Source organism: Diceros bicornis, chromosome 34 (assembly GCF_020826845.1).
Source record: "Diceros bicornis minor isolate mBicDic1 chromosome 34, mDicBic1.mat.cur, whole genome shotgun sequence".
NCBI classification, from domain to species: domain Eukaryota; kingdom Metazoa; phylum Chordata; class Mammalia; order Perissodactyla; family Rhinocerotidae; genus Diceros; species Diceros bicornis.
In genome coordinates, this window is record NC_080773.1 from 18797568 (window position 1) to 18920075 (window position 122508).

Sequence of the window (122508 nt, forward strand, 5' to 3'; positions counted from 1 at the left end):
AGTATTCAAAGTACGTATCTGAGTGGTAAGTTTTAATTTTCAAAGATTTTCACTTACAGGTTGAGTTTTTCTGTACAATTTTATTCACAACGTTCAGGCATTAATTTCAAGTCAGTTTACTGAGGTGTAATTTACCTATGATAATATCTACTCTTTTTAGTGTACAGTTCTATTAATTTTGACTAACATATACATCACCGAAATCAAGATATGGAACACTTCCATCACTCCAGAAAGTTCCCTCATGCCCTTTGTAATCACCCCCTCTCCTATCCCCAGGCAAACACTGATCTGTTACTTGTCCCTGTAATGTTGCTTTTTCCAGACTGTCTTATAAATGGAATCACACAGTATGTAGCCTTTTGAGTCTGGCTTCTCTCCCTTAACATAATGCATTTGAGATTCATCCATGTCATTGTATCAATAGTTTGTTCTTTTCACTGCCGTGTAGTATTTCATTGTATGGATATAACATGGTTTGGTTTTCCATTCTCTAGTTAAAGGACATTTGGGTTGTTTTGAGGTTTTGCAATTATAACAATGCTGCTATAAACTTTTGCACACAGGTCTTTGCATAAACCTGTTTTCATGGGATTGCTGTGATGTATGCTATGTGTCTGTTCTATATAAGAAACTGCTACACCGTGTTTCCAAGTGGCTGTCGTATTTTGCATTTCTACAGCAACGTCTGAGAACTCCGTTTGTTCTGCATCCTTTTCTACACTTGGTATTATCCAGCTTTTTCACTTGAGTCATTCCGATAGGCGTGTAGTTCTATCTCATTGTGGTTTTAATTTGAATTTCCATAATGACTAGTGATGTTGATCATAATACTGTGTGCTTATTTCACATTCAAATGTGTTCTTTGGTGAAGTGCCTGTTCAAAACTTTTGCCTATTTTTTAAAAAAATGGGTTGTTTTCTTAGTATTGAGTTTTGAGAGTTCTTTATATATTCTGAATACAAGTCCTTTTTAACATATGTTTTGCAAATATTTTCTCCAAGTGTGTAGCTTCTCTTTCTATTTTCCTAACTGTCTTTTGAAAAGCAGAGGTTTTAAATTTTGGTGAAGTCCAATTTATCAAATTTTCTTATATGGATCATACTAAGAACTCCTTGCCTAACTCAAGGTGACAAAGAAAACCGTCTCAAGTTTTCTTCTAGAACTTTTATTATTTAGCATTTACATTTAGGTCTAAGACCCATTATGAGTTAATTTTTTATATAGGTTGAGATTCATTCTTGTGCACATGGACATTTAATTATTCCTGCACACTTTGGTGAAACATTATTTCTCCCATTGAATTGCTTTGGCACCGTTGTCAAAAATCAATTGACCACATATATGTGGGTCTATTTCTGGACCCTATTATGTTCTACTGTTCTATGTGTCTATCCTTTCACCAATACCACACTGTCTTGATTACAGTAGCTTTATAGTACGTTTTGAGATCAGAGTGTGAGTCTTCCAACATTGTTCTTCATTTTTGATATTTTTTATGCCATTCTTGTTTCTTTGCTTTTTGCATAGATTTTAGAAATAGCTTGTCAAGTTCTGCAAAAATTTCTGCTGGCCTATTGAGTGGGAGTATGTTGCATTTATAGATCAATTTAGAATAAATGGCTTAAAAATATTGAGTCTTCCATTCCATGAACAGGTCATATCTCCATTTTTGTTTGAGTGGTCTTCTAAGTCTTTCATCAGTATTTTGTAGTATGCAGCATAGAGATCACACTCACTCACCTACCCCCACACACATTTTATATTTGGTGCTATTGTAAATGGTACCCGCTTTTTTCTTTCTTAATTTCAATTTCCAATAGTTCAGGACTACTATAGTGATTTTTATTTATTGAATTTGTATCCTGTGACATCGCTAAACTTATTAGTTCTACTAGAATTGTTGATTCTTTGCGTTTTTCTACACAATCTTGTCTTCTGCAATTAGAGGTTTACTTCTTGCTTTCCTATCTGTATATCTTTTCTTTTTTTCACCTTAGTGCACTGGTTAGTACTTCTCATATGATGTTGACATGGGGTGATGAGAGTAGAAGTCCTTGCCTTGGGTGAAAACACTCAATCTTTCACCATTGAAAATGATGTTATCAGTATTTTGCCAGTGTCCTTTATCAGTCTGAGAAAGTTTCCCTTTAAACCCTAGGTTGTTATTATTTTTTTAAGTGATGAATTGATGTACAATTTTGTCAAATGTTTTTTCTGGGTCTATTTCTTCTTTTTTCTGTTGGCATAGTGAATTAGACACTTTGATTTTTGTATACTGAAACTATCCGCATTTCCAGAATCTATACCACACTGTCATGATGCATTATCCTTTTCATAAATTGCTGATATAATATTTTATTGAGGATTTTTGTGTCTATGTTCATGAAGGGTATTAGTCAATAGTTTTCTATTATAATGTCACTGTTGGATTTTGTTATGAAGATAATGTGAGCTTCATGAAATGACCTAGAAAGGTTTCACTTCTATATTTTGAAAACTTTGTGTAGAATGAAAATTATTTTCTCCTTTAATGTTTGGCTAGAATTTTCCAGTAAAGCCATCTGCCCCTAGATTTTCTTTCTTAGGTTTTTATCTATAAATTCAACTTCTTTGGAAGATATAGGACTATTTGGGTTGTCTACTTCTTGTGTATGCTTTGATAATTTGTGTTTTTCAAGAAATTTGTATATTTTGTTTAAATTGTCAGATGTATAGGCATAGAGGTGTTCCTAATATTTATGGGGACCTCAACACCTGCAAACCATGCAGTGGGTCCACATTCTGGGACTGCTGCTCCTGGTGGTAGGCAACAGGTATCACTTCCTTGACATAGTGATTAATTATATCAATTACTTAATTCCATTTGGGTCAGAGAACATAGTTTGCATGACTTTACTTCTTTTAAACTTAGTATGGCTTGTTTTATGGCTCAGAATATGATTTATCTTGGTGAATGTTCCAAATGCACTTGAAAAGAATGTGTATTCAACCACTGCTGGATGAAATGTTCTCTAGGTGGCAAAAAGGTCAAGTTGGGTGATGGTGTTGTTCAAGTCTTCTATTTCCTTATTGATTTTATGTCACTTTGTTTTATCAATTACTAAGAGAACTGTTGAGTTCTCTAACTATACTTGTGGTTTTCTATCAGTTTTTGCTTTATGAATCTTGAAGCTCTGTGTTAAGTGAGTATACATTTAGGATTGCATGTCTTCCTGCTGTATCCCTGCTAATACTCCTTGTGTGAACACTTTGTTGATGTTAATGTAGCTAGTCAAGCTTTCTTTTCCCTAGTTTTAGCATAGCATACCTTTTTCCATCCTTAATCTTTTAACCTACTTATTTCTTTATATTTAAAAACGGTTTCTTGTAGAAAACATAGCATATACAGTCATGTGCTGCATAATGATGTTTTGGTCAACAACGAACCACATATATGACAGCGGTTCCATAAGATTAGTATCATATAGCCTAGGTGCATAGTAGGCTATACCATCTAGATTTGTGTAGGTACACTCTGTGGTGTTTGCGTAACGACGAAACCGCCTAATGACATATTTCTCGGAATGTATCCCCGTTGTTAAGCAATGACTGTAGTTGGGTCTTGATTTTTTATCCAATCTGACAATCTCTGTTTTAAGTGGTGTGTTTAGAACATTTACATTTAATGTAATTATTGATATCACTGCATTTGAACCTACCATCATGCTAATTGTCTCCTATTTGTACCACGTGTTATTTATTCAATTGTCCTGTCTGCTTCTGAATATTTTTTATGACTCCATTTTATCTCCACTACTGGCTTGTTAGTTATATCCCACTTAAAATTTTTTTTTAATGGTTGCTCTAGGGCTTACATGTCTATAATTTTTCAGTCTACCTTCTAATAATATCATGCCAATTCATGCAGTGTATGACAGCATACTTCCAATTTCTCTCTGCTCATTAGTGGTATTGTTACATTTTACTTTTATATATGTTATAAACTCACAAAACTTTGCTCCTATTTTTGCTTTAGTGAATTATATTTTCAAGTGATTAAGAAAAATTATATTTACCTCCATTTTAACCATTTTCAAAGTTCCTTATTTCTTTTGGTAGATCCAAGTCTATTTCTGGTATGATATTCTTCCTGCCTGTAGAAATTCCTTTAATATTCCTTGTAGTGCAGATCTGCTGGTAGTGAACTCTATTGGCTTTTGTTCATCTGAGAATGCCTTTATTTTGCATACTTTTTTGAAAGATTTTTTTTCTTTGGGTTTGAAATTTTTTAACAGTATTTTGTTTCAGAATGTTAAAGATATCACTCCATTGTCTTCTGGTTTGCATGGTTTTTGATCAGAAGTCTGCTCTTTTTCTCATCTGTTCCTTGTATGTAATGTCTTTTTTCTCTGTTTTCCATTAATATTTCCTCTGCATTGTTCATTTTCAGCTGTCTGGCAATAATGTGTCTAGTTTTGTTTTTTATTGCTGCTTAGGTTCTTGGATCTGGGTGAAGTCTTTTTTATTTTTGGAAAATCTCAGCCAATATCTCTTCAAATATTTTTCTTCTCATTCTCTCTCTCCTCTCCCCCTAGATTTCCAATTATACATCTATTAGACCATAAAAAGTTTCCCCACAGTTCTTGGATACTCTATTTTGTTTTCTTCACACTTTCCGTGTTTTAGTTTGGATGATTTCGATTGACCTATATCCAAGTTCTCTGACACTTTTCTCAGCTGTGTTGAGCCTACTTATGAGTCCTTGAAAAGCATCTTTTGTGATACATTTTAATTTTTAGCATTTCCCATTTGATTCTTTATTAATTTCCACTGAAATTCCCCCATCTGTTCATGTATATTGTCTGCCCTTTTCACGAGAGCATTTAACACATCAGTTGGTTATACAAAATTCTGTTTGACATTTCCAAAATATGGTAATTTCTAAGTGTGGTTTTATTGATTAGTCTGCTCTCTCTTGGCATCAGTCTGCTGTTTCTAAACAGACTTTTTTTTATCTTGTGATTTTTTATTAAATGTCATGTAACATGTCAAACAGTAGGGATTAAATAGTATTTTTGCCTGAAACTGGGCACACCTGTTCTACTAGGATGTTAGGGTGGGGTGTTGAATCCATCTGCTCAGGAATTGGATTCTGGTGTTGCCATAGTTATCTTTGGTATGCCACTTCAAATTTTTCTAACGTTACCTTGTGCTTAGTGTGGGAGCTGAAGAGCTGGAGGATTTTTCTCAACGTTCCTGCTCCACCTTCAGCTTTTGGCATCCCCACACACTTGTGCCACAGGACTCTCTGTCCACGTTCTTGCTATTTTCCCAATGCAGCCTGCCATTGCTTGTCACTAGAAGCAAGCTATCCTATTTATGGGACCAGCAATGTTCTTTATTGCCTTGGTTTAGTCACAGTCTTGGGTGGGGACTGGAGAGGTCAGAGATGTTATACATTTTGGGGATCCAGGATGACATAACATTAAAATGAGACAGAAGCTCTCTTCCATTGGCTGTGAACAAAATAGCAGGTGATACTGCCATCTGGTGAGCAATCTGAAGACAAGAGTTCACACAAAAGGACAGAGGTGAGAGCATTAAACCAAAGCAAATATAAACCTCCTTGACTGACCCAGACCCAAGTCTTACACTACCTATAACTTTTCATTTATATGAACTGAGAAATACTTTTGGTTTAAGCAACTCTGAGTTACATTTTCTGTCACTTACAACTTAGAGCATCCTAACTGATAAAACCACCATGAGCCTCATGATCTTCCCTTGGGAAGTGATGATAGTAAAGAAATGCATTTGAGGGGCCAGCCCTGTGGCTTAGCGGTTAAGTGCACGCGCTCCGCTACTGGCGGCCCGGGTTCAGATCCCGGACGCCCACCGACGCACGGCCTCTCCGGCCATGCTAAGGCCGCGTCCCACATACAGCAACTAGAAGGATGTGCAACTATGACACACAACTATCTACTGGGGCTTTGGGGGAAAAAAAAGGAGGAGGAGGATTGGCAATAGATGTTAGCTCAGAGCCAGTCTTCCTCGGCAAAGAGAGGAGGATTAGCATGGATGTTAGCTCAGGGCTGATCTTCCTCACCAAAAAAAAAAAAGAAAGAAAGAAATGCATTTGAAGCCCTGGATTTCTGATAATACTGTGCAACTTGAACTAACACCTTGGAAGCCAGGTTAAGCCAGTGCCTTAGTCACCCCATCCAGCCAACAGGGGCAAGTCGGACAGAAAAACTGTGATGCATCAATTTATAATAATACTAAATTGCACTAGGACATTCTAGGCTGTATGGGCAGCGAGACCTAAAGAAATTTCACAGAAAGATAAAGTAGCTGATCTGTATCCTTAAAAATCTAGAGAATTTTGAAAATTAACTTCAGGGGTTTTATTCTTTAATTTTGGCTATAATTCCATCTAATGAAATGGAGCAATCATATTATGAGTTTTTAACTCTAAAAGATAATATCTCAGTAGTTTATTACTTTGGTAAAATTGATAAATGTTAATTGTACATTTTTAAAATTAAGTACAAAAAAGAAAAAAGACTAAGCCAAAATTTTGCTTGCCAGAGAAAACCACTGTGTACATGATAGTGAGTAATCTTTCACACATTATCTATTAAGTTATGTATTTGAACATATATGTATACAGACAGATTAACTGGATACTATGAAGGTACAGTCCACATTTTTGCTAAGCAATATGCATAATCCTTTCCCACCATTTTAGATCAATTCCATACTTTCTGTAGCTCCATATTATGGAAACACAGAGAAATTTATGCAAACTCCTATTTATTTCCAGTTTACAGATACTGGAATACCTCATCGTACACATCATTTCTCACTGTTAAAACTGCTTTATTATAAATCACTATTCTATGATTTCTGGAGGGGTATGCACATTTTGCATTTTGATATATATCATATGATTCTTCTCTAACAAGCTTGTATTTTTCACTCCCATCAACAAAATGCATTGTTCTTGAAGACAGAGACTACCAAGTAAAAGGAAATCCTATCCTAATAACCAATACATTTGATACAATGCTTAGAAAAATTCAAGATTTTTCCTTTCTTTGTGTGAATGGAATAAGTATGGGGGTGGAGAAGTTGACAAAATTAAAGTCCTCTAAACTCGTCACAGATCCTGCCTAAGGAGGTCTGAATTGGACAGAGGCTATAACTCTTAGAAATCAGTCAGATCAAAAGGACTTTGATGGAAATATGGAGACTAAAAAACCAAGCATTGTAATTTTAACATTTATTTAGAAAGTATTTTTCATTAGTAACCACTTCTGACACTTTCTAAATATTACAGTAAAACTCCGCATTAACACACAGGGCAGGAGTAACAATTCAATTATGTAAAATGCAGTGTTCCATTTTTGTAGAGTTAACCAGAAACATTGTTTATCAGTTTGTACCGTCATGTAAAGTGCACATACATGTACACACACACACACACAGCTAAACTTAAACTGATGATGTACTGTATAGAAAGAGACCAAATGGCAATAAATTCAGCTCATCCCTGCTTAAGGGACGAAGGATGGGAACCAATCCCAACAGGGTTACAACCAAATTCATGTAATTTCTGATTGCAATATTGCTTGATGCTCTACATTTTAAATATTTATCTACTTGAAGTGTTTACATTAAGGCTACTTGCAGGATTCCTCCTCCAAACACATTTTTAAATGAATTTTTTTTGGGGGGGAAATGAGCTGCTTAAAATTTTCAAGCATGATACCTGGACATGCTTTTAGTCATTTAGCAAAAGTACTGAGCACCTATACTGAGTTATGCAATGCCATGGTTTTGTAGACTTAGCAGTGAATGAAGCCCCTTCTCTCATTCAGCTTACATTCTAGTGGACGTGGATTTAGACATGCTCATCACTGTACTTTAGTTAAGTTCCTGACCATACTCTTATCTTTTATAAGCCCTAGTGCAACGACTAGCTAAAGTCATGTGCAATGAATGAGGTTAAAGTTCTGACAAAATCCCTTATGGAAGCCCTCTCATTAGATGTCTTCAGTGTGTGGTCTCCTGGCTATTGTGAATGCTGAGGTTGGGCAGAAACATTCCATTTTCATTAAAGAAATTTTTTTTCTACTATAAGAACTCTAGTGAATGGAAAATTTTAGCTCCCATTTGAGGACTTCAAAACAAAATAGAACACCATTTTACAGAACTTCATTTCTGTACGGATTCTCTGCTGAAGGATAATCCTTACCATACTCTTCACTTTTATAGAATTTATCATCACTATGGACTCTTTGATGAATTAAAAGACCTGAGCTCCAACGGAAACCCTTACCACATGCATCACATTTGTATGGTTTCTCTCCCGTGTGGACTCGCTGATGAGCCTGAAGGTTTGATCTCTGACTGAAGCCCTTTCCACACACCTCACATTTGTATGGTTTTTCTCCAGTGTGGACTCTGTGATGGGCTTGAAGACTTGAAAACCCACTGAAACCCTTACCACACTGTTCACATTTATAAGGCCTCCCTTCTGTGTGGACCCTCTGGTGTGCTTGAAGGCGTGAACTCTCACTGAAGCCCTTTGTGCACACCTCACATTTGTATGGCTTCCCTCCCGTGTGGACCCTCCGATGTGCTTCAAGGCGTGAACTCTGGCTAAAGCCCTTCCCACACATCTCACATTTATATGGCTTCACTCTAGTGTGGACTCTCTGATGACCTTGAAGATATGCTCTCTGACTGAAGCCCTTCCCACATACCTCACATATATATGGTCTCTCTCCAGTGTGGACACTCTGATGGCTTTGAAGGTATGATCTCTGACTGAAGCTCTTACCACACTCATCACATTGGTAAGGCTTCTCACCCGTGTGGACTCTCTGATGGGCCAGAAGAGTTGAGGCCTTGCTGAAGCCCTTACCACATTCTCCACATTTATAGGGTTTCTCTCCTGTGTGAACCCTCTGGTGAATTTGAAGATTAAAGCTCCAACTGAATCCCTTCCCACACTCCTCACATTTGAATGGTTTTTCTCCAGTGTGGACTCTCTGATGGCCTTGGAGGTGTGAATTTCGACTGAAGCCCCTCCCACATTCCTCACACTTGTATGGTTTCTCTCCAGTGTGAACTCTCTGATGGCCTTGAAGGTATGAATTGCGACTGAATCCCTTCCCACACTCCTCACATTTGTATGGTTTTTCTCCCGTGTGGACCCTCTGATGGGCGTGAAGGTATGAACTCCGACTGAATCCTTTATCACACTCTTCACATTTATAAGGTTTCTCTCCTGTGTGGACTCTCTGATGAACATTAAGAACTGATCTGTGACTGAAGCCTTTACCACATGCATTGCATTTGTATGGCTTCTCTCCAGTGTGGACTCTCTGATGATCTTTAAGTTTTGAACTCCAATTGAAGCCGTTCCTACACTCCTTATAAGGTTTCTCTCCAATGCGAATTTTCTGATGGCCTTGAAGATATGAATGTTGGCTGAATTTGTTAACACATGAATAATGTTTATATGGTTGTTCCCTAGTGTGGACTACCTGAAGGTCCTGAAAATGTGAGGCCAGACTGAAGCCATTACCACACTCCTCAGAATTATAGGGAATCTCTTCCATTTGAACTCTATGCTGAATGTTAAGATTTGAGCTACAAATGAAACCTTTCTCACACTCCATATCTGTGTACAGTTTCTCTTCAGTGTGCATTTTCTGCTGGACTTGAAGACAAGAACTCTGATTAAAGACATTCCCATTCTCCTCATATTCATGGGGTTCCCCCCCAGTATGGACCCTAAAAATACCATTAATGTCTAAGCTACGACTGAAAGATTTCTCATAAATGTTGCATCTATAGGATGTCTCTCCTATGTGAAGAAGTTCATAAGTGTTGAGAGAAGAGCACTGATTGAAGTTCTCACCATATTCACATTTACATGGCTTCTCCTCTGCATGAACTCTCTGATGGGATTGGAGAGGTGAACTCTCAGAAACACAATCATTTCCTCGATGAACACTTTGATGAATATGGAGAACTGAATCATAACTACAGCCCTTTCCACATGGACTGTATATATGGGGCTTCCCTCCCAACTGTAACTGCTGATGAACTTCAGAGCTGGAGTCATCACTGAAGGCTTTTCTGTACTCAATACAGGGATAGGGCTTTTGCCCTGTTTGAATTAAGTCTTGACTAAGCAATGAAACCTTCATGATGTCTTCTCCACAGTCATGGCAGCTGGAGTTTTTCTCTGTTCTGTGTGCTCCCAGACTATCATTGTGATGTGAGATCCAACTGACACTGTCACACTTACAGAAATCATTTTTCATGGAAACTTGCCGACATCCACACTGATAATTACATGACTCTGTCAGATACATCTTCCTCCAAGAATGCTGGGCTCTCCAAGATGGAAATTCTTGATTTTTTATGTAATTGGAACTATCCTCTATATGACTCAATATATAGTTCTCATCTTCAGAAATCTGAATTGGTATTCCCGCCCAAACCTGGCAGGGGGAATCACCTCGTGTTGGCAACTGAGAAATATTCCCTTGCCAATTTTTCACGCAATCTCGACATCTGGTTAACGTGCCTGCATCTTGTTGCTGGGTCTGCCAGGAGGAAAGCTCTCTGGGGGAAAGGCAGCTTAACCCCACTTCTTGAACACTCTCCATATTATGTTGATTCTTGGTTCCTATAAGGATAAAGAGAATTTAGACATGTGCAAAAGTGAATGCTTTTATTCAGAGATTTCAAGACTTTGCACTTAGGTCATGACAGGAAACTTCAAGGAACTAGAGGAAAATTCATGTTACTCCCTCTAAGAATACTTAGAAATGGCTCTTCTTTGGCTACACCAGGAATATTAGTAGGGGCCACATAATTCAGGCTATCTGCATGCCTCTAAATCAGGGCTTTGTAACACAATCTGGACATCGAATATGGTGGCCCTGTTCAAAAGGCCTAGTCAAACCATACACATGTTATCAGGGATTGCCTGGAGATCCCAAGAAGAAAACAGAAGAGGATAATTTCAAATTGGAAAGAACATAGTTTCAAGTGGACAAATGTTTCATGTCCTAATAATAACTTTTTCTTTTTTCTCTGGCACATGGGCATGGTAATGTTTTTGTTTGTTTCTTTATAAGGAGATTGTGTGTTAAACGCTATGCAGTCAGATGTAAACAAAGACCTTTACTCTATGCTTGAGCCATCATACAGCCTATCTCGAATGAACTATTTATCTTCATGAGAATAATAAACTCTTCTAAGTCACTGTAAGCCATTATCAGTTTTAACTCATTGTGAAAAGATATTTCACAATGACAAAGGGCCATGGTGCAGGTCACAATGTGAAATAGTGACAGAATTCAACCCCAAAGACATTAGAAAAACATGGAGACTGAGGGAGGTAAGCACAGCCAAGGTTCATGGCACCTACAGGTCTCCTGAGGCAACTCAGCAAACAAACAGAACTCAATGAACACTGAATTTGGCTTGCATCATTTTACTGGAAAGTTATTTTCATGTTAGGGAATTTGAGGCACCAAAAGAGTTGAAGACGGACATGTTTGGGTGGAAATAGCTTGTTACTCAGTTATTAAGGCTCAGATTGTAACCAGACAGCAGATCTTCATATCCTGGTGAGCAGTATCCTCCCTGAGGACAAGTGGTTCAAGAGGGTTGAAGTAATGACATGCACTCTTCTGCCACTTGGCAGTACACTAATTCTCTGCGGCATCCAGAAAAGAAAGCAGTAAAGGAGGACTTTTTTTTCATACTATGAATATTATTCTCAACATGACAATTCTTCCTTACCTAATTGTGTTTGTCGGTCTTTCCACACTGGAATGTCTTAGTCACGTGGACAAGCAATCTGTTTCATGCACTGCATCACCCTTACTGCCCACACCACTCCTAGTGACGAGGAGCTGCTCAGTCAGCATATAACGAATAGATTACAGTATGAGTCTCTCTCACTCACAGAACTAAGAGGGCACGTACACGCCAGTTACTTTTCGTGAGAAAGGAACTGGTGACGGCAATTCTGCTGCAAAGTTGGAAGGCTGTGTGAGAGGCATGGCTACACTCAGGGTATCACCTGCTGATGAGAAAGGCAAAGTCCACAAGAATCTCTTGTGGACTATGTCTTTTTAATTTTTAAAATAACCTTTAAAATCATGCATTTTTCTTGTACAAAATCTTACCTGTAGCCCCACCCTATCCCCAACGTGAAAAAAGAAAAAAAAAAGGGAAAAATAAAAGGCACACTGATGATCGCGTGGCAACAGGCTCTAGGGCAGCGCATTGACTGCAGGAAACGCTTTATGGCACATCAGTAAGTACTCATCTCGGTGCTGTAAAAAATGATTAGTAATGACTCTGGTTTCTCAAAAGCAAAGCTTTCAGTTATATTAATATTTTATCATCTAAAGATGAAATGAAGGGACATACTATAGGAGGCATGTCAGATAAAGTAAATAGCTTATACATAAGAAAGTTTGGGCTTCCAGCTAGAGTTAATCATGCTTATAGTTTTGTCTAGGTATCATCAAAAACACTCAATATACATCCATAAAGACACAATTTAATATGTTATGTCTTTTGGGACTGACATAGTGGCTTAAGAACATGAAAACAGCTTGCTAGTCAAAGCCCAATTTCTTACAAAGCAACTGTTTCAATACAAATTTGTAGATAATTTATGATATAAGAATCTCTCCAATATATAAAAGAGATTAAAATTTCTTTCTGACCACTGGCTTAATGTTAAAGGGACAGAGGAAGAAAAAAAGGTCATTTCACTTATTTTCAGCCTCTTATGGAAAAGATTACACATTTAACAACATTAACTTTAATTTCCTTTAGTCAGCAGTGTATACCAAAAACACCTTACTTGTCATTTCCTTTCCATATCTCAACATTTAAGTTCTATTTTAATATCAATGGTAGAGTGCTGATGAGAAATTGTGTTGAGTGGGATTTATAAATGAACATGATTTGATGGAGAAAATATGTACTGCATAAGAGCGAGCTCTGGAAGACCTCATTTGAAGTCACAAGGCTGAGAATTTATTTCATCTTCTTAGTAATCCTGATTTAGAGTTTGAGAAAGTCAGTCACTCCAGCATCCTACGTCAATTAATTCAGTAAAAAAGATGTTATATTTATCATAAATACCGAATAATAATTTAAATTCAACAGTTGGCCATAATGAATGAAGGCAAAAAAAATCTCCATTTATATTTTCTTTTTCTCTTTTTTAATAATAGCTACTCAAGAATGTCAACTCAGGCAACCCAGGCTGATATTACCCTGTGTTCTTACTGTGCTTTTAGATAGTAAGAGAAACTAAGGCATCTTCTGGACAGTAGAAGATACAGTAAGAATAACATTTTGATTACAGACTAATACTTCAGGTGCTCTGCTGGCTACTCTCTTAACCACACCTCTGGCTTACCTCTCTTGAACAGAGTATATTTAACCTTTAGAGGACTACCTGTCTGTCTCTACTTTTCCTCACAACTGAATGAGTTCTATCTTTCTGTTTTGAAAGCTTATTAGTTATTGATTCAATTTCTTTAACAGATATAGGCCTATTCAGATTGTCTATTTCTCCTTGTATGAGTTTTGGCAAATTGTGTCTTTCAAGGAATTGGTCCATTTCATCCAGGTATCAAATTTGTGGGCATAGAGTTTGTTCATAGTCTTCCTTTATTATCCTTTTAACGTCCACAGGTCCTGTAGTCATGTCCCCTCTTTCATTTCTGATATTAGTAGTTTGTATCCTCTCTCTTTTGTTCTTAGTTAGCCTGGCTAGAAGCTTATCAATTTTATTTATCTTTTCAAAGAACCAGCTTTTCGGTTTTGTTGATTTTCTCTATTGATTTCCTATTTTCAATTTCATTGATTTCTGTTCCAATTCTTATTCTTTTCTTCTGCTTACTTTGGATTTAATTTGCTCTTCTTTTTCTAGTTTCCTAAGGTGGAAACTTACATGACTGATTTCAGATCTTTCTTCTTTTCTAACATATGCATTCAAAGCTACAACTTTTCCTCTAAGCACTGCTTTTGCTGTATCCCACAAATTTTGATAAGTTGTGTTTTCATTTTCTTCAAAATGTTTTTAAATTTCTCTTGGTATTTCTTTTCTGACCCATGTGTTATTTAGAAGTCTGTTTTTAAAACTTCTATGTACTATGGCATTTTTCAGTTCCCTTTATAAAACTGGCCAGCCTATCACAGCCCAAGATCAGATGTCAGAACCATAATAATGATCAAAAAAGTCATCTAAAAATGGTAAGAAAACAGTGATTAAACATGTGTGATTTAAAAAACAGATTTGTCATATTTTATTAGCAACATGTCATTTTACCCATGTATCTACAGTTAGCTAAAGCAAATGTAGCAAGTTTTCTATTAAAAAGGGAATTTGGGCAAGGAATTGTAATGCTAGATCAATTTCTGCTTGGCACATGTAAGACATCACAAAATATGAAAGGCTGTGTTAAAACTTAAGGTTTAGTTAAGGTTAACATATAAAACTAGGTTACAATTGCAGCAACTCTCAACCCAGTGATGTTTGATATTCTAATTAAGCCATAAAGGAATTAAAATTATCATAGGAAACAGCTGAGAACAGCTATCTGTGCCCCTAGTAATAGGAATGGCAAGTTTCTTTGTTCAGGGCCAGATAATTATACTTTAAAAGGAAATGGAATTAAAGACGAGGAATTCTTAGGGATTGTCTCTTAGAAAAACACCTACTTCTCAGCTGTTCTCTTCTTCACTGTGGGGAATGACATTCCACTTGGGACAGAGAAGGAGATTAGAGTAGAAGAAACAATATCTGTGAGAGATTGTTTAAAGATAACGCTGGAAAAATCTGGCCCACCACTAGAGTCATAGCATTAAAGAAAAAATGGATTAGTACCATAAAGCTAGGGAAGCTTCAATACTTAAAGAGCTAACATTTGTCTGGAAATACTTTGGTCTTAAACGAATGGAAAGCTCCTCTTCTGAGTTTCCTAAAGGTGCCCAAATGGTGGTAGCAGCCACAAGGTCATCAGAATCAGATGAACTGTGCCACTTCTGGGTGTGTGTGTGTGTATGTGTGTGTATGTGTGCACATGTCCAAGTTGCTCTTGGTAATGAGTGTGTGGAAGTTTCTCTCTAGTAGCCGAGAGACGTAAAATTCTCACAATACACCTCCTGGTGGATTTGAAGTCTTGCCATCTGCTCTGGAGTTTGTCATTCTGTCTCCAGACTTTCTAAGAGCCTGGACAGTACAGAGAAATATAAACTGGGAAGGACTGAGATATGTTTAGTGCCTCTTCAGAAAGAAGAAATCGTGGGCAACAGGATTTGCTAACAAAAACATGCAAGTGCCTCCCTGGTGCGAGCGTTCCCTCTCTGTGGATTTGGTGCGGCACTTTGCCAAAGCCTGCTCTGCACGCTCACTGAGGCAAAGAGTGGCTGTTTTCCAGTCTCTCCCTGTGGAGAAAATCAAAATGGCCAAATACTTTCCTGAAGAGTTTAGTGGATTCAGATCTAGCTGGAACCAGCAAACGACCAAAAGGAAATAGAAGAAAGAGCAAGATAATTTGAAAGAAATAGGAAAAAAAAAGAGCAAGTAATAAGGAGTGCCTTATTGCTTGATAGATGGAGACTACTAAAAGAAAGGATCTCCTGGTTACTGAAGTGGATGGTTTTATATAATTAGAGATGACACTGGAAAAGAAAAACAGAAACCATTTTCTATGGGGAAAAAAGAAAAGTCCAGAAGCCCTTGGTTCGTAGAGCAACGATGTTTCCGCCAGTGCACAGATGCCGGCCTGGCCCCGTGGACCAGAAACTTCTCTTTCCACCCCTGCTGGGAGTTTCAGATTACATCAACAGCAACCAGCAGTGTTAAGGGCTACATAGTGCTGGTAAAGGATCATCCTTCAGAGCCCCTGGGGACCACGATGCCTCATGTCAGCAACAGCTGCAGGTCGCCCTAACAGACTCTGCACTTCTGATAGAATTAACCAGGCAACTCCATGAAAACAGATTTTGTTGGCTTGTGTGGGTTAACAAGCTGACTTTATGTAGACATGGACTACAAATCGTCTGTTTTACTATAAGTAAAATTACTTTTCTTATCACTTTCCAAATAGAAGACAAAAATTTAATGGCTGGTGGGGAAGGCTGCACTTTTGAAAACAGATTATGGAGTATCGTTGCATGTAGAAATGTGGAACGTATGGCCTATGACAGCATGAGAACGCTAATGATGGGGAACCATTAGTGAGGCTTGACATCAACTTAGCAGACTGTGACACGCAATTAAAAAAAAAGGACAGAAAATATCAGTGGTGCAGTGCACGCCAGGTATCACTGCATGAAACGCTTGTTTCAGATGTGCAGAGAGGTAAACATACATAGGTCTGTACAGGCTACATTACATACTGAGGGTCATGGTCAAAAAAATATGAAAACCACTGGTCTAAACAGTTGACGAAGGCATAAAGTTCGTAATCAAACAATTACAAGGCTCAAATGCAAAATTCAAATGTGGAAACTTGGAAAAATATCAATTAGTAGGTGTGTATTTTGGTTTCACGCCTACATGGACTGAAGTTCAAAACATAAGGAAGAAACTACCACTTGAAATATATTCTTTCTCTCCCTCAGGATGTATGAACCCTGAGAGTGCAACTTCCTCATTTTTTAGGTTATAGTGTTCACCAGTTGAAAATTCTACACCAAATCTTAATGAGAATGAAGGTTTGAAAACTGTCTAAAATCTACATCAAGTTATTTATTTCATGGCTAACCTGCAAGGGATAAAGATGGAGAAGTACAGGCCCATGTTTGAAGAGGGGATGAAAAGAAAGAAGGTACTACACTTCATAACTCTCGTTTCTCTGACCTTGAATCATACTTGCCCCGCATGGAAAAAGGGAATCTATGTGGATGCTGACTTTGGAAGAGATGGATAGGCTGCAAGTTGAGAAATCTGGCAAGGAAATGGATAGTTGAGAAGATATTATTTGTTGACAACTTTCTCTTTCCTAGTGTAAATGGAAATGGAGCTGTTTCTTCTAGAGGGGACCTGCCAAGAGAGTGGTTCCAAGAATCCTCATTTTAAAAATGTTTCTTTGCCCAAGTCAATTAATGGCTACTCCCATAGAGTGCAGGAAAGCCAATCAGGGATAATTATGTTTCCTCTGGTCACAACTCCAAAGTTAAAGCTCAGCAAGATTTCCTCTTTGAATCTCTGAGTCAATAGGTAATTTATTTCATAGAAATAAAACCACTAGTACCCAAGGACATTTGGATTGGGGTTTCTATTGTACCTTCTGTATTATGATAAAAAAAAAAAAAAGGAAAAGAAATAAGCTAACGCCCATCAATTGGAGAAGAGCTAAATGATCCATGTTGGAATATTATACAGCCATGATAAAAAGATATAAAAGAGTTGTAATCTTGAACTGGGAGGGACCTCCCCAAACTATCATGAAGAAGAAAAATTGGTATATTAAAAATAAGAATGTACATTATCAAATTTTTCCATTAATGTAAGGTATATAAGCATGTTAGTGTATGTAACAAAAGAAGATATTTAAAAATGTGACACTATGCTCCTACTGATGCTATACAGCAGGGCGACTGGCACGCTACGGCCCTAGGCCTGTTTTTGTACAGCCCCAGAGCTAAGAAGAGTTTTTATTATTTTTTTATTTTTTTAAACAATTTTATTTATTTATTTTCCCCCAAAGCCCCAGTAGATAGCTGTATGTCACAGTTGCACATCCTTCTAGTTGCTGCATGTGGGACGCGGCCTCAGCATGGCCAGAGAAGCGGTGCATCTGTGCGCGCCCGGGACCCAAACCCCTGCTGCCAGCAGCGGAGCGCGCGCACTTAACCGCTAAGCCACGGGGCCGGCCCCTAAGAAGAGTTTTTACACTTCCTTAAACGGTGTAAGAAAAAACAAAGAAGAATGTGTGACAGAGACCACACGTGGCCGGCAAAGCCTACAATATTTACTATTACTTTAGAGAAAAAGTTTGCTGACCCCTGCTCTACGCACTGTATTGTGTCATGTACGACCCTGAATCTTAACTGAGATGGCAACAAAAAATTATACAAGTGAAGTAATTTGTCTTCAAACTTTCTATTGACTCTTTTCCCTACCCAGGAGCATCCTTAGCTACACACATGTGACGGTGGCTTTGGAAGTCAGAGTCTTGAGCACTCAAGAAACATTACCAAAGTGTTTAGAATCACATAAATGTCCAACTTGAAAATTCTACTTCAAAACTGTAGCTGGATCAAGGTTTAGGTGTTAGAGGATGGGAGGGGAAAGGAGAGGATAGGATGGGAAGACAAAGAGCTGGGCACATGAATAAAGAAGTTAACGCAAGAGTGTCTCACTTGACATTGCTGCATAGGAAGGGTCAGTTATACTGTTGGCATTGATCAATTTTCATACTTACTTTAATTGATTGTCTATTCTTAATCTTTTAGGAATAATGGCTACCTGTCTATGAATACTCAAGGACATCTAAACAGTTAAAAATTAGGACAGGCATTCATCAGATGACAAACATTGTGGAGTATCCTTTGATTACACTGATTTATTCTACACCTATTAGCTGTCTCAAGGAGGACCGAAACAGTAAAGACCAAGCATCTATTAGCCAATTCATTCATTCAAGACAAAGAGAAAAGCACACAGGTCTGAAGCAGAATCATAAATGACAGGTCTGATGGGGAGCAACGGGGCAGGGCAGCTGGAACAGAATAAATGAGCAAAACAAACAACAGAGGTGAACATGGAAAGCTAGAGGGGGTTGCGGGAACAGACCCATTAGGGCTAATAGGCCACTCTAAGTACTTTAGATATTACTGAGTGTGAAATGGGAAGCCATCGGAGAGTTTAAACAGAGAAGTGATGGGCTCTGACCCATGTTTCAGGAGGGGCTCTTGGCTGCTGGGTTACTGTTGGACGGTTCTCACCTGAACACCCATCTCTCTGGGTTTCCATCTCCATCATCAAAAGCTTCTCCTCTCTCTCCAACTGGAATATGAGCTCTGGCTTCGAGAGCTGATTCCCTGTAAAAACGCAGGGAGAGCAAAGGTTGTAAATTTTGACAAAGTCCAACTTATTCTTTTTCCTTTTATGAATCACGCTTTTGGTGTCACATCTAAGAACTCTTTGCGTAACCCAAGGTCATGAAGATTTTCTCTTATGTTTCCTTCTAGAAGTTTCATGCTTTTACATTTTACATTAGATCTCTTAACCATTTTGAGTTCATTATTCGTGAGGTGTGAGGCATGCGTACTGAAGACCAAATGTCTCAGCACCATCTGCTGAAAAGACTCTTCCCTCTCCATTGAATTGCCCGGGCACCTGTAATACACCTAAAATAGTTTCAGAATTGCTTCTTCCGTGTCACTACAATGAACACACCCACTAAAAAGCGTGCAGGATTGTAATTCATTCTCCCACCCCCTCCGACGGTGCCCAAAACTAAGGGTATAGAGTTATACACTGTGTTCCTTAGATCCTTCCATGAGTTCGTTCTTTTTTGTCCTCAATGTGGTTATGGTATTCATTTCAAATACAACTCAGTTCACTTGTTTCATTTTTCTTTTAGCTTTAGATTATCATCCTTTTGCATTCATATTTGATTTAATTTTTATAATGTGTTGAACTGACGTATTTTCAAAAGTCCAAACCAGACAAAAACATATACTCAGAAAAAGCGTGACTCTCTTGTACATCTCTTCCGCACTATTACCTCCCACCCACTATAAGAAACTAACTTCATGATTTTCTGATTAATCCTTCTTGTGTTCCTTCTTATAAAGATAAGCAGATATACATCTATTAACTTATTTTCCCTTCTTTCTTACACAAGTTGTGGTATACTATTAATGCTATTTTGCACTTTGCTATCTTTAGGGAAAACTCCTAGAGGTGAATTGCTGGCAAAGGGTAAAACTTACTTTTGTTAGATAGGGATTGTGTCACCTTGCATTCCTACTTTCAACGCATGAAAGTACCTTATTCCCCACAGTGTTGCTCAAAGCAGTGTTAACATTTTAAATTTTTGCCAATCTCATGGGTAAGAATGGTATTTCAGTATAATTTTAATTAACATCTCTTATTTTGAATGAAATTGAACATCTATTCGTATGTATACATATTTATATGTGTGTTGTGTTAGGTATATGAATGTTTGTGTATACACACACACACACACATGCCTGCCTCCGAGCTCTGTCCTCTGAGACAAGAAACAAAGACATCATAGCGGCAATCGCAATACTAGCATCCAGACCTTGGTGTTAAATACCATTCCCCAACAAAAGAAATGGATGATTCCAGAGCTGGGTCTAAGTAAAAGATGAACACAGAACATCATGCTATGCCATAAAGTAAGGAAGTGCTCAAAAAAATGCTGGGGGCATGTTACAGGCACAGGAGTCAGTTAAAGGGGCCAAATTTGGGACAACTTTAGCACCAAAATAATTGCAGTAATAAATTATAAACCACTTTTAAATAAAGAATTTCACAAGTTCCTACAAATAACATAAATAAATGGTTGAGAAGGGAAGCTGTTGCTTACTGTAGAACACCAAGTGCTGACTTAAATGTGAAGGAAGCACTAAGTCAGAAAACCATCATTTTGTAACTATCATGATAAAGACTGGATAAGGCAAGAATCATGGCTGGATGCTCTATCTACAGGGAAATATTCGTGTGTTCTTAAAGTGTTGCCCTAAGATGGCAAGAGGGAAAGTGCAGCAAGCTCCTAGAGGAGGAACTGGACAACATCTTGACTGGGTGATCAAAATTACATCACCAATGAGGGACAGATGGTGCGCCTCTAGCTGTGACACCCTCAGAAGGACACACCATTACCAATGTAGAGTTCCAGCCAGAATGGATCATCTGAATCTAATTTTGAGGAAATATTAGGAGTGTTCTATTAAAAACAGGGGAGGGGGTAATATTATTCTTCAAAAATGTCACTGTCATAAAAGACAAAGACATGCTGTGGAAGTGTTCTGAATTAAAGGAGGCTAAAGGGACATGACAGCTGGACTAGATTCTAGACTAGATCTTGGCCTGGAGGGAGAAAAATATGCTTTGAATAATATAATTGGCTCTATTGATAAAATTAGAGCATAAACAATAGATTGGACAAAAGTATTGTATCTGCACAGGGGATATGTAAGAGAATATTCGTATTTCTATAAAACATACTGTTCAGTAAAGAATTAGCCTTGCCCAGAGCGGGGTTGGCTTTTCCCTTACCTTTGGGAGGTGATCTCTAAACCCTTGCGATGTTGGCCTGATAAAAGCGTCTTTTTTTACCAGGAGGCTTTGGGCCAAACCAGACAGTTTAACAACGTGATTTATGGTGGGGGCTTTGGACCACGTGCTATCAGCTCGATTTCCAGAGGGGCTGGAAACTAAAGTCAGCCACACAGGTGTCCAACCACATCCACAGGACTGAGCCCCAGTAAAAGCTCTGGACACCAAGGCTCGGTCTGTAATACTCGGTGTGAACCATCACATATGACTGCCGGGCAGAGTCAGGGCTGTTCACAACTCCACTGGAGAAGGCCACTGGAAGTCCGTGCTGGAAACTCTCCCGGACTCTGCCCCAGGCACCTCTTCCCTTGACTGATGTTAATCTGTATCCTTTCCATGTGGTAAACTGTAACCATGAGTATAACGGCTTTCAGTGAGTTCTGAGAGTCCTTCTAGCAAATTATTAAGCCTGAGGGTAGCCTTGGGGGTCCCTGAACTCTGCATATACAGAGAGATAAAGGGCCATGGTGTATGTAAATTACCTGCAAATGGTTCAGAAAAAAATATTATGTCTATACATATGTTTTCATACATATACATAAATATATATGGAGAAAGACAGAACATGAGCATAAATGATAAAGCAAATAGGATAAAATGTCACTACAGGTGAATCAAGGTAAAAGCTATATGGGTGTTTTGTTTTTTTTTTTCGGTGAGGAAGATTAGCCCTGAGCTAACATCTGATGCCAATCCTCCTCTTTTTTTGCTGAAGAAGACTGGCCCTGGGCTAAAATCTGTGCCCATCTTCCTCTACTTTACATGGGACGCTGCCACAGCATGGCTTGATAAGTGGTACATAGGTCTGCGCCTGGGATCTGAACCTGCGAACCCCGGGCCGCTGAAGTGGAGCACACAACCCAACCGCTACGCCACTGAGCCAGCCCCTATATGGGTGTTCTTGTTCTATATTTTTACTTCTGTAAATTTTCTGTAAGTTTAAAGTTATTTATAAATACATCGTTAAAGCAAAAAACAACATACCTCCAAAAACCAAGTTAATGAACAGTTATAGTTACCAGCATCCTGAAAAACAAAAAAGCTGCAGCAACCCACTAAACTAATTTCATGACAGAGCATGGGGCAGGACCACAGTTTGCCCATTTATAGTACAAAGGACAGATTTTTGTCTGGACAGAAACATCAGGAACATCTTGTCCATGATGCACACGGATTATTAGGCCTCCTAGGTCCCCAAGCTCAGAAGTCCCAGAGTTTCAAGCAGCTGAGCACGCAAGACACCCCAGGAGGCTGACACTGAGTACAGAGGGCGCCTGTCCTCACCCACAGAGAGCAGGTTCCTGAAGTTCTCCAGCATCACATCTCGGTACAGCTGCCTCTGGGCGGAGTCCAGCAGTCCCAGCTCCTCCTCCGTGAAGACCACAGCCACGTCCTCGAAGGTCACCAGCTTCTACAACATCAAGCACACGCAGACTATATTTACGGAAGAGGGGCAGCACTGAGACACTGTCCAGTGTCTGGACAGTGACATCCAGACACTTCCCTTCCAGTGTAAGAATGGAAAGCTCTTCTGGATTCTGAGGCGCCCGAGTCAAATTTAAGTAACTACCTTGTTTGCCTTCACACTCTTAATTCCATCCACCCAAAGGGCTGCAGGAACAGAAATCCTCGCACGCTAAATTGCTGCCTTTTGGGCCGGCCCCGTGGCTTAGCAGTTAAGCGTGCGCACTCCGCTGCTGGTGGCCCGGGTTTGGATCCCGAGCGCTTCTCCGGCTACACTGAGGCCGTGTCCCACATACAGCAACTAGAAGGATGTGCAACTGTGACACACAACTATCTACTGGGGCTTTGGGGGGAAAAAAAAAAGGGGGGGGGGGAGGATTGGCAATAGATGTTAGCTCAGAGCCGGTCTTCCTCAGCAAAAAGAGGAGGATTAGCATGGATGTTAGCTCAAGGTTGATCTTCCTCACAAAAAAAATAATAATAATAATAATAATAATAAATAATAATAAACTGCTGCCTTTTGTTAGCAGAGGTAAGTCCCAGAATTCTGCTGCATCATGGACTACTAATGTTTTTAAATTATTAATAAAGCCATTTTCCCCAGAAAAGCTTTATTTCCAACTGTGTGAGATGGAGTCTGTTTCCCCAGGCTATCAGTCCCTTTGACTTTTCAAGTATGTGGTTCATCATCTGTGCCCCATATAGAGAGCAGTGTCTATGGTGCTGTGGTCTGGTTACAGCTCTGGAGCCTGCCTGCCTGTGTTCACCCTGGAAAGCTCTGCCCCATGCTGGCTGTGTGACCTTGGACAAGCCCCTCATCCTTTCCTGACTTGTATGCTGACACCTCTACCATAGGGTACTGGTCCTAAAATGAGGGACGATAGGCAAAGCACTTAGGAACGGTACCTGGCTCACGGTAAGTACCCAACAAATGTTAGCTACTATTATGATTCTTATTGTCATCACCTCTGCCATCCCACTTCAGGGCTGCAGAGTAATTCAAGGAACTGATGATCTAGAATATAATGAACTGACCCAAATAATGCACACTTACTTAGTTTTAGATTATCTATTATAAACAATGTTGCAAAAAAAATCCTTTCACATAGACCTTAGTCCCTGGAACTCTGTTGATTATCTTCTTAAAATAAATTCGAAAAAGTAATGTGGAAGAATAGTAACTTTCAAGTTTTTGAAATCATAATGGCAGGTATTTCCTCCCCCAAAAATTTTCCAGCTTACTCTTCTTCCAAGAAAGCATAAATCCCTAAACCTCCATACCCTGGCCAACCCTGGACATGAAAACTTAAAAAAAATCTTTGATAATTTCAGAAGTAAATTTTGGACGAAAAAACCACTTATTTAGAAAAATTTTCACAAAGTTGATTAGTAATGAAGATCACTCTTTTCATATATTTGCTGGTCATCTCTATGTCTTGTTTCATAATAATATTCATTTGGGCGACATTAAGGCCTTTTCTTCCATGTATGTTGTAAATATTTTTCATTCCACTTTGCTATCTGTGTTGTAAATTTTTCATCAGGGAAATTTAAATTTTTGACGTGAAGACCTGTTCAACACTGCATTTGTTCTGGCTGGAGCTCCAAACATCACAACCTCAGGTCATGGTCTCTGAGTGAGAACTCTGGTTTGGTTTGGGGTCTTGTTTCCTCTCTTCCCACCCAAATGGTATGCCTGATTCTCTTGACCCAGAAGGCAAAGGCTCTGGGGCTGGCAGGACACTTGTCTCCTGTAGGAACGTGAGCAGGACTTGAACTTACCAGAACCTCTTATCTTCATGGTAACAGTGCAGGTGACTCTAAGTCCCCTGAGAGCAGCGAAAAAGGGACAGATGGAAAGTGCCTGCTTGTCCTATAGTAGGACTAAAATTTTTAAATTAAGTACCTATATTGTTTTAATAAAATAAATACAGGAATAGTGAAACGCAGAGACACACACAGAGAAAGCTTCAGACGCTAGGAAGAATCTAGCTCTTTTTATATGACAACATCTAACACTATATTTTCCTGAGTTCAGCCTCACTGTGACCCTGTCAGACAAAACCATCCTTTAGATATTCTTGTTATAAAGCACCCGAGGCACGACTTAGGGAAAAACAAGGTTTTTTTTAGTTTTGAGTCCCTAGACCATGAGGACAAATAATATTAGCATTCTGTCAAAATTGCTTTTCGAGTAAAGATTATACGTGGGAAAACTGATACTGCTGTGTAAAAGTGCAAGCATCCTCAAGAACTTAAAAGCTTGTGAATGGGGAAGAGTGAAAAAGGGAAGGAAATACAACAGCTCATTGAAATAAGATTAGATGACAAAAATTAAGTGCTATAATTTTAAGTGAAAAAAAATCTAAACTGTCTCTATTATTGAAAGTATAGTTATAAATGCATATTAAAATGACTGGAAAAAACAAGTCATTTATAAGCAGGGTAATAAGGCGTGGGTGTTTTCATTTTTTCATTTCTTTTCTCTTTTACACTATTATCTGTAAATAAAATGATAAAACAAAAACTGAAAGAAAATTTTAAAAAATGAAACAAAAGAGCATGGTACATAAATGGCATTAAATGTCAGCTGTCATTCTTCACTCTTGTCAAGGAAGAGAAAAAAGGTGCCCACTTACTGATAAATGAAGGAACATGTTATGTGACAGAAATAAAAATCAAACTCACCTGGAACTTGATCATTTTCTCCTCCTTTTCCTAAGGAAAGGCAGAGACCTGAGAAGGCAGAACAAGGAGTAAGAAGCCATGAGAGAAAGGAAAATGGATCTTTGTGCAAATTAGAAAAATGTGGCCCTCCCCCCAGGCAGACGCAGCCACGCACACCTCAGCAGGCCGAGTGTGGGCTGGGTTCCAGCTGCCACTGGGCTAGCCTGGCAGGATGCCCACAGGCATAGGAGGGAGGGACAGCCTGCACAGCTGTACCCAGCAGTCCTCACACCTCTCTGCTCCCAAGGGACTCGTTCAGATCCTGGGTAATGTGGGAAAGGAGAGGCAGTGGAGAGTACTGGTTAAAAGTGGACGCTGGGGACAGAATTTGTTTTCAAAACCTGGCATTGCTATATATTGGCTATATATTGACAGGGCTATATATTTGCTATATATATTCAACCATGGTTAAATTCATTAACCTCTCTATGCTTCATTTCTGTAATCTGCAACATTAAGATTGTAATAGCACCAACATTAGAAGATTGTTGTTAAGATTATATGTGTGAGTAGTGGAAAACTGCTGTAACCATACCAACATTTTCTATTATCTTGCAGCTGCAAAGAAGCAAGTACTGTTCTGCACCATAAAACTGTCCTTGCAAACGTGTCTTGTTAAGACATCTGCATGGCGGGGATCACGGCTTCTTACTTAATCATTTGTTGCTCCGGGATCAACATTTGCTTAGACATTGAGACCACCCTCTGAAAAGTTTAATGGCTGGTGAATATTCTTCCTGAAGCCAGAGGAGGTTCAAAAAGTACCTCCCTCTTCCCACCTGGATATAATGAAAGAGGAATGAAGCCTGTGATGCTACTATATTTCTCATATTTGTGTAAAGCATTGGCTCAGGGCTTGACCCTTGGGAGGATTTGGAGACCAGGGAGTTAATTTCTTGGGTTCTTCTTCAAGGTTATTTACTGTTCTCAAGCAACTTCAAGGTCATCTGTGGAAGAGAAAGAACTCAAAAAAGGGCTACTTGTGGGCTATGAGTAAGACAGAGCCTTTTAGGACCACCGTAGAGAGGATTTCTGCCACTCCAGTAGGACGCCCGTCCCTTCCCAAGTCCCTGCCCACATGGGCCACTGCTGTAGAATCCATGTAGAATCCACAGAATGTATGCACAACTATCAGCAACAAGTATTAACCTGGCTGCGTAATTAGCAGTAAAGGAGCTGAGTTTTCTTTCACTTACCCAATATTTACGGATCACCTAAAAAGGATACAGCTCCCAGATCCAGCTGCTGACAGCCTAGTGTGGGAGACCAATTTGGAAATCCACAATTAGACTACACACTGACAGAGGCCAGATGAGAGTTTAAACAGGGTCCTTTGGGAGAACAGGGAAGGAGCTCCCAAAGCCAGACTGGAAGTCAACAGCCAAACATTCTTTAGAGGAATTGCCTCATTTAATCCTCACAACCCAAGAGGTTGGGACAATTTTTACAGGTGAGAATATTAAAGCATCAAGATTTTTAAGTTGTTTGCTCATAATTATCCATTCAGTCAGCAGAGAAGCCAGGATTATTAGCCCAAAGTCTGTGTTCCTAATTACCAGGACAGTGGTCTCAATACGCCAGCTCACTGGTATCACAGGGAAGTTTTAAAAAAATAATACCAATGCCCAACTCTAGTCCGGGATCCATAAATCAGGATCTGGGAGGAAGAGTTTTTATGAAGCCCCCTTCCCCCAGGTGACTCCAGTTTGCAGAGAGGGTTGCAAACTACAGACTATGAGATGAATACAGACAGTTTGCAAGCTGAGCCCACACAATTAACCACTAGGCCATTCAGCCTCTCAATGAGTAAAGGAAATGACCGGAGAATACAGAAGCCAGGAGCAGAGCAGGCCTTCCGAGTCCCAGCTCCCCACTGCTCCCCACTATAAGCCGCTCCTGGGGCTGTCTCTGAGAGGAAAGAGCAGCAATGAGCTGTCGATGTCTCTTTACACTCAGCGTGGAGACAGGCTTCCAGTTTAGATCTGTCTCACAGGTTTCATCAAGCAATAGGGGTCACTAATCATCCAAGGGACTTGGAGAATTCAGACTATAAGGCAATTCATGTTAAAGAGGCATTTAAACAGTGGGCATCCTATACAATGTCCTTGTTTCTTCATGTTTGAGAGAGTTAAAGTCTGATATTGCTCCTTTCTTGGTTAAAGCACGTGCATGGCTGCCCAGTGCCTCTGGAGCGAGTCGAGATTCTCAGCAAGCCACACACAGAGGAGTCATCCGTGTCTGCTCATTTTTCCTCCAAATCCTCTCTCCCTGTAATCTCCAGCCGTGTCAATCACTTGACCTCACAGGGAAGCCTCCAGGCCTTTGCATGTGCTGTTCCTTCTGTCCTCCCTCCCTTCTCACCTAGATCAGGAGTTGGCCAACTTTTTCTCATAAAGGGACAGGCAGCAAATATTTTGGGCTTTGCAGTCCACACACTGTCTCTGTTGAATATTGTTGTTTTTTTTTTTTTTTTGTGAGGAAGACCAGCCCTGAGCTAACATCCAATGCCAATCCTCCTCTTTTTTTGCTAAGGAAGACTGGCCCTGGGCTAACATCCGTGCCCATCTTCCTCTACTTTATATGGGACGCCTGGCTTCACAAGCGGTGCGTCAGTGCACGCCCGGGGTTCCAAACGGGCAAACTCCAGGCCACCGCAGTGCGCACTTAACCACTTGTGCGACGGGGCCAGCCCGAATATTGTTCTTTTTTTTTTTCCTTTTTACAATCCTTTAAATATAAAAACCATTCGTAGCTGGGGGCGAGGGGAGGTTCACAAAAACAAGCCAAGGGCAGTAGTTTGCCCACCTGCATCCTAGACCCTCTTAGCTTTTAACACTCAGCTTCCGTGTCCTCTGCTCCAGGGCACCTTTTAACGGGTTTAGCTGCAGCCTCATTAACTCCTAAAACCCACTTTGCCAGTTTAATGAAAGCAGAGGGTTTTGGCCAAGAGACCAGGCTGCAGAACAGGCTGCCAAGTTTCAATCCTGATTCTGCCACTTACTGGCAGAATAAACTTGTGTGAGTTAATTAACCTTCTGATGCCTCTCTTTCTTCAACTGTCAAATGGAGATAAAAGTAGGATTATTATGAGGGATAAATGAGTTAATACATCAAAGCATTAGCAAGTCAGTGTGGATCGTAATAAGCACCCAATAAACATTAGCTATTTTTAGTATCATCCTCATTATTGTCACCATGAAATAAATACAGAAGCTACACACCAGCGCTAGTTTGTTTCTAAGTACATTTACTTTAGGTCAGTAACTATCGAATATTCTGAAAAAAGTGTTGGCTTAGGCATCCAACCAAAATTGATTGAGATAAAGGACAGGGAATATTTACATTGTTTATTTCTCCCACAACCATTTTCAGAAAATCTGAATACAATCTCACGGACCTGAAGGTCCCTATTTCCTGCTGCCAGTTGGAAAGCTACCCCAACCACACATAGGTACTGAATAACTTATCTCTGCCAATCCCTAGGCTCAGCAATAGGCATAGTGAAAACTTGACACAGTCCCTACTACATAGAAACCTGCAACTGAGGGGGAGAGACAGAGCAGAAACATCAATGAACTCAAAGACAGGTCAACAGAAATGATCAAAACTGAAGCTCATGAAAATAATGTGCATTCTTTTGTTTTTGGATGGCGTGTTCTAGACACGTCAATGAGGTCAGGTTGGTTAATAGTATTGTTCAGGTCTTTTGTATTCTTACTGATTTTCAGTCTACTTGTTCTGTTGATTGCTGACAAAAGAGCATTGACATCTCCATATATAATGGTGGATTTCTCTATTTCTTGTTTCAATTCTCAGGTTTTCTTCATATCGTTTGAAGCTCTATTGTTTTGTGAATACACATTTAGGACTGTCATGTCTACTCGGTGAACCGACCCTTGGTGTCGTGGCCCTCTTTATCCCTGGTAATAGTCCTTGGTCTGAGATCTACTTTGTCTGATATTAATGTAGCCACTCTGGCTTTCTTTCGCATAGTATACCTTTTTTATCCTTTTAACTTGTAATCTATCTATGTTCGTATATCTAAAGTGGGGGTCTTTTAGACAGCATATACATGGTTCTTATTTTTTAACCAATCTTACAATCTCTTTTAATTAATGTATTCAGGCCACTAGCATTTCATGTAATTTTTGATGTGGCTGGATTTAAGTCCATCATTTTATTTTCTTTTTTCCTGTTTCTCTTCCCTGATTTTGTTTCTCTTTTACTCCTTTTCTGCCTTCTTTTGGGTTATTTGAAATTTTTTTTTTTAGTACTCCATTTATTTTAATTTATTTATTAGCTTCTAGCTCTATCTCCTGTTTTGTTTTGTTTTTCCTCTAGGGATACAATATACATATCTAATCTTTCACAGTGTACTTAGCATTATTGTGCCATTTCCAAAAAGCAGAAGCCTTACTGTCAAATAGTTCCCTTAACTCTCCTCCCTTCAAGTTTTGGTTGTTGTATGTATTCCTCTATATATGATACTTTAGCCAGGAAAGTTATAATTTTTACTTTACACAGTCATGTATATTTTTAAGAAAAGAAAAACAATATTTTACATTTACCAAAAAACTTACTATTTCTGTTGCTCCTTCTTCGTTTCTGAAGTTCCTAGTTCCCATTTGGTATCATTTCCATTTACGCTAAAGAATTCCTTTAGCCTCCTTTTTAGCATGCGTGTGACATTTCTCCCCCTTCATTCCTGATGGGAATTTTCACTGGATATAGAATTTTGAGTTGACAATTCCTTTCTTTAAGTATCTTAAAGATGTCATTCCAACATTTTGTGGACTCCATGGTTTCCCATGAGAAATCTTTACTTATTTTCATCGTTGTTCTACTACATATAATGTGTCATTTTTTCCAGGTGTAGTCAAGAATTTTTATCTTTAATTTTCAGCAGTTTGATTGTGACGTATCTGGCAGTGCTTTTCTTTGAATGTACTGTATTTGGTATTCACTGAGCTTCCTGAATCTGTAAATGTATGTCTCGCACCAAATTTGGGGAGTTTTCAGCCATTACTCCCACAGAAATATTCCTCTCCTCTCCTCCTGAGACTCCAATGTCATGAACACTAGATTTCTGATATTGTCCCACAAGTCCCTGAGGCTCTGCTCATTTTTTCAATGTTTTTTTCCTCTCTATTGTTCAGACTGTAATATTTATATTCATATATCTTCAAGTTCATTGATTCTTTCCTTCATCTTCTCCAGTCTGCTACTGAGCCCATTAAATGAATTTTTATTCCAGATATTGCTTTTTTCATAAAACAAACATTAATTTTATAAGAATTTTAAATCCTGTAAAGTATTTTCTCTAACTCTAATAGAATATACTAGAAATGACTAACAAAAAATATCTGGACAATCTCCCAACATTTGGAAATTAAACAGCATACTTCTAAGCAACCAATGGGCCAAAGTCACAAAAGAAATTAGAGTATATTTAGAACGGGATCAAAATGAAGACACAACATATCAAGATGTATGAGATGCAGCTAAAGCAGACATTACAGAGAAATGTATTCAATGATGTGTACGTTAGAAAAGAGAAGGGGTCAAATCAATTATCTAAGCTAAGAACTAGGAAAAAAAGGGCAAGTAAATTAAACCTAAAGCAAATGGAAAAAAATAATAATAAACATAAGACAGAAATCAATAAATCCAAAATAAACATAAATAATGTACTGGAAAACACAAAAATACTAGACAAAATCAAGAGTTGGCAAAATATGGCCACTATACAGGCCCCTGGCTTGTTTCTATTCAGGCTGTGAGCTAACAATAGTTTTTTCTTAGTGATGGACTAACACTGATTTTTTTAAATGGTTGGAAAAAATTTTTTAAATAATAATATTTTATGACACATGAAAATGACATGAAATTCAAATTTCAGTGTCCATAAAGTTTTATGGGACACAGCCATGCTCCTCTGTTTATGCACTGCCTTTGGCTGCTTTCAACCTACAGCAGTGGAGTTGTGTAGCCGCAAAAGAGAGCACACAAGCCACTCTCATTTCTTTGTACTGTTGTTAAGCACAATACAAATCACAGTGACCCAGTTATAACTGAACAGCACTTCAAGTCCCACAGGTACTGCTGTACCACAACACCGTAATTTTTTATTACCAGCACATACTCATCATGTCAAAACAAAAAGAGAAAAGCAGACTTTAAATGTTGCATTGGAAGTGCGACACACTTCAAAAAGGCACACTGGAAGTGAAATATTTTGTTATTGAATTAGATGGCAGTCTTTTGCTTACTATGCGGTGACAACACAGCTCTACTAAAGGAATATAACATTTTAACATTATCAGACTAAGCACTCACCACAAATATCCTCGATTCACGGTAAAGCAATGGTCAGAAAAATTAGAAAATTTAAAATATCTCATTGGACAGAATTTCTTCATAAAAATAAATAAAATGAGGCTTCAATCAAAGTAAGTTTTGAATATTCAGATATTCAGCTTCTATCTCTGACTCAAGCAAAGTAATTTACCAATGAGGAGTTAACTAAGTCATATTTGATTATAGCAGTCAAAGAAATGTGTCCAGAGAAAACAAATTTGTTTAAGATTATTAGAACAGTTGTTTGAAGAGTTGAACACAATGGGAACATATCATAGTCGATTAAAACACAAGCGAAATGGGGCCGGCCCAGTGGCGCAAGCGGTTAAGTGCACGCGCTCCAGCCGCCAGTTCGGATCCCGGGTGCGCACTGACGCACTGCTTGTCAAGCCATGCTGTGGCGGCGTCCCATATAAAGTGGAGGAAGATGGGCACGGATGTTAGCCCAGGGCCAGTCTTCCTCAGCAAAAAGAGGAGGATTGGCAGATGTTAGCTCAGGGCTGATCTTCCTCACAAAAAAAAGAAATAAAATACAAGGGTAATGATTCTGATAAATTTTATTTGGCTCTTGATAATTCAACATATGTCAGTGATGTTGCTCAGCAGTTGTTTATAAAATGAATCAAAGCCAAGTTTGAAGTGACTTAACTGGCCTCTAGGAATAGTCTGCGTTAGAACAACTATAGCTGAATATATTTTCAAAGACGTTGAAAAGATACTAATTCAGTATAACATGAAGTGTAATCTGCTAGGACATGTTGAAACTGGTTTTAAATTAATAAAGCTTGTGAAATGTAAGTGTTGAAAGCCTATGGTTATTCTCTGTATTATTCATCAGCAGGTAATTTGCAGAAATATATTTCAATATATCACGTGCTATTGAACCAGTAAGCATCGACAATGAACTTCATTCACTCTCACGGACTTAACCATCATCAGTTTCACGAATTTTGTCAGAAATAGCAGCTGAATATCCTGACTTGACCTACCACACAGCCTTTCAATGGCTGAGCAGCATATAAAGTTTTATTGTCATTTTTTTTTTGAATCTCAGGATTTCTGAATGTAAAAATTGCCCTCAACCACTATTATCAAATAGTGAATGGCTTTGGAAATGAGCTTAGCTGCAGACTCAACGATGGTTGGTTAATGAAGTCAACCTAAAAGTAGAAGGCAAAACCCACCACTGTAGTAAAGTCATTTCAGTGACAACTAATTTTGTTTGAATCACAAGTAATGCCAAACTACTTTAGAAATTTCCAGCGCTGTCAAAAGTTTGAAACAAGCAAGATCTCCATTCCCACCACATTTGTAGTATAACACAATTGTCGAAACTCATAGAATTTGTACACCAAAAATAATTCTACTGTGTGTAGGTTTAAACAATAATTTTAAAAACTGAATGAGGCTGTTTGACAAGCACCTGTCAACCTTGAAGGGCATAATAATCACCTGAGGTTTCTGTTAAAATGAAGATCCTTGGTCCCACCCCCTCAAAATTCTAAAGAAGTCGGTTTGGAACCGGATCCAAGGCTACCTACAGGGATACAATGATTCAAATGAATCCAGATTCTCATCAGAAACCACAGAGGCCAGTAGGAAGTGGCACAGTACTTTTAAAGTAGTGAAAGAAAAGAACTGTCAATGCAGAAACGTATACTCAGGAAATAGTTTAGAAAAATATTCAGGAATGAAGGTGAAATAAAGATATTCTTAGACAAACTAAGAGAATTCATAGCAGCAGACTTGCTCTAAAAGGATTGGTAAAGGAAATTCTTCAAAGGAAATGAAAGAGAAAGAAATATGGATCAGTAGGAGGAAGGAGGAAAAAGAGAATGGTAAATATCTGGGAAAACATCACAGATGATTCCTTTCTTGAGTGCTTTACAATATATTTTACTGTTGGAAGCAAAAATGATAACATTGCGGTTTTCAAAGTATACACATGCAATATATGACACTAGGGCATAAAGGGAATGCATTACTTTCCTCTGGCTGATTTCAAGTTTCTTTCCTTGTCTTCAGTTTTCAGCAGTCTGATTACGACGTGTGTGGGCCTGGACTGCTTTGAGTTTATCCTGTTTTGGGATTTTTCTCAACTTCTTACAAGACACCTATAAAGTACACTTAAGATACTAGAAAAGAGAAACCAAATAAACCCATATCAAGCAAAAGAAAGGAAACATGAAAGGTAAAAGTAGAAATTAACAAAATTGAAAATAGATATGTAATAGAGAAAAATCAATGAAACCCCACAGTTTTCTTACATAATAAAACCTCTAGCAAGAATGTCAAAGAATAAAAGAGACGGACAAAAATTACCAATATCAGCATGAAAGAGTAGATGTCACTACAGACCTGGCAGACATGAAAAAGAATAAGAGAATACTAAGAAAAGTTCTACACACATAAAGTTGAAAACTTAGATGAAATGATCAATTCCTTGAAAATTACAAACTACCAAAACATACCCAAGATTAAATAGATAACATAATAGTTATCTATTTAATGGTAAAGAGTTATCTATTTAATAGTTTCATAACATAATAGTTATGAAATTAAATTCATAGTTAATAACCTTCCAATATATAATCTCCAAGCCAAATTATTTCCCTGATTAATTCCACCAAACATTTAACAAAGAAATAACACTAATTCTACACAATCTCTTCCTGAAAATATAAGAAAAAGGAACACTTTCCAACTCATTTTATAAGGCCAGAATTACCGATACTAGACCAACACAGTACAAAAAAAGAAACTGCAGACCAATATCTCTCATGAACATAATTGCAAAAATCCTCAACAAAACACCAGCAAATCAAATCAAACAACATAGAAAAGGAATAGTACACCACTTACAAGTGAGATTTATCCTGGAAATGAAAGGCTGGCTTCAATATTTGGAAATTAATCAATCTAATCCATCATGTTAACAGTCTAAAGAAGAAAGAAAAATAATATCATACAACACAGAAAAGGATTTGACAAAATACAACATCCATTCATGGAAAACTTTCACAAACTAATAATATAAGAGAACTTATAAAATGCTTTCCCCTATGATTGGGAACAAGGCAGAGATGTACATTCTCACCACTCCTATTCAACATTGTTCTGAAAATCAGCCAGTGCGATGAGGCAAGACAAAAGAAATAAAAAGTATACACATTAGAAACAAAATAAAACTGACCCTATTCATATACAACATGTGTGTCTATATGGAAAATCCTAAGGACTTTACCAAAAAACAAAATGTCTAGTGAGTTTAGCACAGTTGGAGAATCCATCGTCAACACACAAAAGTCATGTGTAGTTCTAACATACTGGCAATGTACAACTGGAAACCAAAATTTAAAAACAATACAGCTTACAATAGCTCCAAAAGAATAAATGATACACTTAGGAACAAGTCTAAACAAAATATGTATTAGGATCTGTATGGAGAAAACTACAAAATGGGGGATGTAAAGAAATTGAAGAATTCTTAAATAAACAGAGAGACATACTATATTCAGCGATTGGAGGACTCAACATGGTAGAGGTCTGTAGATTGAACATAACATGAATGAAAACCCTAGCTGATTTTTTTTGCAGATATAGACAAGCTGTTCCAAAATGTACATGGAAAGGCAAAGTAACCAGAATAGGTAAAACAATTTTCAAAAAGAAGAATAAAGTTGGAGGAATCAAACTATCCAACTTTTTTTGTGTGTGTGAGGAAGGCCAGCCCTGAGCTAACATCCGTTGCCAATCCTCCTCTTTTTGCTGAGGAAGATTGGCCCTGGGCTAACACCTATGCCCATCTTCCTCTACTTTATATGGGATGCCACCACAGCATGGCTTGACAAGTGGTGCGTCGGTCCAATGCCCAGGATCCAACCTGGAACCCCAGGCCACTGCAGCAGAATGTGCGCACTTAACTACTACGCCACCAGGCCGGCCCCCAAACTACCCAATTTTAAGACTTACTATCAAGCTACAGTAATTAAGACAGCTTGGTAATGGTGAAGGGATATACACGTAGATCAATTTAACAGAAATAAACCCAAACTACGGTGTTGGGATACTGTCATTCATATGTAAAGAAATGAACCTCAACCTAACTCCCACATTATAAAAAAGTTAACTCAAAATGGATCACAGATTTAAATATAAAAACTATAAAACTTCTAGAAGAAAACATAATAGAGAATCTTCATGACTTGGGGTTAGGTAGAATTCTTAGACATGACAAAGCACAATGAATAAAAGAAAACTGATAAATCAGACTTCATCAAAATTAAAAACTTTTGCTCTGCAAAACACACTGTTAAGTGAAAGAAAAGACAAGCTATAGGCTGAGAAGAAATATTTGCATATCACATATCTGATGATGACTTGTATTCAGAATATATAAATAACTTTCAAAAAACAACAATAAGGAAAACAACCCAATTACCCAGTTTAAAACTGGGCAAAACATACAAACAAACACTTGAGGCAAACAAGGTATAAGAATGGCAAATAAGCTGTAGAAAAGATATGTCTGCTGAACATCATTAGTCATTAGGGAAATGTAAACTAAAGTCCCAATGAGATACCAATACACCCCTATTAGAATGGCTAAAATACAAAAAAAAGCAGACAATACTAAGTGCTGACAAGGATGTGGCGCAACTGGAACTCTCATACATCATTAGTGGGAATCTAAATTGGTAGATACTCTGGGGAATAGTTTGGCTGTTTCTTATAAAGTCACACATACACTTTCCAAATGACCCAGCAATCCCATTCCTGGTGATGTACGCTAGAGAAATAAGCACAAAAAACCTGTTCACAGATGTTTATAGTAGCTTATTCATAATTGCCAAAAACTGGAAATAACCCAAATATCCTTCAACGGGTGAATGGATTAAACTATGGTATATCCATAAATGTGATATTAACCGGCAATAAAAATTAATGAAGCAGTGATACATACAACAACTTGGATGAATGTCAAAGGCAATATGCTGAATGAAAGAATCCAGGCTCAAAAGGTTACGTATGGTGTGAGTCCATGTACATGATATGCTCAAAAAGACAAAACTATAGGGTTATAGTGGTCGCTGGCAGTCACAGGCATGGTGAAGGGTGATTATAAAGGGTAAATAGGAGGGGAGTTTTTTGTAGGTGAGGGAATTGTTCCGTATCTGATGACAGTGGTGATTATACAAATCTATACTTGTGTTAAAATTAATAGAAATTGTACCCCAAAAGGAAAAAAAGAGTCAGTTTTACTGTACGATAATTGTTTTTAAAAAACCTGTTTGCTCATCTGTAAAATGAGGGTAATAATAGGTTTGTTATGAGAAATAAGTTAACATCTGTAAACCATGGGAAACACAGCCTCATTACAAAACACAGTCTATAATGTTAGCTATTATCATTTCTACCAATGTGTTTCTTAGCATATTTTAGAACATCAAAAAAATTGCTCAACTTTTCAACACTCTGAATTAGTTGGTGGATTCTATAGCTCACCAATATTAAGGGAGATTAAGGAATATCTCCATTGGTTATTTCTATCCTGTTTTGCTACTTAATTCCAATTTCAGGAATTCTGCACTGCAAACCCTTGATGCCAGCTGTCTGTTGAGTAGCTATTCTAACTACAAACCCTTGCCAACCTTGTACTGCGTGCTGTGCACATAGAAAAAAATATGACATGGTCCCAGCAACACAAGAACTTTCAGTGTATGCAAAGAGAGAGAGAAGAAACAAAGAGCTACAAGACAAACTCTACATGGGAAAATGAAATTCATCACCATCCCTCTCCAAAGGGCAATGCTCTTGCGTCCTCTAGATTTCTCAAGAAGTCCCATCCTCCAAGCCGCAAAGAAGGAAAACCCTATGAGTAGCTGCTATCATCTCGTCTTGGTCTTGGATATAAACAATGTATGATAATCAAATTTTGGCAGTTATGACAATCAGTTCAATCACCAGCATACTGACTCAATGTTGGGGATCTGCTTTAAAATACTAAAATAAAAAAAAAAATGGAGGGGGGGAGTTGCTATAAGACTGACAAATGTTAACAAGAGTTGAAGCTGGCTGACGGTTCCCTGGGTTCATTATTTTATTCTTATTACATTCAGCTATGTTTATAAATTCCCAAAGTAAAAACATAAGGGGAAATAAAACCTAGATATCTATTTTATAAAACTGAAGGGAAAATCCAAAATAAACCTACCGAACAGGAAAATATTAAAATATTAATATTGTTATCTCTACATTCTGTGGTTATGCGTAAATTTTTTCTCTATACTTCATATGTTTTCATTAATTGTCTACAATATGCAGTCATTATTTCTATAATCAGAATATGAACTATACATACTAGTTCAAATAAAATACAATTAAATTGCAGATGACTAAAAAAAACCTTATCAAAAACTCAAAGCTCACTGACAGCTTTTGTGACCCTCTACAAAAATCCAAAAATGCCTTAAAAGTGCGTTAAGAACTAAGGCAATAGATTGAAACTACCTAAACTCAGATCCCAGCTCAGCCTCTTACTTGCTGTGTGACGTAGGATAAACAACTTAGGTTCCCCATGTCTCAGATTCCTCATTTTTAACATGGGAATAACAGTTCACCCCCTCGCCATAGGGTTCCTGTGAGGGTTAAATATGTTAATTCATATAAAACTCCTAGAATAACGTTTAGCACTAAATGTTTAAATAGTAGGGTTATTACTCATGCCCAAGTACTCCCCATCCCTTCCTCCATTTATTCAACAAACATCAAGGCATCTTCGTAGCAAAAGAATTTGCTGACGAGTGAAGGAAGTATCTTCTCCCCTGAGAAGAGGTAACATAAGAGGAAGAAAAATGCTAAGTCCTACTCAGGTGAGGCTCTGCTGCCAGAAGCCAGAGTCAGTCCCTCCTCCCTGCAGCCTGTGGTCAGGAAGTCAAGGCTGGGGAAGGAAAAGAGGCTGAAAGAAATCGGAACTTCATCAGAACTCCGCATAATGACAGTGGACATCCCAGACAACACCCAGCAGTGACCCTCCCCTTAAAATAATATAAAATTAAAAGTTAAAAAAATTATTAGAATCTGGGTGCAGCCTCGCTTCCTTCAGGAATCAGAGAAGGGCCAGGGGACCCTGCAGAGATGGGACCCCATCCCGGGTTCACAGAAGCTTTCAGGGAACTGAGCGCTTCTCCGGAAATTAAAAAGTAAAAGTAACAAGGGACCTGTTTTTGACCACAAGCCAGGCTCTGTCCCAAGTCTTCCACGGCTACATTCTCACTTACCTCTCTAAATTACTCCATCAGGAAGACACTGAAAGCAACTTAAAGGAGAGGAAAGAGGGGCAGAGACGTGAAGATGCGGGCCCAATATCATACTGGTGGAAGCGGCGGCGCCGGCCGGCGGGCGGGGGAGGGCTGGGAAAGTCAGAACCCAGGAGACCCTCGGTCCCAGCGCCGCGCGACCCCGGCCCGACCCCGCGCCGGGATGCACGCCGCCCACACTCCAGAGGCTCATTCAACGGAACGCAAACCCCGCCCTTCGCCGCAGGCGGATTCTCCTCCCCAAGGTCGCGGGCCTGGGCGCTACCGGCCCACAGCAAAGCGGAGAAGGGTCCGCGTGGACGCGGGGCGAGGGTCCGGGAAGGGGAGAGCTCACCTCTTTGAGAAGAGCCAAGGCCGCGGCCTCGCGTACCTGGAGCGGAAGTGACTCTGCCTACAGAGACCTCCTGGACTACGCTTCCCAGAATTCCCGCCGGGAGCAGGGACACAGCCTCATCCTCCCGCAGCGGATGTTATCCAACTACCGGGCTCCCGAACTACATTTCCCAGAATTCCCAGAAAACTGCGTCGCATTCCAAGGGCGGAAGTGCCGGCTGCTGCGTGGAGAATCTGGACTGTATGTCCCAGCGCCTGGGTCCGGAACGAGTTTCGTAAATCCCCTTTCCTGGAGCCGAAATGTGTCCAGAGAGAGCTCTGTTATATGGTTCTGTATTTTCTCCAGCAGACCATGCATTCAAGGCGCCTTTTCGGGAGAGTCATTGTCTCTGACCCTGTGGATCTTCTGGACTACAATTCCCGGAATCTCCTGCGCGGCAGCCCTTTCTGCAAGGCTGCCCTTTCTCTTTTGGACAGTCAGTATTTCGATAGTGTCGGTATTCTCGTTTGCATAGTCAGTCTAAATTAATTCTATACTGTTAGTCAAGCTTGGCCACCCCCCTCCCCCGCCTTTTTTTTCTTGAAATCCTTTCTTCCAAACGTGACAAAAATAAAAGCAAACTCTATCAACCTATTTATTCCAAGAAACTACCCCATAAAGCGAGACTAGAGAAGCTTGAAGAATGCGACAGAAAGAAGGAAGAAAAAACAGATTATAGAAAGGAATCGATGTGCAGGCGAAAAATGCAAATAGAGGAAATTGTGCTGACCTAAACTGGGCACCGAATTGAAGGAATACGGGATCTCAACCTTACTTTGACTGCATTGTCTTTTTTATTCTACATGGGTGTGAATGCATCTAGAACTCTGACAGAACTACCTACCATGAGCTGTATATTCCAAGATCCACAGAATGGACGCAGATGCCAAGAATCCGCAAGGAACAAATGCAACCATTGATCAGGCCATAAAGCAGAAGCAGCAAATGTTTCTCACATTTTCTTGGCTTTAATCGCTGATTATGAAATGTGTGTCATAAGGCAAATGGAAGTGAAATAGGTAGCCAGGTAGACATGAGCAGGAGATCATAATTGGAGACCTTGCTATATCATTGGAGCATCTTACTGGCATCCAGACCAGAGCAGGGAATCACAGCTGGAGACCTCGCTACACCAAAGAAGGGGGTCTTGCTGGCATCCCATATGATACAGATAGCACCAGAGTGTGAGACTTTCAACCACCACGAATGAGTGCACAAAACAAAGCCTTCTGCTGTACACCTCTAGAGGACAGCGACCTTTCTTTAATTTACATACAAATTCCACATGCATTAGCCCCCCTTCCTTGGGGGATGGCTGCCATGACAGTTCCGGAGATTCCCCTAAAAGGTCAAGAACTCCCCCTCCCAAAGTGTGGATGGAGGGAAAACCATTATTGGCAGATAACCAGATAATGCAAATTCCCTCTAAACAGCCCAAATAAAAATAAAACTAACCCAAGACATGGGGCAGATGCGCTCTCTGGCAGTGCCCGCTCCTCACTTGGAGTGTATCTGACCTTTCCTCTAATAAATCTCTGCTTGCTTGCTGTTGCCTTTGTGTCGGTGTCTGAATTCCTCTCTTACACTGACCAAGAACCTGGGCGATGGGACTTTTCAGTCTGGTTACAGAAGGAGATGTATTGATACACACAAAATATAAGAAGGGATAAATCCTTTCTAAAATCTTGAAATTTTTTCTTCTTTAAGCTTCTAGTATCACATCACCTATTTTCACCCTGCTCTTGATATCATAAATACCATGAGTTGTCTTATGGAGGACATGGTGATTCAGGGAGGACAGGGGATGAGATAATGGCTTAATCCAGTAAACTTTAGCAGCAAAAAGAGACGAGAAAGTTTAAGTGCCCACTTTTCTCCTGGAGAAGAAATATATCTTGTTTTCTTTTATGCTGGTACATTAATTGTATTTGATGTTATGTTGCTTGAACCTCTTGTAATCTAGAACAGCTCCCCTTCCATCTTTTTGTATGCCTTTGCCCTGCTGAAGTAAGTATGTCAGTTGTCATGTAGGATTGCTCACATTCTGGATTTGTCTGATGGCTTTCTTGATCTGGCATTTTTTTGTCCTGAAACTTCAATATTTTCTGTAAATTAGAAGCTAAAAGCTAGATTTTTGGCAAGAATAAGGAAAACGTGGTGCTGGAAATAGCTGAACAAGGTCCCATACGATGTTGAACTGAAACCATCTCAAATGCTGAGCAAGTACTCTCACTGAGGAGTAAAAGAAAAATGATGTACCAGCCACTATGTGAAAATAATCAAGAGTTTAAAGGAAGGGAACCATTTTAAGAAATTATAAATGATTATAATTTATAAAATGATTATAAATTATAAAATGATTCTTTATTTAATAACCCCTCCCCAAAGGAAATGCTTTTAAAAATACTCATCTAGGGGCTGGCCTGGTGGCATAGTGGTTAAGTTTGTGCACTCCACTTCGGTGGACTGGGGTTCACAGGTTTGGATCCCAGGCACGGACCTACGCAGCACTTATCAAGCCATGCTGTGGTAGGTATCCCACATATAAAGTGGAGGAAGATGGGCACGGATATTAGCCCAGGGCCAATCTTCCTCAGCAAAAAGAGGAGGATTGGCAACAGATGTTAGCACAGGGCTAGTCTTCCTCACCCGAAAAACAAAACAAAACAAAACTCATCTAACAGTTTATATATTAAGGAAGACTAGTCTGATAATAGTGGAGTTTTTTGGATAAAATTACAGGCAATTTTTTAAAAAACAATAGACAATGTTTTGTATACTTCCAGTAATAATAAAATAGGTAATTTGGAAGAAACATCTGGCAGATGAAAGGTGGACATTTTTTTTAAAGGTGTCAGAAGGCATCAAAAGACAAGATAATGGAGAAGTAGTGGGCTAAAATTCAGAAAAGTTTGGGGAGTCATGCATTTTGGGCTACTTTTCTCCTAAGGATGACAGTTTAGTCGAGAAGCTGGAAAGTCTAGAAGCTCTATAGCACTTTTGATACCCATTTGAGGCTAGGGTAACAAAAGGTTCTGGTAACATCTATAAAATACACGTCTTTTCAAGCACACGTATGAAAAGGGACAATATAGTGGGCCAAAAGCAATAACAACAAATTTCAACATATTGAAGTAATACTAAATATGCTTTCTGAATACAATGAAATTAAGCCAGAAATCAATAACAAAAAGATATTTAAAAATTTCTCCTGCGTGCGCTTAATAAATTATTATCTCTTAGCTCCACACCCACTCTTCTTTACTCGGCTTTATGGAGCTGGAATGGGAAATCTGCAGCCAATCTTTCTGCTTTGCCATCTGGTTCTACATTAGGCTCTGCCAATAGGAGGAGACTGCAAGGCTGGGGGAGGAAGAAGATACTTGCTACTTCCTGTGGGCTTCTAGGCAGCGGTGTTTCTTTCCTGTAGCAGCTGCCCAATCTAATTTGTAGTTTTTCCAACACTTGAATAACCAGTTTCATCATGGCTCTTCAAAGACATTATCAATAGCTTCCCAAAGCCTGTCCCTCAGATGTCTAAATGCTAGAACTACAGGGTCCTGCTTCTCAGCTCAGGGACACCAGAACCAGCTGAACCTCCCCTCCTCAGAGGATTGAGTTTCAGGACAGCAGGATCTTCCTCCAAGCTTCTAAATTGTAATAATCCTACCTCTTCACTTTGTTTCCCCAGACCTCAGGGTGGTTGCTGCTTGCTGCAGTTGCTGCCTCCATCATACCTTAAGAGTTGCTTTCTTGCCTTTTCAGTGATTTAGTTACTGACTCTGTACATACATTAATTTTCTTCTTTCATTTTCATTTTATCTACGCAGTGGACCCTGAATCATACACTGTGTTTGGAAATAAATCAAACCCATGCCTCAAAGAAATACTGCACCAGAGGGCCGGCCCCGTGGCTTAGCGGTTGGGTGCGCGCGCTCCGCTGCTGGTGGCCCGGGTTCGGATCCCGGGCGCGCACCCGCGCGCCGCTTCTCCGGCCATGCTGGGGCCGCGTCCCACGTGCAGCAACTGGAAAGATGTGCAGCTATGACATACAGCTATCTACTGGGGCTTTGGGGGAAAAATAAATAAATAAAAAATTAAAAAAAAAAAAACATGAAAGAAACTGAATAGAGGTTTATCCAATTCTAAAAAAAAAAAAAAAAAAACTGCACCAGAAACTGGAATATAGTTTTAAATGAATGGTAATAAAAATACCTCCTATCAAAGTTTGTGAAATGCATTCAATGCTTCAAATGAAATGGAAAGCTTTAGATATACATGAGAAAAAAAATAAAGGCTGGAAATCAAAAAATGAAGCATCCATCTCAGGAAGTTAGAAAAAGCAGAGCAAATTACTTCCCCTCCCAGTGTAAAGGTATGATAAAGATGAGAACAGACAAGTGAAATAGGAAACAAACATAATACAAGGGGATTAAAAAGGTTATTCTTTGAAATGAGACAAAAAAAATTATAAAGCCATGTGAAGATTTCCTATTAAAACAGTTAGAAATCATAAATTACCAAGAAAAAGAATGAAAAAGGAAATAACACTACATATTCTATGGACTTAACAGGATATTATGTGGAACTTAATGCTAACGAAATTGAGAACGTAAATGAATAAATTTCTAGAGAATTTAACAAACATAACATTTACCAAGATGGACACAAGAAGTAATAGAAAATCTGACTAGATCTAGAAGTATTGAAAAATTGAATTTGTTGTTAAAAACTTCACAAAAGGAATTCTCTAGTCTCAAGTCATGTCACTAGTGAATTTTATATCAAGTATTTAAGAAAGAAACGATGCTTATCTTAAAATTCTTCCTGAGAATAAAAAAGTAGGAAATACTTTCCAACTAATTTCCAACCATAACACTGACACCAAAATCTGTCAGAGGCTTTATTAGAATGGAAAATGGCAGGCCTATCTCATAAATATAGGTGTAAAAATTCTAAACAAAATGTCACCACACTATATCCAACAATATATAAAAGGATGACACATCACGACTTAGGTGACTTATAAGGAATGCAAAACAAGAAAGAGTTTGATAAATTTATCATCCACTCATGATGAGAAAATTTAGGAAACTAGCAATACATTATAGCAACAATACTAAGTATTGAAAATATTTCCTATGAGATTGGGAATAAGATAAAGATGCTCACCCTTACCACTTCTGCTAAACATTGCATTTGCCCCTTTATTCTTCAATCTGGCCAACTTGTCTGATTAATTTTAATAATTTATATGTAAATCCTTTGGATTTTCCATGTACACAATGTCATGTTGACTTCAGATGTGCAATAAATGTGGCACTGCAGAGCTGTGGAAACATGGCAGATATTCCCCACATGGTGCTGAGTTAAAGTGGGTATTAAGCAAAAAAATTGATCTCTACCTCATGTGATAGGCAAAAATCTAGTGCTGGTGGATTATAGAGCCAAATTTTAAATGCATGTCTTATGAAACTTCAAATCTACTCAAGGTAGATATACACCCATAAGAAATGTTTATACCAAAACTCACGTATATGTTCATAGGAGCATCAATCATAATAATGATATGCTGGAATTACTCCAAATGTTTGTCAATGATAGAATGAAGAAACATTTTTTGGTGTATTCATACAAGGACACTGAACAAACTAGTTCTATACGTCACTATGGATGAATCTTACAAATATGATGCCAAACAAAAGAGCTAGACAGAAAACAGTAGACACAGTGTGATTCCAATTATACAAAGTTCATAAGACAGGCAAAATTAAACTGTAATATTTAGGATGCACACAAGTAGTAAAAAATAAAGAAAAGCAAGAGAATCTTATGAAATAGGATTGTGATTACTTATGATAGGGAAGGAAGCACGTGATGCTCTGAGTGGGTGGGGCTTTTGCAATTCTAGTGTGCTTCATTTCTTGATGTGGGTGGTGATTACATAGCTGGTCAACTTCTGTTTATACTTTCACATGTGTATTTGAGATTGGAACATTCTTCTCAATATGAGTGATATTTCACATCCATAAAACTCAATGATACATGATCAACAAATTGGTGCATCCATGCAATGGAGTATTATTTGGTGATAAAAAGAAATGAGCTATCAAGTTACAAAAAGACACAGAAGAACCCTAAATGCATATTACGAAGTGAAAAGAAGCCAGTCCAAAAAAAACCACGTACTATAGGATTCCAACTATTTGACGTTCTGGAAAATGCAACACTATAGAGACAGTAAAAAGACCAGTAGTTGCCAGCAGTTTCGGGGGAGGGGAAAAGGATTAATTAGTGGAACAGTGTGTTTTTAGGGTAATGAAATTATTCTGCTTGATACTGTATGGGAAATACAGGACATTATGTCTTTTCAAAACTCACAGAACTGTACAACATAAAGAGTGAACCCTAATACAAACCATGAACTTTATTTAATGATAATGTATCAATAATGGTTCAACAGTTGTAACAAATATACCACAGTAATGCAAGATGTTAATAATAGGAGAAATTGTGTGGGGGGGGGAGTGGAGGTATATGGGAAATCTCTGTACTTTCTCCACAATTTTTCTGTGAACCTAAAACTGCTCTACAAAATAAAGTCTATTTTTTAAAAAAATCAATAATATGCTTCAAAGGAAATTGAACATACGGTAAGAAGAATGTTTCATAAGCTTTTTTCAGAACTCAAAGGAAAAGGCTGAAGATAATAATGAGAAGAGTCTATAAATGACTATGAACACATCAATCCGGTGCATCTTAGAAGCTAATTAGAAAAAAAATGAGGATTAGAGAAGAAAGCAGATTGTAATAAATAATCAAGAAAGAATGAACAAAATTTCTCCATGTGAGCAATATTAAACACTGAAAGGAGGAGAATAGGGGAGGAGGAGGAAGAGGAAGAGAAGTATAGAGAAGCACTTGACATTTGAGAAATTTTTGGAATACAAGGGTAAAGAAAAAATTGAGTCAATTTCAAAGGAATGAAAAATAAGCTATGCATTTGAATTCTCTTCTGCAACATTAAAAGCACCAAAAAATGTAACAATATCCACAGAATTTTGAGATGAAAGGACTGTGTTCTTTCTATGGTCAGAGAATGTACTGCCCACATGCAATATTCCTGGCACACAAGATTCAGGAGTGATTCACTCCAAACACTTCCTGGAAAATTTTCTTTTTTCTTTTTTCTCTGGATTGCTTTAGCTATTCAGGGTCTTTTTTTGCCTCATATGAATTTTAGTATTCCTTGTTCTATTTCTGTGAAGAATGTCCTTGGGATTCTGATTGGGATTGCATTGAATCTGTAAATTGCTTTAGGTAGTATAGACATTTTAACTATGTTTATTCTTCCAATCCAAGTGCATGGAATATTTTTCCATTTCTCTATGTCATCACTGATTTCCCTCAATAATGTCTTATAGTTTTCATTGTCTAGGTCTTTCACTTCCTTGGTTAAATTTATTCCTAGATATTTAATTCTTTTTGTTGCAATTGTAAATGAGATTGGAACAGTTACATTTTTTTTCTCTCCAAGAAATAAATTTTACTGGAAGAACACAAGTATTTTACAAAATCCAAGAAACCAAATCAACAAACACATTTCAAAGGCAAAGAAATGAGGAGTGCGCAGGAAAACTCAACAAGTGGTCTGTTAAATACATTCTCTGCAAAAAAAAAAAAAAAAAAAGGCATTAGGGAGACTTAGCAGAAAAATCACTCAGTTTCAAGGTTTATTTTTAAAAGCTAAGGGGCTGGGACCATGGTGTAGCAGTTAAATGCACGTGCTCTGGGTTCAGATCCCGGGTGCACACTGACGCACCGCTTGTCAGGCCATGCTGTGGTGGCGTCCCATATAAAGTGGAGGAAGATGGGCAGGATGTTAGCCCAGGGCCAGTCTTCCTCATCAAAAAGAGGAGGATTGGTATGGATGTTAGCTCAGGGCTGATCTTCCTCCCCCCCCAAAAAAAAGCTAAAATTAGTAGGACAAACACTGTGATTGGCTCAACTAAGGCAAGGTGAAAAGTAGCAAACCAAGTAGCTATGGGCCAGGGGACTCAGTCACACAGCAAACAGAAGGTCTCAGAGAAAAGGTGCCTGCTAGGCAGACCAATCAGCCTGAGACTACTGCCTTCCACTCTGCAGGATGTAAATACAGTACAGACATGTTTTGATATATCATAAGTAAAATTTCAGGATCCCTTGTGTAAGCATAAATGCAGATATGGAACAAAGGAAACAACCCAAAAATCCAAGCTAAAACCAATCCCAAAGTCACAGTCCCCAAAAGGCAAATATGTTCATATCAATGAATTACTAATGTCTTGGGGCTATTTGTTGAGCTTAAATAATCCTGGTGTAATTCATGGCTCCTGTAAAACTGCTATGATTGAGATTCAGCAACCTATGGACTGAAGGTTAAATTAAACACTGCAGATACAAAACATTACATATAAATTGAAGAATCAAGAAAAATCCATTTCCCCTAATAGGGGCATTCTTCCCCTTGAGTTCTAAAATCTAAAATCATCTGAGGGCAATAAACTAGGAAGAGAGGAGAACTTCCTGAGCTTGATAAAGAATATCTACACAAAACCTACAGCTAACATCATATTTAATGGGGAGAAACTAGAAGCTTTCTCACTAAGATCAGGAACAAGGCAAGGATGTTTCTTCTCACCACTCCTTTTCAATATCATACTGGAAGTGCTAGATAATGCAATAAGACAAGAAAAGGAAATTACAAGTATACAGATTAGGAAGGAAGAAATAAAACTGTCATTGTTCACAGATGACATGATCATCTATGTAGAAAGTCCAAAAGAATCAACAAAAAACTCCTGGAACTAATGAGTGATTATAGAAAGGTTGCAGGATACAAGGTTAATAAAAAAGTCAATCACTTTCATACATGCCAGCAATGAACAAGTAGAATTTGAAATTAAAACATAATACCATTTACATTAGCACCCCCAAAAATGAAATACTTAGGTATAAATCTAACAAAATATGTACAAGATGTATATGAGGAAAACTACAAAACTCTGATAGCAGAAATCAAAGAAGAAGTAAATAAACAGAGAGATGTTCCATGTTCATAGATAGGAAGACTCAATATTGTCAAGATGTCAGTTCCTCCCAATTTGATCTATACATTCAATGCAATCTCAATCAAAATCCCACCAAATTACTTTGAGGATATTGACAAACTGATTCTAAAGTTTATATGGAGAGGCAAAAGACCCAGAATAGCCAACACAATACTGAAGGAGAATAAAATTGGGGTACTGATACTATTGGCAAAAAAATAGACAAATATATCAATGGAACAGACTAGAGAGCCCAGAAATAGACTCACATAAGAATAGTCAACTAATCTTTGACAAGAGAGCAAAGGTGATACTATGGAACAAAGAAAGTCTCTTCAAGGAATGGTGTTAGAACAACTGGATGTCCTAATGAAAAAAAAAAAAAAAAAAGAATCTAGACACAGACCTTACACCCTGCACAAAAATTAGCTCAAAATAGATCAAAGACCTAAGTGTAAAATTCAAATAAAAACTCCTAGAAGATAACATAGGATAAAACCTAGATTATCTTGAGGATGATCATAACTTTTTAGATACAACACCAAAGGCATGATCCATGAAAGAAATAATTGATAAATTGGACTTTATTAAAATCAAAAACTTCTGCTCTGCAAAAGACAATGGGAAGATAAGCCACAGACTGGGAGAAAATATTTGCAAAAGACACATCTGATAACGTACTTTTATCCAAAACATACAAAGAACTCTTAAAACTCAATAATAAGAAAACAAACAATCGAATTTAAAAATGGACCAAAGACTTTAACAGATACCTCACCAAGAAGATATACATACGGCAAATAAGAATATGAAGAGTTGCTCCCATCACATGTCATCAGGGAAATGCAAAACAAAAGATTAGTTTCTCATATTTCCTAATGAAAATCCCACCAAAAAGTAAAAACAATTGTGGTACATCCATACAATGAAAGTACTAGTCAACAGTGAAACAAAACAAACTAGTAGTAATTACTAGATTCATGCAACAATGAAGATGAATTTCACAAGTATTATGCCAAGTGTAGGAATCCAGACCAAAAAAAGTGTATGTGCATTGTATGATTCCATTGATATGGCGTTCTGTGAAAGAAAAGCTGTAAAGACAGAAATTAGATCCATGGTTGCCAAGGGCTGGGGGTGGGTTGAGTGGATTGACTATGTAGTGGTGCTAGGGACCCATTTTTGTTGGGCAAAGTTTTTGTCTCTAAGCAGGGCAATTAGCTTGTTAAAGATCAGTTTCTAAATGGTAAAAATGTAACCAGGAAAGCTCCTGATGGATAGTTGGCAGAAGGTAAGGACTCAGATCTTATGTTATGGATATATAGTGTCCAGGCCTCCAAAAGACAGTAGACAGAATGTGCAAAACGTGTGCACTCCCAGTACAATTTGAATAATCTCCTGTAGATCTCTCTGGATTTCAATTTACCTTGCCAGCCTGTTGTCCTTACTTCAATAATACAATATATAGATTACTGACTGCTGCCAGGCAATCCACCTAATAACTTATATTTGGGTTGGCCTTGCATCATTTTATTCATATGCTGATCTCCTGTACTACTTCTTATAAACTTAGAAAAAGAACAGCAGTGCACTCAGTGATTTTCTCAGTCTCTTTATCAGTCAGACACAGGGGCCTTACGGAATGCTGGAAAGGCCTGGTGTAGACTCCGCTCTAGTATCAGCTTGGAGATTACAGGTGTGCAGTCAGGGTGCTGAGCTACAAGATGCGGGATATGGTTTAAGCCAGGAACCAGGCACCTGTGCTTCTCCTCTGGAGCACAGAAGAGATGAATCTTGGAACTTGGGGTTAGAGGTGAGCATGGAATCTCTCACGATTACAGGTGAGTGCTCCCCCTCATATGTTTTTATTAAAAGACTTTACTTTTTAGAGTAGTTTTAGATACACAGCAAAATTAAGAGGAACGAACAGGCATTTCTTATACATCCCCTGCCCCAACACATGCATAGCCTCCCCCATTATCAACACCCCATGCAAGAGTGGCACATTTGTAACAATTGATGAACCTACACTGACACATCATAATCACCCAAAGTCCATAGTTTACAACAGTGTTCACTCTTGTATTGTATATTCTACGGGTTTGGACAAATGTATAAAGACATGTATCCATCATTACAGTATCATAGAGTATTCTCACTGCCCTAAAAATCCTTTGTGCTCTGCCTACTCATCCCTTCCCCCAGCATCCCTCCCCCCAACACCAACAGTATTTGTTGTTGTCAGTGTTTTAGATTTTGGCCATTCTAATAGGTGTGTAATGGTATCCTATTGTTGTTTTAATTTGCATTTCCCTGATGACATATAATGTGGAACATATCTTCATATACATATACGTTTCATATACATTTGTTCAAACTTATAGAATGTACAACACGAAGAGAAAACTCTATTGTAAACTATGGAGTTTGGGTGATTATGAGGTGTCAGTGTAGGTTCATTTAGGTCTGTGATCCATTTTTGAGTTAATTTTTTTTGAAGGGCATAGAAAGAGAGCTTGGGAAAAGGAAAAAAACCCATAATGCCAACTCTTAAAGTTTGCTGTAGAAAGGGAGAGCTATATTCTGCCTTTAAGGATTATTCTCCCAGATAACTTTGCCTTAATCTCTCACATCTTTCAGGGCTCTGCTCATGTGTCACATTATCAAGTGACACCATACCACTCAACATAATTTAGCAAATCTTTTCCAACCACCCCTCAACCGTGGTAATCTTTATCCCTTTACCCTTGCTTAATTTTTCTACATAGACTTTATTACTATTTGACTTAAGAGAGAGAGATATATATCTACCTTTTTATTTGTTTTGATTTGTCTTTTCATGAAATGGAGTATTCCTAGGGACCAGCATTTACATAGCCTCTTCCCAGAACAGTGCCTGTCACATAGTAGTACTTGATAAATAGATGTTGAATAACTAAATACATCCATTTAATTTCTTTGTGAGAGCTTGAACTAAACCATAGAAGTAAAAAATACCTTTTCAAAAGATCTTTTCACGGTACCCATAATGGGAAAAGTTTGGAAGCGCCAGTTCTGCTAGGATTAAAGGCTATCAGAGGCAAAGCTACACTCAGGTGGAAGGTGGTGATGAGAAATCAAAGCTGAGGAGAAAAGAAAGTGTGAGACATAAGACCAACAATGGCACCTACAGATTGGCTCTCTCTGAAGTTCTTATGTTGTCTCTCAAGATGTGTTAAAATATTCACTTTCCAACTAATGTCACCAGACATGGACCCTAACGTGGTTCTCTTGTCCTGCTTAAACTCTAACCTTTGTGTTGGACCTAATTCTCCTGTCTTCTCGAAAGGTGCAGGTGTTCCTTTATCTAACACCTGGGAGCCTTGAGCTATGCACTTTTCAGCTAGGTTCCAGGAAGAAGCTCTAAGTGACAACCACCCTGGGCCCAGCCTCTCTGAACCAGACCAGACCGGCCCAGACTGCAACCACAAGACTAGCACCTGCACAAATAGGCAGAGAGTTGGACTAAAGTAACCTGCCTTCAGTGACATCGTAAATTCCCCTCCTCTGGGAGGGGTGGAACAGCCATTTTTAGATCATGCAATGTAGGTAAAAGCATGATTTCAAACCATGCATGTGCAAACCTATGCCCACCTCTACATGCGATGATAAAACTTCCCCTTTGAATATTCATTCCCTACCCCAAATAAAGATACCCACCTCCTCGTGCTCAAGAAGCCACAGCTTTGTGAAATTATTCCCTATGGTCTCCATTTCTCTTTGCTGCATGCCGCAAATAAAAATTCTGCTTTGTGAAACAACTACTTCTGGTGCAGTTTGATTTAACTCGTCAAAGAGGGGCCCACATTTGGTCTGGCAACACTAACAGTCAAATTTAAATGTTAGAGAACAATGTTATCTGTTTCAAAGCAGAATATAAAATTTACATATATAGATAAATTGACCTATATGGAAATAACAGTTTTTCAAACTGAAAGTGGGGAGCCCATTAGAAATATGTGAAGTAAACTTACCAGCTTGTAATAGGTATTTAAAAAAAGAGGAGAGAGATTATCAGAGGTGAATTACAAACAGTAAATGGGTCATTGCTTAGTCAAGTTACACATCTACAGCTATACACATGTAAATGTACCAGTTATAATGTAAACTGTGTTTCTGACTATGAATCACACTAAAAAAAGGTTTAAAAGCTCTGGTCAAAATAATTGAGGAAGGTGCCAAGTTCTTAACCAAACAATTAAATGGCCCAGATGGAAACTTGGGGAGCAAGACACTAACAGGTAGGTGCATACCTTTACTCATTGTCGAATCTAAATATATTAACAAAGTGGCACTTCAAAATATGTGCTTTGTTTCCCTAAGAATGTGTCAGTTTGGGGAGGGCAATTGCCTGATTCTTTCCAGGTTACAGTGTTCACCAGTTAAAAACTGTACACTAGGTCTTTATTAATACAAAGAGCTTTCTTCATTAATATTTGATGTTTAATGACTAAATTTGTTTGAAAAAATTAAAAAATAAAAATACATAGCCATAGTTTTCTGGGTGACCAGAAAGATGGGAAACATTCTGCTCTGTAACTCTTATTACTTTCCCCCTAATTTTCTTTCCCGGCACAGGAAAAGGGAACCTGGGGGAGTAACATGGATGCTAACTTTAGGAGTTAAAAATGGGATGCAAATAGGAAAACATCTCAAGGTAAAAGCCAGCTGAGAAGCTGGTTATTTTCTATGAGTTTCTTTTCCCTGAATTAATGGGACCTGTCAAAAAAGTAGTTCTAACAATCTTCATTTTAAAATAAATTTTCTCCTCTAAGTGAACATGTTCAGCCATGGAAATCTATATGAAAACCAAGGAGAAAGAATGATATTCAATTTGTTTGCAACCAAAATGTCAAAACTCCCATAAGCTGTGGACTAATGGACATATATCACCATATACCCCAAGACCCTTAAGAAATTGGAATTAGGTTAGAAAATGCCATGCAATTCTGACACTAATCACTCAGAGTTGCCACAGACTCCACAGATTCAAGGCCACAATCTCCAATAAGACTGCCCCCATTTCAGACACAGTTTCACAAGTTTGGGGCCAGGCCACCTGCACTTCTGACCAACTGGCTACAAATTCAGGGGTTCTCATGACCCCCTCAGGTTCAATAATTCATTAGACTTACAAAATTCAGGAAAGTGCTCTATTTATGATTACAATTATATTATAAAGGATATGAATCAGGACCAGCCAAGTGAAGAGACACATAAGGCGAGGTCTGGAAGGGTCCCAGACGCAGAGCTTCTATGCCCCCTCCCCATGGAATCAGGTCATGTCACCCTCCTGGTACCTCAATGTGTTTACCAACCAAGAAGCTCATCTGAGGCTCAGTGTCCAGAGTTTTTATTGGGGTTTCCTTATGGAGGCATGACTGAATCATTAGCCACATGATTGAACTCAATCTCCAGCCTCCCTCCCCTCCTGGGAGGAGGTCCGGCTGATTTCAGCTGCTTCTAAGCCCCAACCTTCTAATCACATGGTTAGCTTTGCTGGTGACCAGCCCCCATCCTGAGTCATTTTATTAGCATAAACTCAGGTGTGATCCAAGGGGCCCATGATCAATAACAAAGATACTCCTATCATTTGGGAAAGTCCAAAGATTTAGAGGTTACCACCGATGGTGCTCAAGGCAAGCTACCCCAGGAGGCACCACTCTGGTATGCAGATTATTTTGAGCTGAAGACAATAAGGACTCAGAGAACTCAGGAAGAATATTTGAGTTTCCCCTACCAAACTGCCTAAAGAATTTAAAACAAAAGATCTGTTTCAGGAAGGAGTTATTATCATGATGGCTGTAAAGATAATGTAGGATAGAGGTTACAATAGAAAAGGCACCAACAAGCCCATCTTATCTGAAGTTCTGTCTCTCTGGCCACATTCTCTGGATGGCCCTGGGAGGAGGTGCCAGACAAACATTTACATTTATAAGGGAAATCTCCATTTGTAAAGGTATCTCCCTCTCTGTATTGGGAAGAGGGGGGATGGCCTCATTTCTAGAGACTTATTAATGTGGAAAGTGAGGCCTTAAATCTGCATAACAACCTTACTCCTGTTTACTGTGCTTTAGCGGTAATCTCCTGTAACTGACGGCCCCCACCCCCAACACCCTCCTTTGTCATTGGCTGAACATGGTATTTAAGACGAGAATTTCTGCTATTGTGTTGAGAAATGCAGTGTCCCTGCTTTCTCCCATGTATACATGCTATTAAACTTGGGATTATTTTCTCCTGCTAACCTGTCTTGTTAATTATTTGGCCAGCCAAAAGAACCTTAAGGAAAAGGGCAGAGGGAGATTCTCGCCCTCCCCCAACACCACCCAGGAACCCAGGACAAAGACCAGACAAGTTATTATACAGTTCAGGCATTTATTAGAAGCTTTAAAAAAACACAATTCTAGAACATGTGTCAACAAGATTTCTTAAAGGGCTAGACAGTATTTCAGGCTTGAGGACAACACCCAACTACTCTGCTCTGTCACTGTAGTGCAAAAATAGCCATAGACAATATGTGAACAAATGGGTTTAGGTGTGTTACACCAACAGAACTTTATTTACAAAAACAGGGCCATAGTTTGCCCACCCCTGTAGAATATCCCTTAATCATATTGGCTTGTTTATAATCTCAAAGTCTAACTGAGATATTGAGATCTGTCTATCCACTATCTCATTCATATTCAACAAATATTGACTGAACACCTCCATGTTCCAGGCCTGTCCTAGTCACCAAAAATACAGCAATAAACAAGAGACAAAATTCCTCCTCACACGAAGATTACATTAAAGTGGGGAGAGAGGTGATAAAGAAAACAAATTCATGGTCATGGATTAGACGACTCAATAGTGTTAGGATATTCATTCTCCCAAAATTGATCTATAGATTCAGTGCAATCCCAGTGAAAATCCCAATAGCCTTTTTCTTGTAGAAATTAGTATGCTAATTCCAAAATTCACAATCTTGAAAAGAACCAATTTAGGATACTTACCCTATCTGATCTCAAGATTTACTATCAAACTATAATAATCTTGAAAGCGTGGAAGTGACAAAAAATAGACACAGATCAAAGGAACAGAACAGTCTATGTATGTATGTCAACTGAGATTCTTCTACAAAGATGCTAAGGTAATTCAATGGGGAAAGGATAGTCTTCAACAAACAGAACTTGAACAACTGGCTATCTATATGGGAATAAAAGATGAAACTTGATCCTTAACTCATACTATACACGAAAATTAACTCAAAATATATCATGGATTCCAACTTAAAAGCTAAAATATACAGCTTCTAGAAGAAACCATAGGAGAAAATCTTTGTGACCTTAGGATAGGCAAAAATTTCTTAGATAAGACACAAAAAGCACAGACCATAAAATATTGACATACTGGACTTCATCAAAATTAAAATATTCTGCCCTCCAAAAGAAATCCCTAAGAATATAAAAAGAAAAACCACAGAGAGGAGAAAATATTTGAATACATAGATCTGATACAGGACTTGTATTGAGAACACCTGAACTCTTACAACTCAATAAGAAAGCTAACAACAAAAAATTGCAAAAAAACTCTAAAGATACTTCAAAATAGAAGATATGTGAATTGCCAATGAGCACATAGAAAATGTTCAACACTAGTCATCAGGAAAATGCAAAATTAACCCCACAAATGCAATTTGATATTTCCAAATGCCCCTAGAAATTTTTATCAGTTTAATCTCAATATTGTTTGATAATTGCCTGTCACTCCTGTCTTGCACAAGCTAACTCTGGATAATACACTTTTTTTTTTTGCAACAGGCCACCAGTCACTCTTCAAGGGTTGGTATGAAGTTTGTCCTCTGTGTTCTCAAGGTACCTGGCATGTTCATCTACTCAGTGTCAAGGTTAAGAGCAGTCTCTGGAGCCAGACAGCCTCACTGGAATCCCAAGGCTGCATACCTTATTCACTTGCTCAGACAAATTCTTTTACCATTTAGTATCTCAATCTCTTCATCTGTAAAATGGAACCTATACCATAGAGGTATTGAAAGAATAAATGAATGGATATATGAGAAACACTCAAAACAGAGCCTGGAAAATAGTAAGTGCTCAGTAAGTGTTAGCTTTTATTATTATCATCATTATCAATTTTATTTCATTTCATGGCTCATGTGATTCCATGGAATGAATGATTAAAATATATTTAATGGTTCCACATAACGCACACGTAGCTTTAGGTTCCTTCCTATTAAGAACAATACTGCAAAGAACTTCTTTTTACCAGATCTTAGCCTACCTGTTTATTTCTCTCAAGTGAATTTCAAGAAGTGAAAACTGAAACACCAAACACCATTTTATGCACCTTTAAAATTTTGATAGTAAAATAGCATATATCCTCACCACAAGTTTTTCCTATTTTATCTTTCTCCCAAGAGAGTGTAAGTACTCCTGATTTTCCATACTGTGAGCAACATTAGATATTTCCAATTTTTAAAAACTTTGGATGACATGGTCAGTGAAGAACAACTTGTTTTAAAATGTTGATTTATTTGATCATCACATTTTCATGTATTTACTTGCTGTATCCACTGCTTCTTTTTTCAATCCGCCTATTCATATCCTTTGCTGTATTCATATCTATATTCCTATTGGCGTTTCATTATCTTATGAAGCTCTTAAGATTCCTATTAAGGGTTTTAAGCCATTTTCTAGCATATATGTCAATACACGTCAAATAGATCAATATTTCCAGCCTAGTTTACTGTATGTCTTCTACCTTTATGTATGATGCGTTTCTAACATAGAGAAATTTAAAATTTTCATAGACTTGCTCATTGCTATATCTGCTTGGGCTGGGGCTTTGCGCATCCATAACAAGCAACCTTTTCTGTGTGCCATTCCCGTTCTAAGTGTTTTAAAAGTATTAACTCCATTTAACTTGCACAACCCCAGCGGGTAAGTACTATATTTATACCTTGGAAACTGATTCAAGGAGATCCACTCGCCCAACGTTAGACCGCTAGGCAGCGGCCATGCTGATGGGCACAGAAGCCAGGCACGACCCCAGCCCGCCCCCAACTTGGGACGCGCGAACCGCCCCAAACGGTAGGATGCCCTGCCGAAAGGGAAACGCAAACGCCTCTACCCCTTGTCGTCCACCGGAGGCCACTCTTCCTCCTCAAGCCAGGGGGCCGGGCCCCTGTTGGTCCCTCGCCTAGGCTGGAGAGGCGCGGAGAGGTTGCTGGGACTCAAGTCTCACCTCCACATGGGGAATCATGGCCGCGACCTCCCTGGAGCGGAAGTTCCTGAGACTCACGTCCCAGAGTCCGGAGCCCATACCAGAGGGCCACACCCCTCACCCCTGAAGAGGAAGCGTTGTGGACTACAGGGGACTTGGGGACTACACTTCCCAGAATGCCAAAGTGGCATTGGGCTCCGCCCTGCCCGCTTGGGGTGGAAGTGCTTCCGACTATACCTCCCAGAATCCTCTGCGTGGTAGTGCTTCCGCCTTCCCGCCATTATGTCTTCTGATTATATTCAACCCTGAGTAGCTTCTGTAGCGTGAATAGTGCTTGGCTTTTTTTTTTTTTTTGTAATTTTTTTTTTTTGTCTCAAGAAAAAACTAGTACGGGGAAACTTAAAGAAAATATGGATATTTAGGGAAAAAAGTGAAGCTTTTCATGTGAAAAGAAAATTAACATATTTTAGCAGAAAAGCGATGTGTATGACTAAAGACAAGATTCTAAAAGGGACTTGGTCTGTGCTGCACTGGACCTCGACCTTAAGGAATAGGGGATCTCAGATTTGGTTTGACTCGGTAGTGTCTTTATATGCGCCTCTATGCATCTCCCTCTGATTGCTGTCTGGCATGAACTATTTATTCCAAGATACCAAGAATCCACAAGGAGTTCCAAGCACAGACCAGGCTAATAAAACAGAAACAGCTTTGTTGTTTTTGGCAAATGTAAGGAGCTGCACTGGCAAGGAATTGGAGAAAATATTGTAATAAGGAAAAGGGCTCTTCCCTTGAAATTTTTTCAGTTCAAACTCAGGCTTTCTTTTGACAACTCCTGTGTTGCTCTTTGACATTATATATTTGCTATGAATATGTCTTTTCTATGAATCAGTTCAAACAAGGTGAGGTCATGATTATTCAGGAAGGCAGGGTAGGTTGAAGTGGGAGATGGAGTCCAGAAAATTATAACAAGTGAAACTAAAGCAAGTATGTACTTACCACTTTCCTTCTGGGCAGGAAATAATTTTAAAAGTGAAACTTCTAAAAGTAATACGAAAATACTGAAAATAATAACATGAAATACCAAATAAATATACCTTAAATTCAACACATCAACATTATGTCACTTATCTTTTTTTTTTTTTAGCTTCTAAATACCATTCATTTATTTCAGTCAACCTCCTTAGAAGGACTTGAGGATTTTTCCTATAATGAGGCACTTTACTTATTCATTCATTCATTTATTTATTTATTTATTGAAGTATAGTTGATGTACAATATTGTATTAGTTTCAGGTATACAACATAGTGATTTGACATTTATTTATACTACAAAATGATCTCCCTGATACGACTAGTTACCATCTGTTATCATAGAAAGTTATTACAATATTGTTGACTATATTTTAATTTTGTTACTAAAGTATTTTAAAGCAACTCCTTGACATTGCCATTTTCTTTCAAATACTACATATATCGCTTAAAAATAACAATGTTTTCTTATATAGCCACAAAATCATTTCATTATGAAACAAAATTAACAATTCATAATATTATCTGATATGTATCCTGATCTGAATTCCTGTTGATTGAAAAAATGATTTTTACAGCTGGTTTATTCCAATCAATATCCAAACAGATCAATTCACTGTATTTTGTTATCTCGCCTAAAGCTCATATATTCTAGAACTATATCCTTCACACATACACTACTACCACTATTTTTCATGTCCTTGAACTGTTGGAGAAATCAAGATGTCAAATTAAGTGTCCAAATTCTAGATTTGTCATGGCTTCTCATATTTTCTCTTCTAGTCTTCTAAATCTTCTGTAAAGTAGAATTTTGATTTAAGGGCTAGATTAGATATAGTTTCTTTTTTGTTTTTGGCAAGAATACTTCATAGAAGGGACTGGAAATCTTTGAACAAGGAACCACATTCCCTTCAACCAAAGCCACGGAAAATCCTGGGCAAGTTTCTCTGTGAAGAGAAAAATAAAAAGTAATAATAGCAAATATGTAAAAAGAGAAAGGGCTTAAAACAATGAAACCATTATCACAAATCAGCCTATGTGCTCCCCTATACAATAGCGTCTATCTCTATGAAAGGAAAAAGATTATTTGGTAATCTCAGTTTTAAAGTTCCACATATATTAAACAGGATAAGATAAAAGCAAAGATTTTTTCAGATGAAAAGAATTTTTAAATGCAGTGGGAAGCAGTCAAGAGTCTATTGTAGCCATCCAGTCCAGTGGTCATCTGAGAAGTAATTGGATGCCATCTCCTGATGAAGAAAAGGAACATCCTTCTCAAGGTATCAGAGAATTTAAAAAGTATTGAAGAAATGGTGGGAAGACCTAGGATAAGAAGGAAATCCATCAGGGTAATCTAGGTATTTGAGACCACTTTTAACTGTGGGGTAATTTGTTAATTCCTTGGGAATTGCCTGAGAAGCTAAAGGTAAAAGGTAAAAGCCTGAGAAGCTAATAGTTGAAATTCAGGACCTGCTAAAGGTGGGATGGGATGACTCTGGTTAAAAAATGAACAGACGAACAAAACACCTGGGTTTTGTGTTTGAAATTCCAAAGAACTGCACCCCAGGAGTAAGGATGAATGGGAAGTGTACCTAAACTGGCAGGAATTCAAGCCCAGGTCCAAGTAAATTCAATCACTGGTCCTGTATTGCTCATAAATCTGGCAAAAATAAATAAAATCCTCTATAGAAATCCTAAGCATCGAATTATTTTTAAAAAATTTTTAACATTTTTATTTTAAAATAATTATGGATTCACATGAAGTTGCAAAGATAGTAAAAAGAGGTCCCATACACCCTTCACCCAGTTTCCCTCAATGGTTAGGTTATCTGTAATTATAGTGCAACATCAAAACCAGAAAATTACATTGATGCAATGAGTTTGTGTGGTTGTACGTTATATTATCATATGTGGAGATTTGTGTAACTACCACCACAATCAAGACACAGAACTATTCCATTACCACAAAGACCTCCCTCTTGCTACCCCGTTGTAGTCACACCCTTTCCTCTTTCTTTCACCATCCCTAATTCCTGGAAACCACTAATCTGTTTTCCATCTCTATAATTTGGTCATTTTAAGAATGTTATATAACTGGAATCATACAGTAGGTTGGCTTTTTTCACTCAGCATAATGGTCTCAAGATCCAGCCAAGCTGTTGCATGTATCTATAGTTCATTCCTTTTTATTGCTGAGTGGTAGTCCATGGTATGGATGTACCAGAGTTTGTTTGACCATTTACCTGTTGAGGAACATTTTGGTTGTTTCAGTTTTTGGCTATTATGAATAAAGCTTCTATGAACATTGATTTACAGGTTTTTTGTTTGTGTCTGTGCATTTAAGTTTTTATTTCTCTGGGGTAAATGTCCACGAGAGCAGTGGTTGGATTGTATGGAAAGTTTATGTTTAGTTTTCTAAGGAACTGCCAAACTGTTTTCCAGAGTGGCTGTACCATTTTGTGTTCCCAAAAGAAATGTATGAGAGTTCCAGTTTCTCTGCATCCTTACTTTTGACATTGTCACATCTTTTTTCTTTAAAGTAGGATGCTGTGTTATGACAAAAGATCCCTTGCGAAGAAACAGTATTTATTACTAGTGTGTAGATGGGAGTGACACTCTGGGATATAAGTCGTAAAATTGTCAGGTCTACTATTGCTACAACAGAGCAGAACCTCATTAATTCAGACTGCTCTGATGCAGGCTTGGAATAATTTTATAGAATTCTTTTTGAGTCAAAAGTTCAAATTTAGCAGGATTCTTCAAGACTTTTTGACTTAGGTTTGAAGATCTATTACCTACAAATTGCATTTAAATATTGAATAAAATTGGCAAAAAGAAAAATAATGTATGGAACAACACTTTGAAAAGTATAAAGTGCCATAAAAATAAAGTTATTGTAGGGCCGGCCCCCTGGCTTAGCGGTTAAGTGCGCGCGCTCCGCTACTGGTGGCCTGGATTCAGATCCCGGGCGCACACCGACGCACTGCTTATCCCACCATGCTGAGGCCGCGTCCCACATACAGCAACTAGAAGGATGTGCAGCTATGACATACAACTATCTACTGGGGCTTTGGGGGAAAAATAAATAAATAAAAAAAAAATTAAAAAAAAAAATTAAAAAAAATTAAGTTATTGTAATTTACCAGCTTTCTCTAACTTTCTTTTTTTCAGATTTTTTAAATTGAGATTAATTGATGTATTATATTAATTTCAGGTTTAAAACATGATATATATATATATATATAAAATGATCATCACAATAAGTCTAGTTAACATCCATCACCACACATAGTTACAAATTTTTAAAAAATATATATTGAGGTATAATTGACATATAATATTACATTAGTTTCAGGCATACAATATAGTGATTCAATATTTGTATATATTGTGAAATGATCACCACAATACGTCTAGTTAATGTCAGTCACCATATATAGCTACAAAATTTTTTCTCGTGATGAGAACTTTTAAGATCTACCCTCTTAGCAACTTTGCAATGTAGAATACGATAGTATTAACTATAGTCACCATGCTGCACATTACATCCCATGGCTTATTTATTTATAACTGAAAGTTTGTACCTTTTGACCCCCTTCACCCTCATCACTCACTTCCCACCCTCCAACTCTGGCAACCACCAATCTGTTCTCTGTATCTACGAGATCAGTGTCTTTTTTTTTTTTAAGATTCCACACATAAATGAGATCATACAGTATTTGTCTTTCTCTATCTGACTTATTTCACGTAGCATAATGCCCTCAATTTCCATCCATGTTGTCACAAATGGCAAGATTTCCTTCTTTTTATGGCTGAATAATATTATATATATATATATATATATATATATACACACACACACACTACATTTTCTTTATCCATTCATCCATCAGTGGACACTTAGGTTTTTTCCATGTCTTGGCTATTGTAAATAATGCTACAACAAACATGAGGATTCATACAGCTCTTTGAATTACTGTGTTCATTTTCTTTGAATAAATACCCAGCAGTGGAATTGCTGGATCATATGGTAGTTCTATTTTTAATTTTTTGAGGAACCTCCATAGTGGTTGCACCAATTTACATTCCCACCAACAGTACATAAATGTTCCCTTTTGTCCACATCCTTGCCATCACTTGTTATATCTTGTCTTTTTGATAATCGCCATTCGAACAGGTAGAAGGTGACATCTCATTGTGGTTTTGATTTGCATTTCCCTGATGATTAGTGATGCTGGGCACCTTTTCATGTACATGTTGACCATCTGTTATGTCTTTGTAAAAATGTGTATTCAGATCCTCTGCCCATTTTTAATCAAATTGTTTGTTTTCTTGCTATTCAGTTGTATGAGTTCTTTATATATGTTGGATATTAGCCACTTATCAGATATATGATTTGCAAATATTTTCTCCCATTCTGTAGGTTGCCTTTTCATGTTGTTGAGGTTTCCTTTGCTGTGCAGAAGCTTTTTAGTCTGAGGTAGTCCCATTTGTTTATTTTTACTTTTGTAGCCTTTTATTTTGCTGTTAAATCAAAAAAAATCATCACCAAGACTGATGTCAAGGAGCTTACTGCCTATGTTTTCTTCTAGGAATTTTATGGTTTCAGGTCTTACATTCAAGTCTTTAATCCATTTTGAGTTAATTTTTTGTATGTTGTAAATATCGGTCCAGTTTCATTATTTTACATGTGGCTTTTCCTGACCCCATTTACTGAAGAGACTGTCCTTTCCCCATTGTATATGCTTGGCTCCTTTGTCATAAACTAATTGACCATATATGCCTGGGTTTATTTCTGGGCTCTCTATCCCATTCCATTGATTTATGTGTCTGTTTTTATGCCAATACCGTACTGTTTTGATGACTATAGCTTTGTAATATAGTTTGAAATCAGGGATCATGATGCCTCTAGCTTTGTTCTTATTTCTCAAGATTGCTTTGGCTATTTGGGGTCTTTTGTGGTTCCACACAAATTTTAAGATTGTTTGTTCTATTTCTGTGAAAAACGCCATTGGAATTTTGATAGTAATTGCATTGAATCTGTAGATTGCTTTGAGTGGAATGAGCAGAGAGTATATTTCCATTTATTTGTGTCTTCTTTAATTTCTTTCATTAATGTCTTATAGTTTTCAGTGTACAGGTCTTTCACTTCCTTGGTTAAATTTATTCCTAGGTATTTTATTCTACAAATTTTTTTTCTGGTGATGAGAACTTTTAGGATCTACACTCTTAACAACTTTCAAATATACAATACAGTATTATTAACTATCGTCACTATGCTGTACATTACATCCCCAGGACTTATAAATTTTATAACTGGAAGTTTGTACTTTTTGACCCCCTTCACCCATTTTTCCCATCCCCCACCCCCTGCCTCTGGCAACCACCAATCTATTTTCTGTATCTATGAGTTTGGTGATTTTTTTTTTTAGATTCCACGTATAAGTGAGTTCATACAATATTTGTCTTTCTCTGTCTGCCTTATTTCACTTAGCATAATGCCCTCAAGGTCCATCCATACTGTTTTCCATAGAGGTTGCACCATTTTGTATTTCCACCAACAGTATAGAAGAGTTCCAATTTCTCTACATCCACACCAACACTGGTTAACTTTTGTTTTTTTGATAATAGCCATCCTAACTGTTGTAAGGTGATATCTCATTGTCGTTTTGATTTTCATTTCACTGATGATTAGTGATGTTGAGCATCTACCTGTTCGATATTTGTACATCTTCTTTGGAGAAATGTCTATTCAAGTCCTTTGCCTATTTTAAAATCAGGTTGTAGTTTTTGTCTTTGCTATTGAACTATAGTAATTCCTTATATATTTTATATATCAACCCTTTATCAGATATATGGCTTTCAAATATTTTCTCCCACTCCATAAGTAGCCTTTTCATTCTGTTGATGGTTTCCTTTGCTGAGCAGAAGCTATTTAGTTTGACGTAGTCCCACTTTTGTTGTTTGTGCTTTTGGTGTCATACCCAAGAAATCATTGCCAAGGCCAATGTAAAGAAAAATTTCCCCTATGTTTTCTTCTATGAGTTTTATGGTTTCAGAGCTTATATTTAAATGTTTAACCCATTTTTAGTTTATTTTTGTGAGTGGTGTAAGATAGGGCTCCAATTTCATTCTTCTGCATGTGGAGGACATTATGCTAAGTGAAATAAGCCAGTCAGAGAAAGACAGATACTGCATGATTTCACTTCTATGAGGTACCTACAATAGTCAAATTCCTAGAAGCAGAGAATAGAATGATGGTCACCAGGGGCTGGGGAAGGGGGAAATGGGGAGTTGTTGTTCAACTGGTATAAAGTTTGAGTTACACAAGATAAATTAGTTCTAGAGATGCTGTACAGTATAGTGCCTAAGGTCAACAATACTGTATTATACACTTAAAAATTTGCTAAGAGGGTAGATCTCATATTAAGTGTTCTCACCACAAAAAAATAAAAAAACAAAAGGGCAGAAGGAAACTTTTGGATGTGATAGCTATGTCTATTACTTTGACTGTTGTGATGGTTTCACAGGCATATGCATACATCCAAACTCATCAAATTGTTTACATTAAATATGTGCAGGTGTTTGTATATCAATTATACCTCAATCAAGCTGATAAATAAATAAGCTAAATGTGATATGCAAGGGCTTCTTGCCAAACAGGAGTCTTTTCTGTGACACTTCCACCCAGGCTGAGGGCTGATTTCTATCTTGAGGAGAAGTTGCACCCATTCTGAACCCCCAAAGGCTCTTTCCCTGGCAAATAGTAAACCATGATTACCCTGAATTTCACCTCTGACTTATCCTTTTACCACATTCATATTGTCGTATTGACAGTAAATAACCTCATCAAGATGGAACTTTATCCCCTAGAAAGGGTTTCTGTCCACATCAGGTGTAAGAAACCTGTTCACCAAGATCTCCTACACCTGGCTTCTGAGCATGTCTTCCAGTTTGCCCGTACGTGTTGAGGCCCCTCCTCCAAGCCCTTCAGGTCTGCAACTATCATGCAAAGGCTGTCAGTCAAAGAGTATATTTCTTGTATTTTCTTCCTCACCACTGTTGAATTACATGAAACTCACTGTACTCTTTGACTCCAAACTTTTATTGAAATAGCAATTACAGTTATCACCTGATCAGTCTGGGTCCAATAAGGAGACAGAAACCACACAATGATTTAAACAGAAGTTTAATATAAGGAATTGTTAAACTTTTAAAAGAATAACTATACAATATTTTAAAACTCTATATGGTACCCTAACACTGGGGGAAAGTATCTAACGACTGACTTGGAAGGGGTACCCTCTCCCCAAGGCTCGGTTTCAGACTTTATGAAGGAAGTGTAGCTACAGCCTCCTGGGTGGCAGAGAAGTCTCTGTTTTGCCTGAGTCAGAGCTGGTCCTTGGTTGCTGGTCAGGCAGGAAGCAACATTCTAGGATGTAGGTGGTTTGTAGGCAGGCTTACTGGTGGCGGGATGCTTGGGCATGCAGAAGGGAGAGGGGTGCCGATGGCATCCACTTGGGGAACAGATGAGCCACAGCCAGTGGTCAGGTACACGGATGTGCAGAGGGAATGGGTGTGCCTGTGTGCATAGGAGGCCTGGAGTCCACGCAGGGTCCATGTCCAGAGGTCCACGGGAATGTGATCAACAGGCCAGAGCCATGAGATCACCAAGGACTGTGCATTCTGGGCATGTAGCTAATGTAGAGAATGACCAGATATTCTCACACCCACACTGACAACTGTGTGTGAACAGCAGGAGATCCCTTCCTCCTGCAATCTCCCTCCAACACCCTCTACTGAGAAAGCTTAACACTGTGTTTACCACAGAGGAGAATGCTCAAAGGAATTTCTTTCATTCTCATAGAATACATATTGAAGGGTGAATTTGGAGCTGAAAGGCAATAAATTGGTAACTGGCACCTTGCCCCTAGACTTAACCACAATCATTGCCACTCTTGAAGTCCCAGTTCCTGGTCAGGACCTCAGTAAACTTTAGGTTACATAGAAAGCATACAGGATAAGGTTCAGCAAGCCAAGGATTGGCCCAAGACATAGCATGATCAGCAAAGAGACACAGGAAGGTCATCCAGTGAGACGATAGCTGAGTCTCCTACTGGTCCATTTGCAGTAATTACCCACGCAAGGAGCTAGGCTGTAGCAACCACCTTGTGATAGCTCAAGCCCATTGCCTTCCATCTCTGGCAGCCACTTTCTAAAGCAAAACCTCACAATCTTCCACCATTACTTGCTCTCTCCAAACAACCCACCCTCCCCCCCACGAGCTCTAGTGGCAGCCCATTATGAAAAAAGTGGAAGTGTAGAGTGGTGGAGGGCGATGGTTCCCAGTGCTGCTCTGCGCTCAGAAAATCTTGTGTATCAGTCAGGGATCTTACTTGATCTTTTATGACTTGATTTTTTTTCTTCAAACAGTACGTGAAAATTTTTATCGGTCTAGATCATTTTTAATGGTGCTACATTATTCCATTATATGCAGATGCCATGATTGACTCAATCTCTCTTTCATGGACCTTTAGATTGTTTACAATTTTTATTATTGCAAATATTCTTGGAAGTTGTTCCTCTCTGAAACCATCTTTTCCCACTTGTGCAATTACGTCCTAAAGATAAATTCTGAGAAGTAGGATTAGTGGTTCAAACACAAGGCCCATTATAACCTTTGATACATATACACAAAATCCTCTCCACAAATGTTGTATCTTTTTTTCCCCATCAACTTATATAAGAATGCTGATATTTTCCACTCCCTTGCTGACACTGAGTTTTGTTAATCTTTCATTATTGCCCACCAGGATCAGTAAGAAAGTGAGACTTCAGGGATGGTTTTATTTGCATTTGAATGGCTGTTCTGTATACAAGCCATAACCAGTATCAAAATATAGTGTAAGATAAACTAGGAATAAAACATGATCCAAATGAAGAAACCTATAAATTAAAGGAAATACAAAAAAAGACATTGTTATTGAAGATGAATAACGATATTGTGAAGCTATCTCCTCCTCCAAAATCCACCTATAATTCTAAACTAAATCACAATTTTGGAAAGAACTTGACAAAATGAACACCTCCTAAAGACCCACCATTAAACAAGACTGCTGAGAAGCAGTGATGCCTGCTTCTGACAATGAACACTTTTGGCTTTCTGTAAGTTGTTAACTCAGCCAGGCCTAGTGGTCTAGTGGTTAAGATTCGGCACTCTCACCACCACAGCCCGGGTTTGTTTCCTGGTCAGGGAACCATACCACCCGTCTGTCAGTTGTCAGGCTGTGCTGCATGTTGCTGTGATGCTGAAAGCCGCACCACCGGTATCTCAAATACCAGCAGGGTCACCCATGGTGGACAGGTTTCAGTGGAGCTACCAGACTAAGACAGACTAGAAAAATGGCCTGGTCACCCACTTCTGAAAAAAATTGGCCATGAAAACCCCGTGAATAGCAGCAGAGCATTGTCTGATAGAGGGCCGGAAAGTGAGAGGATGGTATAAAAAGACCAGGCAGGGCTCCACTCTGCTGTCCACAGGGGCACTAGGAGTTGGAATCCACTCGAGGGCACTAACAACAAAGTTGTTACTCACTTCAGTAAATGTTAGTTTTACTTAACTATCTTTATTAAGACTATTTGCAGGACACCTGTTCTAGTTAATTTTTTTATTGCATTTAAGGTGTGAGCTTACAAACTTTCCCCACCAGTACACAATACAGAGTTCCTCTGCTGCACAGGATTTCTTATGTCTATAGATTGCACTTTTGGCAAAGTTTTACCACATGCACATTATGTGGAATGTTTCTCTTTTATGGGCACATCAGTGAATGAAGATTCTTACTCAAGAAGTCTTATTCACACCATTTTAGGTGGCTGCACTGCCAGATAAAGCTTTAAAGATTAAAAGTTTTGAACTCTGAATTATAACATTGCTTTCTAATGTGGACTCCAATGACTATGAAGTATGTTGCTATTAAATCCCTCTGTAGTAGTCAGGATAGCCGAGGCAATGCTAATAACAGATAAACCACCAAAATCTCAGTAGCGTAACACAATAAATGTTTATTTCTTACTCAAAAGTCCAACACAGGTGAGAGTGCCACCTTCCATCAATCCAGTCTGGAACAAACAGCCTCCAAGGTCACCGTGACAGGAAAGAGAAGCCTGGAGGACATCACGAGACACTCATAAGGGCCAGGCCCGGAGGCGGTTTCTATCACTTTTGCTCACACACCATTGGCTGGAACTCACTCACATGGACCCACTCGTAACTGCAAGGGCTGTTGGGAAATGGAGTCTTCCTATGTGCCCAGGAAATAGAACCAATGATGAACCCACAGCACTGTCTCTGCCACACCCTTAAAATATCACCTCTACAGAGTTTCTCTCCTGTTTAGAGCACCTAACGGATTTGAAAACCTGAGGATGGGCTAATATTCTTACCACAGTAATTACATGGGTTTCATTTCGGAGCACATTTTGAATGTTTTTTATACAGAGAATATCTTTCTAGTAGTGACTCTCTAAAAAAAACTAAAGATTTAGGGTGGACTGAAGTCCTATTTGTACTCATCCCAATTAGAATTTCCCTCCTGGGCACACCCATTAATGGAAATTTGACCTCTAACTATTGCTACTGCCACAAACCATCCATTTGTCAAGAACCACTTACTTTGCCACCACAGCACACGATAGTTGATGGGAGCTTTGCAGAAGTTCTTGAGATCCACAATACTTTCCTGAAATGCTGAAGAACCAGCTGCTCCAGTGCTGTAGACTGACATCAAGGGTGGCAGTGTCCCTGTGCTCCGCTCCCCCGGCCTTCCCAACGGCTGAGTAAGCCTCTATCATCTGGAATAGATACAGTGGCTTCTGTTTTCCTGACGGAACCCTGACTTACTATCTTTATAATGCTTCTGTCCTTTTGTGCAGTCTTTGATGAGTAAGGTCTGAGCTATGACGAAAACCCTCGCCATGCTCACGACATGGATACTGCATCTCATCCATATGCGCTCTCTGATGAGCAAGGAGATCCGAGTTACGGCTGAAGCCCTTGCCGCATTCTTTACACTTACAGGGCCGCTCTCCCATGTGGACTTGGAGATGAACGTGAAGATCTGAGTTCCGACTGAAGCCCTTACCACACTCACCACATTTATATGGTTTCTCTCCCGTGTGAACTCTCTGATGAGTGTGAAGGACTGAACTGTATGCAAACGTCTTTCCACACACACCGCACTGGTAGGGTTTCTCCCCGGTGTGGACCCTCTGGTGGATGTGAAGGTGGGCACTCTGGCTGAAGCCCTTTCCACACTCCCCACACCTATAAGGCTTCTCCCCCGTGTGCAACCTCTGGTGGACTTGAAGCACGGAGCTCGAACTGAAGCATTTGCCACACTCGCTGCATTTGTAAGGTTTCTCCCCCGTGTGGACTCTCTGATGGACGAGCAGATTGGAGCTCTGGTCAAAGCCCTTCCCACACTCCTCACATTTACAGGGCTTCTTCCCTGTGGGCACTCCCCGATGAATACAAAGAAGGGACCTGAACCCAAACCCCTTCCCACACACCTCACATCTGTAGGGCATCTCCCCTGTGTGGACGTGGTGATGGATGTGAAGAGAGGAGATGCGCCTGAAGCCCTTGCCACATTTAATGCAGCTATAGGGTTTGTCTCCCAAGGCGCCCTTCTGATATTTGGGAAGGTCTGAGCTCTGTTTACAGCCCTCAGCCCTCTCCTGACATTCATACGGCTTCTCATCTGAGTGGGTTTGATCTGAGCTTTGACTAAAGTCTTCTCTACACTGATCACATTTATGAGATTTTTCTCCTATATGAGCACCACGATGACCATGAGGATTTGTATCCTCTATGAAGCCCATTCCATAGTTATTACATTTCAAAGGTTGTGAGACTGCGTGGACCACATTATGTTGTTGGACTGCTGATTTCATAGCCAAGTTTTCCCCACAGGCGGTGTATGTACAAGATTCGTCTCCTTTACATTCTTGGGAATCACCCAGATCACGTGAGGTCCCATTGAAGCTGTCATCACACCGAGCACATCCATACGGTCTCTTCCACAGGAATTCTCTTACATCTTCCCTGAGATTTCTGGGGCTCAGTCATTATGATGGCTTTCCTCCAAGATTCTGGGGTCTGTGTCGGGCCTTTCCAAGCCGCGCCATCCTGGTTTTCTAAATTAACGGCATTTATTACATAGTTTTCATTTTCACAAATCTGAAGAGACACTCCTGCCCACTCTTCACAGAGGGAGACATCTCCTTCTAAATATTGGGGACAATCTCCTTGAAGACTGGTGACAGAATCCTGAGCCACAGTTAATTCACTGATCCTTTGTGTCCAAATCTGCCAACAGTAGAGCACTTCTTGCAGGAGGTAACTCAACCCTTTTTCCTGAAGATTCGAAATGTTCTTTTCAATCCCTTCTCCTGTGAGGAGAAAGAGAATTTGACTAAGGGAACAAGCAAATCATCTATCCAGAGGTTTTGAGAAAATGAAGTAGGATAGGGTAGGAAGTTGTCACTGGCTTCTATTTATATATGTAACAATTAGGACCACAGTAATTCTAATCTGTGAGCTGCCAATTAAAAAACAGGTGTTGGGGGCCGGCCCGGTGGTGCAGCGGTTAAGTGCGCGTGCTCTGCTGTGGTGGCCCGGGGTTCACAGGTTCAGATCCCGAGTGCGCACCGACGCACTGTTTGTCAAGCCATGCTGTGGCAGCGTCCCATATAAAGTAGAGGAAGATGGGCACATATGTTAGCCCAGGGCCAATCTTCCTTAGCAAAAAGAGGAGGATTGGCATTGGATGTTAGCTCAGGGCTAATTTTCCTCACACACACACAAAAAAACCAGGTGTTGTAGGGAAATCAAAAGAAATCTTGGGAAGACTTTATAAAGGAAGAAATTTACCTCCCTGCTATACGAATAGTCAATAAAAAGCCTTTAATCATTTAGCTACCAAAGGTATGGAGAAAGATTCCATATGATTCATGAAGAATATATATATATATATAAAATACATAATAATGGAGTGCTGGACATAGTGAGAGACACAAAGGATCACAAGGACCTTCCAAGATGCCCTATAAGATTGCAGAAATAAGCAACAAGTCCTCTTGATAATGTCCTTTCCTTCACATCACTGTGATATGATAGCAAGAACTATCATGAACGTTTGTGTACAACCTGCACAACTGTACATGGTGAGCCTAAAGCAGCAGTGGGGATTGAAATGGGCATAATATTGTGAAAATTTCTCCCCTTTTAGGTTATTGCTTCTGGTTCAAGGTAGTTTCTGAGTCATCTTATTGAGAGTGACCTTAGTTCACATGGTGGTGTCAGAGAAAGGGGGACTTTGAACTACCCAGAACAGGCTTAAAGCAGTGGTTTTCCAATTGTTTTGACCGTACCCGTAACAAGAAAAGCATTTACACTGCGACCCAAGTCACACAAATGGACACAGACTGTTAACTAACACAGTCTTATCAGCTGATACTTACCTTACTAGGCGCAACGTCCTCTGATAAATTTTTTGTGTGTTCTAGTCCATTAATCTATTCTGCTTTTCAAAAACTGCTGGTTATGATACAGTAAGTTGATTTCGGGACTGAGTAATGGGGCAGCATCCTGCAGATTTAGGCCAAGGAGCCCTGCGTCTCTACTCTAGAGACATAGTGGCACTCAGTTTCACACGGTTATTAAAAACACAGGGTCTAGACTCAGATTAGGAGAGTTCTAATCCTCGTTTATCTTACAAGCTGTGTGGCCACGGGCAAGTTACTCATCCACTCTGTGCCTCCGTTGTTTCCTTCATAAAAGGGGACAAGAACAGTGGCTATCTTGCCCCAGCCCTCATGGCCTAGTGGTTAAAGTTCGGCGCTCTCACTGCTTCGGCAGCCTGGGTTCACTTCCCAGTTGTGGAGCCACACCACTCGTCTGTCGGTAGCCATGCTGTGGCGGCGGCTCACATAGAAGAACTAGGAGGACTTACAACTAGAATATACAACTAAGTACTGGGCTTTGGGGAGGAAAACAAAAGAGAGAGGAAGATTGGCAACAGATGCCAGCTCAGGGCGAATCTTTCCCAGCAAAAATAATAATAATAATAATAAGGTATTTCTAATTTAAAAACAAAAAACAGTAACTATCTTATAAACCAAACTGAGGTGATACACATCTGTGTACAGACCTCCGAGAAATTGAAATTAGGTTAGATATTTGTCAGCAAGTAAGCTGACAAGGTATGCCACCTCCTACATACCAGATGCTGGTTTGGTTCCTTCAACACTAGTTTGTCCAAAACACAGGTGTTTCTGCAGAAGCAACCAAGGGACCAAGTTCCTTGGAAGTGCGTGAACTTTATCAATCTCACCCTGAGAAATATGAGGAAAGAAGGAGAGCCTAAAATGTGAGGAGGTCAGGGGGGCTTGCTAACTGCATCGGATGCCCACAGGCCTGGGGTGCGGGGTTGAGGACCGCTCTCGCACCAACAGCTCACAGAGGCCACCTGCTCACATTTATCTGTTAAAACTCACTAATTGCAGGGCTCTCATTTGCACGTGCATCTCTTAGGAGTTTTCTCTCCAGTGGCCAAGTTTCTCTTTGTGCTCCCACTGGAATATTCTATCTGGTTTGAAGCTGATCATTTAAGGAAACAGGACCAGCAGGTTGGTGCTCAGTCACAGGGGGTCGCCGTCCTCACCCACTGAGATGAGGTTCCTGAAGTTCTCCAGCATCACATCGCGGTACAGGTTGATCTGGGCCTTGTCCAACAACGCCAGCTCCTCCTCCGTGAAGACCACAGCCACGTCCTTGAAGGTCACGCCTTCCTAAAACATCGAGCACACGCCACATCCACCATCCACACAAGTGGCCGCTGGGAGAAGAGCAAAGTTGAAGCTGTGCCAGTCATTAAGTTATTGTCTTTCTGCTGCAAACCCTCGCTTTTAAACCACATGCTGCAATGTTGGAGCTGGGACCCTGCCAATCACATTCTAATTTGACAGCGGGCTCCATGTGAGGCTCGGACACTGGGGGGCGCTAGAGGGACTCTGCAAGCCTAGGGGAGGACATGGAGTTGGACCTAGTGAGCCAGGAAATACAGACACCCTACAGCCCACGTGGCACAGACACTGCAGGGAGAAGGGGTAGGAAAGGAGGCTCCCCCAGGCTACTCTTTCTCCCTTCTTAGCCTCAATGATAGTCTGGAAAAACAAAACCGCCGTTTCTCGGCCACCCTATGCAGAGATTGCTATAGGATTCCAGTACACAGACGGTCCAAAAATATTAATAAACCAAATATATAAAGCAATAAACATGAACGCAAAAATCTTTAAATCTTTCCCTTAGCACACAGCACCATCTGTGAAGTACTCATGTAACAGCTTGAATCTGACGCTAATCAAGCATCTAGGGCCTCCACTTACAGGAAATAGTGTGGAAGGAGGAACACCTGAATGATACCAAAAAGAAGTATTTCTGAGATAACCAGGGAAATTTGACTATTGTCTGGGTATTAGCTGATACCAAAGAATTATTGGTAATCTCATTAGTCCATTTCTTTTTTAGAAATACATACTGGAATATATGGGAGTATGTGATAGATTAGATTGCTATTTAGAAATATTCTCTCATACTCCCTACTTCCATCAAAGGTTGTTGTTAGTGCCGTCAAGTTGATTCTGACTCCTGGCGACTCTGTGGACAGCAGAGTGGAACCCTGCCTGGTCTTTTTATACCATCCTCTCACTTTCTGGCACTTTATCAGACAATGCTCCACTGCTATTCAGAGGGTTTTCATGGCCAATTTTTTTCAGAAGTGGGTGGCCAGATCCTTCTTCCTAGTCTGTCTTAGTCTGGAAGTTCTGCTGAAACCTGTCCACCATGGGTGACCCTGCTGGTATTTGAAATCCCAGTGGCATAGCTTTCAGCATCACAGCAACACGCAGCCGCCACAGTCTGACAACCAATAGACAGGTGTGTGGTTCCCTGACCGGGAAATGGACCCAGGCGGTGGCGGTGAGAGCGCCGAATCTTAACCATTAGACCACCTGGGGTTAGGGCCGGAGTGAATTTCCTTGCCCCCAGATTTTGGATTTGGCCACATGACTCGCTCCAGTTCTAAGCTCAGGCCTTAAGAGATCTGGCACGTTCTTGCTTGCTCTCTTGCCCCTCTGCCGTTGCCCAACACATCCAAGCTGGCCAGCACAAAGACTGTGACCACAGCAGAGGGCCACCAAATAAATACCTATCTGTGGCTTTGGCTGTGGGGCCAGGCTGCAATAGTCGAGGAGGCTGGAAAAATGGTAACCTGGGCGACGGAGCAGTGAAACGTTCTGTAAAACTGCTGCTGGCAATAACTTAGAAGATGGAAAATGTACCTCATGAATTTGTGGCCTTGAGCAAGATGGTTTCCAGGCAGACGGGTGACAGCGTGAGCTTGTTTATTTTAGGTGCGTTTAATAAGGTCCTATAAGAAAGTGATAAGCTCAGAGAAAACCAGTACAGTATGAAATAACATCTCTCTGCATTATTCTTTGAAGTTCTTTCAAAATGCTTTGGGAGGGGCTGGCTTGGTGGTATAGCGGTTAAGTTCCAAGGTTCGCCGGTTTGGATCCTGGGCGCGGACCTACTCACCGCTCATCAAGCCATGCTGAGGCGGCATCCCACATAGAGCAACAAGAAGGATGTACAATTATGACATACAACTATCAACTGGGGGCTTTGGGGAGAAAAAAGGAAAAAAAGGAAGGAAGATTGGAAACAGATGTTAACTCAGGGCCAATCTTCCTCAAAAAAAAAATGCTTTAGGAAAGGAAAAGAGAAAAGTGAAAAAGAGATTAATCAAATGTGGCAAAATGTTAATTGCTGAAACATTAACAATTGTTTTTAATTGTTGAAGCATGATCAGTATTATACATGGAGATTCATAGTACTATTTTCTCTTTTTGTGTATTTTCATATTTAAAACATTCTTCATGATTTAAAAAATCCCTGCTCCATCCTATGATGGTGTATCAACTTGGCCAGGCTACCATCTCAGTCATTGAAGCAAACACTAACCTAGGTGTTGCTGTGAAGATATTTAGTAGATGTGATTAAAGTCCATAATCAGTAGACTTTAAGGGAGATTATTCTAGATCATCTGGGTGGGCCTGCTTCAATCAGTTGAAAGGCCTTAAGAGCAGTGCTGGGGCTTCCCTGAGAGAAGAAATCCCACCTGTAGACAGCAGCCTCACTGCATCCAAGAGTTCCAGCTTGCCCTTCCTCACGGGCTTCCCCGTGGATTTCCAACTTGCCTAGGACCCACAATCACATAAGCCAATTCCTTATACTCGGTCTCCTAATATACATTTCCTACCAGTTCTGTTTCACATGTTGAACCCTGTCTGATACACACCCATTCAAATCTTGCTACTTACGTGGACTAGACCAGTGCTGCTCAGAGTGCGGTCACGCATATAGTGACCACACGCTCAGATGTTGTGGTGACACCAAATTGCTACAAAGTTTCTGAATTCTTTCTCTTGACTTCTGTACTTATCTCGCGTGGAGTAGCGACAAGCAATGCATGGACTGGCATGGTATACAAACCATCTTGACATCTCTGAGCACGCTTCTTCGTTTCTACAGAGGGTGTGACACCACCTACCTCACCCAGCAGTTATAAGCAAGGTCAAGTGCCTGCCACGTGGTAGTCACTCCAAAATCCCTCACCTCCATTCAGAAAATGGAGATCTCCAGCTCCTCAGAATGGACAGGGCATTTAAGAGAAAGAAAGGAAACTTGAACTTACCTGAAACTTAATCATACTGTCTTCCTCTGGGAAAGGGTAGGCTCCTGAGAAGGCAGAACTGCAAAGAAGAAAGAATCCATGAGACCAGGGGCTTCACATGCTGTGAATGAATATTGGTTCCTTCTTATCTGTACAACTGTCTCCCACGTTCTTCTCTCCCAAGATATCTTTTCCTCTCTTCCTGCTCTCAATAGACTGAACTCCCACCTCCTCAAGCCTCTCCCACTGCCGTCCTCCCAGACCCGTGTGTAACTCCTATCTCTCTCCTCAAGCTTTTGGGTCTGCCCCATTCTTTTCCTTTTCTCAGACTTGTGAATGTATTGACATCACCTATATCCTAATTACTCCCGTGACTTTTGCAAATATTGATGACACAGCTATGACATACAAGGCACACTCTCTGCTCTGGAAACGCTCACAGTATTCTGAGCTAGAAGCTCTCCAGGACTAGTGAAGCAGACAGACAGAAACCCTGCAAGCCTGCCACTCCATATTTACTCAACTCTCTTCTCCGCCCTGCTTATATCAGTGGATTCCCTGGCTCTCTACTTCGGTTGGGTTCGGCCAATGGGGAAAGCCAGTAGGAGATCAGGGAAGGGATAAAAGTGAAGTCAGAGTATTTATCCCCCCGCTCTTTCCGTGGGGGCTGCTTTGAACTGGCTGTTCCATGTCCCTTGACCAAAGGTCAAGGCGCCTGTCAGTGGTCCTCATCTCACTCACTTAGCCCTTCAGTCCTAGGGGCAGTGAGCTACCCGCTACGACTGGCTCTGGGACATTGTAACACCCTTTGTTAATTACCACACTCTGCCTACACCTTTGTAAACTGTCCCGTATTAAGCTCTTCTCAAGTTACCCAATTTGACCGTGCTGTTTATTTCCGGCTGGGATTCTGTCTGATAAACCTTGTAAACCCAGTGGCCTCTGGCCTTTGAGGAGAAACTCACTGCATAAAATTGCTGCTTTAGGCACTGTGGGAACCCCAAAGATTAAAACATAAAAACCAAAAACGATGTCTCTGTCCTCTTAAATAAACGATGTCTCTGTCCTCTTAAATAGTGATTCTCAAACTACCCGTGGTGAGAGACCAGTTTTATATTATTTTCAATCTGTTGCAGACTAATATTTTGGTAAAATACAGTAAAAAAGAAATTTCTAGAAAAAAGAAATAAAAAGGCATATAAATTATAAGCCCAATTTTTTTTATTACTAGATTAATCAATCATACAATTACTAACAGTGCTATAAAAATTTTTAAACTTTTACACTCAAGTTCTGAAATTATCTGGTCACAGACCAATAATATTTAGTTCTCCAACCGTCACCAGTCTACCGGCCACGCTTTGAGTTGCATGCTCTAGCAGCTCATAGGGTTACAGATTCAGGTTAACAGGATATGAAATGTCTTTTTGACAAATCCTGGGACTTTTTTCCCTCCTTGCCTGCCTTTAAGAAAGAGCAAGAATCACCCTTATTCTGGGCTCCAACCAAGATTTGTTTAATTCCTTAGCATAGCACTAATCATGTAGTTTTACAATACTAGTTAAAACCTACCAGAAATATTCCTCACTAACCCTGTCAAAAAAACATAAATCCTGAAGAAATAACCAAGCCTTAGTCTTTTATCTGCTGTACCTGGTAAAGATCCTGCCATTTCTCAAACACTCAATCAATCTTTCTTGACATTAACAAATGCCTAAATAGAATCAGCTCTGATACATTAGACGTATGTGCAAAGACAGACACACCAGGCTCTCTTCTTCCAGAATCTGTTTTCTCCTGAGAGCCAGCCACAGGACAGGCTGAGTTACACGCACACATGGACACACACGCACCCACACGTATGTGGGAGGGGTTTGGTTTGCTCCATTTCTGCTTTCAGGGCCCTAGCAGGAACCAGATTGTACAATCAGATTTGAGTGGAGTTTAATAAGCAGACTACTTACAACGGTGTAGGCTGGGTGTAAGCAAACCACAGGGGATAAGGCATTGCCCCGGGAAGTGACAGAGAGGTGCCATTATTACGCCCGGCCTGAAGGGATGAGGGGAAGGACAATACTGGGGCCTGGAACAGAGGGCTGTGTGGAAAGGGCCACCCGACAAGATCTGTAACTTTCTGTGGAGAAGTGCAGCCAGGCTGTGACAACCCTGCAGAGAGAGAACTGGGGGACCAGGTACTCCAACTCCCTCGTCTCCCTCTCTCCAAACTCTCCTGTCGTGACTTCCCATCGGCCAGAGCGCAATGGCAGCCTCTCGGGGCAACGGCAGGGTAGAGAGGTAGAGAGTGGAGCTGGAGGTGGGGAACCAAAGATACGCAGCCCAGGATGCCTCAATTCCCTGCTTTTTCTCCACCTGCCGAAGCCCACACAGCTCTCTCCCACAAACGCCTCTCTCATTCGCTCAGTCTGGTTATCATGCTGATCTGAGTCTCTGCAGCCGCAAGGAGACCAGGTGCTCACATCAGCCTCTTGAGGGGAAGAGCACCGAGGTCCAGGTGCAGCTGAATTTGGAACTGCAATTGCCCAGAAACACAATCAGAGACATAAGCCCCAATCCTTCCCCAAACCCTGCTTCCAGATTCCTGGCTCTTCTCCCCAGAAGTTCTAGACGCTGCAGAACTAAGAAGAAACTAATTTGACCTCTTACAGATATACGGAGCAGCCATGAAAATCATCTGGGGACGAGGATAAAGACTTTCTTCTGTGTGTGAGGGTGAAGGTCACGTGATCGCGCCAAAGCCGTACGTCTGTGACCCGTGAGGATCTGAGCCGAAGGACTCTACGAGACCAGCTTCAGCCCTAAGGGCCCGTGGCAGGACTGCAGACAGGGCTGTCCCTGGTCCACTCTCATTTGCCTTTGCACAAATTAGAAAAATGCACCCCCTCCTCAAGATACTTTTCTTCTACCTGTTGGAAAATTATAACAACATACTGATTGTGTTAGAACAAGGCACTCTTACGGCTACCTGCTGAAAAACTGTGCATGTGTGTGCATGCGCATACGTATTCTATGATGTGAATGGCACACCTTAGATGTGGTGTCCTTGTGTAGTGTCCAGGCTGCACAACTGTGCCCTGCAGCCCTGCCCTCAGAAAGCCTGTCCCAGACCTAAGACTAGTGAGACTTGGCTGTGTGCACATGACAAAGCCTACTACTGGCCAGTTCAAGTGGCTCTGAACTATGGGACTATGGGAAGGCTTTTCTAATGACCTTCCCATATCCTCCCGCCCATGGGGATCACTCTTCTGTGATGAGACCACAGGATCTTGTACCGACAGCCATTGTAACACTTTTCACATTGCACTGCAACTTTTCTGGTTACTTTTGCTTTTTATCCTGTAACTAGGGCTCCTTACGAATAGAGATTATATTATTCATGTACATGTGGCAAGGTTGGCATGCAATAAGTGCCAAACAAATCAGTGAACGAAGTCTGGGCCTTTGCCAAACTTAATTCTTAGACTGAAGAGGTCAGATCGTGAGGTCAAAGTGCAAGGAACACTGCTCATATCTGACCCACTCGTTGAACGCTGACCCTGAGGAAGGCGGCAGAGCCTAGGTGGTAAGACAGATTCTGAAGTCAGACTGCCCGGGGTTCAAGGCTTCGTCATTCACTGACTGTGTGCCCTTGACCTTGGGCAAACTGTCTCCTGATCCCTCAGCTCCTTCCTCTGCACAGGACAGGATATTAAGAGAACCTATTTCATGGGGGTAGTTGTGGGAATTCAAGCAGCTCTTACATGCGAAGTGCTCAGAACAGGGCCTGGCATACAATAAGGAGTAACAAGGGTTGGCTGTCGTGACTGGGCTGTGGGCTGAGTGCTCCAGATATAAAGTGAGATCAGTCCTTGGTCTAAAGGTAGGCCAACCACGGGGTGGAGGTGAGCAAACGAATTCACTGGAACCTGAGAAGCACTGCAGCAGACATTCCACAGAGCCGCACAAAGGCACAGAGAACAGGGACTCGACACACCCTGAGCGGGTCCAGGCAGTGAGGGAAGGCTTTAGAAGATGACAGTTGAGCTGTAGCTGATGCCTGAAGAAACACGTGTTTCCAAACTGACAAGGAAAGAAGAGGATAACGGGCAAAAGAACAGATGTGGGAAATACTGTGGTCCGATCAAAGCACAGGAAGCACGTGGGTGTGGACCAGGACACAGAGAATCACAGGGCGGCCTGGCTACCACGAGGCCGGAAACATCCCCAGGGGCCAAATCTTGAAGAATCTTGGATGTCATGCTAAAGAGTTCCAACATCGTGTTGCTATTATTATTATTATCTTTCAGGTCTCAGTTTAGATGTTACCTCCTCCAGGAAGCATTCCTTGATAACCCCTACTACATTACGTACTGTCTTAGTTTGCTCAGGCTGCTATAACAAAATACAGCAGACAGGGTGGCTTATAAACAACAGAAATGTATTTCTTACAGTTCTGGAGGCTGGAAGTCCGAGACCAGGGTGCCAGCGTCATCAGGTGAGGGCCCTCTTCTGGATCACAGACTTCTTGCTGTGTCCTCACATGGTGGAGGGGGCAAGGGCGCTCTCTCGGGCCTCTGATTTAAGGGCATTAATCACATTCATGAGGGCTCTGCTCTCACGACCTAATAACCTCCCAACACCCTACCCCTTAACACCATGATTTCAACACACGAATTCTAGGGGGATAAACATTCAGACCACAGCCAGTACCTACTGGGGCTGGCACCTCTCCTATCACCACCCTATGCTGTGGCTGCTTAATCATCTCCCGCCTTTGGCTATAAGCTCGGAGAAGACAGGAACCGCATTCCCTCATTCAACACATACTTACTAAGTGCCTACTGTGTGCCAGGCAGTGATCCAGACACTGAAGATACAGCAGTGATAAGTGCTATGGAGGAAAAAAATGGGGGGAGGGGGATAGGGAATGAAATAGGGTGGGCAGGAAGGATCTCACCAAAGTGATATGTGAGTAAAGACCTAATGAAGTAAGAGAGTGAGTCATACAAATATCTGTACCAAGAGCATTCTAGACACAGGGAACAGCAAGTGCAAAGACCCTGAGGTGGCAGCATGCGTGGCCTGTGGCTAAAGTGGAGTGAGTGAGGAAATGAGCAACAGGAGATGAAATACAGATGGTATATGGGCTTATGGACCATTTTAAGGATTTGGGCTGTTACTCTCGTTAGATGGGAGCAATGGAGGATTTTGAACAGAGGAGTGCCTGATCTAACTTAGGTATTAACAGGATTACCTGGCTGCTGTTGGCAACGGACTAACAGTGGCAAGATGGGGAGCAGGAAGACCAGCTCGGAGGGATGATGGTATCTTGGACCGGGGCGGCAGAGGTGGAGGCAGTGAGAAGTTATTGAGTTCTGCATTTATATTAAAGATACAGCCAACGGGAACTACTGATCACTTGCATGAGGAGTGGGAAAGAAAGACAGCAGTGGAGGCTTTGGCCTGAGTGACCGGAAGGATGGAGTTGCCATTTACAGAGATGGAGAAGACCCTAGGAGGGGCAGGTTTTGTAGGGGAGGATCAGGAGCTCAGTTCTGGAAATATTAGGTTTGAGATGTTGAAAAACACACCCATGTTTACAGAGATAGAAGAAAAAAAAATATCCCATTCACAAGAGACAACAGATATAAAATACTTATGAATCAGCTTCATTAAGAAAAGAAGTAGACGACTGGGCCGGCCCCGTGGCTTAGCGGTTAAGTGCGCGCGCTCTGCTGCTGGCGGCCCGGGTTCGGATCCCGGGCGCGCACCGACGCACCGCTTCTCCCGCCGTGCTGAGGCCGCGTCCCACATACAGCAACTAGAAGGATGTGTAGCTATGACATGCAACTATCTACTGGGGCTTTGGGGGGAAAATAAATAAGTAAATAAAATTATAAAAAAAAAAAAAGTAGACGACAGAATTTTGTTGACAGGCCTGAACTCTGACCGCACCTCCAAGCTCACAGTGATTCCCAAGGCAAAGGGGTCTAGTCTGAGGGGGAATTCTCAAGGTCTGGCCCCCACAGACTATGCATAACTAAGAGTAAAATCCAACTTTTCTATGCCTCAGGCAGCTCCTAGCTAGTTAACTGGAAAATTGTTTCAAAAATATTTTATTACGAAAATTTCAAACGGATACAGAGGTAGACAGAACAGGATAATGAACTCTCAGGTACCAATCATGCAGCTTAAACAATTATCAACATGTGCTCCCTCTTGTTTCAACTATACCTCTACCCACTCCCCATGTACTCACATAATATTTTGAAGCGAATCCCTGAGATCATATTATTTCGTCCATAAATACTTCACTATGTAACTCTAAAAGATAAGAAATCGTTTTTAAAATGCTAATATTACACCTAAAATAATTAACATTAAATCTCTAATTTTACCAAATGTAGAGTCAGCGTCCAAATTTCCAATTTGTTGACTGCAATTTAACAATTTACAATTTGCTATGTCTTATAATCCGCAAAGTTTGCATTCTCTGGTTCACAGCATGCAAGGAGAGGCTGGGGTTAATAATTTGGGGCAGTTCTTTTCAAACTGTATTCAGAGACACACTCCAGATTTATTACTAGAGATAGGACGTGCAGTCGGAGCTGTCGCCCTGTGTCCAGAGGCCAGAACCTCCGCCCTAAAGTCGAGAATGCCCCAGATGGACCCTGAGCTGCCAAATACCCAACACAGCGTTCAGAACTCAAAGACTCCAGGAACCTAGGGGTGCTGAGCCAGAATCGCCCCCCGCCAGACCGAGGAATGCACAGCCCAAGCCGCGCCCATCCTCGGAGATGAACTGCTTCAGCCAATCCGTCTCCCCAGCCCGGGACGCACAGCCCAAACCATTACCCCCCAAACCTGAGCCAACGGCCCCCTCCGCGCCTGGGTCCAGAGATGCGCGTCTCAAGACTGACACCAGCCCTGCGCCGGGGATGCACAGCCCAAGCCGTTATCCCGAAAGCTGCAGAGGCACCTCCTGAGTCAACGCCCCCAACCCGAGCCCAGGCTCTCCCCACCCCATCCCAGGGAGGCCGATCCGGAGCCCCTCATCACCCCACCCGCCAAAGAGGACCTTTTATCGGGCACCCGGCCCTCCTTCCAACTCCTCCTACTCCAGTCGACAGGGCCGAGTCACAGCGGCACAGCCTCCACCCCTATTCCCGGCGACGCCTCCGAAGGGGGCGCGGTCCAGGCCGCACTCACCTCAGCGCCCCGGAACAAGTCGCCCACAGCGCGCGCCTCCGTGATCACGGCGCATGCGCAAGGAAGCCTGTGGACTACAATCCCCACAAGCCCCTGCGCGGCAGCTGCAGCCGTGGGAGGCCCGCCCGGGGGGGGGGGGGGTCCTCGGTGCAGGTGGGCCCCGCCTGGCTCTGTCTTTTTATCTAAAATAATAGTAACAATTACAATAGCGATAAAATAACAGTGACATGTTAATAATGACTAAGACAAATCACTCTCCACTCGTGATGAAAAGAAAGAGGGAAGACGCAACCTCTTACCTCCTGGAAAATGAGCACTTGTTACCACTTTAGTAAAAATCCTTACAGGTTCTTATTCTGTAGACATACCCTTTGATTTTACAAGCACGCGATTTTTCAATTAAAATTTACTTAAATACCTTTTTCACAGTTTGTCTCTATTGAAGGGGTCTCTGGAAAATCTTCCACACTTGAGACCTGACACAGCCCTGTAATATGTTTCCCCTTCTCCGGAGAAGCAGAAGGAATTAACCACCACTGGCTTCTATGTTGAATCAGGGACTAGCACGAGTCGGGGGCGGGGGGGGGTCCTCCTAAAAGAGACATTTCAACAAATCACGAAAACACGGAAAGTTTTCAGATTGTCTCTGAGAAGTCTTTCTTGTTGGGACTTAACGCTTTTTTGCATTTTAGGATTTCTATTAAAGAAAACATCTTTTTTTTGTGTGCCCTAATGGGGATAAGAAAATTGAATAAGGATTTCACTAGAGGCCCACAATTCTGGCCTGGAAGAAAGTACCAAAAAATGGATGAGAACAATCTGTTTGCCAGCTCTAGTCCCACACTAGACAGACAATTGAAGACCCCCCCCTCCAAGCAGTGGGCATGAGCTGGAGGAATAACACCCAGCTATAGCTTGACATTGCAACTTAGGGCACACAAAGAGGACAGTGAAATTCTTTTGGCCTTTTTTGATGTCTTGACGTCACAGTTTCATCGTGATTTAAAAAAAAAATCTAGAAAGATCTACCAGAGATGGGAGTCATTCTTAATTTTGGCAGCTCCTAAAAGTCTTTTTATTGGTTGGGGAGGAGGATATTTTCTTTAATATGCCTCCGTATTATTTGTGATAAACATGCAGAGCCTCCCAGTTTGAGTTAATTTATTCTTTTTTCCCCCTCCTCTCTGACCTCATCTTCTACTACTTTCTTACTTGCTCATTCTGGTCCAACCACACTGGGCTGCACGCTCTCAAACCTGATCACTGTTCCCTCTGCTGGTATGTTCTTTTCCCAGAGGGCCACAAGGTTTGCTTCTTTATCCTTTGCTCAAATGTCCCTCTCAGCGAGGTCTACTGTGACACTCCTATCTACAACTGCAACAGCCCCTCCCACTTCACCATCCGCCTTTCTCCACTTTACCTTTCTCCTCTTGGTACTTAACACTTTCTAAAATACCCTGTCGTTTACTTACATATTTTGTTTACTGCCTACCTCCCCCTACTAGGATTTAAGCTGCATGACAGACAGGAATTTTTGTCTGTGTCCATTGTTATAGTTATTTTTCGAGCACCTACTATGTGCTAGGCACCATCCTAAGCACTGGAGATACAGCAGTGAACAAGAGACAAAAATCCCTGCCCTTTTGGAGTCTAATTTGTTGCATGTTTAGGGTTTTTTGTCGCTGCTGCTACTATGAATGGTATCTCTTCCCAGTTGATTTCCTAACTCATGACTGCTGGTGTAAGGAAGTTATTGATAACTTTTTGGTATAAGTCAGCTTACTAAACTCCCATATTGTTCTGCATTGTGTTTCTATTGGACAGCGCTGTTCTAGAGCAACATGACTCATATCGCCAGTTACTATGTGATCTGAAATCACCTCCAGAAGCAGCCCCATCAGCTACTTACTCTTTGAAGTCCCCAGCACTTTTGTGGGGAGAAATGCATTTGCCTCTGTCAGAACCGTTGTCACAGTAATGTCGTCACCATCTGGGACAATTGTGTGCTTTCCCTGATCCCGGATGCTCTAGAAGCAAGGTAGAGTCTATTGATCATCTGGACTTGGGTTTCTAGAAAATCAGTCCCACAGAGGACCACAGGTTTCCAGCATCTGGGACAAGGATATGTTTAAGATGGTTTTCTAGACACCCTGTTTGGTACAAGTTCTCTGTGAGGCCATCTGATGGCCATAATGTCCTGGCTTTTGGCAGCTGATGAACCTGGCATGCACCAGCTGGATGGGACTAGAGGTACTTCCCTCACCGACCGACCACGATGCCAATGTCCCAACAGACGTCAGTGGCCTTTTGTAATAATACCTCAGAGCCAACTTTGAGGGTTGTATACTTGTGAGCACTGAAATCATTTTTTAGACAGGAGTCTCTTTATCTGCTAGATTCTTTTTTCAATTGCACAGCTAAAAATTCCTAGTTACAAACATGTGTATACAATCAAAAATAAGTCTCCTTTCCCATCTCAAATCCCCAAGTCTACTGTGAGTGTTAGTATGTACAGCCATGCTCTGCATAATGTTTTGATCAACAAAGGACCGTGGCCCCATAAGATTAGTACGACAGAGCTTAGATGTATAGTAGGCTATACCATCTAGGTTTGTGTAAGTACACTCTATGATGTTTGCACAATGACAAAATCACCTAACGAAGCATTTCTCAGAACATACTCCCATCGTTAAGTGACACGACTAGATATACAGATATATGTCTCTGCATACATATTTGTTCCTCCACACAAATGAGACAATATTAAATTGTTGTGCATCTTGATTTTTTTAAAAGTTAACAATTAGTCAAGGAGTTTTGAACCACATCCTGGGTCCCCAAGAATCTTCTGATATGCATGAGATAGAGTTCAGGACTTGAAGTAGGGGGTACAGACTGAAGTCTCACTTCTTCATGCCCTCCTCTCCTAGCCACTAACAGACAGGTAGTGATTTCTGGGGTTCATAAGATAGTACCATCAGTTCATTCATCACTTCAGACCTAATGACTTCCTGGAGAACAGGGTCTGTCCAGTCAGCAGACCACTGCGGCACAACTGGTTAACCTGCCGCAACCTTGGCACATCCACGCTTAGTTTAGCTTCACAGTTAAGATCTTAGACTCCTTTTGGCCAGTGGGTACCATCCTAAGGAGAACCTTCCCACTGATGGAACCTCCACCCTGCACCTTTTCCCAAAGAAGCAGTCTTGAGCAGAGAACTAGTTCCTCTGTTAATAGGGTTTATGTCTTCGGTTCCTGATGTCAGATAGACTTTTATAGGGTTAGCCGGCAGATGCTGTGTGTTATACAATGCTAAACGCCCAGATTCTAACACCAGATGGCTACTGTGAAAATACCCAAAGCTTTTCCATTTGACTTTATTTGGGAATGACTAATTGCTAATTATAGGCGCAATTGTTGAAATGATTGGGAAAAGAGCAGAGAAGATGCTGTAATACGGAGACTAGCTATCTGATATCTCTATTTGGATGTATACTAAGAATTGTAAAGTTAATATTCCAACATGGAACTAAGCCCTCACCTGCACTTAATTTGTCTTCTCTCTCAGTCAATGACCCCGCCATCTACCCAGAGGCTAAAGCCAAAATCTCATGAATCACCCTCAATTCTACCCTTTCCCTCAATCTCCACATCTCATCTGTTAGAAAGTCCTGTTTTGCCTTCAAATATATATCTCACACCCATCCACTCCTCTCCATTTCCACTGCTACCCCAGAGTCCCAGCCACCGCCATCCCTCACCTGGACATCTCTGACTTGCAAGACCCTCCCAATTGTTCTCACGTTTCTAGTTTTGTCTCTCCAAAATTCTTCTCCACACATTAGCCAGTGATTTTTTTCCCTTCAAGTCAGAAATCAGATTGTTGCTTTGCTTAAAAACTCCTTGCAGGACCTACAAACTCCTGCGTAATTTTGTCCTCCACCATTCTAGTTATCTATTGCTATTTGCATAACAAATGACCCCCAAATTTAGCAGCTGATATCAACTATCATTTTACCCTGTCTCATGATTTGACCGGTGGGAAATTCAGGTAGGGCTCAGCAGGGTTATCTTCTGCTCTCCATGGCATCCATTGGGATCCCTGTGGTCTAGAGGGACCAAGATGGCTTCACACACATGCCTGGTGCCTTGGTGGGGATGGCTGGGCTCCGGCAGCCTCACGTGGCAGTTCAGAGCTCCAAGAGTGAGTGTTCCAAAAGACGGGAAGCAGACACTTTATTAGACCTTAAGGCCTTGGCCTGGCAACTGGCACACCATCACTTCCACCATCTTCTATTAGTCACTTGAGTTACCAAGGCCAGCCCTGATTCAAGGGAATGAGAACTAGACTTCACCTCTCAACAGAAGGAAAGAATCTGTAGCCATCAGTAATCCACCACATTCCTCTACTCCTCTCAACACATCTCCTACACTTTCTCCCTCATTTGGTGCCTTTCAGTCACATTGGCTTCCCTTCTGTTACCATAGAACTGTCCCACTGCAGGTCCTCTGCCCCCAGCTTTCTGGATGCTTGGGTCTTCCGCTGTCCACCTTTGGAAATCCACTGAGTGAGTTAAACTTTTCACCCACAAACCTTGAAGGTCTGAGGTGTGTCTACATTTGTTTCTTGGCTATAAAATCCACCCCATCACAGAGTGACCCTGCTGCTATTCTATAAAATACTGTAGATTTTTTTTCAAGTCTCTTTCTGAAAGCTAACAATTCCTTGGTATCAACACTTTGCTTCTGACCTCTACATATACTCTTTAACTATTTATTTAGATTTAAGTGCCCCTTCCACACCTTCCTGAGATGCCTAAATCTTAGACTCTTGGTTTAGCGGCCCCAGGCAGCAGAGAGGAGCTCTGCCCAGGCCACACCCAGGTCTCCTGAGTCACCCAGATGGACAAGTCAGCCTGGAGGGAGCACATGCTGGCACACTGCCCTCTACGAAGCCAGCCTTGTGGGCTCCCTGGTCCCAGAGGGCCAGAAGGCAGCACGGAAGCACCAAATCTCCTCCCAATGACCCAGACTGCCTCACCTCCTACCAGCCAGGACAAATGATGCAGCCTCTGAAATATCTCAATCACAAATTCCAGTTCATTTGCATCCCTTATATTTGGTACTGGGTGCTGACGAAACAGTAGAAAAGGCCAAAGGTATTATAGAGGTTATAATATGGATCTTTGACCATAAAGGATTGTTCCATTAGACTATGTTTTTTAAAAAAATAGCTTTACTATTGATATAAAATTGATACTCTTTGCTAAAAAGTAAAATATGTGAAAGGACATGAATGTATTACACACCCCCATCCCACCTCCTGGAGATGAGTTATGATATTGACCTTTCACACATCTTCTTTCTTTCTCTCTATAAACATACATTCACATAAAAACATATTAACAACATGGGGTCATACTATACTTGTTGTTCTACAACTTTCTTGGTTCACTAAATAGCTCGTGGGCAACCTTCAACAGCATCATAGGTGTATCTGAATATTTTTAGTGGTTTTCCCTCATAAACATGTGCCTTAACCTATTACACCGGGAGTATTAACATTTTCTTTTTTGCTATTGTAAGAAAATGTTACAAAACTCATCCTTAGGCATACTTTTCCCATATTTGCAACTATATCCCAAGTATAAACAACTACACACTTGCTGCCACTTCAAAAGTTATGCAAATTGAATTCAATACACTGACAAATTCTTTCAAAAAAGACTATTTTCCCTCTCACCAATAAGGGTGTGTTTCCACAGATCCTCACAGACGTGGCTTCGCTCAATCTGTCTTACCACTGCTATTTTGACAAGTTAAAATGGTATTTCTCATTTTGAAAATGTTTTAACGTTTGTCTTATACTTAAAAAAACCCCCTATGAAATGAAATAGGGTAAAAATATTATATTCATGATGGCAATAAAAAAAAATTCCTAGAAATGTAATTAAGAATAATCAGAACCTATTTTTTTAAATCTCTAAAATATATTACCGAGAGATCATTTAAAATACTTCAGTAAGTGGAAACACATGGCATTGTCAAAACGGGAAAAAAAAAAAATCAGCATTTCAGAGATGTAAGTTCTTTCCAAATTAAATCTAAATTCAATGCAAGGCCAATGAAAAGCCCAATCAGATTTTGTTTTTAAAACTTGAGAAAATGAAATATTCTTGCAGTTTAGTACAGCTTCTCTCTGAGAGCAGTTTACCTCCATGAGACAAAGCACAACCACAGAAACATGATGAAAACATGATGGAGAGACATTACCAAGACCCACCCACAGAAGGATTTTCCTTGTAACTGTTCCTGGCCTTCTAAAAGTGACTTGTCTCAATGAACATTACCATCTTTTAATTTTTATAAAAACTACCTTCTAAAAAATACATACAATATTGGTTTTAGTGACACTTTTTCCCTACATTTGTCCCATCTGTAGGTATTTCGCCCCCACAAGGAATCCATGTCCATAATGTGCTCCTTTCATATTCTCACTACTCATATGATTTGTCAAAGCTCCCTCCTAAGCCAACTCTGATGAAGGCGATGATTTTTACTGAAGCCACTGCCGTGTCATGTCTTTAAGGACTATTCTGCTGCAAATAGACTCTTGAAGACTGAAGTTTGTGACTAAGTGCTTTCCCCATTGATCAAACTTCCAGAGCTTTCCTTTCTACGCAGACCAGCCGCTGACTACGAAAATGTCAGCCTCTATTACAGCCCTTCCTGCACAAAGACATTCATAGAGTTTTTCTCCCGTGTTGGCTCTCAGATGAAACCAAAGTTCTGAGTTCTACCTGGAGACCTCAACTCACATCTACTTATAAAGCTTTTCACTTAAATGCACTCTCTGATGATTCCGCAGCCCTGAGCTGTAACTGAAGCCTTTCCCACATTCTGCACACTTGTATGGCTTCTCCCCAGTATGGACTCTCTGATGGACATGAAGACAGGAGCTTCGACCAAAGCCCTTCCCACACTCCTCACATTTATATGGTTTCTCACCGGTGTGGACCCTCTGATGACCTTGAAGATGGGAGCTCTGACTGTAGCCCTTCCCACACACGTCACACCTATATGGTTTCTCTCCAGTGTGCACTCTCTTGTGACTGAGGAGACCCGAACCATATCTGAAGCCCTTTCCACATTCATAACATGTGTAGGGTTTCTCTCCCGTGTGCAGTCTCTGGTGGGTGCGAAGATTTGAGCCGTAACTGAATCCCTTGCCGCACTGATCACACGTATAGGGCCTCTTGCCTGTGTGGACTCGCTGATGTTTGTGAAGGCTTGAGGTGCACCTGAAACCCTTTCCACACTCTTCACATTTGTAGGGTTTCTCACCTGTGTGGACCCTCTGGTGGATGAGAAGCCCAGAGCTGTAACTGAAGCCTTTGCCACACTCGGGACATTTATAGGGTTTCTCTCCCGTGTGGACCCTCTGATGGATGAGGAGGTCGGAGCTATAAATAAAGCCCTTCCCACACACATCACAGATGTAGGGCCTCTCTCCCGTGTGGACCCTCTGGTGACTATGAAGGTCTGAATTCCGCCGGAAGCCTTTCCCACACTCGATGCATTTATAGGGTTTCTCCCCCGTGTGGACCCGCTGATGGACGTGGAGGTCTGAGCTTCGGCCGAAGCCCTTCCCACATTCGCATTTGTAGGGTTTCTCCCCCGTGTGCAGTCTCTGATGCATGAGGAGCCCTGAGCTGTAACTGAAACTCTTCCCGCACACATCACATTCATAGAGACGCTGCCCTGTGTGAACTCTCTGGTGAGCCTGAAGGTATGAGCTGTGACTGAAACCTTTGTCACACTTGTCACACTGGTAGGGTTTCTCTGCTGTGTGCGTTTTCTGATGACTGCTGAGGTGGGAGCTGCAACTGAAGCCCTTCCCACAGTCGACGCAGCTGTAGGGTTTTTCTCCCGGGTGGACGTGCTGATGCTTATGGAGTGCGGACTTGGCGTAGAAGCCCTTGCCACACTCGCTGCACGTGTAGGGCTTCTCCCCCGTGTGCAGCCTCTGGTGGACCTGAAGCACCGAGCTATAGCTGAAGCCTTTTCCACACTCGCTGCATTTATACGGTTTCTCTCCTGTGTGGACTCTCTGATGGACAAGCAGGTTGGAGCTCCGACCGAAAGCCTTCCCACACTCCTCACATTTGTAGGGTTTCTTTCCTGTGTGCACTCCCTGATGAATAAGAAGAACTGATCTATACCTGAAGCCCTTCCCACACACATCGCATCTGTAGGGCATCTCCCCCATGTGGATCCTGGGACTGAGTATGTTCTGCCTGAAGCCCCGACCACACTCGTCACTTTTAAATGACTTCTCTCCTGAAGGAATTCTTTGATGTCTCTCAAGATAGGCAGTCTGCCACAAGCCTTTACCAAACTCATGATATTTATAGGGTTTCTCTTTCAAGGGTACTCTGGGATGAGTAGGAAGGTTTGAATCGTCCCTGAGGCCATTTCCACATTCGTTTCTTTCAAAGTCATTCTCTCTAGGGTTAGGATGATGAAGTACTGACTTTTTAATGCAATCTGTTCTGCATTTATCACAATTACATGGTTTTTCTCTTTCAGGTAATCTGTGGTCATCATGATAACATGAAACCCAGCTGAAGCCATAATCATCCCAGTCACATTTATATATTGCATCTTCCATGTTGAGTTTTTTACATCTTTCTAGAACATTCCATGGTTCATTCACAAAGGCTTTCATCCAAGATTCTTGAATGGAGACTGGCCTTACAGCTTTCCAGGATGGAAGCTCTTGATTTTCTAAATTGATGGGCCCATCCCCTTGAAGACCATCCACGACATTTTCAATCTGGGAACCCTGAGTAGATGCTCCTTGACAGAGAGAACCATCTTCCGAGAACTGGAAACCTTTCTCTTGAAGATTTACACTATGGTTTTGACTCCCCATTAATTCACTGGCCACCTGTTCCCAGATTTTCCAGTAAAAGAGCTCTCTGTAGGAAAGGAGTTTTAATTCCTTTTCTCGAATATACTCCAAATCCTTTTCATTCTTGTCTCCTATGGGGTTAAAGACAACTTATGAGAACAAGTACAAGATCAGCTCAGGGATATCAGGCTTTCAGACTTCAGCCAATAATGGCCTAGAGAAAAATTAAGCTTTATGTGTAATAACTATCATGGCACTTATTTTTACGTCTGAAAAAAGGAAGAGGCTCCTATTAATAAGCTTTGAAGCTAAATGTTAATATGATCTATTAGTAACAAACTATGCTTCATATAGTTACCAAGCAAAAAAGAAATTCTGCACAGATTTTTACAGAGAAAATTCACTTCTTCACTTAGTAATGCCATTGGTGCTAATAATAATAATAATCATAATAATATCATCTAACACTATTGTAACACTTCCTATGTGCCAACGATGTATACATATTAACTTATTTAACCCTCAGAATAACACTGAGGTAGGAATCATGATTATCTTCATTTTATAGATGAGGAAACCAAGGCACAGACAGGGAAAGTAACTAGTGAAGTTACCCCACCATGCCATGAGAAAGTGGTGAGGGGGGATTCAAACATGGAAGTCTAGCTGTAGAGCCCACTCTTAACGCTCTCTCCTCACTGCCCCCCGGAGTAGGTTTAACTGTGGGTATGTGTGAGCTGAACTTGAGAAGGGAACCTAGCACCAAATCCCCTAAATGTATTAGCTGGGTCTGTGGCTTCTGTGAGCATATTAAACAGGAATCCAGATGACACTGGTAAGGCACAGAGACATAAAAATAGCAAGTTATCCCCCTTACTGATTGCAAGCCATCAAACTGGCATATTTACCACATAGTTCCAGATGATTTTAAAAATTTGCCCACACATTCTGAAATTCTTTGTTGGCTATTTTTATCTTTATTTTTGCTTTTTTGCTGAGAAAGAGTCACCCTGAGCTAACATCTGTTGCCAATCTTCCTCTATTTTGTATGTGGGTCGCCGCCACAGCATGGCTGACAAGTAGTGTAGATCCACACCCAGGATCCGAACCTGCAAACCCGGGTTGCTGAAGCAGAGCGCGCTGAACCCAACCACTATGCCACAGGGCCGGCCTTGAAGGCTATTTTTTTCTTTTAGAGCTGAGGTAACATGAATCTGTTTACAATTAGGGACTTATAGGATATTGGAGTTAAGTGAGAAATCCATCAAAGGACTCTCAATCTTCTGGAACAGTCTCTCTGTCACTGGCTTGTCTTACACAGCCTGACTCTTTCGATCAGAGGGAGGCAAGTCCAGAGACCCCTTACTCGCTCCGGGTATGTCATTCTCTGAAAAGCATGAAGGAACCATGAGAAGGTGGGGACTGAGCAGTAGAAAGGAGGTTGCAGAACAAACAGCTACAATGATTCCAGCAGGATCCACAGGAAGATCAAGGGTGAGGACTGGGCCTCTGTGTCACGCTGATCCCCTCACTCCCCAGCTAGGACTCAAGGCTCCATGGTTCTCACCTGGATGTACATCTCTTGGAGTGTCTCTCTGTGTCACCCAAGTCTCTCTGTCTTTTTCCAAATGGGGTACCTTATCAGGTTGGAAAGGTTGTTGTCCTGAAAATGCGTGAAATGCAAGGCTTAGGCTCATTTTTGAGGTGCAAAAAGTAATCTAAAAATGTAGTCCTAATCCCATGACCTTCAGGCCTGTGAAGGACAGACAGGAAAAGATTTGGGACTGGCCAAATGCAACTACTTTCTAGCAGTTCTATAAAAAAAACGATTTAACTTGGGGCCGGCCCGGTGGCGCAAGCGGTTGGGTGCACGCGCTCTGCTGTGGCAGCCCAGGGTTCGCCGGTTTGGATCCCGGGCGCGCACAGACGCACTGCTTGGCGGGCCATGCTGCGGCGGCATCCCATATAAAGTGGAGGAAGTTAGGCACGGGTGTTAGCCCAGGGCCAGTCTTCCTCAGCAAAAAAAGAGGAGGATTGGCAGATGTTAGCACAGGGCTGATCTCCTCACAAAAAAAAAAAAAAAGGATTTAACTTGTGTACAAAGACCAAAAATATCTTCTCTGGGGAACCAGAACACTCCAATAAGTTAAGTTTCAATCAACCAGAGGCTCCCCTCACCCACAGAGAGCAGGTTCCTGAAGTTCTCCAGCATCACGTCTCGGTACAGCTGCCTCTGGGCGGAGTCCAGCAGCCCCAGCTCCTCCTCCGTGAAGACCACAGCCACGTCCTCGAAGGTCAATGGCTCCTAGAATGGGAAGCACCATCAACACGAACACCCACCAGATGAAAAGGAAGTTTGCTATAACTTACTTGGCATCACTAAGAGAAGTAGACAAGAAAGCAAGACGGTGTTCAGTTTGGCAAGTCAGATCAGCTTTTATTAACGTTTGGTGCCAATCATTCCGATTCTAACCCACTGATCTTCCATGGTCATCTAGAGTAAAGCAAGGAACATTCTTTGCTCGCTGTGAGCACTTCTGAGGGCAACTTCCTAGACCTGGTACGGTTGAATCACAGGATCTGCGCATTTTACAAGTTGACTCTAACTTGTAGATTATTGACTCTTCCTCTAAAAAGACCATGACAACTTACAGTTCCAATAGCGCCTAATTTTAGAGGGCCCACGTCTGCACACACCCCAAAACCATTCTTTACCACCAGGACTGTTCTTCACCAACCACCCCTCACCCCTCCACCAGCAGTTGGGCAAATCCGCCCTTTACTGCCATAGCCCCCCATCCCCTCCATAGACACATCTTTTATGGGCTACCATGTCAGCACTTGGCAGAAGCAGCCAATGTGTGTTTATGCAACCACCCTCCACCCAGAGGAGACCTCTAACACGGCGCTTCAAACTGCAGAGTTTCCAGTCGTGCTGTGTCAGCCTCGGTTACGAATCATGGCCCAAGTTTTTACGCAAACTGCTCCAGTTCAGCAAGGAAAAAAATGGCAGTTATATCCTCTGAAATATAGCAATCAACTATATTCCTACATCATCACTGTCTTCACTTAGACTGTGACATGCTTTCTTGAGAGGGAGACAACTGTATATGAGGGCTTTTAGAATTACACTTTACCTTCGGCCTGTCCCTGGAATACCTGTGACAAGGTATTACAAGGAAGAGTGAGTTGTGATTCCACAGGTATTTCAGTTTGAAAAAAAATTCATGGGTATATTTTTAATAAGAAGGAAGGCAAGATAGCCCTAGTAAGGTTTGGTGCATGCATGTCAATGTCATTACTCATTCAAGAAATATTCAGTACCTACAAAACAGTATTAGGCCCAGGAACTAGAGAGATAAGCAAGAAAGACACAACTCTGCCTTGATGGGGCTTGTGTTGGTATGCCCCAAGACCATCCCCAAATTCTCTGATTCGCTTGGAGGACTCACAGGACTCAGTACACAGTCACGCTCATAGCTAAGACTTATTATGGTTAAAAGAAAAAAAAAAAAAGCAAAATCAGCAGAGGGAAAAGGCACATGAATCTGGAGGAAGCCAGACACAGCCAGGAGTGTGGCTGTGAGAAATCTTAGCCATGAGTAAAATACACACTCAGCCCCGTGAGTCCTAGCAAATCTCCAAACATGGGGTGGTCTTGGGGACCCCCAAACCAGGAGGTCAAATAACTCGGCCAAGGTCATACAGCTAGTATGAGAAAGAGCTAGAATGCGAACACACAGAGCCTAGTTCCAGAGGCATCATACTTTAACAACTGTCCTATGAAAGCCAAGAGGTATGTTACTAGGGGAGCAGAAAATGAGAAGATATAAAGTAGATATTATTAATACCTTATACTTATAGCAACTTTACTAGGAGGTGGGCACGAGGCTAAGTATTTTTTTTTCATATATTTTTATTTTTATTTATTTTTGGTGAGGAGATCAGCCCTGTGCTAACATCTGCCAATCCTTCTCTCTTTTTTTTTTTTGCTGAGGAAGACTGGCCCTGAGCTAACATCCATGCCCATCTTCCTCCACTGTATATGGGACGCCGCCACAGCATGGCTTGCCAAGCAGTGCGTTGGTGCACACCCGGGATCCAAACCTGCGAACCCCAGGCCACCACAGTGGAGCGCGTGCACTTAACCGCTTGCGCCACCGGGCCGGCCCTAGGCTAAGTATTTTTACATGAGCTGTCTCATTTAATCCTCATGGAATTCACAGAAAGTGAGAACTTCCCGGAGTGTCGGAAATGCTCTATTATCTATTGTCAGTAACTACTTACAAGGCAGTTACTATTGCTATCCCCATTTCACAGATGAGAGAAACGAGGTCTCAGAAAAGTGAGTATCATTCATCCAAGAACATACACCCAATAAGCGTAGAGCCAGGACTGAACTCGGGCGGCCTGACTAAGCATGCTCTAACCACTCTGCTATATGGCCGCCCAAATGAGAGCAGAAGGATCACAGACCAGAGGAACCCACAATCCCATTTTGGAGAAGGAGTGCCACCAAGAGAGCACATTTCCCAGCAGAATCCTAGATCAATCCCAAGACCAGAGGCAGTGTGAGGAGGGAGAAAGCTGAGGCCAGAGGCAGTTGGTTTGGCAATTAATTAAACAGATGTGGACCAGCTACCAACTCCCAAATCTTGATATCCAGCCCAGCCTTCTGCACTGAGTCCCGCCTTATCCAACCACCACTTGGAGGTCTAAAAGGTATCATGAAGCAAAACACACCAAAACAGAATGGAGTCTTTCCTCCCAAATAGTTCTCTCCTATCAACCCCATGAGGCTAAACACAAGTACTATCTACCTTAAAGTCATCGTTGATTCTTCCCTTTTCCTCATTTCTCACATCTAGTTCATAAAAATGTCTGCTATTATGCCAAAATACACTTCAAATCTATCCACTTCTCCCCATCTCTACTTCCATCTCTCTAGTCTGACTCATCATCATATTTTGCTTGGATGATTGTAGATACTCTCCCAGTTCACCCTGCCCATGTCCCTCAAAATATGTGAGAGCAGTTATCTTGTTTTTAAGTTATTTACTACCTGTCTCCCTCCTGTAGAATGGCAGCCCCACGAGGGCAGGGATGTCCTGTTCTGTTCTCTGATACATCACCAGTGCTTAGAATTATGCAATTATGGCCCATAGCCGGCGTGCAACAAATACTTGCTGAACGCACCAATGAAAGAAAACGTGAACAGATCAACGACCACACAAATGACTGAGGAAAGGTATTCAAGTTCTACTATGAGAAAGCACACCTGGTTTGGAGAACATCATGACTAAGTTTAGCCAGACTTTAATTCTAACATTATTCATTTTTTCTTCATAATTTTTCATTTCAAAAGTATGTGTTCAGTATAAATAGTATAAGCAATGCCGAAGATGTTCAAGTAACTCAGAGGACCACAGTACAGAATGCAGGAACAGGGAGATCATGTAAAAGATGAATCGATTGTTATCTTTCTTTCTCTCTCCCCACATATATAATATACATACATATTTTATACATATCTATATACATACATAGATAAATATAAAAATAAATATATAAATGATAAGGATGGTATTTCAGTTGACTTGCAAATGAATGATTAATTTAATAAATAGCATCATCATAATTAGCTATCCATCTTGAAGAAAATGAAGTTAAATGTCAACCTTGAGTTATTTACCAAAATAAATGACAGTCATACTAGAGATGAAAAATTTTTAATACAAATATTAAAAAATCATTTAGATGCTTTTTTGATTAAGCTTAGGATGGGTATGGTCTTTTGAAACTAGATATGAAACCAGATTTTCAAAAGGGAACTAACAAATCATTTCACTATGTCAAATTTTAAACTTCTTTATGGTCAAGTCGCCATTCAGAAAGTTTGAGAGAAAATAACCGTGATACTTTTTTTGTGTATGTGGGTGAGGAAGATTAGCTCTGAGCTAACATCTGTTGCTAATCCTCCTCTTTTTGCGGAGGAAGATTGGCCCTGGGCTAACATCCATGCCCATCTTCCTCTAACTGTGACACTTTTGATAGGAGAGTTAACAACCCTACCATCGAAAGAACTCCTAAGAATATGATAAGAAATGAATTAATGAAAAAATGGGCAAAAGCATTTCATAAGCAATTCACAGATGAGAAAACAAATACAGCCAAGAAACATACAAAGAGATGCTCATCAAGCTTACTATGCAGGGAACTGTAAAGTAAAATGGGAGACCTTTGCCACACACCCTCCTCCATCAGATCAGCAGAAACATTTAGTATTGATATATCCTTGGAGTTGAAGGTATGTGGAAACAGCATGAACTGCTACGATTTTCTCTCAAATAGTCTGACAATAATATATTAAAAAATTTTTAAAGAAGTGCATTCTTTTTGGCCCAGCAATATTTAGAAATCTATACTATAGAATTTAAAGATTAAAGCACAGAATACGAGAACATATGTGTCTGTGCGTAGGAAAGGAGATTTATCACTGTACTGGTCGTAGTGCTAAAACTGGTAATAATCTGAATGGAATATCTTATAGTAGTAAAATATGGACTACATGTAAAACATCCACTTGTCCATTTCTGTTTAAAAAAGGGAGCAACAATGAGATCTCACCTTACATCCACCAGAATGGCTATTATTAAAAAGACAAGAAAGAACAGGTGTTGGAGAGGATGTGAAGAAAAGGGAACTGTCATACACTGCTACTGGGAGTGCAAACTGGTGCAGCCACTATGGAAAACCATGGAAATTCCTCAAAAAATTAAGAATAGAAATACCATATGATCCAGCTATTACACTTCTGGGTATTTATCCAAAGAACACAAAAACACTAATTCAAAAAGATTTATGCACCCCTATGTTCACTGCAGCATTATTCACAATAGCCAAGACTTGGAAACAACATAAGTGCCCATCAACGGATGAACAGATAAAGAAGATGTGGTATATATACACAATGGAATACTACTCAGCCATAAAAAAAATGAAATCTTGCCATTTGCGACAACATGGACAGACTTTGACGGTATTATGCTAAGGGAATTAAGTCAGACGGAGAAAGACAAATACTGTATGATTTACTCATATGTGGAAGACAAACACACACACAGATACAGAGAATAGATTGGTGGTTACCAGAGGGGAAGGAGGTGGGGGAGGGCAAAAAGGGTAAAGGGGCATATGTGTACAGTGACAGATGGCAACTAGACTTCTGGTGGTGAACACGATGCAGTCTATACAGAAGTCGAAATATAATGACATACATCTAAAATTTATATAATGTTATAAACCAATGTGACCTCAATAAAAAAATAAAAATAAAAAGGGAGCAACCTACGTATATACATTTTCACATGACAAAGATGTTGATGGATACACATCTTTTTGTTAATGGTGGGCATATTAGGGAGGACAGAATTGGAAGAGAAAACCTAATTTTTTTCGTATAGACCTTGGTATTGTCTGACTTGTATTAAATTTTTATTTTGACATTCACAATAAAATATATGTAAGCTAGTATTATTAACATGGCCAAGTTGCACAGGCTTAATACTATGAGATAGTCAGGTGGACAATCCAAAAATATGTTGGTGGTAGTCCCACAGTAACCCTTTTATGTGGCTAGAAGGTGGGGTGAGGCAGGAGAAAGGTCTCATAGTAGTGAACCTCAGTGGCTTCTGAAGAGGTTAAGACAGTCTTAAAACACAGGACTCAAAAGCTACATTCACTAGATTTTTTTTTTTTGCAGAGGGGAAGAACTTGCTAGAAAAAAAATAATCAGAGTTCTTAGAACTGTAAAAAAATCACTGCTATGATTGGGAAAAAAAAAAAAAACCTCAAGAGATCTCGAACTAAGCAGTAGAATGAACACTGGGGAAGAACAAGCCAGTGAACTGGAAAAGAGAGCAGGCTCCTGGAACACAATGGAGAATTTCAAAGAAGAGAACAAAAGAAAAGTTAAAGGACAGGGAAGATAGATCTAAAAGTTATACCATTTACAATAGAAGTTCCAGGAGGACCCAATGAATAAAATAATAGTCACAATAGACATCCAGGCAGAAAAAGAACTACTTAAATGCCATAAGATCACAAAGCAAGGGCAATACAGTGTGACCCTTCAAAATGACACTCAGCCAAGATGTTGTCAAGTATAAACACAACAGGTCTTTCTGGAAAAAATGACCAGAATAAACTTTGCTCACCAGAAGATGAACGGAGAAGCCATGAGAAAAACAACCATCACAAGACTTAATGCCAGCAGAAGATGAAGTAACTTATACAAAGATTGGAAAGTATGAATGAAGAATTTTAAGCCCAGACAATTTGCCACTTGAGCAAAAACTCAGTGGATACAGCATCCACAAGTCTTCTTTGGAAAAAAACAAAGTGTGCATGAAATTAAGCCAACCTACAGATAAATCAAAATAAAGTCAGAAACAAAGAAACTGTGGTAAAAGAGAGGTGGCGAGCAACAACTTATACAGACAGAACTGAGACAGCTCACCTCTGGGAATCAATGGTGACAAATCAGAAGGTAATGATAATAACAACAACAGAATATCAGGAGATGGTGGGACGTAAAAGAGTGCTGATTTCTTTAGCCCTCACAGCAAGCAGTTCAGCAATAATATTTAAAATTAAAGCATTTAGTAAAAGAAAGGGACTCAAACTTTCAAAATTTTTTTTGAAATTTCTTTTCATAAGAGAAGGTTTTATAAAATAATCTCTCGTGCTGAAAAAAGACATGTACTTAAAATCCTACAATTGCTTTGATTTCTTTTTTTCTCAATTTAAAGGAAAAGTAAGTTAACATAAATGCACGCATACACTGAGAGAGAGAGGGAGCATCTTTCCATGTCCTAACATTTTTATCCACTTTATCTCACTTGATAATAGCACAGGATCTAGATAAAAGAATGAATGAAACCATAATAATTCATCAATATAACATCAATCCAATGGAGGTTTGTTTTTTTTGCACTGTTATGAACGATGCTGCAATGGTCATCCTTTGAACACTTGCTCTGATTTAGAATAAATTCTTGCAGTGGGAAATACTGGAGCAGAGGTATGCAGAACTTCCAGACAGGCCGAAATGCCCCTTGCAATTGTGTGGATGTTCCCATTTCTCCATACTCTGGCTAACTGTGAATGCTGATTGTTCAAATCTCTGGCCATCGGCTAGAAAAAGAATCCCACCTTGTTTTAATCAGTATTACTTTGACTAATAGAGGCTGACCATCTTTTCATATGATTATGGGCCATGTGTGTTTCTTTTTTCCTTCCTTCCTGAACAAGAATGCCCGGGTTTTATTCAAACCTCTCTTTTAAAAATAAGAATATTAAAATTTTGGCATAGATGAAACATTCTTTTCCCCCAATATGCTGTCTTTTAACTTTGTTCACGATGTAATTTTTAGTAGGGGGTATTACAAGGAGAATATGACATCTATACATGAAGTAGAGAAACATCCCAATGAGGAGAAAAACACAGGCAGAGTGATAAAAGAAACAAATAAGCATGAGGCCAGAATCAACATGACGGTTACCATGACCACCTCAAGGCTGAGCTATGGGCAGAAATAAAAAATTACATTTTAATCTTGACTGTCTCCAGTGGCCAGAGAACAATGCAGTAGCCTTTCCCTGCAGTCAGGACATCTAGAAAGTCCCGGGCACAAGACACACTGTAGCTGGGAAGGGTGACCAATCAGAAATGGACTCAGCCTTCGCCTTGCAAACCCTGCACTTTTTGCCTTTAACCCCCAGCCACCCAAAGACCAGGCGGGGGCTCGCCTATCAACTAGCGGGCTGTGTACTTCCCCGGTTCGCACACCTTTTAAGAAAGCCTTGCTTTTCTTTAAAACTTATCTTTGCCTCGTAAAGCTGCTCATTTCACTTAACAAGAGAAAGAGAATTCATTACTTGGGGTTACCTCTCTGCATAATTTGGGCTCAGGCCCTTAGATGAAACTATTACTGGCAGCAGCATGCAGAGCAGAGAGGCAAATTACAGAGTCACACTGACCTGGTTCAAATCCAGGACTCACCACTCATTTCTTCATTTCTAAAATAAGATCATATCCTCTCTCTCACACAGCTGTTGGTGGATAAACGCAATGAGTAATGTAATTACTCACCCCCAGTACATTTTTTTCTCTTTTTCCTTTTCCCAAGGAAGGGGGATATGTTGACTCTCTGATGCCCTAAGTATTTCTAGAGAGAAAAGAAGACTCAACCCACCTGAAAGTTGGTCTTGTCTCCACCTGGGGAAAGGGCCGAGGCTTGAGAATGAAGAGCTGCAGGAAGAGAAAGAAGCCATGAGATGAGGTGGTGCCCGCCTGTGCTCTCGAACTATCTACCTGGACCTCAGGAACGTCTGTGCTTTAGAGACCGTTTCCCGTCACCTACCACAATTCCTCATCCACCTAACTCCTTCTCTCTCCACACCCGGCTAAGATTCTCCCCCACCCCACAGCCTCCATAACCTCTCACCTCGTTCCCTAGGCCTTGAGGGCAAAGTCTCCATGGTCTCCTCTGCTGGGTTTTCCGAGAGCAGCAGCAAGTTTATTTATTCTCTGATCTTCCTAAGCTGGAGAAGCAGAAGATCCAGCAGTTCCTCATTCTCGAGACTCTCCAAGCTCTGACAAGGAGCGTCAGATGGATACCTGGGGTCAGAAGTACCTGCCTCCCCCTCCGCTCCGCAGAACCTGCTTGGTTCCCACGCTCCAGGGACCTGTGGGCTCAAGAGGGAACCTGACTTTATCTGAGTTCTTTCTTCTGGGCCCCCCAGTTCACACCCTCTGGATACCATCCATTCAGTGGACATTTACTGAGCAGCTGTATGCATAGTCCCTGCTCTGCGGGGCTCAGAGTCCAGAGAGCCAAGAAAGTCGCAGACGGCCGGGGACAGCCAGTGAAGGGTCTTCAGGGAGGGCCCAGCAGCAGAAGTCTCACAGTGAGACACGGGGCCCTACAGAAGTGTTCAGAGACTCCACAAACATATGGGATGTGAGTCGTGTGAAGGAAAACCTGAAGTGTAAATTAGTATTACTAATGCAATACCGTGGAGGTTGCAAAGACAGAAAATAAACACATCCCTGTCCTCAAGGATTCTAAAAATCAGGACATAGGCTAGCAAATGTCTTCTAAATCAGAGTTTGTAACCTTTTTTGTTCCATGGCCTCTTTTGGCAGTCTGGCGATGCTTATGGACTCCCACTCAGAATACTGTTTTAAATGCATAGAATAAAACACACAGGACTATTTTAAAAGCTAATTATACTGAAACACAACCTTCAAAACTATTACACCACGTATGTGCTTCTTTATTAAACATTAAACATCAAGAATGAATGAATGACTGTAATTTCAAAATAGTAAAGAGCATAACCAATATTCTGAAACATCTACACCAACTACAATATGATATAAAAATATCTATGATTTACATGGATAACAGTCACAGGTTCTGCTAATACTATTGTGGTTTGCTGCCTACATTCATAATGAAAGGAAACTGAAGGAAATGCTAATTTTAGTTCAACTAGTATACATTATTTCCCCACTCAAGTTCATGAACCAACTGCATTAAGCCCATGGACTTGAATTCAAGAATTCCTTTTGTAGGGCCGGCCCCGTGGCTTAGCGGTTAAGTGCTAGTGCTCCGCTGCTGGCGGCCTGGGTTCGATCCCAGGCGCGCACCGACGCACCGCTTCTCCGGCCATGCTGAGGCCGCGTCCCACATACAGCAACTAGAAGGGTGTGCAACTATGACATACAACTATCTACTGGGGCTTTGGGGGAAAAAAATAAAATAAAAAAAAATTCCTTTTGTAAATGAAGCCTTCTCCTGCTGCCACCAGACTGAATCAATCACTCTGGGACCCAGCAACACTTTGTTTAAATTACCACCTTTCAGAAAGCCTAGCCTGTTAAGATCTCTAAATCATCAAGGGAATCAGGCCTCCTTCCTTTATGCATTTCTCCATGTTGCACGGGTCTGGCACATTGGCCGTACGTAAGAAAGTCCATCAACAGCATGTGATGCACAGAGATGAACAGAACTCTTAGAACCAACTCAGAGTTGGTCAGTAGGTAATACAAAGACACTGACCCTGAGCTTTTCCCCTCCTTGCCTGACGTGTTTTCTCTTGAGATCCAAGCCACAGGGCGAGTTCAGACAAACATACACACACTTGCGATGTCCACTCTAAGATACTCCCTGGATTGTCTGGCTTCAGGAGCTCAAGTCTCCGGCTCTCCTCTAACCACCTGTCTCAGACCTTCGCACGGCCCGCTCTGACGAGCACCTCTCTGTCTCACACTGTTCGTGCACTGCCCTGCACTAGGACTGCTCTCTGAAGCAAGTGTGGAAGACTGGGCAACACGCTGACCTCCTACACGGTGGACAACGAGGAAGCGCAGAGCAGAGGCCAGATCTGTAAGAAGCCCTCCACACCAACCATTTAAACTCAGCTCTTCATGATCCTCCAGGACTGTGCTGTGCAAATCTTAGCTTAAAAATCACCATGAGAGACTGTTAAAACAGACTGCTGGACCCTGCCTCGAAGATTCTGATTCCACTACCTCTGCAGCGAGGCCCGAGAATCTGCAGTTCTAACAAGTTTCCAGGCGATGCTGATACGGCTGCTCCAGGGACCACACTTAAGTAGCACACGCTAAAATACTCTAGCTTCCTCTGTCTGATTTTCCAGGTTCCAGGGGCTTCTGAGGTGTACAAAATTTCCTTGTGGTCCCTCCTCATACCCCTGAGCTCTTCAAGTTAGGACTGCCTCAAGATTTAGTCCATGAAGTCCTACCCTCTCTACTCATTCACTCCCCTGATGAACACATCCAGCCTTGTGGCTTCAAACAGCACCTCTAGGCCGATGATTTAACGCCAACGTGACATCGCCACTTGGATGTCCAGAAGGCATCTCAAACTTAACCAAACCAAACTCAAAAAAAACTTAACCCAAAACCAAACACCAGATTTGCCTCTAGAGGTCCTTCTCTTCTTTCAAATGGTCAGACAACATATTTTGGAGCGATCCTTGATGTTTCTTTTTCATACTCCATATCCAATCATCAGAAAAACCCTTCAAATTATAGCCAGAATCAGATCTATTCTTACCGCCACTGTCCAAACCACCATCATCGCTTACCTGAAGGACTGCAACAGCCTCCTAACTGGTCTCTCTGCTTCTACTCCTGTCCCCCTACAGTCTATTTCCTACACGGCAGCCAGAGTGATCTTTTTAAAACATAAATAAAATCATGTCACTCTTCTGGCCAAAACCTACACTTCACTCAAAATCTTCAATGAAGCCTTTTTGATGGCCAAAAGACCTTACACTCTCCGGCCTCCCAATACGCAATTTCCTACTTATCTTTCCTCTTCCTCGTTCTGCTCTCTGGCCTCCTTTCTGTTCTTCAAACAGACCAGTCACGCACCCACCTCAGGGTCTTTGCTGCTGTTCCCTTTCCCCAGATGTCCACAGGCCCCTCACTTCCTTTGGGTCCCCGCTCAAGCGCCTCCTTCTCAGTGAAATCATTGTCCTGACCATCCTACTTAAAATTGCAAGTCCCACCACCAGCACTCCCAGAGCCCCTTCCCTGCTTCGTTTTTCTCGGTGAAATTATCATCTAACCTCCCGCCTATTTTTCTTGTTTCCTGTCTTTCTGCGCCCATCAGAACATGAGCTCGGGGAGGGCTGGGACTGTAGTCCGCTCCTGGCACAACGCAGGTGCTCAATAAATATTTAAACGGGAGAATCGGACTAACCTGAACTCGGCCTGCTGATTCCTGGATCCTGGGACCTTTGATCCCAGCTACAGAGCAGAACGGATTTCGTTCCCCAGTTGGTTCGCTTAGTAAATTACATGCTAAAGACCACGCTGGGTGATCACGATGGTGATCAGGGCAGGCGAGGACTCTGCACTCAAGCAGCTGACATTCCAGCTGGGAAGACAGCACACATTTACTGAAACTCTGCTATATGTCAGGTGCTTAGGTTATAAAGAAAGACACAGCCCTTGACCGTGTGGAGCTCACACTGAAGGGAGAGAGGAGGACAGAAATAATTGGCGACAAAGGCAGTGGGATAAAGAGGTCACAGGAATCAGAAACATTGCAAAGGTAGAAATAACAGGACTAGATGAATAATTACACGTGGGGATGAAAAGAAGGAGAAATCAAACACGACTCTGGGGTTGAAGTTTGAGGAAAACAGGTAAATTATGACATTTTAATCCAGATAGCAAAAAGAAGAGCAAGGTTTTGGAAGCTGTAGTTTTTGTCTCTCTCTTAATATTGGAGCTGTCAAACTCCAATATTTGTGGGTTCAAATTCTGGGTCAGCCACTTGGTAGTTGCATTGACACCAAAGAGTGACAAACTTCCGCAAGAGTCTGTTCTTTCTTCTGTTAAATGAAGATGATACTTCTTGCAGAGTTGAGTGAATTAAGTCCTTCTCTCTCACACACATCCACATGCACAGCTATCTGAACAAAGCTCAGAGCCCAGTAACCAACCGATAGCAAATCCTTAATAAACTATTATCACTGCTGTTATTCATTCATCCCAGCACTAACCCAGAAATACAGGGGTTCGTTCATTAACAAACATACACTCAGTATCTAACCACATCTTGGACCCTAGAACACACACCGGGATACAGCAGTGAATAAGATGGACAAGTCACTCGCTCTTACGGTGGTTGCATTCTGGTGGGAAAACGAGTCTACAAATAGCTGATCTTTGATTACAAAAAGGCAAATGAAGAAAATAAAACAAATGGGATAGATTCTTGTCTACCCACCAGAATAGAGGTTCTCTTGTACAGAACATAGGTGGCAGGTGTGGGACGGGCACCATGAAATCACGCTGTCATGGACAGTCTCTAAGACGTGTGTGAAAATAAATCACCTGTGCAAAGGTCTGGGCTGACAAGAGCACAGAGCGAAGTGCAGGTGCAAGGCCTCTGACTCGTGGTTACAATAGCTCCTGACCAAGGATGCTTGCTAAGTTTCTTCACCTTTCTAAGCCTCAGCATTCTCATCTGAACCATGGGACTAATAATATCGAACTCACAAAGTTACTGAGCAAATTAAATATAAATGGATTTGCTGATTCAAATATTTATTGACAGGCAGCTATCTGCCAGGGACTGTTCCAGGCACCAGGGATACAGCAATGAAAGCCCTCAACATAATAACCGGTATACAATAAGCACTTAATTAATGCATACCGTTACAGTTACTATAATTATGTCTTCCCTGGACCTAGCACAGCCCTGAAACAGTATAAGCCTGGGTGATCTATTGACCAAATGAAGCACTACTATAAGCCAGGGAGAGAATACGTGAAATACAGACATCCGGAAATTCCTCAGCCTTAGAAGAAACCCATTTCCGGGAGAAGGCAGCTATGGCTGAAGGGCCTGAATGGGCATTTGCCAAAACCAGCCGATGAAGAATAAGGCTAGGAAAGCAGACCTCCCAATGGAGAAGGGAGCTGGCAGTGCCATAAAACAACAACAAAGAAATCAAAGTTCTACTCACCTGGGATTCCAATGGCCAGAGACCAGGGTTACTCCTTCCTCTTCTATGCAGTTCTGTCTGGGACAGGAACAGTCCCAAGAAAGCCAGGCTGTGAAAGAAAAAGGAGCCATGAGATACGATGATTTGATCACAATGCCTAACACACCACAGGGAGAAATCTCTGAGCACCAGTTGGATGTATCTACCTCTTCATTTCACGTAGCCTTCCTGGAATATACTCCTACTACTTCCTTCAGAAGGGCAGGAAAGGGACCTCCCTCCCTAGGGGGCTCAGAGAGAAGGGCCCACGCCGTTGCTTCTTTGGGCCCTGTCTACAAGCCTGCACTCACTGCAGCTTCCAGACACAATGAGAATCAGGACACAGTCTCAAGATTTGAATTCAGAGCTGTGACTCTCACATGCTGTGTGACACGGCGCGGAATTGAACCTGCGTGTGCCTCAGACACTACACTAGAGCCAGCAACAAGACATCAGCAAACAATCGCTGACATCTTGTACAGTGCTTAGAGGGAAACATACAGAACATGAAGATTCAACTCTTTCAGCTCTTTACAGAGCTGACTTCACAGACAGAAAACACTGCAATTGGTACAGAAGTGGCTGGGCAGCTACCGTGAAAGAATTCAAGAGATCATCAATCCGCGACGGCCTGGATCGGTCTCAAAGCCGGAGCTGCCGGCCTTGAACTGTTCCTTTCAAGCCTGGGGGTGCCACGGGCTGCGGGCCCGAGCCTCGCCCCCCATCCCAACCCGGGATGCTCGGTGCCTCCGCCTCCTCAAACCCTTCCTTCGCCAGGCCGCGCTGTCGCAATCTCCTGGCTCCGACCCTCCGCCCCTCGCCGCCCCTTCCCCACCAGGTCCTAGAGATCCGGCCCCTGTGCCTGCAGCCAGAACGAAGATCCGCTGAAAATTCCCTGTCCCCTACCCCACTCACCATCACATCAGAAACGACGGCTATGGTGCGCTGGCCGGAAGCGGAAGTGGGAGACTCTAGGACCGGACTACACTTCCCAGAATCCTCTGCGGTGCGCGATCTTGTTTGGGGTCCAGGTGCTGACGTCAATAAGCGTCCACCTCCAGCCTAGCCAAGGCCACCGGGAGGGCGACGGGTACGGCGGGTGTACCGAGACAGGTGAGGTGCACGCGATGTTCCGGCGCTAAGGGTTTCTTTCCTTTCCTTAAATAAAAAAAGCCATTACTCAGTAATAACATTTTCACGTTGTAGAAAATCTGACAATATTCTCAGACAAACATCTGTAATCCCATCACCAAAGGATGTAAAGCGTTATTGATGTCATGATGTAAATTATTTATTCCTAAAGTAGTGCATGATCAATGTTAAGAAAAGTAAGAAAAAAGAAAAAGACAATAATGTAAAGAAAAGTAAGAAAAAAAATGTAAGAAAAAATAACGAAATTAAAGTCTTCTGTAATTTTAGCACCCAGAAACAAGCGTCATTAATATCTTGGCTTATGTATTTCTCCATCTCCTATATGAGTATATATGTATTTAAAATTTTTTCTTCCCATAAAGTTGGCATCATAATATTTTGGAGCCGTATTTTTCCTACCACTTCATATATTGTGGGTAGCTTTCCATGTCACTAAATAATGAAATCATTTTAAGTGGTTGCTTAGGGTTTTTTATTTTTTGATACAACACCACCTTGTCCGCCAATGGGGTTATACTTTCAATCTTAGTGTGTCAAAACTAGGAATAATTATTTTCTTTAGTTTTTCCCAATTTGATAGACCAAACATGCTGTCTCATTTTTTTATTGCATTTCTTTGCTCATAGAGATGTTGATATGTCAGTGGTGGGTGAATTGTCTGTTATATCCTTTGCCCATTTTCATATTTTGTTTATTTATTTGCAATTTCTCTTTGTATACTAATGGTATGGACTTTGTCCTACATGGTGAATTTTTTTCCCAGTTTGGACTTTTGTAAAATAAAGTTAAAAAAAATTCTTATCTAATCAGATTGATCAGTCCTTTAATTTTGGATTCTGTCTTTTCCCATATGATTATAAAGACTTCCTTACCCTGATTTTCCAGTAAGTACACATCCGTATTCACTTCTGTTCTAAAAAGCACCCAGGATTTGTTTTAATCAGGTATGGTAAGACACACAGACATGGAAATGATTGTCGTGAAGGAAGAAGTTTATGCTCAGAGATCCCTAGAAACAGGAGGTATGGCATGCCATGCAGGGCCTCATGAGGAGGGATCAAGCTTGGGCAAGAGGCAGAAGAGGAGAGGGGAAAGCATGGCCCAGAGACTTCATTGGGTTTTTATGGGAAGGATTGGGCGAATCAGGGTAGGTATGCTGAATAAGCTTAGAATTGTATAGTTTGAATAATTCTGGTGGCCTCTGGGTTATAGGGGTGGTCCCTAGTTGTCCAGTACTTGGTCCTGGGTTGATTTAGGGCAGGGGCAATATTGCCTTGGTGCGTGAGAGTGTGATAAAGGAGATGGTTCGGGGCGTGAGCTCTGGATTTGTTGGTTTGTATATCAAAGGTGCGCTCACAGGGGAGTAGTTTGCTATCTAGGAATTAGCTAGCCCTGGGAGGGGCGGTCTCTCCAAGATTAAGGCCTCAAATGCCAGAGCATCAAAAAAACAGAAAATAAGAAAATATAGTCAACACAACTTCTAGTGGTTTTATTGTTCTATTTAATATCTGTGTGACTTATTTCAGTATATGGTGTGAAGAAAAGATCTACTGTTCTTTTTCACCAGATTGTTGTCAAGTTTTCTCAGCAAGATTTACTGAAAAATTAGACAACTTAGATGAAATGGACAAATTCCTAGAAGGGTATCAATTATCAAAACTGACTCAAGAAGAAATGGAAAAATTAATCAGACCTATAACAAGTAAAGAAGTTGAATTAGTAATTAAAAATCTATCCACAGGGGGCCGGCCCCATGGCATAGCTGTTAAGTGCACACACTCTGCTGCTGGTGGCCCGGGTTCGGATCCTGGGCGCACTCTGATTCACCGCTTGTCAGGCCATGCTGTGGCAGCGTCCCATATAAAGTAGAGGAAGATGGGCACGGATGTTAGCCCAGGGCCAGTCTACCTCAGCAAAGAGAGGAGAATTGGCATGGATGTTAGCTCAGACCTGATCTTCCTCGCAAACAAAAATAATCTATCCACAAAGAAAAGCCCAAGCCCAAGCAGAATCATTAGTAAATTCTATCAAATATGTAAAGAAGTAAACATACTAATCTTACACAAAATCTCTTATAAAACAGAGAAGGAGCGAAAACTTCCCAACTCATTCTATGATGCCAGAATTACCCTGATTTCAAAGGCAGACAAAGAATTCATGAGGAAAGAATCTATAGACGTTATTCCTCATGGACAAAGATGTGAAAATCTTGGACAAAATATTAGCAAACCGAATTCAACTACCCCGTGATCGAGTGGGATTTATCCCAGGAATGCAAAGTTGGTTTAACATCTGAAAGCCAATTAATGTAGCACACCATATCAATATAATAAAAGACAAAAAAGATCATCTCAATAAGGTGTAGAAAAAGCATTTGACAAATGAATGTTCATGAGAAAAACGTAACAAAACAGGAATAAGAGAGAAATTCCTCAACTTGATAACGAAAATCTACTCCAAAAGATCAATTGAGAGACCAAAAGTAAACCCTTATGTTTATGATCAATTGATTTTTCAACAAAGATACTAAGCTTTTCTTAGAGTAGTAATAAATCCAAACACTACGAATAGTCAATGTGTCTAGATAGGGACAATATGGGCCTGGAGTTCCAAATTGTTTTTCTAATGTAATAGAAATAAAAATGGACTCTTAAAGCTTTTCTGTATCTTACGCACGACCTCTATTATTGTCTTTGGCAGTCTGCTGCCAGGTCACTCTCACTTGTCCACACTTGAGAAGACAATAGAGGTGTTGTCTATATTCATTCGTCTAGTTCCCTGATTTTCACTCTGGATTTTGTGGTCTTAGGTCTCAGTGGATTAGTGACCATTCTAATGGTCAAGGGAGATGATCTTGAATGCAGGAGGGCCTGATTCTTTCTAGTATTTTCCAGAGTATGTTTTATCTATCCTTCTGTGTAAAGGTGTGTTTCTGTAAATTACTGAACTCCCTGACAAGGCAGATTCAATCTATGTCCTGTATCCTAAGACCCCAAAACTGTACAGTTTAGGGAGTTCCCTGGTCATAAGCTCTGGTGGCTCAGGTGGTTGAGGGAGGTCGTGAGCAAAGTTAGTACCTCATCACCTCGTCATTTCCTAGACACCCCAAGATTTGCCTCCAAGGACGTGAAACCTTTATCCTGTAAAGTAATAGAAGGCTTAGACTTGAAATAGTATCAGAAAAAGAGAATGATAGTTTGTTTGAAGTATAAATAAAGGGTGACAAGGATTACAAGGTTAGAAGATGTCAGAGAATTAGGTAACCACCTAGAGCTTTGTAAGCCATGGAAAGTAATTTGTGATTTTACCTAAGATCAATGGAAAAACCACTGAGGTATTTAATCAAGGAATGATTTGTATTCTTAAAATGTCACTTTTGCTGCTGCGTAGGGGATAGATCAGATAGGAAGAAGAGTGAAAGCAGGTAGACAAGCTAAGAGGCTGTTGCCGTAATCTAGGCAAAATGTTATGGTGGCCTGAGCTAGTCTAGTAGCTGGAACTGGAGAGAAGTAGAAGAAGTCAGGACATATTTGAAGGGAGGAGTCAACAGAAATTGCTGCTGATGGACTGGACGTGGGGAAAGAGAATTTGAGTGTCAATGATCACTCCTAGGTATTGGGCTTGAGGCTCTGGGTGGATAGTTGGGGAGTGACAATTTAGGGTGTAGATTGAGTGCAGGGTAAACATCACAAGTTTGAGATACACATAAGATGTCCACTTGGAGATGGAAACTAGGCGTTTGAGGTTGAGCCAGGAAGAAGATCCATCAAAAGGGAAGACAGATGGAAATGCCACTGATGTAGAGGCATCAGGGAGTAGAAAGTAAGGTGTTCAAAGAACAACAGAGTGTCCTCTCTACCAAATAATGCTGAGAGGTCAAGAGAGAAGAGATAAAAAGGATGACCACTATAGTTAGTTCTGAGTGGTCATTGATAGTTATGAAGAGAGAACAAAGAGTTTGAAAAGAGTAGTGGACACAAAAGCCTAATCCACGTGAGCTCAGGAGAGACTGGGAATGGGAGGATGGAAGTAGTATGTGTAGACATTTTCTAGTTTTTCCACAAAGAAGAGCAAAGAAATGGGCTAAGAGCTGGAGGAAGGTGCTGTATCAAGGGTAATTAATTTTTTTTCTTATTAAGATGATGTGGTAGGCAGAATTCTGTGATCCCCAATGATTCATGCATGTGTGTAATCTCCTCCCCTTGAGTGTAGGAGGGACTCCATACTCAAAATGATGTAAATAAGATGGGACAGTAACTCTCGTGATTAGGTTATGTTGTGTGGCACAATTATTTTTAAAAAGGGAGGTTATCCAGGTGGGCCTGAACTAATCACATGAGCCCTTTAAATCTGGGTCTAGAGGTCAGAGACAGAAGTCAGAGAGATTTGAAGTGTGAGGGATTCAATGTGAGGCTTTGAAGATGGAGGGGGCCACATGACAAGGAATGTGGGTGGCCCCTGGGAGCAGAGAGCAGCGCCCGCAGCTGACAGTCAGCAAGAAAATGGGGTCCTCCGTCCTACAACCATGAGGAACTGAATTTGGCCAACAACTTGAATGAGCTTGGAAGAAGACCAAGATCCAGAATGAAGCACAGCCCAGCTGACATCTTGATTGCAGCTGTGTGAGATCCTGGGTGGAAAACGCAGTCATGCCATGCTGGACTTCTGGCCCATGGAAATTGTGAGATAATAAATTCATGTTATTTTAAGCTGCTAAGTTTGTGATTATTTCTTCTGCAACATGAGAAAACTAATACAGGTGGAAAATATGAGATCCTCCAGGGACGTGAGCCTAGAGCTGGAATTAGCACAGAGTATTTGTCGGTGGGCTCAGCACAGGATGTAGGGCTCTGGAGTAGGTCAAAGAGTCAGTTCATGGGAAATACTATGCTCTTTATTCTTACTGGAACATGGCCTTCTGCTTAAGGAGATAACAAATGGCCGTCTGTTCCAGGTATCTGTGCATGAAAAGACATCCCAAAATTTAGTGGCTTAAAACAATGATTCACTTTGCTTGTAAATCTGAAATTTCAGCAGGATTCTAGGGGAAAGGCATCAGCTGGGTGGCTCAAAGTCTGAATGCTGGAATCACCTGAAGGCTTCTTCACGCAAATATTTGGTTATTGAGTTGGCTGTGACCTTTACTAGAGCTGTTGGCTGCAACCATACATATGGCCTCTGAGCTTTCTCACAACATGGTGTCTGGGTCCCAAGGATGAACATCCCAGAGAGAGAGCCACATGGAAACCATATTGCTCTTTATGACTTAGCCACGGAAGTCACTGGAGTTACTTTTGCCTTATTCTGTTCACTGAGGCACTCACTACAACTTACCCAATTTTAAGGGAAGGGGAAATAGACTCTACCTTTTGATGGGGGTGTGGCAAGGTTCTGGAAGAGCATATGGGACTAGAAATATTACTGTGGTTACGTTTAAAAAATACAGTTGGCCACGAGACTGGTCATAATAACTGCTTATTCAGAAGGACCAGATAGGTCTGTGGATAATGTGGGGGTCATGGGTAATAGATAACGTGTCCTTGATGTGTTGTCTGAGGCAGGGTCATTGACACCCCTGGGCCTTTTCCTATCAATGACACCCTCTTTCTTGAGGACCATCGTGCTGGGAGGCTCTTTACTGCCTCCATACTGACTCTGACCTTCTTATCACACTCAGGAGTGCTAGCTCCCAGAACATTGCCTGGACCTGAGTAATTGTCAAGGTTTGAACGGGGTTAATCCCAAGGCCCTTGCTGCCTATGGAAGCTGATCTTATCATAGGGCCGTCAGCAAAAGGAGATCCCCAAACATGTGTTCCCACTTAGATTTGTTAACAGAACATAGAGTGTCAGGTGCAAAACCCACAGGCAGGGAAGGTCCTCAGAGATTCCTAATGGATGAAGAACTAGAGGCTAAAACGTGTGAAAGGAACGGAGAGGCCAGTGTCATTGAAGGTGACTCTGAGCTCTGTGACCTTGTTGTTTAAACTTTCTCATTCTACACCTTGCACTGAAACACACCCCATTGTGTTTCCACGGGGGCGAGAGGTCAATATCAGGCTGTACTCTAGACACGGTACACTGAACACTACAGGAGAACGCCTTACCCGGCGCAGCCTGAGTCTGCATGTCTCCACACGGCTCTGACGGCCCCCCTGCTCAGCACAGACTTAGATCCCATCCCCAAGGAGGGAACCCTGCCATGATGTTGCTTCAGGTTTGTCTGCTGCTGCTATGGGTGCAAGGTGGATTATTTTGACTGTTACAATGACCTGAAGCCCAGTGTGGTGGGTTTTCCCCCTCTATACCTTCATCCAAGATTTAGAAATACAATGGAATTTTTTGTGTGTGGTCAGGCCAAGAAAAGAACTGATATTTTACCAGTAAATTCTTGTGTGTTTGTGTGTTCACTGTGTGCATGCGTGTCTGTGTGTTTTTATCTTCTGACACCTTTGAAACGTGCTTTTTATGCTTCCAACCTTGTGTGTGACTTCCTTTCTTTTGTCCCCACACTGATTTTTTTCCCTTCTTAAGACGAGAGACAAATCAACCTATTTCAAAGTTCCAATCTAGGCCTCCTTTTTTTCCCACATTCAGAGAAATCTTCAGGGCAGATAATTTCCTGGGGGCTTAGGGATAAATGGGGTGGGGAAACCCCTGGGTTAGAGAGACCCCCCTCTGATCCCCCTGAAGTAACCAAAACCACAGCCCACTTTTGAGAGACCTACTTTGGGAAATGCAAATGCCCTTAGGTACAGAGTAAGGGGTCACTGTTAGGATGAATTAGCATCAGCTTTCCTGATACCAAGTCAGGAACTTCACTTGGTATTTCCACTTCTGAAGGGGTGTTTTATGAAATGTTTTCCATAGATGGCCAATTGTGGCTGTGCCCTAACCATTTCTGGCAACATGCTCCTTCTTCCATGCAGTTTGAACCCAAGGGATTCTGGACCCTGTTCTGAGGGTCTAGAAAGAAAGTACCAGTTCAAGAGCTCATGCCCTCATCCCTGGTTCTGATCCATTAACTTCTCTGGGAAAATGGGAACACAGCTTTTATCCTTTGACTTTATCCAGCTCTGTGGACCCTGTGTTAGATGATCAAGCCAACATAACATATTAAAGCTCAGTTTGGGTGTTTTATAGCAAATGACCTCTGTCCTGGGAATGCTGTCTGGTGAAGCACAGAGACTATAATTCCATTGCACATAACCTATCAATATGCACATGTGCATTTCTATTCATAGAAGTCTCCGTAGCAGTGTCTCACTGAGGTTAAACAACTTCTATAATTTCAGGGAGTAGCGTTTGCATTATAGAGGGAAGAACAGGGATGGTGTCTTTGGGAGTAAAACTCAGCCTTCTTTGTGTCTACATGTGTCTCTAGGCTCTGGCTTGCTGCTCCTTCTCATTGAGGCTTTCTTTTAATCTCATTGCCTCTATGACTTTTTCCCAGATTTTTATTGCATTTTTAGATGCATATTCAACTTCTGATTTGGTAACTAGGGTAAGGTTGGCAAGATTTGGGAGACAGTTGGTAGCCAAGGGGAGTAGCAGGGTGTGTCAGCCTCCACAAAGCAGAAAGGTTGAATCTAAATCACTCGCATCAAAGCTTTCCATCCAGTCTGACCTAGTAGATCCCATGGGAAACTCCCTTTACCCAAGGCCCTTCCTGTAGAGCATGGCTGGTTATCATTCTAAATGCAAATTCCCATTTCAATGAAATTTCTCGTTTAATAACCTAACTGACCTCTCACCATATTTTATGCTGTTTCCTGACTTGTCTTTGAAGACAGCAATTATTTTTTACTTTTATGTTTTTTCTTATTATAATTAATTTTATTTGTCAGAACAAGGGTTAAAGGAGAGAAAATAAGAGAGATTGACTCAGTGGCAGAAGCCCTCAGCAAACTGAGGCAGCATTTTCTCACTTGTAAAGTTCTGGGAGGTAAAGATAGTCTTGACCTTGGAAGAAGGGAAAAATGAACATAAACCCAAAAGCAAACACAAATTTTGAATATCTGCAATATCCATTTACATAGTTATCCCTTATACGCCTCAGAACTTCCCTTATTTGAATGTCTCGAAATCAGCAGATAAAGAAAGCTTGATAAACTTTGAATTATATACACATACATAATCGTATTAGCACTTTGTTATAGTTTTTCAATTTATTTTCTTCAGAGTGATTATTCTTAATGTTGCTTTCTACTTTTGTCTATGTAGAGATGTAGAGAAAGGATGGGTGAAAAAAATCGATTGTGTCTGGAAAGAACTTATTGATGAAATAGTGTCTGTGTGACCAATGCATGTTGGTAGCTGTCCCAAGAAATGTGTGTGCCTGTTGCCCAGCGGCAGAGAGTGTCACTTCATGGACCCCTCTGTGGTTGTGTTTGTGGCTATCAATGAGTCAACCTTCAACCACCGATTTGCTTGCCCTCCAACATTTCTGTGATGGAGGCAGTGGAATCTAAGGAAGAAAACACAAGCTTTGAAGCTCAGAATTTCTGATTATAAATTCAGGGTCAGAATTTCCCTAGCATCTTACTGGTTATGTTACTTGGGCAAGTCATAGTATCTACCCAAGAAATGGTCCCTCCTAATTTTCCCTATCCTCTTCCCTCTTCTTTCTGTCCTCTTGCGTGGTGCGTTGCCTGGATCAACACTCTAGCTTCAAATTACTATCTTCCCATGTCCACATCTAACCTCATGCTATAGCCATTTCTGAGGATATCAATGGCATGTAAATACATGACAGTACATGACAGCCTTAAAACATGCATGAATACTTTTCAAGTGGGATTTGCTGCTTCTTCAACTCCATTCACCTTTGTAAATTGACTTCCCTCCTCAGAGCACAAGGAGCTGAGTCAAGATCTTCTAGGTTTCATACCAACTCCATATTCCAAGATCATGGAGAGGAAGCCATTGTCACACTATGAATAAGCTGCCTGAGCTCTAGATCCCTCTCTTTTGCCCTTTATCTGGTGGTAGAGGGTCTTGAAGTCATGACTAATGCTGTTCCTTCCATGTAGGTTCCACTGGAAGCACTATCAGTATGTTCTAGACTTGCATTTTGCCATTGAGGAGATCAACATGAACCGCCATCTCCTACTGAACCTATTCCTGAGTTTCAGCCTCTCCAGTGCCTTCCACAGTGATCGCAGAGCCTTGGGGACTTCCCTAACTTGGTTATCTAGAGGGAATAAGACCATCCCTAATTATATCTGCCAGCAACAGACTAATTCTGTGGCTGTCATTGTAGGAACATCAGCATTTTCTGCTCAGATTGGGACATTACTGGAACTCTACGAATTCTCACAGATGCGGAGTTGGGGGTTTCAGGAGGGATAAAACTGTTTCTCTCTCAGTGTTATTCCTGAACCATTCACAGGGAAATGAGGAAGCTGGATGCCTTTATCATGTAAATAGTAGATATAGAATACAGAATAGAACACAGATCCTAGTGTCAAGGGCCCATTATTTGGGGTGAGGAGGGGTGGGAATTGTAAGAGAAAGTTGGCATTAATGACTGAAGCAGATCACCGTAGCTTCTAGAAATTCTACCTTAAATGTTTTCCAGATAATTCTCAAGGGGTGATGATACACAGATCTTGGAGTATTTAAATGTTCTACCTACATCATTTTCTAGAATGTGAGCACACTTAATAGTCACAGAATTATTTCCGGGATTGGCAGTTTGGTTACCTAGTGACATGTGCTTTCCTATAATTTTATTCCTTATAGCTCCTCTGCTGATTTAAAAAAGCATTGTATTTTTCTCCTTTCATACAGATCACTTAGGGTCCTTTTGATTTTCTCCTGAGCAATAAAGCCCAGTTTCCCTCCCTTAATCAGATGGCCCCCAAGGAAACCAGTGTGGTTCATGGAATGGTCTCATTGCTGCATTTTGGATGGACATGGGTAGGGCTCTTTGTCTCAGATGACATGAAAACAGAACAATTTCTCATGGACTTTAGACAAGAGATGATCAGGAAAGAGGTCTGAGAGGCTTTTGTGGAAAAGATACCTGGTCTAAGAGAATGTATCAAGAAAATAACTTGGTTCTTGTAGCCGGAATCAAATGTTCATCTGTAAATGTGTTTATCTGTTATGGTGATGCCAGTTCTGTGATGATCCTAACTGTTCCTGGAGAGTTTTATTTAACAACCTGGAAAGTGTGGATCACAATGTCACAAAGGGACATTCCATTGTTTGGGTCATTCTTCATGATGGACCCCTACCATGAGAGTCTCTTATTTTATCACCATAGCAGTGAAATCCCTGGTTTCGAAGACTATATCAGGACAATTAACCCATCGAAATACCTTGAAGACTTCTTTTTGACTAAGTTCTGGCTTCATATGTTCACTTGCTCTCTTGCTAAATCTGTGTGCAGAGAAATCAGGAAGTGCTCAGCCAATGCATCTTTTGAATATATCTCTCAGGACAAATTAGACATGATGAAGATGTCTGCCTTTAGTTATTTGGTCTATAATGCTGTGTATGCAGTGGCCCTCGCCCTCCGTGAAATGTTTTCTCTGAAAGTAGAAATGGGATCAACAGGAAATGCAGGCCAAATTGTGTTTCTTCCATGGAAGGTAATTCTGCCTCCATAAACCTGACTTCTATTGATGATAGTTGGCATTAGAGAGCTGTTTCAAGAATAGTGCAGGCAAAATATATCTTGGGCCTTTCCCACCACTTACAGGCACATCTGAACTTGATGGAGCATCCATTGGGGGAATCTTGTCCTTACATGGCTTCAATTCCAATTTCTGAATTAGAAATGGGAATCAGGGAGGATTCCAGTTGTTGTGGAAAGTTTGTAAGCTCAAGGTCATCAAAGAAGATTGGGAGTTCAAGTATTCCAAATTTTAATTTTTCTAATATTTCAGTACTATCCCAAGATGTCCAAAATGATGTTTTGAACTTTGCGTTGGACACTCTGCTGGATGCTTTATATGTTCTTTTCTCATTTAAACCTGTGACAAATTTCTGATACCCTTTTTACATGTAAGATGACATTCTCAGAGAAACTAAATAAATTTCCCAAGATCAACTAGCTCATAAATGGATGAGTCTTCATGTGAACTCAGACTTGCCCAAATCCACATCCCATGTTTGTTCTGAAATATTTCTTTCTAGTATAATGATTGGAGTTTCAAGTCAAATTTAAATATTGAAATGTGTGTGTATGAAATTTTAGGTTCCCACTCTCATCTCCATTATGCAATTCAATCATAAAATATATTTCATGACAAGCAACAGAGATTTCTATGCTTATTTTCCTAGAGGGTTATGTGACTTCTCCATGCAAATGACTCTTTGCTGCTCTGTGATGTTCTACTTTATTATATAACTCTTAATCTTTTAGAATATTTTCAGCCGCAAGTAACAGAAGTCACAACTAAAAGTCACTTAAACAATAAATGGGCTGCATCGTCTTACATATCAGGTGGTCAGAAAGCTCAGAGGTGCTTTAGGTATTTCTTTTCTGCCATAGTTCTCCATCATCAGCTTTTAAGTGCACGGATAATATTCTAGGAAGAATTCTAAGATTTCATTGGGCTGAGTTGTATCACGAGCCCAAGTCTAAACCAATCCTGGAGATTGGAAATTTTATGATTGAATTAAAAATCACCATTTGCTATGTGAGACAGGGAGGGGGTCCCATAGGTGAGTACAAGGGAAGGTTAACCTCTTGGAACTTCTTCCCACAAAGAGAGATTGTAGGTGGAAAGTGTTGCTGTTTGGTAGACACAAATGTAAACTTAAGTGTTCTGTCTCCCGTGGGAACGCTCTTCCCTTATTCAGTGGTTCACATTTTTTAGCTCCATTCATTATTGAGGAATATCCAACTTAAAAATAGTTGCAGGGACCATGTAGCCTTGAATGAGGAAAAAAACAGTGTGACCCAGTATGATATTCTGAACAATTTGAATTTTCCTAGTGGTCTTGAACTTCAGGCAAAAGTTGGACGGTTTGTACCCCAAAGCCCACATTGGTCAAAGACTTATCATCCACAAAGAGATGACAGAATGGGTCACCGGCTTCAAAGAGGTTAGATGCAGTCGTTATTGGATTTACATTTTATACACACAAAGTTTTCATATGAGAATAATTTGGCCTGCCTTTAACAAAACCTAAGATCTACACTTATGAATATAACACTGTGTAAACATACCACGTAATTTTAGTTTTTCAGAATTATATTCCTGGGACCATAGAATAAATATGTTTATTTAAGCAGATATTACCAAGATGTGGTATTTTAAGCAAAAAGTAAGTGTCTGAGTCTAATTTGTTAATGCAACAAACTGATTATTTTATGAATTAAATTTGATGATTCTACAGATGACCTTGAAGAAATCTGAGTCTCACAAGGCACAGAATTACCACATATAGTGTAGTCTCAAGTAGACTCTAGATTTTAATCACCTTAGAAGTCTCTTCTTGGCATATATAACTCAAATTATCCTTTTCAGTTTAGATTTTGTAAAGAGCATGGACTCTTGTTTCATTTAGTTGTCTCTCAATACATCCAATGTAGGCAATTCTTGCATATGTGATCTCTAAAACAATGATTCTTTGGGCAACTTTATAATTTTGTTGCACATACCATTTGGTTTTAACGTCTCTAATTATTTTTGACATTTGGCTTTTTTTCTAGACGCCTCACTCTGTGTGTAACAAGAGCTGTGGTCCAGGATTCAGGGAAATCTCTCAGGAGGAGAAGGCTGTTTGCTGCTTTACTTGTGCACTTTGCCCAGAGAAGGAGATTTCCAATCAGACAGGTGTGAGACCTCAGAGAGTAGACCTCTACTGTCAGCATCCTCCTAATAAAAAGCAAAGACTCAGGGATT

General features: G+C 40.7%; 3 protein-coding genes across 15 annotated transcripts; all 3 read right to left on the bottom strand.

Annotated features, from left to right (window-relative positions):
- Positions 1–5351: 5351 nt before the first annotated feature.
- Positions 5352–40478, bottom strand: ZNF112 (zinc finger protein 112). Of its 10 annotated transcripts, none has more exons than XM_058529515.1 (6): positions 39196–39539; positions 25676–25820; positions 25520–25567; positions 22652–22778; positions 19000–19095; positions 5352–10690 (listed from the first exon to the last, which is right to left on the bottom strand). In XM_058529515.1, the coding sequence occupies exons 3-6, from the start codon at positions 25532–25534 to the stop codon at positions 8190–8192; spliced, it is 2739 nt and encodes a 912-aa protein (XP_058385498.1). In that variant the 5' UTR covers positions 25535–25567; positions 25676–25820; positions 39196–39539; the 3' UTR covers positions 5352–8189. The 10 variants fall into 10 exon arrangements, with proteins under 10 accessions (XP_058385498.1, XP_058385493.1, XP_058385496.1 ...); XM_058529510.1 differs by lacking the exon at positions 25676–25820 and adding an exon at positions 34778–34855; XM_058529513.1 differs by lacking the exon at positions 39196–39539 and adding an exon at positions 34778–35346.
- A 28431-nt stretch (positions 40479–68909) lies between these two features.
- Positions 68910–87570, bottom strand: ZNF285 (zinc finger protein 285). Its single transcript, XM_058530698.1, is given in 9 exon segments — positions 68910–71055; positions 71057–71435; positions 73709–73835; positions 75387–75449; positions 76802–76859; positions 79151–79310; positions 80668–80857; positions 83987–84168; positions 87528–87570. Coding segments are annotated over 9 exon segments (2367 nt in total). The 3' UTR covers positions 68910–69890.
- ZNF229 (zinc finger protein 229) lies at positions 85405–109433 on the bottom strand. Of its 4 annotated transcripts, none has more exons than XM_058529521.1 (7): positions 109410–109433; positions 108477–108564; positions 103409–103649; positions 103157–103212; positions 95079–95205; positions 94468–94563; positions 85405–93031 (listed from the first exon to the last, which is right to left on the bottom strand). In XM_058529521.1, exons 3-7 carry the CDS (start codon positions 103440–103442, stop codon positions 90807–90809), a joined length of 2538 nt encoding a protein of 845 aa, XP_058385504.1. In that variant the 5' UTR covers positions 103443–103649; positions 108477–108564; positions 109410–109433; the 3' UTR covers positions 85405–90806. The 4 variants fall into 4 exon arrangements, with proteins under 4 accessions (XP_058385504.1, XP_058385507.1, XP_058385508.1 ...); XM_058529524.1 differs by having other exon boundaries at positions 103409–103656; XM_058529525.1 differs by lacking the exon at positions 94468–94563.
- Between the last annotated feature and the right edge of the window lie 13075 nt (positions 109434–122508).

Coding starts and splice junctions, on each gene's coding strand:
- ZNF112 (XM_058529518.1), bottom strand. Junction 19,096..22,651: donor CAGGAACCTGCTCTCTGTGG/GTGAGGACAGGC, acceptor GCGTTTTTACAG/GGAATCAGCTCTCGAAGCCA. Junction 10,691..18,999: donor CCAGAGAGATGGGTGTTCAG/GTGAGAACCGTC, acceptor TTATCCTTATAG/GAACCAAGAATCAACATAAT.
- ZNF229 (XM_058529521.1), bottom strand. CDS start 103,442: ATGGAGACTTTGCCCTCAAGGCCTAGGGAACGAG. Junction 103,213..103,408: donor CTCAAGGCCTAGGGAACGAG/GTGAGAGGTTAT, acceptor CTCTTCCTGCAG/CTCTTCATTCTCAAGCCTCG. Junction 93,032..94,467: donor TCCAAGAGATGTACATCCAG/GTGAGAACCATG, acceptor TTAACCCCATAG/GAGACAAGAATGAAAAGGAT.